This window comes from Trichomycterus rosablanca, chromosome 1 (genome assembly GCF_030014385.1).
Source record: "Trichomycterus rosablanca isolate fTriRos1 chromosome 1, fTriRos1.hap1, whole genome shotgun sequence".
NCBI lineage: Eukaryota > Metazoa > Chordata > Actinopteri > Siluriformes > Trichomycteridae > Trichomycterus > Trichomycterus rosablanca.
This window is the reverse complement of record NC_085988.1, coordinates 3,157,992-3,283,753: the sequence shown is the minus strand read 5'-3', so window position 1 is coordinate 3,283,753 and position 125,762 is coordinate 3,157,992. Positions and strand designations below refer to the sequence as shown.

The 125,762-nt window shown below is 40.4% G+C and overlaps 3 protein-coding genes and 1 pseudogene across 3 annotated transcripts; all 4 read right to left on the bottom strand.

Moving 5' to 3' along the window:
- Positions 1–26,527: 26,527 nt before the first annotated feature.
- LOC134316935 (uncharacterized) lies at positions 26,528–101,911 on the bottom strand (annotated as a pseudogene).
- A 1,314-nt stretch (positions 101,912–103,225) lies between these two features.
- On the bottom strand, positions 103,226–110,580 carry LOC134325457 (zinc finger protein 436-like). The gene is made up of 7 exons (XM_063007660.1): positions 110,543–110,580; positions 110,092–110,213; positions 109,789–109,902; positions 108,573–109,664; positions 104,502–104,618; positions 104,206–104,319; positions 103,226–104,083 (listed from the first exon to the last, which is right to left on the bottom strand). Exons 2-7 carry the CDS (start codon positions 110,201–110,203, stop codon positions 103,239–103,241), a joined length of 2,394 nt encoding a protein of 797 aa, XP_062863730.1. The 5' UTR covers positions 110,204–110,213; positions 110,543–110,580; the 3' UTR covers positions 103,226–103,238.
- Positions 110,581–112,217: 1,637 nt separating this feature from the next.
- On the bottom strand, positions 112,218–113,628 carry LOC134317286 (zinc finger protein 239-like). Its single transcript, XM_062998105.1, has 2 exons — positions 113,556–113,628; positions 112,218–113,227 (listed from the first exon to the last, which is right to left on the bottom strand). The coding sequence occupies exons 1-2, from the start codon at positions 113,599–113,601 to the stop codon at positions 112,245–112,247; spliced, it is 1,029 nt and encodes a 342-aa protein (XP_062854175.1). The 5' UTR covers positions 113,602–113,628; the 3' UTR covers positions 112,218–112,244.
- A 5,057-nt stretch (positions 113,629–118,685) lies between these two features.
- LOC134317865 (gastrula zinc finger protein XlCGF49.1-like) lies at positions 118,686–119,379 on the bottom strand (the record flags this gene model as incomplete). The annotated part of the gene is made up of 1 exon (XM_062998598.1): positions 118,686–119,379. A coding segment is annotated over one exon (681 nt), but the record flags the coding sequence as incomplete, so codon positions are not given.
- Positions 119,380–125,762: the final 6,383 nt, after the last annotated feature.

Below are 125,762 nucleotides of genomic sequence, written 5' to 3'. Positions count from 1 at the left end.
AGTGAGTGAATAAATACACAGCATCTTTAAAAAGTGATGAGACCAGCCTTAAAAAGTAGATCACGATGACCTGTCGACTGAAATAGTAGCTCTCAAGCCACAAGGGTATGGGCACCCCTGGTCTAAGCAACTGAGGGTTAAGAGTCTTGCTCAAGGACTCAACGATGGCAACCTGGTAAAGGTGGGGCTTGAACTGGCAACCTTCTGATTACTAGTCCAGAACATTACCACTAGGCCTGGAAGGTCCTGGAAAAACTAGCGCTGTTACATCTGAGACCCCAGTTCAGCACCTTCCTGGACCCCCTCTGCAGTTTGCTTATCAACAGCAGGTAGGTGTGGATGATGCTGTGATCTGCTTACTGCAGAAGGTTCAGCTCATTCCCATCTGGACCAGAACAACCACAGTGAGAATCACTGTCTTTGACTTCTCAAGAGCATTCAACACAAATCAACCTTTCATGCTGGGGGAGAAAATGGAGAACATGCAGGTGGACAAAGCCACGATCGACTTGGTCTTGGACTACCTGTCTGGAAGACCCCAGTGTGTGCAACTTGGGACCCACCAGTCTGATCGCCTGGTCAGTAACATTGGAAAACCACAGCGAACTGTGAATGCAGGATAATAAATTAAACCGTTAGTTTATTTGGTACATTGTGATTCGACACTTGTGTTTCTTAAGGGTTGATAAATAAGCTAAGCATTTCCCACACTGTGAGCACTGATATGGTTTCTCTCCAGTGTGAATGCGCTGGTGTTTTTTGAGACTACTCTGTCGATTGAAACTCTTCCCACACTGCGAGCAAAAATATGGTTTCTCTCCAGTGTGAATGCGCTGGTGTTTTGTGAGACTACTCTGTTGATTAAAACTCTTTCCACACTGTAAGCACTGATATGGTTTCTCCCCAGTGTGAATGCGCTGGTGGGTTTCAAGAGTACTCTGTCGATTAAAACTCTTCCCACACTGTGAGCAGTTAAACGGTTTCTCTCCAGTGTGAATGCGCTGGTGTGTTTTGAGACTACTATGTCGATTAAAACACTTCCCACACTGTAAACAGTTATACAGTTTATCTCCAGTGTGAATGCTCTGATGTGCTCTGAAATCACTCCGTTGATTGAAACTCTTCCCACACTGCAAGCATCGATACGGTTTCTCTCCAGTGTGAATGCGCTGGTGTGTTTTAAGATTTGTTTGATGATTGAAACTCTTTCCACACTGTGAGCACTGATAAGGTTTCTCTCCAGTGTGAATGCGCCGGTGTTTTTTGAGATGAGTCTGTTGAGTAAAACTCATCCCACACTGTAAGCACTGATACGGTTTCTCTCCAGTGTGAATGCGCTGGTGAATTTTGAAAGCACTCTGTGTATTAAAACTCTTTTCACACTGTGAGCACTGATATGGTTTCTCTCCAGTGTGAATGCGCTGGTGGATTTTGAGACCACTCTGGAACCTAAAGCTCTTCCCACAGTCTAAGCAGTAATACGGTTTCTCTCCAGTGTGAATGCGCTGGTGTGTTTTGAGATCACTCGTGGACCTGAAGCTCTTCCCACAATGTGAGCAGACGTTTCCTTCTTGCCGTTTCCCCTGGTGAGACGTGTTAATGCTGACAGGATCAGAGGACGTTTGCTGATTACTGGAGCTTCTGGTGGGAGTCAGATTCTCATGTTCAGTCTTAATCTTCACCAGCGCATCATATTTATCATCACTGCAGCTCTTGATGTGATTGTGGAGCTGATTTTGGGCTGTACAGGAAAGAGGACACGAGGAGCAGGAGGAATCGTTCTTCATTTCTGAAGCAGAAAATAATAAAATATATTTTATAATATAGTAAAAGGAGTGGTAGTACTCCTATTAGTGGTGGTGGTGGTAGTAGGAGTGATAGTAGTAGTATTAGTGGTGGTGGTAGTAGGAGTGATAGTAGTAGTATTAGTGGTGGTGGTAGTAGGAGTGATAGTAGTAGTATTAGTGGTGGTGGTAGTAGGAGTGATAGTAGTAGTATTAGTGGTGGTGGTAGTAGGAGTGATAGTAGTAGTAGTAGTGGTGGTGGTGGTAGTAGGAGTGATAGTAGTAGTATTAGTGGTGGTGGTAGTAGGAGTGATAGTAGTAGTAGTAGTGGTGGGGGTAGTAGGAGTGATAGTAGTAGTAGTAGTGGTGGTGGTAGTAGGAGTGATAGTAGTAGTAGTAGTGGTGGGGGTAGTAGGAGTGATAGTAGTAGTATTAGTGGTGGTGGTAGTAGGAGTGATAGTAGTAGTATTAGTGGTGGTGGTAGTAGGAGTGATAGTAGTAGTAGTAGCATTAGTGGTGGTGGTAGTAGGAGTGATAGTAGTAGTAGTAGTGGTGGTGGTAGTAGGAGTGATAGTAGTAGTAGTAGTGGTGGGGGTAGTAGGAGTGATAGTAGTAGTAGTAGTGGTGGGGGTAGTAGGAGTGATAGTAGTAGTAGTAGTGGTGGTGGTAGTAGGAGTGATAGTAGTAGTAGTAGTGGTGGGGGTAGTAGAAGTGATAGTAGTAGTATTAGTGGTGGTGGTAGTAGGAGTGATAGTAGTAGTAGTAGCATTAGTGGTGGTGGTAGTAGGAGTGATAGTAGTAGTATTAGTGGTGGTGGTAGAAGAAGTGGGAGTAGAAGTGGTAGTGGTGGTGTAGCGGTTGGGGTAGTACATTTACATTTTCAGCATTTAGCAGACGCTTTTATCCAAAGCGACTTACATAATGAGCTGAACACGATGAGCAATTGAGGGTTAAGGGCCTTGCTCAGGGACCCAACAGTGGCAACTTGGTGGTGGCGGGGCTTGAACCGGCAACCTTCTGCTTACTAATCCAGTACCTTAACCGCTGAGCTATCACTGGCCCTGGGTAGTAGTAGTATTAGTGGTGGTAGTAGGAGTGGTAGTAGTAGTATTAGTGGTGGTAGTAGGAGTGGTAGTAGTATTAGTGGTGGTGGTAGTAAAGGTGGTAGTAGTAGTATTAGTAGTTGTGGTAGTAGGAGTAGTAGTAGTGATGGTAGTAGTAGGAGTGGTAGTAGAATTAATAGTGGTGGTGGTGGTAGTAAGAGCAGTAGTAGTATTAGTGGTAGTAGTAATTTTAGTATTAGTGGTGGTAGTAGGAGTGGTGGTAGTAGGAGTGGTGGTATCAGTAGCAGTGATGGTAGTAAGTATTAGTAGTGGTGGTGGTAGTAGTGGTAGTATTAGTGATGATGGTAGTATTAGTAGTATTAGTGATGATGGTAGTATTAGTAATGATGGTAGTATTAGTAATGATGATGATGATGATGATGATGGTATTATTAGTGGTGGTGGTGGTAGTATTAGTAGTATTAGTGATGATGGTAGTATTAGTAGTATTAGTGATGATGATGATGGTATTATTAGTGGTGGTAGAAGAAGTGGTAGTAGTAGGTAGTATTAGTAGTATTAGTGATGATGGTGGTGGCAGGACTAGTGATACTTTATTAAATAAAATATGTTACGTAGCTCAAGATCACAAAAATACTTTACTGAGTTCATCTGTATCTTCAGGTTCTTCCTTCTTCACAGGCTTCATCTGGAAACCTCCACACTGTTGATCCACTGGGGTGAGGTGTTCCTCAGATGGGACGTGTTCCTCAGGGATCAAGGTTCCTTCACCTGAAATTCCATCAATATGTGAAGGAGAAACTCAACAACTGGAGGAAATGTAAGATTGTGGGTTTGGTACTACAGTACGGTACAGTATAGGTTCTAATCCCATATTCACACTGGTGTAAAAGTGGCGTATTGCTCCATATTTACTCACAGAAGAAACTTTCATCTTCAACCTCTTCCTCTTTTATTAGAATCTTCTGGAATTCTTCATGTTGTAGATCTACAGGAGCGACGTGTCTCACTGCTGCTGATTCCATTATTAAAGATCTAATAACAGACAGATACATGAACTTTAGATAATCAGAACCTTCTGTATCTGTGTAAAAGTTGCTGTCTTGCCTCTCAGTGTCTCCTCATGACCTGGTCACTATTGGTCTACAGGAGCATGGACTAGATATAAACAATCCAGTTTAGTGTTTAAGAAAGCCATGGAGTACCTCCTCAAGTTTAACTATGATTAGATGCTGGGAAGGTCCCCATGAAAAACACTGTAATAAACACCAGAATCATGAAACTAGCTGCACTAGACTGGATGTAAACAAAGCTAAAATGTGACGTATTTCTGTAAAACCAACCTGTAAACGAAACTAAGAACTTGAAGTGTCGCTATAAAATCATCTGTAAACAATGCTAAACTAACTTGATGTACTTAAACAAAACTGTTAAAGATTTATAAAGAAGCTCTGAATAAGTTTACATTAATTGATTCATTCTGCTGAATCGGTTCATCTGTACTGAATCATGTTGGAAGCTAACAGCTGAGCAGCTAGCAGTTTGTGTATTTAAATCACAAGGGAGTGAAAACGATTCAAATCCTCACGCTGTTTTATTATGAGCTCTAATGATTCATCAGAATGTAGTTAATAATAAAGGTGTAATAAATAAACACATGGATATTTTACTTACAGAAGATTGACTTTAGTACAAACAGATCAGCTGCTACATCCCTTTGGTTTGAATGGAGGTGAATGATGTTTAGAGTTTAGGGTTATTAGCGCCTCTACTGGACTGGAGTGTGAGCACTGATAACAGCACATTCATTCATTCATTCTAATAACATGCTGATATAATCACTCCTCCTCACCCAAGTTCACTTATGCCAAGTTCACACTACACGACTTTCCCAGTCGTCAGGTCGCTGTACAGTTCACACTACACAACTGAATCTCTTGCACTCGGGAGTCTTTCAGTCAGTGTATATTTCACACTACACGACTGATCGGCGATCGGGGGTTTCACACTACACGATCCATCACCAACTGGAATCGCAGGTGAGCTTCTCTACGTTTAGTCACGAGAACAAACACGAGAAGTGACCAATGGTTTAATGATACCACGTCCAAAAATGCACGTCAACAAGTAGCGAGTGATCAAAGTTTGTGAGCTGATGTGCAGCGTAAAATCAAAGAGGAAAATAAATGAATCTGAGTGGATTTGGCAACACAAACAGTATAGATGGTTCTGTAGTAAGTTGGAGGTTAATTAATAATTTTGTAATGCAGCGTGGGTGTTATGTTTTGTAGAGGACCAAATCAGAAATACTGTAAAACGTGTGTGCCGGTGTATCCTGATATAAACTATATCCTCTCCTGCGTTTCCCCTCACGCTGTATCCTGCGTTCTCATTGGCTGTTCGACATGTCACTCATTCCCAGTCGTACATCTGAGATCAGATATCTGGCTTGCTAGAAAACTCGATCCAGTCGTCGAGCGGTCGGCGAGCCGGTCGGGTCGAGTTGTTGGATAGTTCACACTTAGCGACTGAGAGCCGAGTTTTGATCGCCGAGCGAACGCTGAGTTGCTCCCGACCCGGAAAATCAATCGCCGACCAGTCGCCGAGCGAAATCTGGCCAAAAATCGTGTAGTGTGAACTAGGCATTACTCAATTCAATCCTGACTGCTGAGCAGCACATCAACACTTTACATGGTTTATAAGCTCAGAGTCAATCAGAGCAAACCCAAATCCACAATAAATCAACTCTGACATGGGAAGAACATGCCAAACCCATTACAGACAGTGTATTTTAAGACAATTGTTCTGCCCTCACTTAGAGTTTTCCCCCTTTCTCAGACAGACAGACAGACGACTCCCTCCACAATACAGTTCGGTCGGTTTTATTTGCTTCCCAGCTGTGTGATACACTGTGAGCATCAGAACGGAGTAAAACTACAAAATACAAACAATAAAAACAATAAAAAACGTAATACAGTACAGACACACATAGCTGTAGTTAAGTGTTACATCTAGTACAATATGAAATTAAACCAAACATAAAATAGCACTAACGAGTTAGCATTTTGTGTAAGAATACTTATTGCTATAGTAACGGTAACAGGGGCGGCATGGTGGCTAAGTGGGCAGCACTGTCACCTCACAGCAAGAAGGTCCTGGGTTCGATCCCCAGGTGGGGCGATCTGGATCCTTTCTGTGTGGAGTTTGCATGTTCTCCCGTTGTCCAAAGACGTGCAAGTGAGGTAAATTGGAGATACTAAATTGTCCATGACTGTGTTCGATATAAACTTGTGAACTGATGAATCTTGTGTAATAAGTAACTACCGTTCCTGTCATGAATGTACCACTCCAAATAATAAATGAACAGTAACAACCGTATTTAATTACGGAATGACGGTAAATTCGTATCGGAAACGCTGTAACGTACTCACTAAACATTTACAAACAACTGAGGATATAGCCGCCCAGAGCTGGGATCTGGAGTACATTGTATCGAGTCTCAGCTCTGCCTTGACGGCTGAGGATGAGCGGCTACATGAACAACAATTGGCCTGTTGTTCAGATATGGGCGGGACTAAGCCGGATGGGGTCTCTCTCTGTCAGACTGGTGCAATTACGACCTCTGCTGGCTGATTAGAGGCGCCTGCACAGAGATGAGAAAAGAGTGATGTCAGGGTGTGTCTCTCCATACACAACACTAGGTTGTGGGTGATAAGATGCAAACGACTGCTGCCTATGTGTTCGAGGGGGCGTGGGATAGCTTCGATCTCCTCGGTCAGAGCAGGGATCGGCATTGGTGGAGAGGAAGCATGATGCAATCGGGCAACTGGACGCTCTAAAAAGGGATAAAAAGCATAAAAAAAACCAACTAAGAATATAAACGTCTACTACTTACAGGTGATGCTTCTGTACTGGATTGCAGGGGAATTAACGTCTATTTATTATTGTTTACGCTACTGACGCTAAAACGTAGAAGTGACTTGGCTTCCTAGCAAAGGTCAAAGTTAGCTGCCATGACTACGATGTCGACGTTTGCCGCTTAAAGGCGCAATTATAAGTTCGTCTCTGTAACGACTCGAACCGTCACAACAATCATACGTCTTTTAAGCTCTCGCTCCGGATTTGGCCCGCAGGCCTCGAGTTTGACGTGTTCTTTAGAGCAACTCAGTTTAGTGTTCGTCTTCCCGAGTCTAAGTTCTCCGTAAGTTGCAGTTTCAAGCTTATCACTACAGTTAGAAGTTCTATCAGGTGTCCAACAGTAGAGTCATATCAGTCAGTCCACATACTAGTATGCTTTTGGGAGATGGGATTAAACCCTGCTAGGCCGCTGTGCCACCCGACTGCAGAGCCTGTGGGTACATTTAGGAAAATACAAAGAAATGGAAGTAACAACAAGATCTGAGAAAATGCTAAACATTACAATCGCTGCTACATTAATAAGAAAACCTGATGATTGTGTTGGTAATAAAGTATAAACAATTAAACCGTTCATTTATTTGGTAGAATTTGATGTGCGACACTTGTGTTTCTTAAACGCTGTTAAATAAGCGAAGCATTTCCCACACTGTGAGCACTGATACGGTTTCTCTCCAGTGTGAATGCGCTGGTGTATCTTGAGATTAAACTGTTGACTAAAACTCTTTCCACACTGAGAGCAAGAATATGGTTTCTCACCCGTGTGAATGCGCTGGTGGATCTTCAGATCACTCTGTTTATTAAAACTCTTACCACACTGTGAGCACCAATACGGTTTCTCTCCAGTGTGAATGCGCTGGTGTATCTTGAGATTACTGTGTTGACTAAAACTCTTTCCACACTGGGAGCACGAATATGGTTTCTCTCCCGTGTGAATGCGCTGGTGTATCCTGAGATTACTGTGTTGACGAAAACTCTTTCCACACTGTGGGCACTGATAGGGTTTCTGTTCAGTGTGAATGCGCTGGTGTACTTTAAGATTACTCTGTTTGGTACCAGTGTGAATGTGCTGGTGTGCTTTGAGAGCACTCCGTTGTCTGAAACTTCTTCCACACTGTGCGCATTGATATGATTTCTCTCCAGTGTGAATGCGCTGGTGTACTTTGAGACTACTCTTTGCATTAAAACTCCTCCCACACTGTGAGCATTGATACGGTTTCTCTCCAGTGTGAATGCGCTGGTGGATATTGAGACTACTCGGTTGATTAAAACTCTTTCCACACTGTGAGCACTGATATGGTTTCTCTCCTGTGTGAATGCGCTGGTGTGCTTTGAAAGAACTCTGTTGATTGAAACTCTTTTCACACTTTGAGCACTGATATGGTTTCTCTCCAGTGTGAATGCGCTGGTGTGTTTTGAGAATACTCTGTTGATTAAAACACTTCCCACACTGTGAGCACTCATATGGTTTCTCTCCAGTGTGAATGCGCTGGTGTGTTTTGAAAGCACTCTGTTGATTGAAACTCTTTCCACATTGTGAGCACTGATATGGTTTCTCTCCAGTGTGAATGCGCTGGTGGACTTTGATATGTGTCTGTTGACTGAAACTTTTTCCACACTGTGAGCACTGATATTTCTCTCCAGTGTGAATGCGCTGGTGTTGTTTAAGATGACTCTGTGTATTAAAACTCTTCTCACACTGTGAGCACTGATACGGTTTCTCTTCAGTGTGAATGCGCTGGTGTGTTTTGAGATCACTCGTGGACCTAAAGCTCCTCCTACAATGTGAGCAGACGTTTCCTTTGTTCTGTTTCCCCTGGTGAGACGTGTTAATGCTGACAGGATCAGAGGACGTTTGCTGATTACTGGAGCTTCTGGTGGGCGTCAGATCCTCATGTTCAGTCTCAGATTTCACCAGCGCATCATCATATTTATCATCACTGCAGCTCTTGATGTGATTGTGGAGCTGATTTTGGGCTGTAAAAATGGACACAAAAAGAAGAAGAAACTGTTGTTCATTTCTGGTGGTGGTGGTTGTTGGAGTAGTAGTAGTATTAGTGGTGATAATGGTGGTAGTATTAGTGATGATGGTAGTATTAGTAGTATTAGTGGTAGTATTAGTAGTATTAGTGATGGTAGTAGTATTAGTGATGATGGTAGTATTAGTAATGATGGTAGTATTAGTGATGATGGTAGTATTAGTAGTATTAGTGATGATTATGGTAGTATTAGTGATGATGATGGTAGTATTAGTAGTATTAGTGATGATGGTGGTAGTATTAGTAGTATTAGTGATGATGGTGGTGGCAGGACTAGTGATACTTAAAATATGTTACGTAGCTCAAGATCACAAAAATACTTTACTGAGTTCATCTGTATCTTCAGGTTCTTCCTTCTTCACAGGCTTCATCTGGAAACCTCCACACTGTTGATCCACTGGGGTGAGGTGTTCCTCAGATGTGACGTGTTCCTCAGGGATTAAGGTTCCTTCACCTGAAATTCCATCAATATGTGAAGAAGAAACTCAACAACTGGAGGAAATGTAAGATTGTGGGTTTGGTTTTTGTATCTCCTTGTTAGATTAAGAATTTAAATCTTGTAGATTAGCAGAACTTCTCTACAGGACATTATGGTACAGAACTGTTAGATCTTAGTTACATTTTTGTTCTAGTTTTGTTCTTGTTGATCAAAATTGTCCTTCTCTCTAAAACCTTCTCATGTAGTTTAGCCTTCATACACTCACACACACACACACTTATTCAACGAATGGACTTTGAGAAACTACCTAACAAATGTTAATACTTAACAAATGTTGGAGAATGCAGGCATTAAGCAGGTAAGTGATCTTCTCTAAGACTATTATCTGCTGAATTATGAATCTGTTTCTCTGTTGTGGTGGAGGAAATATTGTGTTGAAATTGTTCAACATTGGGAGTACTGTTCAGAATACGTAGAGATTGGAAGTTCCAAAGCTACTTATGCCAAGTTCACACTACACGTCTGGATCTCTTGTAATCGGGAGTCTTTCAGGTCGGTGTTTATTTCACACTACACGACTGATCTGTGATAGGGGGTTTCACACTACACCATCTATCACCAACTGGAATCGCAGGCGAGCTTCTACGGTCTCCCAAATATCGTTTTGTCGTAAAAACAAACGCGAGAAGTCACGAAAGGTTTAATGATACCACGTCCAAACGTGCATGTCAACAAGGAGCGAGCGATCAAAGTTTGTGCGCATAAAAACTAAGAGAAAAAACATATGAATCCGAGTGGATTTTGCTTGGATTGCTCTATAGTGAGTTGGAGGTTAATAAATATTTTTGCAATGCAGCGTGGGTGTTTTGTAAAGAACGATGAGGTCAGAAATACTGTAAAACTTGTGTGTGTGTGTGCCGGTGTCTTCTGATATAAACTGTATTAAGCCCCTGTACAGCCACACTCCTCCCCTGCATTTCTACTTACGCTGTATCCTGCGTTCTCATTGGCTGTTCGACACCGCACTCATTGCCAGTTGTGCAACTCAGATCCAGATATCTGACATGCTAGAAATATCGATCGGATCGAGTTGTTGAGTAGTTCACACTTAGCGATTGAGAGCCGAGTTTCGATCGCTGAGCGAACACCGAGTTGCTCCCGAGCCGGCAGATCTAGCGCCGACCAGTCGCCGAGCGAAAATCTGGGCAAAAATCGTTTAGTGTGAACCAGGTATTATCTGATTACTCTGTTTTGTTTTTAGAATCCTTGTTACATTTTGTGTATTTCCTCGGACACTCTTCCTGTTCTTTTTACTTCTATTTTACAGATTTTATCATTCTGTAATTTTATTTATCACATTTTTGGGAAAGGAGTCATTCCTTGAATTATATTTGTTGGTTACTAACACTGTCCTATTGTCTTGTAAGTAATGGTAATGGGGACCCAGAATTCCAAAAATAAATATGATTGTCTTAAATTCCATGAAACACCTAAACAATGGCTTGATAGATTGGGACAAAGTACCTACACAGGAATGTGGATAGATAATTTACATGGTTGGAATAAAAGTTTAGGATTCAGACCTTTTCCTAAACAGAGCTCGTTTGAACCTGAATATTTGAGCACTGCTACTTTGTGTATTGTAGACAAATATGGAGATCCTAATTGAGATTATGATTTCATAAAAAAATGGTTTTGAATTTTAGATGAAACCAATCTGAAATAAATGTTATAGCAAACATGACAAAAATGTCCAAATGGCTATCAAAAGTACTGTACTGTACCACACTGCACTGTACCACACTGTACTGTACCACACTGGACTGTACCACACTGGACTGTACCACACTGTACTGTACCACACTGCACTGTACCACACTGTACTGTACCACACTGGACTGTACCACACTGGACTGTACCACACTGTACTGTACCACACTGTACCACACTGGACTGTACCACACTGTACTGTACCACACTGTACTGTACCATACTGTACCACACTGGACTGTACCATACTGTACTGTACCATACTGCACTATACCATACTGCACTATACCATATTGTACTGTACCATACCATACTGCACTGTACCACACTGCACTGTAAGATACTGTACTGGACCATACTGCACTGTACCACACTGTACCATACTGTACTGTACCACACTGGACTGTACCACACTGCACCATACTGTACTGTACTATACCATACTGCACTATACCATATTGTACTGTACCATACCATACTGCACTGTACCACACTGCACTGTACCATACTGTACTGTACCACACTGCACTGTACCACACTGTACTGTACCATACTGTACTGTACCACACTGCACCATACTGTACTGTACCATACTGCACTATACCATACTGTACTATACCATACCATACTGCACTGTACCACAATGCACTGTACCACACTGTACTGTACCATACTGTACTGGACCATACTGCACTGTACCACACTGCACTGTACCACACTGTACTGTACCACACTGTACTGTACCATACTGCCCTGTACCACACTGTACTGTACCACACTGCACTGTACCACACTGTACTGTACCACACTGTACTGTAGCACACTGTACTGTACCATACTGTACTGTACCCCACTGTACTGTACCACACTGTACTGTACCATACTGCCCTGTACCACACTGCACTGTACCACACTGTACTGTACCACACTGTACTGTACCATACTGCCCTGTACCACACTGTACTGTACCACACTGCACTGTACCACACTGTACTGTACCACACTGTACTGTACCACACTGTACTGTATCATACTGTACTGTAGCACACTGTACTGTACCACACTGTACTGTACCACACTGTACTACACTGTACCACACTGTACTGTACCACTGTACTGTACCACACTGTACTGTACCACACTGTACTGTACCACACTGTACTGTATCATACTGTACTGTAGCACACTGTACTGTACCACACTGTACTGTACCACACTGTACTACACTGTACCACACTGTACTGTACCACTGTACTGTACCACACTGTACTGTATCATACTGTACTGTAGCACACTGTACTGTACCACTGTACTGTACCATACTGTACTGTACCACTGTACTGTACCATACTGTACCACACTATCTGGTGTAAAAGTGGTGTATTGCTCCATATTTACTTACAGAAGAAACTTTCATCTTCATCTTCTTCCTTTTTTATTAGAATCTTCTGGAATTCTTCATGTTGTAGATCTACAGGAGCGACGTGTCTCACTGCTGCTGATTCCATTATTAAAGATCTAATAACAGATACATCAACTTTATTTCTGCTTTATTTATTTCAATTATTCGCTATAAAATCATCTGTAAACAATGCTAAACGATCTTGATGTATTTAAACAAAACTGTTAAAGATTTATAAAGAAGCTCTGAATTGATTCATTCTGCTGAATCGGTTCATCTGTACTGAATCATGTTGGATGCTAACAGCTGAGCAGCTAGCAGTTTGTGTATTTAAATCACAAGGGAGTGAAAACGATTCAAATCCTCACGCTGTTTTATTATGAGCTCTAATGATTCATCAGAATGGAGTTAATAATGAAGGTGTAATAAATAAACACATGGATATTTTACTTACAGAAGATTGACTTTAGTACAAACAGATCAGCTGCTACATCCCTTTGGTTTGAATGGAGGTGAATGATGTTTAGAGTTTAGGGTTATTAGCGCCTCTACTGGACTGGAGTGTGAGCACTGATAACAGCACATTCATTCATTCATTCTAATAACATGCTGATATAATCACTCATCCTCACCCAAGTTCACTTACTCAATTCAAATCAACTCTGACATGAGAAGAACATGCCAAACTTTTTACAGACAGCCTCATGATGCTGTGCACTATACCCACTATACCTGCTGCACTATTGTTCTGCTCAGTACTGTTTAATATTTTTAAATTATATTTAGTAATAAAGTGATTTATTTCGGCTTCTCTTATAATACTTTCAGTTTTCTTGATCATTCTTGTATTGTTCTGTGTTTATATTGTTCACACATCCTGAACATTACTGTGTATAATCATGATTAAACCCGCACATACAGAAATAGATCATGATGGTGGCACGGTGGGTAGCACTGTCATCTCACAGCAAGAAGGTCCTGGGTTCGATTCTGTGGTGACAGAATTCCAAAATTACACTATAATAAGACACTTAGAGTCAGAGCTGAAGTTAGTAAGAAGATGATAGTTTATTCTCTGCAGAGGATCCAAACAGTCAGCAAAGCGTATGCAGGCTGAAGGACAAATTTTCATTCCTTGTAATGCTTTTTATAGATAGAGGTTCAACCCCATATAGATAAGAGGAATGATGTTGTTAAACTGTTAACTTGCTATCAAGCAGAAGTGGAATATTCTGTTCTAGTACATCGTGTTCATTTCACATATTCAGTAGCTTAAACAGTATAAACAAAACCCTTATTCAAGGTTCGAGTTTCAGTGACAAACAACTTAATTTTTTCTTCCACGACAGAGCGGTCTGGGTCTTTTCTGTGTGGAGTTTGCATGTTCTCCCCATGTCTGTGTGGGTTTCCTCCGGGAGCTCAGTTTTCCTCCCACAGTACAAAGACGTGCAAGTGAGGTGAACTGGAGATACAAAATTGTCCTTGACTGTGTTTGACATTTAAGTCTTAAACTGATGAACCACAGTGTGTAAAACATAACAGTAAAAACTAATAAATTATTCTGACACCAGCTTGTTAGGTTTATTATCTCTGTGGTGCCTCAATTCATTAAAGATTGCGTGTATGGGAGGTCAGATAAAAGGTTGACACCACTGTTTAGAGCTGATCTGATCTTTAATTACGACTGCCGGGTTTTATACAATTCAGTTATGTATGAAGATGTGTGTGTGTCTGTGTCCTTGTGGTTATGTGTATGTCAGGGCAGTTGTACTGGACTAGTAATCGAAAGGTCGCTGGTTTAAGCCCCACCACTGCAAGGTTAACACTGTTTGGCCCTTGAGTACGGCCTTTAACCCCCAATTGCTTAGACAATATACTTTCACAGTACTATAAATTGCTTTGGATGAAATGTAAATGTAATGCAAGGAGGCGTCAGATACAGAGCGAGGTCACTAAACCTGCACAGACATGTAAATACAAAAACATCTAATCTGATGTGCTGGAGTAAACATAACAATACAGCTAACCCAAAGTTATGTGTGATCTAAACCCAGCACAACCAGATGAGTTAACATATAAACAATAGCCAGCAATAGTGACAGGACATGAGACCACCAGATTGCCTGGAACCCAGACCCCCAGGATCAGAGTCAAACATCCCTGGTTTTAAAAGACTAATAAAAAACCAGAGTAAATAAATATATTTTTAATCTGGTCTTGAAAATGGAAACTGTGGGTCTGCCTCAAAACTTAGTGAACTGCCTTGTTGGCCACCGCCTTCCTGGACAGCTGCCTAGGAAGTGAGGATTCTGAGACCAAACTATTCTAACTGTTAGACAGTGATTATGCTATCTGTTGTCCCCACCCACTGCTCTACTAAGCTAACAGAGCTAGCCTCAGGATATTGAAGCCAATGAACTAAGATGACACAACCTGCTAGCATGCCAGCTAACATCTCTTTTCATGTAGCCAAAAACTGTTAAATTGTCACATACATAAGTAGGTAGACAGCCTTCTTCTCAGAATCGCCACCCTCAAGACCTGTTTGTTATCACTGGGGATTTTATTCCTTCTTATCTCTCCTATATTCTGGCCAATTGCCCTACTCAGTTATAATAAGGCATTGGACTTGCTCTATGCCAATATCAAGAAGTCCTATATCTCTAGTGCACTCTCCCCACTGGGGAACTCAAGACCGTAACCTGGTGCACCTGTATAAATTATTTGTACCGAGGCCACTCATGGTGACCGAGACAGTCAAGAGGTGGTCTGCTAAGGCTATGCTAATGCTATGAGTGTCCTGAAGGGCTGTTTTGTGACCCCCATGCTGAGATGTATTGTATGACTGTAGTGACTGTCACCTCATCCTCTAACACACTTAGCAAACTTATTTTTCTGAATAAAAACGTATTTATTGACACAGATGTTACTTATAAAACTTGTTCTTGTTCTATTACTTGTTCTTGTTCTATAATTAAATTACTATCAAAACGAAACAGTAGTTTGCTGATAAATCAGCACTTCTTACAATCAGGAATCTATTAACAATTACTTACAATGGCTTGTAGCGAAAACAATCTAAACCATTTAATTTAATCTTGGCCACATTTAGATCAAATACAATAAACTAAAAATGTCATTTTGATGTTTCACCATTACAATCACATTAATTCACTGTGAACCTACAGAATTACTAACGTATATTCAATAGAAAAAACAATAAAAACAAAACATTTTGCTACAATTTGTAAAAAACAAATGGAAGTAACAAAGGGACCTGAGCCAATGCTAAACGTTACAATTGCTGCTACATTAATAACATTTCTGTTTTCCCTGGTGAGACGTGTTAATGCTGACAGTACCAGAGGACGTTTGCTGATTACTGGAGCTTCTGGTGGGCGTCAGATCCTCATGTTCAGTCTCAGATTTCACCGGCGTCTCAGATTTATCATCACTGCATCTCTTGATGTGATTTTTGGTTGTACAAAAAATGGACACGAGGAGCAGAAGACACTGTTGTTCATTTATGAAGCAAAACATATTTGTAACATTATAAATAATAAACATCAATAGGAAATTAGTTTGTATTATTAGCCAAAGTACTTGGTTCAGTTTATCGGTCCTCATTTTGTCAGTATGCTTAGAAATCATCATGGTCACCAGTGGTGAAGGACTTACCCAAACATTGTTATTTTCAATAAAGCAGTCAGCGATTCAGCTACTTTTAAACAATATGTATCCCACGAGATACGTTGACAATTTATGGGTAGACATTTGTTGAATGTGAAGTATTTAAAATGTAGTTTTAAACAGGAAGACGTGTTAATATGCACTGCACATGTATGTACATTATTTTTTGTTGGAAAACCACCTCAGTTCAACGCTGATGTGGAAATATTACCATTTAAAGGCGGGATGTAGTCACTTTGCAGGTCACAAAATCGACATGCATTGTGGGAGATGCAGTTCATGTAGGACTTTACAGTGTATTTTAAAACAATTGTTCTGCCCTCACTAAAAGTTTCCCCCTTTCTCAGCTGGACAGACAGACAGACAGACGACTCCCTCCACAATACAGTTGGGTTGGTTTTAACAATAAAAAACAATAAAACAATAAAAAACGTAATACAGTACACACACCTAGCTGTAGTTAAGTGTTACATCTAGAACAATATGAAATGTAACCAAACGTTTAATAGCATTAACGAGTTAGCATTTTCCGGAAAAATAATAATTGCTGATGACTGTGTTGGTAATGACGTATAAACAATTAAACTGTTAGTTTATTTGGTAAAATTTGATGTGCGACACTTGTGTTTCTTAAGGGTTGATGAAAAAGCTAAGCATTTCCCACACTGTGAGCACTGATATGGTTTCTCTCCCGTGTGAATGCGCTGATGTATCTTGAGATCACTCTGTTAATTAAAACTCTTTCTCTCCAGTGTGAATGCGCTGGTGTTCTTTAAGATTTCTTTGTTGAGTAAACCTCTTTCCACACTGAGAGCACATATATGGTTTCTCTCCAGTGTGAATGCGCTGGTGTGTTTTGAAAGAATTCAGGTGGCTGAAACTCTTTTTACACTGTGAGCACTGGTACGGTTTCTCTCCAGTGTGAATGCGCCGGTGGACTTTCAGCGTACTCCGATGATTGAAACGTATTCCACACTGTGAGCACTGATATGGTTTCTCTCCAGTGTGAATGTGCTGGTGTGTTTTGAGAGCACCCTGTCGACTGAAACTTTTTCCACACTGTGAGCACTGATGGGGTTTCTCTCCAGTGTGAATGCGCTGGTGAACATTAAGATGACTCTGCTGATTAAAACTTTTTCCACACTGTGAGCACTGATACGGTTTCTCTCCAGTGTGAATGCGCTGGTGGACTTTGAGATGTCTCTGATGACTGAAACGTTTTCCACACTGTGAGCATTGACATGATTCCTCTTCAGTGTGAATGCGCTGGTGTGCTTTGAGATTGCTTTGTTGAGTAAACCTCTTTCCACACTGTGCGCACTGAAACGGTTTCTCTTCAGTGTGAATGCGCTGGTGTATTTTAAGACCACTCTGGAACCTGAAGCTCTTCCCACAGTCTGAGCAGACGTTTCCTTCTTGCTGTTTCCCCTGGTGAGACGTGTTAATGCTGACAGGATCAGAGGACGTTTGCTGATTACTGGAGCTTCTGGTGGGCGTCAGATCCTCATGTTCAGTCTCAGATTTCACCAGCGCATCATCATATTTATCATCACTGCAGCTCTTGATGTGATTGTGGAGCTGATTTTGGGCTGGAAAGGAAAGTGGACACAAGGAGCAAAAGGAATCATTCATTTATGAAGCAGAAAATAATAACATTTGTAGTATTAGTGATGATAGTATTAGTGATGATGGTAGTATTTGTGATGATGGTAGTATTAGTGATGATGGTAGTATTAGTGATGATGGTAAGAGTGGTAGTATTAGTGATGATAGTATTAGTGATAATGGTAGTATTAGTGATGATGGTAGTATTAGTAGTATTAGTGATGGTAGTATTAGTGGTGATGGTAGTATTAGTAGTATTAGTGATGATGGTAAGAGTGGTAGTATTAGTAGTATTAGTGATGATGGTAGTATTAGTAGTATTAGTGATGATGGTGGTGGCAGGACTAGTGATACTTTATTAAATAAAATATGTTACGTAGCTTAAGATCACAAAAATACTTTACTGAGTTCATCTGTATCTTCAGGTTCTTCCTTCTTCACAGGCTTCATCTGGAAACCTCCACACTGTTGATCCACTGGGGTGAGGTGTTCCTCAGATGGGACGTGTTCCTCAGGGATTAAGGTTCCTTCACCTGAAATTCCATCAATATGTGAAGAAGAAACTCAACAACTGGAGGAAATGTAAGATTGTGGGTTTGGTACTACAGTACGGTACAGTATAGGTTCTAATCCCATATTCACACTGGTGTAAAAGTGGTGTATTGCTCCATATTTACTTACAGAAGAAACTTTCATCTTCATCTTCTTCCTCTTTTATTAGAATCTTCTGGAATTCTTCATGTTGTAGATCTACAGGAGCGACGTGTCTCACTGCTGCTGATTCCATTATTGAAGATCTAATAACAGATACATCAACTTTATTTCTGCTTTATTTATTTAACTTCACATTAACAATGAACAGTCGTTTTGTTCTAAGAACTCGAAGTATCGAACTTGATGTATTTAAACAAAACTGTTAAAGATTTCTAAACAATAAGTTTCGATCGATTGATTCATTCTGCTGAATCGGTTCTAATGAATCGGTTTATCTGTACTGAATCATGTTGGATGCTAACAAGCTAGCAGTTTGTGTATTTAAATCACAAGGGAGTGAAAACGATTCAAATCCTCACGCTGTTTTATGATGAGCTCTAATGATTCATCAGAATGGAGTTAATAATGAAGGTGTAATAAATAAACACATGGATATTTTACTTACAGAAGATTGACTTTAGTACAAACAGATCAGCTGCTACATCCCTTTGGTTTGAATGGAGGTGAATGATGTTTAGAGTTTAGGGTTATTAGCGCCTCTACTGGACTGGAGTGTGAGCACTGATAACAGCACATTCATTCATTCATTCTAATAACATGCTGATATAATCACTCATCCTCACCCAAGTTCACTTACTCAATTCAATCCTGACTGCTGAGCAGCACATCAACACTTTACATGGTTTATAAGCTCAGAGTCAATCAGAGCAAACCCAAATCCACAATAAATCAACTCTGACGTGGGAAGAGTGGGAAGAAATGCCAAACTTTTTACAGACATAGCCTTATCATGCTGTACACTATACCCACTATACCTGCTGCACTATTGTTCTGCTCAGTACTGTTTAATATTTTAAAATAATATTTAGTAGTAAAGTGATTTATTTCTGCTTTTCTTATAATACTTTGTTTTCTTGTTCATTCTTGTATTGTTCTGTGTTTATATTGTTCATCCTGCACATTACTGTGTATAATCATGATTTAACCTGCACATACAGAAACAGATCATGATTTAAAATACTTTCATCCAAAGTGACTTTTAATTATATTATTATATTATTCCTCTTCTGAGGGCAGCATTTATATACAGTTCAGTTATGTAAGATGTGTGTTTGTCCTTGTGGTTATGTGTATGTAAGGGCAGTTGTACTGGACTACTAATCCAAAGACCGCTGGTTCAAGCCCCACCACTGCAAGGTTAGCACTGTTTGGCCCTTGAGTATGGCCCTTAACCCCCAATTGCTTAGACAATATACTTTCATAGTACTGTAAGTCACTTTCGATGAAATGTAAATGTAATGGAAGGAGGCACCAGATGCAGAGCGAGGTCACTAAACCTGCTCAGACTGCTAAATACAAAAACATCTAAGCTGATGTGCTGGAGTAAACATAACAATACAGCTAATCCAAAGTTATGTGTGTTCTAAACCCGGCACAACCAGATGAGTTAACATACCATAAACAGGACATGAGGTCACCAGATTGCCTGGACCCCAGACCCCCAGGATTGAAGTCACACATCCCTGGTTTGAAAAGACTAATAAAAAAAAAGTAAATAAATATATTTTCAATCTGGTCTTGAAAATGGAAACTGTGGGTCTGTCTCAAAACTTACTGAACTGCCCTGCTGGCCACTGCCTACCTGAGCAGCTGCCTAAGTAGAGAGGATTCTAAGATCAAAGTATTCTAAGTGGTTAGACAGTGATTATGCTATCTGTTGTCCCCACCCACTGCCCTACTAAGGTAACAGAGTTAGCCTCAGGATATTCAAACCAATGGACTAAGACAACACAACCTGCTAGCATGCCAGCTAACATCTCTTTCCATGTAGCCGAAAACTGTTAAATTGTCACATACATAAGTAGGTAGACAGCCTTCTTCTCAGAATCGCCACCTGCAAGACCTGTTTGTTATCACTGGGGATTTTATTCCTTCTTATCTCTCCTACACTCTGGCCAATTGCCCTACTTAGTTATAATAAGGCATTGGATTTGCTCTATGCCATTATCAAGAAGTCCTATATCTCTAGCGCACTCTCCCCACTGGGGAACCCAAGACCATAACCTGGTGCACCTGTATAAATTATTTGTACTGAGGCCACTCATGGTGACCGAGACAGTCAAGAGGTGGTCTGCTAAGGCTATGCTAATGCTATGAGTGTCCTGAAGGGCTGTTTTGTGACCCCCATGCTGAGATGTATTGTATGTGACCGTCACCTCATACTCTAACCCAGCGGTTCCCAAACTGGGGGGCGCGCCCCCTTTGGGGGGCGCAGAAGCATTACAAAGTGCCCGTCAGACTGAAGTTAAGCGTGGAACCAATGTTCTAACGTCAAATTTCTTTTTACGGTGGTCGATAAACAAACCGTGCTATCAGGTATGTCAGGATTCATTCTGACAGAGAGTCTAGATCGGGGAGTCCAATACATCAATCGCTCAGTACACGCTGGGATAGTTCCTCATTCAAACAGATCAGCGGGACTGACATGAAACGTGGCCACTGTTTGTTTAATTTGCGGGTTGTTACCATGACTACGCCTCAGTTCGCATAAAGCAGCGCTGATCTGGTGGAGAACTTGTAACCTACAATCTGACATTCATATGAAGTTGAGCGCCTCTGCTGGACAATTTGGAACTTCCACATGATTGACAGCTGTTTCGGCTCAACCTACATGTGTGAATCAGCCTTTTCCCTAAATATGGGTCCATCCTTACTGATAAACACCTGAAAAACTGCTTGAGCATCAGCAGCTCCTGTCCAGATACATAAACCTGACTGATACCATTTAGAGCAAATCATCAGAATAATGTCAGTGTGATTTATCAGTCACTTGCTCTGTAAATCTGAAAATCAATACAGGAACTGAAGCGCATTTAAAAAAGCTTCAAAGCTTTTTTGAAAAATGATGAGGGGACTGTAAAAAGTAGATGGTGATGACCTGTAGACTGAAACAGTAGATCTCAAGCCATGAAAGTGTGGGCACTCCTGGTCTAGATGTACAGAATTGAGAGGTATTTGACAGGGATAAAAAGAAAAACAACCACTAATACACTGATAAGACTTAAACTCTCACAAATTGGCACAGATTGAACTTTATCTTTTTTTAAAGTTCAGTGATGTCAAAAAATAGTTTTATAAAGTCAAGTACAACAGAAATGACTGATATAAAGGTTTATTCTCAACAAAGTTAAAATTGGCCTATTTTTGTCAGCATTTTGTTAGGATGGGGGGGGGGATTGACAGATTTTCATCTTCCAAAGGGGGCCGTGACAAAAAAAAGTTTGGGAACCACTGCTCTAACCCACTTAGCAAACTTATTTTTCTGAATAAAAACTTGTTTTTTACATATTGACACAGATGTTACTTATAAAACTTGTTATATTACTTTCAAAATTACTATCAAATCGAAACAGTAGTTTGCTGATAAATCAGCACTTCTTACAATCAGGAATCTATTAACAATTACTTAAATTGGCTTGTAGTGAAAACAATCTAAACCATTTAATTTAATCTTGGCCACATTTAGATCAAATACAATAAACTAAAAATGTCATTTTGATGTTTCACCATTACAATCACATTAATTCACTGTGAACCTACAGAATTACTAACGTATATTCAATAGAAAAAACAATATAAACAAAACATCTTGCTACATTTTGAAAAGAACAAATGGCAGTAACAAAGCGACCTGAGCCAATGCTAAACATTACAATTGCTGCTACATTAATAACATTTCTGTTTTCCCTGGTGAGACGTGTTAATGCTGACAGGATCAGAAGGCGTTTGCTGATTACTGGAGCTTCTGGTGGGCGTCAGATCCTCATGTTCAGTCTCAGATTTCTCAGTCTCAGTCTCAGACAGACGACTCCCTCCACAATACAGTTGGGTTGGTTTTAACAATAAAAAACAATAAAACAATAAAAAACGTAATACAGTACACACACATAGCTGTAGTTAAGTGTTACAGCTAGAACAATATGAAATTTAACCAAACGTTCAATAGCACTAACGAGTTAGCATTTTCCGTAAAAATAATAATTGCTGATGACTGTGTTGGTAATGACGTATAAACAATTAAACCGTTAGTTTATTTGGTAGAATGTGATGTGCGACACTTGTGTTTTTTAAGGGTTGATGAATAAGCAAAGCATTTCCCACACTGTGAGCACTGATACGGTTTCTCTCCCGTGTGAATGCGCTGATGTATCTTGAGATCACTCTGTTCATTAAAACTCTTCCCACACCGTGAGCACTGATACAGTTTCTCTCCAGTGTGAATGCGTTGGTGTTCTTTAAGATTGCTTTGTTGAGTAAACCTCTTTCCACACTGAGAGCACATATATGGTTTCTCTCCAGTGTGAATGCGCTGGTGTGTTTTGAAAGAATTCAGGTGGCTGAAACTCTTTTTACACTGTGAGCACTGGTATGGTTTCTCTCCAGTGTGAATGCGCCGGTGGACTTTTAGCGTACTCCGATGATTGAAACGTTTTCCACACTGTGAGCACTGATATGGTTTCTCTCCAGTGTGAATGTGCTGGTGGATTTTCAATGAGCTCTGTTTATTGAAGCTCTGTCCACACTGTGAGCACTGATTGGGTTTCCCTTTAGTGTGAATGCGCTGGTGTACTTTAAGATGACTCTGCTGATTAAAACTTCTTCCACACTGTAAGCACTTATATGGTTTCTCCCCAGTGTGAATGCGCTGGTGGACTTTAAGATCACTTTGTTTGGTACAACTCTTCCCACACTGTAAGCACTGATAGGGTCTCTCTCCAGTGTGAATGCGCTGGTGTGTTTTGAGAGCACCCTGTCGACTGAAACTTTTTCCACACTGTGAGCACTGATATGGTTTCTCTCCAGTGTGAATGTGCTGGTGTGTTTTGAGAGCACCCTGTCGACTGAAACTTTTTCCACACTGTGAGCACTGATGGGGTTTCTCTCCAGTGTGAATTTGCTGGTGGACATTAAGATGACTCTGCTGATTAAAACTTTTTCCACACTGTGAGCACTGATATGGTTTCTCTCCAGTGTGAATGCGCTGGTGGACTTTGAGATGTCTCTGTTGACTGAAACGTTTTCCACACTGTGAGCATTGACATGATTCCTCTTCAGTGTGAATGCGCTGGTGTGCTTTGAGATTGCTTTGTTGAGTAAACCTCTTTCCACACTGTGAGCACTGATATGGTTTCTCTCCAGTGTGAATACGCTGGTGTTGTTTAAGATGACTCTGTGTATTAAAACTCTTCTCACACTGTAAACACTGATACGGTTTCTCTTCAGTGTGAATGCGCTGGTGTGTTTGAAGATCACTTTGGAACCTGAAGCTCTTCCCACAATGTGAGCACACGTTTCCTTCTTGCTGTTTCCCCTGGTGAGACGTGTTAATGCTGACAGGATCAGAGGACATTTGCTGATTACTGGATCTTCTGGTGGGCGTCAGATCCTCATGTTCAGTCTCAGATTTCACCAGCGCATCATATTTATCATCACTGCAGCTCTTGATGTGATTGTGGAGCTGATTTTGGGCTGTACAAAAATGGACACAAAAGAAAAAGAAACTGTTGTTTATTTCTGGTGGTGGTAGTAGGAGTGGTGTTAGTAGTATTAGTGATGATGGTAGTATTAGTGATGATGGTAAGAGTAGTAGTGTTAGTGGTAGTAGGAGTAGTAATATTAGTATTAGTGATGATGGTGGTAGTAGTATTAGTGATGATGACAGTATTAGTGATGGTGGGAGTAGTAGGAGTAGTAGTATTAGTATTAGTGATGATGGTGGTAGTAGTATTAGTGATGATGATAGTATTAGTGATGGTGGTAGTAGTATTAGTGATGATGATAGTATTAGTGATGATGGTGGCAGGACTAGTGATACCTTATTGAATAAAATATGTTACATAGCTCAAGATCACAATAATACTTTACTGAGTTCGTCTGTATCTTCAGGTTCTTCCTTCTTCACAGGCTTCATCTGGAAACCTCCACACTGTTGATCCACTGGGGTGAGGTGTTCCTCGGATGGGACGTGTTCCTCAGGGATTAAGGTTCCTTCACCTGAAATTCCATCAATATGTGAAGAAGAAACTCAACAACTGGAGGAAATGTAAGATTGTGGGTTTGGTTTTTGTATCTCTCAGAGTTAGTAGTTACTCATTATCTCCACTGATTGGTGATCTCAGTACTAACTGTACCATACTGTACTGTACCACTGTACCATACTGTACTGTACCACACTGTATTGTACCATACCACACTGTACTGTACCACACTGTACTGTACCACTGTACCATACTGTACCACACTGAACTGTACCACACTGTACTGTACCACTGTACCACACTGTACTGTACAACACTGTACTGTACCACACTGTACCACACTGTACTATATCATACTGTACTGTACCACACTGTACTGTACTGTACCACACTGTACTGTACCTTACTGTACCGTACCACTGTACCCTACTGTACTGTACTACACTGTAATGTACCACACTGTACTGTACCACACTGTACTGTACCACTTTACCACACTGTACCCTACTGTACTGTACTGTACCATACTGTACTGTACCACTGTACCATACTGTACTGTACCATACTGTACCACTTTGTACTGTACCACACTGTACTGTACCACTGTACTACACTGTACTGTAAAACACTGTACTGTACCACACTGTACTTTAGCACACTGTACTGTACCACACTGTACTGTATCATACTGTACTGTAGCACACTGTACTGTACCACACTGTACTGTATCATACTGTACTGTAGCACACTGTACTACACTGTACTGTACCACACTGTACTGTACCACTGTACTGTACCACACTGTACTGTATCATACTGTACTGTAGCACACTGTACTGTAGCACACTGTACTGTACCACTGTACCACACTGTACTGTACCATACTGTACCATACTGTACTGTACCATACTGTACTGTACCATACTGTACCACACTATCTGGTGTAAATGTGGTGTATTGCTCCATATTTACTTACAGAAGAAACTTTCATCTTCATCTTCTTCCTTTTTTATTAGAATCTTCTGGAATTCTTCATGTTGTAGATCTACAGGAGCGACGTGTCTCACTGCTGCTGATTCCATTATTAAAGATCTAATAACAGATACATCAACTTTACTTCTGCTTTATTTATTTCAATTATTCGCTATAAAATCATCTGTAAACAATGCTAAACGATCTTGATGTATTTAAACAAAACTGTTAAAGATTTATAAAGAAGCTCTGAATAAGTTTCGATCGATTGATTCATTCTGCTGAATCGGTTCTGCTGAATCGGTTCATCTGTACTGAATCATGTTGGATGCTAACAGCTGAGCAGCTAGCAGTTTGTGTATTTAAATCACAAGGGAGTGAAAACGATTCAAATCCTCCCGCTGTTTTATGATGAGCTCTAATGATTCATCAGAATGGAGTTAATAATGAAGGTGTAATAAATAAACACATGGATATTTTACTTACAGAAGATTGACTTTAGTACAAACAGATCAGCTGCTACATCCCTGTGGTTTGAATGGAGGTGAATGATGTTTAGAGTTTAGGGTTATTAGCGCCTCTACTGGACTGGAGTGTGAGCACTGATAACAGCACATTCATTCATTCATTCTAATAACATGCTGATATAATCACTCATCCTCACCCAAGTTCACTTACTCAATTCAATCCTGACTGCTGAGCAGCACATCAACACTTTACATGGTTTATAAGCTCAGAGTCAATCAGAGCAAACCCAAATCCACAATAAATCAACTCTGACATGGGAAGAACATCAGAATCAGAATCAGAATCGGGCTTTATTGGCCAAGTATGCTCACACATACAAGGAATTTGTTTTTGGTTACACAGATGCTTGCAGTGCACGAAAAATACAATACAGACAATCTTATTCACACAGCTCACTCTCTCTCTAACACACACATTCATACCTGTAAACATAGAAAACATTGTAAACATTTAGCATGTGCAATTTACATTGTAATTTTAAAAAGGTGCAGTTTTGTGCAATATAAAAACTATAGAAAATATAAAAATATATAAATATGAAATGGAAGTAAAGGTGAAAATCCTGTGTATGCCATTACATAAATGAAATAGGTAGTTTTTGATGTGCAAGTGTCCCGAGTATTAACAGTACAGTAGTGTTCAATTGTTCATGAGCGTAATGGAGTTTGGATAAAAGCTTCTCTGTAGCCTGGTCGTTCGGGTCTTCATGTGGCTGAACATGCCAAACCCATTACAGACAGTGTATTTTAAGACAATTGTTCTGCCCTCACTAAGAGTTTTCTCCCATAGACAGACAGACAGACAGACAGACGACTCCCTCCACAATACAGTTCAGTCGGTTTTATTTACTTCCCAGCTGTCCCAAACTACAAAATACAAACTCATACAAAAACAATAAAAAACGTAATACAGTACAGACACACATAGCTGTAGTTAACGGTTACATCTAGTACTATATTAAATTTAACCAAACGTAAAAAAACACTAACGAGTTTTGTGTAAAAATACTAATTGCTTCTGATTATGTTGGTAATGAAATATAAATAATTAAACCGTTAGTTTATTTGGTAGAATTTGATGTGCGACACTTGTGTTTCTTAAGGGTTGATGAATAAGCTAAATATTTCCCACACTGTGAGCACTGATATGGTTTCTCTCCAGTGTGAATGCGCTGGTGTATCCTGAGATTACTCTGTGTAATAAAACTCTTTCCACACTGAGAGCACATATACGGTTTCTCTCCGGTGTGAATGTGCTGGTGGATCTTCAGATCACTCTGTTTATTAAAACTCTTCTCACACTGTGAGCACTGATACGGTTTCTCTCCTGTGTGAATGCGCTGGTGTATCTTGAGATTAAACTGTTGACTAAAACTCTTTTCACACTGAGAACACGAATATGGTTTCTCTCCTGTGTGAATGCGCTGGTGGATCTTCAGATCACTCTGTTTAATAAAACTCTTCCCACACTGTGAGCACTGATAAGGTTTCTCTCCCGTGTGAATGCGCTGGTGTATCTTCAGATTACTCTGTTTATTAAAACTCTTTCCACAATGAGAGCACGAATATGGTTTCTCTCCCGTGTGAATATGCTGGTGGATTTTCAGAGAGCTCTGTTTATTAAAACTCTTCCCACACTGCGAGCAATGATATGGTTTCTCTCCCGTGTGAATGTGCTGGTGTGTTTTGAGAGCATTCTGTTGTCTAAAACTTTTTCCACACTGTGAGCACTGATAAGGTTTCTCTCCTGTGTGAATGCGCTGGTGGACATTAAGATGACTCTGCTGATTAAAACTCTTCCCACACTGTAAGCACCAATACGGTTTCTCTCCAGTGTGAATGCGCTGGTGTATCTTGAGATTACTCTGTTGACTAAAACTCTTCCCACACTGTGAGCACTGATGGGGTTTCTCTCCAGTGTGAATGTGCTGGTGTACTTTAAGATTACTCTGTTTGCTACCAGTGTGAATGCACTGGTGTGTTTTGAGAGCACTCTGTTGTCTGAAACTTTTTCCACACTGTGAGCATTGATATGATTTCTCTCCAGTGTGAATGCGCTGGTGTACTTTGAGAATACTCTTCGTATTAAAGCTCCTCCCACACTGTAAGCATTGATGCGGTTTCTCTCCAGTGTGAATGCGCTGGTGGATATTGAGACTACTCGGTTGATTAAATCTCTTCCCACACTGTGAGCACTGATATGGTTTCTCTCCTGTGTGAATGCGCTGGTGTGTTTTGAGAGCACTCTGTTGATTGAAACTTTTTCCACACTGTGAGCACTGATATGGTTTCTCTCCAGTGTGAATGCGCTGGTGTGCTTTGAGAGCACTCTGTTGATTGAAACTCTTTCCACACTGTGAGCACTGATGCGGTTTCTCACCAGTGTGAATGCGCTGGTGTATTCTGAGAGCACTCTGGGACCTAAAACTCTTTCCATAATGTGAGCAGACGTTTCCTTCTTGCTGTTTCCCCTGGTGAGACGTGTTAATGCTGACAGGATCAGAGGACATTTGCTGATTACTGGAGCTTCTGGTTGGCGTCAGATCCTCATGTTCAGTCTCAGATTTCACCAGCGCATCATATTTATCATCACTGCAGCTCTTGATGTGATTTTTGGCTGTACAAAAAATGGAGACAAGAAGCAGAAGAAATTGTTGTTTATTTCTGGTGGTGGTAGTATTAGTAGTAGTGGTGGTAGTATTAGTGATGATGGTAGTATTAGTGATGGTGGTAGTAGTATTAGTGATGGTGGTAGTATTAGTAGTGATGGTAGTATTAGTGGTGGTGATGGTAGTATTAGTAATGATGGTAGTAGTAGTATTAGTGATGATGAATGTAGTATTAGTGGTGGTGATGATGGTAGTATTAGTAGTATTAGTGATGATGGTGGTAGTATTAGTAGTATTAGTGATGATGGTGGCAGGACTAGTGATACCTTATTAAATAAAATATGTTACGTAGCTCAAGATCACAAAAATACTTTACTGAGTTCATCTGTATCTTCAGGTTCCTCCTTCTTCACAGGCTTCATCTGGAAACCTCCACACTGTTGATCCACTGGGGTGAGCTGTTCCTCAGATGGGACGTGTTCCTCAGGGATCAAGGTTCCTTCACCTGAAATTCCATCAATATGTGAAGAAGAAACTCAACAACTGGAGGAAATGTAAGATTGTGGGTTTGGTACTACAGTGCGGTACAGTATAGGTTCTAATCCCATATTCACACTGGTGTAAAAGTGGTGTATTGCTCCATATTTACTTACAGAAGAAACTTTCATCTTCATCTTCTTCCTCTTTTATTAGAATCTTCTGGAATTCTTCATGTTGTAGATCTACAGGAGCGACGTGTCTCACTGCTGCTGATTCCATTATTGAAGATCTAATAACAGATACATCAACTTTATTTCTGCTTTATTTATTTAACTTCACATTAACAATGAACAGTCGTTTTGTTCTAAGAACTCGAAGTATCGAACTTGATGTATTTAAACAAAACTGTTAAAGATTTCTAAACAATAAGTTTCGATCGATTGATTCATTCTGCTGAATCGGTTCTAATGAATCGGTTCATCTGTACTGAATCATGTTCGATGCTAACAGCTGAGCAGCTAGCAGTTTGTGTATTTAAATCACAGGGGAGTGAAAACGATTCAAATCCTCACGCTGTTTTATGATGAGCTCTAATGATTCATCAGAATGTAGTTAATAATGAAGGTGTAATAAATAAACACATGGATATTTTACTTACAGAAGATTGACTTTAGTACAAACAGATCAGCTGCTACATCCCTTTGGTTTGAATGGAGGTGAATGATGTTTAGAGTTGAGGGTTATTAGCGCCTCTACTGGACTGGAGTGTGAGCACTGATAACAGCACATTCATTCATTCATTCTAATAACATGCTGATATAATCACTCATCCTCACCCAAGTTCACTTACTCAATTCAATCCTGACTACTGAGCAGCACATCAACACTTTACATGGTTTATAAGCTCAGAGTCCATCAGAGCAAACCCAAATCCACAATAAATCAACTCTGACATTGGAAGAACATGCCAAACCCTTTACAGACAGTGTATTTTAAGACGATTTCCCCCCTTTTTCAGCTAGACAGGCAGAAAGACAGACGACTCCCTCCACAATATAGTTCGGTCGGTTTTATTTGCTTCCCAGCTGTGTGATTCACTGTGAGCATCAGAATGGAGTAAAATTACAAAATACAAACAATAAAAACAATTAAAAACGTAATACAGTACAGACATATAGCTGTAGCTAAGTGTTACATCTAGTACAATATGAAATTAAACCAAATGTAAAACAGCACTAACGAGTTTTGTGTAAAAATACAAATTGCTTCTGATTGCGTTGAAGTACTAATGAAGTATAAATAATTAAACCATTAGTTTATTTGATAGAATGTGATGTGTAACACTTGTGTTTCTTAAGGGTTGATGAATAAGCAAAGCATTTCCCACACTGTGAGCACTGATATGGTTTCTCTCCAGTGTGAATGCGCTGGTGTATCCTGAGATTACTCTGTGTAATAAAACTCTTTCCACACTGAGAGCACAAATATGGTTTCTCTCCAGTGTGAATGCGCTGGTGGATCTTCAGCTCACTCTGTTTATTAAAACTCTTCTCACACTGTGAGCACTGATACGGTTTCTCTCCTGTGTGAATGCGCTGGTGTATCTTGAGATTAAACTGTTGACTAAAACTCTTTCCACAATGAGAACACGTATATGGTTTCTCTCCCGTGTGAATGCGCTGGTGGATCTTCAGATCACTCTGTTTAATAAAACTCTTCCCACACTGTGAGCACTGATAAGGTTTCTCTCCCGTGTGAATGCGCTGGTGTATCTTGAGATTACTCTGTTTATTAAAACTCTTTCCACACTGTGAGCACTGATACGGTTTCTCTCCAGTGTGAATGCGCTGGTGTGCTTTGAGAGCACTCTGTTGATTGAAACTCTTTCCACACTGTGAGCACTGATGCGGTTTCTCTTCAGTGTGAATGCGCTGGTGTATTTTAAGAGCACTCTGGAACCTGAAGCTCTTCCCACAATGTAAGCAGACGTTTCCTTCTTGCTGTTTCCCCTGGTGAGACGTGTTAATGCTGACAGGATCAGAGGACGTTTGCTGATTACTGGAGCTTCTGGTGGGCGTCAGATCCTCAAGTTTAGTCTCAGATTTCACCAGTGCATCATATTTAACATCCCTGCAGCTCTTGATGTGATTGTGGTGCTGATCTTGGGCTGTACAGGAAAATGGACACAAAAAGCAGAAAAAACTTGTTTATTTCTGGTGGGGGTAGTAGTATTAGTGGTGGTGGAAGTAGTAGTCGTATTAGTGATGACGGTAGTAGTATTAGTATTAGTGGTAGTAGTATAAGTGGTGGTGGTAGTATTAATGATGATGGTGGTAGTGGTGATGGTAAGAGTAGTAGTGTTAGTGGTTGTAGGAGTGGTAGTATTAGTGATGAAGGTAGTAGTATTAGTGATGATGGTAGTAGTGGTGATGATGGTGGTAGTATTAGTGGTGATAGTAGTGATGATGGTAGTATTAGTGATGATGGTAGTAGTGGTGGTGATGGTGGTAGTATTAGTGGTGATAGTAGTGATGATGGTAGTATTAGTGGTGATAATGATGGTAGTATTGGTGATGATGGTAGTATTAGTGATGACGGTAGTATTAGTGATGATGGTAGTATTAGTGATGATGGTAGTTTTAGTGGTGATGGTAGTATTAGTAGTATTAGAGATGATGGTAGTATTAGTGATGATGATGATGGTATTATTAGTGGTGGTAGAAGAAGTGGTAGTAGTAGGTAGTATTAGTAGTATTAGTGATGATGGTGGTGGCAGGACTAGTGATACTTTATTAAATAAAATATGTTACGTAGCTCAAGATCACAAAAATACTTTACTGAGTTCATCTGTATCTTCAGGTTCTTCCTTCTTCACAGTCTTCATCTGGAAACCTCCACACTGTTGATCCACTGGGGTGAGGTGTTCCTCAGATGTGACGTGTTCCTCAGGGATTAAGGTTCCTTCACCTGAAATTCCATCAATATGTGAAGAAGAAACTCAACAACTGGAGGAAATGTAAGATTGTGGGTTTGGTACTACAGTACGGTACAGTATAGGTTCTAATCCCATATTCACACTGGTGTAAAAGTGGTGTATTGCTCCATATTTACTTACAGAAGAAACTTTCATCTTCATCTTCTTCCTCTTTTATTAGAATCTTCTGGAATTCTTCATGTTGTAGATCTACAGGAGCGACGTGTCTCACTGCTGCTGATTCCATTATTAAACATCTAATAACAGATACATCAACTTTATTTCTGCTTTATTTATTTCAATTATTCGCTATAAAATCATCTGTAAACAATGCTAAACGATCTTGATGTATTTAAACAAAACTGTTAAAGATTTATAAAGAAGCTCTGAATAAGTTTCGATCGATTGATTCATTCTGCTGAATCGGTTCATCTGTACTGAATCATGTTGGATGCTAACAGCTGAGCAGCTAGCAGTTTGTGTATTTAAATCACAGGGGAGTGAAAACGATTCAAATCCTCCCGCTGTTTTATGATGAGCTCTAATGAATCATCAGAATGGAGTTAATAATGAAGGTGTAATAAATAAACACATGGATATTTTACTTACAGAAGATTGACTTTAGTACAAACAGATCAGCTGCTACATCCCTTTGGTTTGAATGGAGGTGAATGATGTTTAGAGTTTAGGGTTATTAGCGCCTCTACTGGACTGGAGTGTGAGCACTGATAACAGCACATTCATTCATTCATTCTAATAACATGCTGATATAATCACTCATCCTCACCCAAGTTCACTTACTCAATTCAATCCTGACTGCTGAGCAGCACATCAACACTTTACATGGTTTATAAGCTCAGAGTCAATCACAGCAAACCCAAAACCACAATAAATCAACTCTGACATGGGAAGAACATGCCAAACACTTCACAGACAGCCTCATGATGCTGTGCACTATACCCACTATACCCACATATTTGATTTAACCCGCACGATCATGATTTAAAACAATTTCATCCAAAGGGACTTTTAATTATATTATTCCACCTCTGAGGGCAGCATTTATATACGTACATCCCTGGTTTGAATAGACTAATACAAAGCCAGAGTAAATAAATATATTTCCAATCTGGTCTTGAAAATGGAAACTGTGGGTCTGTCTCAAAACTTACTGAACTGTCTTGCAGGCCACTGCCTTCCTAAGCAGCTGCCTAAGTAGACAGGATTCTGAGATCAAACTATTGGTTAGACAGTGATTATGTTATCTGTTGTCCCCACCCACTGCTCTACTAAACTAACAGAGTTAGTCTCAGGCCATTCAAACCAATGGGCCGAGACGACACAACATGCCAGCATGCCAGCTAACATCTCATTCCTTGTAGCCAAAAACAGTTAAATCGTCACATACATATGTAGGTGCACAGCCTTCTTCTCAGAATCGCCACCCGCAAGACCTGTGTGTTAAGACTTGTTAGGGACAGTGGTAGCCTAGTGGGTAGAGCTTTGGGCTATCAACCGGAAGATTGGCGGTTCAAATCCAGGCTCTGCTAAGCAGCCACTGTTGGGTCCTTGAGCAAGACCCTTAACCCTGTCTGCTCCAGGGGCGCTGTAAGGTGGCTGACCCTGCGCTCTGACCCCAGCTTCCAAACAAGCTGGGATATGCGAAGAAAGATTTTCATTGTACAGTACAACTGTATATGTATATATGACAAATAAAGTATATCTTCTTCTTCTTATCACTGGGGATTTTATTCCTTCTTATCTCTTCTACATTCTGGCCACTTTCAGATATGATACCAGCTGCCCTACTCAGGCATAATAAGGCATTGGACTTGCTATATGCCAATGTCAAGAAGGCCTATAGCAGACCATTACCTGGTGCACCTGTATAAACCATTTTTTACTAAGGCAACCAGTGATGACCGAGAAAGTCAAGAGGTGGTCTGCTAAGGCTATAGGTATCCTGAAGGGCTGTTTTGTGACCCCTATGCTGAGGTGTATTGGAATATGACTGTAGTGACTGTCACTTCTAACCCGCTTAGGAAACTTTACATTTTCAGCATTTAATGGACACTTTATACCCACTAATACCCACTTATGAAACTTGTTTTTCACATATATAAAATTTCTCACCCTTTTTATTGATCCCGGAAAGATTCAGTCCTGTTTCGACCACGGTCCAAGCACCCAGCTTCTTTCAAAAATACTATTAAATCTAAACGATCGCTTCCTAATAAATCAGCACTTCTTACAATCAGGAATCTTTTAACAATTACATACACTGACTCGTAGTGAAAACAATCTAAACCATTTTATTTATTCTTAGCCACATTTAGATAAAATGCAATAAAATAAAACTTTCATGTTGATGTTTCACCATTACAATCACATTTATTCATTGTAAACCTTCAAAATTACTGACGTACAGTGGACCCTTGACTTACGAATTTAATTGGTTCCGAAGGGCTCAAACCACCCCCTTACCCAACCTTTCTAATGTCTTAAATGGTCTTTTTTGTTATAAATACAAGTATATTTGCCCTTAAATCTTAAATTATTATTTACTTTCTTTCGTATTATTTCCTTTATTTTAATAGCGTTGTATTTTGTAGGTGTAATTTTATAAAAGAATAACTTCCTTCTTCTCTCTTACTCACTGTCCCCTCTGTCTGATACACAGTGACAGCTACTGGCAGGAGTAATTATACAACAACAACAAAACGCTTTCTCTGCAGCTTCTCTGGGGACATTTTAATATAGAATTTTATAAAATTATAAAGAAAACACCGGAAAAACACCGTCTGCTGTGTGAATGTTCGCTCACTGTATATACAGTGCCTTGCAAAAGTATTCAGCCCCCTTGAACTTTTCAACCTTTTGCCACATTTCAGGCTTCAAACATAACGATATGAAATTGTAATTTTTTGTGAAGAATCAACAACAAGTGGGACACAATCGTGAAGTGGAACGAAATTTATTGGATATTTTAAACTTTTTTTAGAAATAAAAAACTGAAAAGTGGGCTGTGCAATATTATTCAGCCCCCTTGCGTTAATACTTTGTAGCGCCACCTTTTGCTGCGATTACAGCTGCAAGTCGCTTGGGGTATGTCTCTATCAGTTTTGCACATCGAGAGACAGAAATTTTTGCCCATTCTTCCTTGCAAAACAGCTCGAGCTCAGTGAGGTTGGATGGAGAGCGTTTGTGAACAGCAGTTTTCAGCTCTTTCCACAGATTCTCGATGGGATTCAGGTCTGGACTTTGACTTGGCCATTCTAACACCTGGATACGTTTATTTGTGAACCATTCCATTGTAGATTTTGCTTTATGTTTTGGATCATTGTCTTGTTGGAAGATAAATCTCCGTCCCAGTCTCAGGTCTTTTGCAGACTGCAACAGGTTTTCTTCCAGAATGGTCCTGTATTTGGCTCCATCCATCTTCCCATCAATTTTAACCATCTTCCCTGTCCCTGCTGAAGAAAAGCAGGCCCAAACCATGATGCTGCCACCACCATGTTTGACAGTGGGGATGGTGTGTTCAGGGTGATGAGCTGTGTTGCTTTTACGCCAAACATAACGTTTTGCATTGTGGCCAAAAAGTTCGATTTTGGTTTCATCTGACCAGAGCACCTTCTTCCACATGTTTGGTGTGTCTCCCAGGTGACTTTTTATAGATATCTTTGAGAAATGGCTTTCTTCTTGCCACTCTTCCATAAAGGCCAGATTTGTGCAGTGTACGACTGATTGTGTCCTATGGACAGAGTCTCCCACCTCAGCTGTAGATCTCTGCAGTTCATTCAGAGTGATCATGGGCCTCTTGGCTGCATCTCTGATCAGTCTTCTCCTTGTTTGAGCTGAAAGTTTAGAGGGACGGCCGGGTCTTGGTAGATTTGCAGTGGTCTGATACTCCTTCCATTTCAATATGATCGCTTGCACAGTGCTCCTTGAGATGTTTAAAGCTTGGGAAATCTTTTTGTATCCAAATCCGGCTTTAAACTTCTCCACAACAGTATCTCGGACCTGCCTGGTTTGTTCCTTGGTCTTCATGATGCTCTCTGCGCTTTAAACAGAACTCTGAGACTGTCACAGAGCAGGTGCATTTATACGGAGACTTGATTACACACAGGTGGATTCTATTTATCACCATCAGTCATTTAGGTCAACATTGGATCATTCAGAGATCCTCACTGAACTTCTGGAGTGAGTTTGCTGCACTGAAAGTAAAGGGGCTGAATAATATTGCACGCCCCACTTTTTAGTTTTTTATTTCTAAAAAAAGTTTAAAATATCCAATAAATTTCGTTCTACTTCACGATTGTGTCCCACTTGTTGTTGATTCTTCACAAAAAATTACAATTTCATATCGTTATGTTTGAAGGCTGAAATGTGGCAAAAGGTTGAAAAGTTCAAGGGGGCTGAATACTTTTGCAAGGCACTGTATACAGAGAGAGAGACGGTCAGAATCAACTTGTTCGTGACGTCACAAGCATCGCGAATTTCGCTTCGTAATCCAAAATTTGTTCGTACAAGCGTTCAAAAAGATCGCTTGTAACCCAAAATGTTATTATGGTAAACCGTTCATAACTCAAGGGTCCATTGTACATTCAATAGAAAAAAAACAATATAAACAAAACTCAGTATATGCTACATTTTGAATAGATGAAATGGAAGTAACAACAAGATCTGAGCACATGTTAAACATCATTGCAACTGCTGCTACATTAATAATAAAACCTGCTGATTGTGTTGGTATTTATGGATAAAAAAAATGAAACTATTATTTTATTTGGTACAATATGATGTGACACAAGCTAAGCATTACCAACACTATGAGCACTGATATTCTCTCCAGTGTGAATGCGCTGGTGTTTTTTTAGACTACTCTGTCGTTTAAAACTCTTCCCACACTGTGAGCACCAATACGGTTTCTCTTCAGTGTGAATGTGCTGGTGGTTTATGAAACTGCTCTGTTGAATGAAACTCTTCCCACACTGTGAGCACTGATACGGTTTCTCTCCAGTGTGAATGCGCTGGTGTTCTTTAAGATTATTCTGTTGATTAAAGCTCTTCCCACACTGTGAGCACTGATAAGGTTTCTCTCCAGTGTGAATGCGCTGGTGGGTTTTGAGATGACTCAGTGTATTAAAACTCTTCCCACACTGTGAGCACTGATATGGTTTCTCTCCAGTGTGAATGCGCTGATGGGTTTTGAAATGACTCATTGTATTAAAACTCTTCCCACACTGTGAACAATGATATGGTTTCTCTCCAGTGTGAATGCGCTGGTGATTTTTGAGAACATTCTGTGTATTAAAACTCTTTCCACACTGTGAGCATTGATATGGTTTCTCTCCGGTGTGAATGTGCTGGTGGGTTTTGAGAGCACTCTGTTGATTGAAACTCTTTCCACACTGTGAGCACTGATACGGCTTCTCTCCAGTGTGAATGCGCTGGTGGGCTTTGAGAACATTCTGTTTACTAAAACTCTTTCCACACTGTGAGCACTGATACGGTTTCTCTCCAGTGTGAATGCGCTGGTGGGTTTTGAAAGCGCTCTGGTGATTAAAACTCTTCCCACACTGTGCACACTGATACGGTTTCTCTCCAGTGTGAATGCGCTGGTGAATTTTGAAAGCACTCTGGTGATTAAAACTCTTCCCACACTGTGCACACTGATATGGTTTTACTCCAGTGTGAATGCGCTGGTGATTTTTGAGATGACTTTGTGTATTAAAACTCTTTTCACACTGTGAGCACTGATACGGTTTCTCTCCAGTGTGAATGCGCTGATGTAATTTAAGATCACTCGGGTGATTAAATCTCTTCTCACACTGTGAGCACTCATACGGTTTCTCTCCAGTGTGAATGCGCTGGTGTGTTTTGAGAACATTCTGTTGATTAAAACTCTTCCCACACTGTGCGCACTGATACGGTTTCTCTCCAGTGTGAATGCGCTGGTGTCGTTTAAGATGACTCTGTTTATTAAAACTCTTTCCACACTCTGAGCACTGATAGGGTTTCTCTCCAGTGTGAATGCGCTGGTGTCGTTTAAGATGACTGTTTTGATTAAATCTCTTCCCACACTGTGAGCACGGATATGGTTTCTCTCCGGTGTGAATGCGCCGGTGGATTCTGAGACCACGCTTGAACCTGAAGCTCTTCCCACAATGTGAGCAGACGTTTCCTTCTTGCTGTTTCCCCTGGTGAGACGTGTTAATGCTGACAGGATCAGAGGACGTTTGCTGATTACTGGAGCTTCTGGTGGGCGTCAGATCTTCATGTTCAGTCTCAGATTTCACCAGCGCATCATATTTATCACCACTGCAGCTCTTGATGTGATTGTGGAGCTGATTTTGGGTCGTACAGGAATGTGGAGATGAGGAGCAGGAGAAATCGTTCTTCATTTCTGAAGCAGAAAATAATAAAATATATTTATATAAATAAACATTCTTAGTAAATGTTAAAAAGGAAATACATTTTTCACTAAGCCCATTACCCATGGTGAGTGTTGGAGTGCTAAGCCCCACCCTCTAAGAGATGACTGGAGACAAGCTTTAAAACAAGAACTTATGAGTGAGGTGAAGGAGCAGATGAAAGGATGGACAAGAGCTGCTTCGTGAATTGAAGCCCCTAGTAAGCCCTCCAGCTCAACATATGCCCCCAGCTGGTGGTTCCTTTGAAGGCCGACGGAGAATCCAGTCCCATTCTGATCGATGGGATCAAGAAGGTAAACCCATCTGTTACTAATGTAAACTGGCAGGCCATTTTGCAAGAAACTGTAGGAATGTATCTGGAGTTACGCAGACTTTAAACTAAATCAGCTCACTGCTGAGGTCCAAGCGGTGGGACCAGATGAGCACTTTGGGGCCACTGACACATTTATTGGTAACTGTCCAGTGGCTGAAGTATTTGTAGATGGAGTTAAGCTTACTGGAGTTCAAGTCACTTTGATGCGGCAGAGTTTGTTTAATCAACACTTTTTGGGTAGATCAAGTAACAGACTAGCTTCTACAGTGTTTACACTCAGAGCAGCAAATGGTTTGACCACACCCTACTCTGGCTATGCCGTGATGGATTTTAAGATTGGGGGTGTGAAGATTTCTGGTTGGGGTGTAGTCCTTGTTGACGATGATCATCTTTCAAGCCCTTTCCTGGTTGGTATGTTATATCTGAATGTTGGCACAAGCTCTAGACTCCGGAATCTGTGGAGACCAGCCTTTGCAGTTTGCCAACGCATTACTGTGACCACCCTGAGGGATGGGTATATGGGTTATGTCTGACCCTCCAGTCATCAGGGCACAAAAATACCTAAAAGGAGTTGAAATAGAAGTTTGGGGCTGTGTGAGACAGACTACTGAGGGTTGGTGGAGGTCTTGCCTGGACCTCATGCAATCGCAGTGGTGAGGGTTATAGCAATGGTAGGCCGTGGGAGAATTCCGGTGTGCATTTGTAACCTAAACCCTTATGTCCTATCAGTAGGGCGTTACCAGAAACTAGGCCAGCTTTTCAGAGTGGGTAAAGCTGATGTGTCTGGACAGCAGGAACTGGGCTTGACCTCAGAGGCAGATGGACAAATAAATGTAAGTATTGTGGAGGCTGCAGCTCCCATTACCATGGATGAGTCGTGACCTGGGATTGACTCCTTAGGTGAGAGGCCAGACTTATCTCCCCAACAGCAAGGTGAACTCCAGGTTCTGTTGCATAAGTGGAACGAGGTTTTCACGACTGGTGAAAAAGATTTTGGTAGAACTGACGCTGTTCAGCATCGAATCCTAACAGGAGAGGCTATGCCTATTCGAGAGAGGTTCCGTCCCTTACCCCCAATCATGTATAAGGAGATGAAAGCCCTGCTGGCAGAGATGTTGGAGAAAGGGGTGATTTTACATTTTTACATTTACATTTTTGGCATTTAGCAGATGCCTTTTACCCAAAGCGACTTACATTACAGTTACAGTATACAGTCTGAGCAATTAAGGGTTAAGGGCCTTGCTCAAGGGCCCAACAGCAGCAGCCTGGCAGTGGTGGGGCTTAAACCAGCGACCCTCTAATTACTAGTCCAGTACTTTAACCACTAGGCTACAGCTTGCCCAGCTTGGTGATTAAGACTAAGACTGCTTTTACCACCCCACTGGACCTATATGATTTAATCCAGAAGCACCATAATAGATTATACTATGCTTTCCAGGTGGCTAAGAGGAACTCAGACATTGCAATCAGGTCAGTACAAACATAGTTATGGCCGAAAAGCTGGGGCCAGTCCATTATTACCTGGGGAAAGAGTGTGGGTGCGTCACAAAAGGGGTAAAAAAAAAAAACACGGGGCGGGGGCGGGGGGGGTGTTGTCAGAAAGGTGAATTTTAGTGTGTCTATAATGTTGTTTGGGTTAATTGAGTGTTTATTTTTGGACTAATTTTATGTGGCAAGAAGAAATGGCGGAGACACGAGCAAGCGGGAAGTGGCGATGCGAGTGAGCAGTGGCGACAAGCGTGGCGACTACGCCACACACCAGTAGGCGTCACAATAATAGTAGTAATAGTGGTGGCAGGGGTACTAGTAATGGTATTAGAGTAACAGAGCTAGTAAGAAAATGCTACAAGAAATAAAACTCAAGATTAAAAAAGTCTTACTGAGTTCATCTGTATCTTCAGGTTCTTCCTTCTTCACAGGCTTCATCTGGAAACCTCCACACTGTTGATCCACTGGGGTGAGGTGTTCCTCAGATGTGACTTTCACAGGGATTAAAGATCTTTCACCTGAAATTCCATCAATATGTGAAGAAGAAACTCAACAACTGGAGGAAATGTAAGATTGTGGGTTTGGTTTTCCAATCAGCAGCAATTCTCCTCAGGACAGTACGGTACAGTATAGGTTCTAATCCCACTATCCACATTCTCTTATTATTTCTACTGATTAGTGACACATCGCTCCATATTTACTTACAGAAGAAATAATCGTCCTCATCTTCATCTTCTTCCTCTTTTATTAGAATCTTCTGGAATTCTTCATGTTGTAGATCCATGGCGGTGTCGTGTCTCTCTTCTGCTGACTGCATTATTAAAGATCTAATACAAAGATAGATAGATGTACTTATTTATTCTTGGAGGAAAATTTAAATACAAAATAAAACTCGATGTGTTTCTATTAAAATGTTAGATTAAGTTCTGATCAATTGATTCATTTAGCTAGATCGGTTCAATCGAATCGGTTCATCAGTACTGAATCATGTGTGATGCTAACGGTTAGCGGAGCAGCTAGTAGTTTGTGTGAAAAGGAAGTTAAAGCTCCTCAAATCCTCACAGTGATATTTTATTATGGACGCTTATTTTATTAATAATTAGATTGTAGTTCATAATCAAAGTGTATTAAATAAATAAGTAAATAATTTACTTACAGATGATTCAGTTTAGTACAAACACACCAGCTGCTGCAGCTTCTCCTTCTTCTGTATGAATTGAGCTGGTTGATGTTCAGGTTTATTAGCGCCTCTACTGGACTGCAGTGTGAGGACTGATAACAGCACCACATTCATTCATTCAGCTTTATTAACCCTGATCAAGGTCGTGGTCCTCTTATAATTATAATTCACAATACATTTATTCAGAAATAATAAAATATTTTGCTGTGTTTATGATGTGGTTCATCCTGTAACAAACCCTGTAGATTAAACCCTGATGAATAAATCACACTAGAGAGGCTGCTGACTTCTTTGTGTTAATATAAATAGGACTAGTTTTAGAGTATCCATTAAAAAGTGTATGGAACAGTGGTCTCTTTTTAAAGGTCAAACTGTTTCCTTCTGCTGACAGAACATTTCATCAGGGCAACCACCAAAAAACTGGTCTGCCAGGAGTTAGAAGCTGCTGAAGCATGGCTGATATATAATGGTTTATAATAAGGGTTTTTATTGAGCTACAATGACTTAGCATGTATGCTAACACAATTCAGCGTGGTCAGTCATATTGAGAACATTAACATTTACCTCAGATATGATGACAGATAACTAATAATGGTTTTATTCAGCTACAATGTCAGAATTTAGACTTAGCATGTATGCTAACACAGTTCAGTGTGGTCAGTCATATTGAGAACATTAACATTTACCTCAGATATGATGACAGATAACTAATAATGGTTTTATTCAGCTACAATGTCAGAATTTAGACTTAGCATGTATGCTAACACAAGTCAGTGTGGTCAGTCATATTGGGAACATTAACATTTACCTCAGATATTTTGACAGATAACTAATAATGGTTTTTATTTAGCTACAATAACAGAATTTAGACTTAGCATGTATGCTAACACAATTCAGTGTGGTCAGTCATATTCAGAACATTAACATTTACCTCAGATATGATGACAGATAACTAATAATGGTTTTTATTCAGCTACAATGACAGAATTTAGACTTAGCATGTATGCTAACACAATTCAGTGTGTTCAGTCATATTGAGAACATTAACATTTACCTCAGATATGATGACAGATAACTAATAATGGTTTTTATTGAGCTACAATGACAGAATTCACACTTAGCATTAATGCTAACACAAATCATTGTGGTCAGTCATATTAAGAACATTAACATTTACCTCAGATATGATGACAGATAACTAATAATGTTTTTATTCAACTACAATGACAGAATTTAGACTTAGCATGTATGCTAACACAATTCAGTGTGTTCAGTCATATTGAGAACATTAACATTTACCTCAGATATGATGACAGATAACTAATAATGTTTTTATTTAGCTACAATAACAGAATTTAGACTTAGCATGTATGCTAACACAATTCAGTGTGGTCAGTCATATTCAGAACATTAACATTTACCTCAGATATGATGACAGATAACTAATAATGGTTTTTATTCAGCTACAATGACAGAATTTAGACTTAGCATGTATGCTAACACAATTCAGTGTGTTCAGTCATATTGAGAACATTAACATTTACCTCAGATATGATGACAGATAACTAATAATGGTTTTTATTGAGCTACAATGACAGAATTCACACTTAGCATTAATGCTAACACAAATCATTGTGGTCAGTCATATTAAGAACATTAACATTTACCTCAGATATGATGACAGATAACTAATAATGTTTTTATTCAACTACAATGACAGAATTTAGACTTAGCATGTATGCTAACACAATTCAGTGTGTTCAGTCATATTGAGAACATTAACATTTACCTCAGATATGATGACAGATAACTAATAATGTTTTTATTTAGCTACAATAACAGAATTTAGACTTAGCATGTATGCTAATACAATTCAGTGTGGTCAGTCATATAGAGAACATTAACATTTACCTCAGATATGATGGCAGATAACTAATAATGTTTTTATTTAGCTACAGTGACAGAATTTAGACTTAGCATGTATGCTAACACAATTCAGTGTGGTCAGTCATATTGGGAACATTAACATTTACCTCAGAAATGATGACAGATAACTAATAATGGTTTTTATTTAGCTACAATAACAGAATTTATACTTAGCATGTATGCTAACACAATTCAGTGTGGTCAGTCATATTGAGAACATTAACATTTACCTCAGATATGATGACAGATAACTAATAATGTTTTTATTTAGCTACAATAACAGAATTTAGACTTAGCATGTATGCTAATACAATTCAGTGTGGTCAGTCATATAGAGAACATTAACATTTACCTCAGATATGATGGCAGATAACTAATAATGTTTTTATTTAGCTACAGTGACAGAATTTAGACTTAGCATGTATGCTAACACAATTCAGTGTGGTCAGTCATATTGGGAACATTAACATTTACCTCAGAAATGATGACAGATAACTAATAATGGTTTTTATTTAGCTACAATAACAGAATTTATACTTAGCATGTATGCTAACACAATTCAGCGTGGTCAGTCATATTGAGAACATTAACATTTACCTCAGATATGATGACAGATAACTCATAATGGTTTAAATTTAGCTACAATAACTGAATTTAGACTTAGCATGTATGCTAACACAATTCAGTGTGGTCAGTCATATTGGGAACATTAACATTTACCTCAGAAATGATGACAGATAACTAATAATGGTTTTTATTTAGCTACAATAACAGAATTTATACTTAGCATGTATGCTAACACAATTCAGCGTGGTCAGTCATATTGAGAACATTAACATTTACCTCAGATATGATGACAGATAACTCATAATGGTTTAAATTTAGCTACAATAACTGAATTTAGACTTAGCATGTATGCTAACACAATTCAGTGTGGTCAGTCATATTAAGAACATTAACATTTACCTCAGATATGATGACAGATAACTAATAATGGTTTTATTCAGCTACAATGACAGAATTTACACTTAGCATGTATGCTAACACAATGCAGTGTGGTCAGTCACACTAGTAACATTTACCTCAGATATAATGACAGATAACTAATAATGGTTTTTATTAAGCTACAATAACAGAATTTACACTTAGCATGTATGCTAACACAATGCAGTGTGGTCAGCCATATTGGGAACATTAACATTTACCTCAGATATGATGACAGATAACTAATAATGGTTTTAATTTAGCTACAATGACAGAATTTAGACTTAGCATGTATGCTAACACAATTATACCATACCAGGCCTCACTAGCCATGTAGTCTGCTCTTCCTTATTCTAGGGTTACTAGGGTTAATACCCTAACCCTCTTAATTCCTTATCTGTACTGATTAAAAGCTTTGATTGGTTCTCTTATCATAATTGGCTTCTTTAGGTGTTTATCTTACAGTCCATGATTCACATATTGACACAGATGTTACTTATAAAACTTGTTCTTTTACTTTTAAAATTACTATTAAATCTAAACAGTAGTTTTCTAATATATCAGCACTTCTTACAGTCAGGACTCTTTTAACAATTTACTTACAGTGACTCGTAGTGAAAACAATCTAAACCATTTTATTTATTCTTGGCCACATTTAGATCAAATACAATAAACTCAAAATGTCATGTTGATGTTTCATCATTACAATCAGCTTAATTGACTTAAACCTACAAACATATATACTAAGGTATTCTCAACAGAAAAAAAAATTATAAACAAAACTCAGTGTGATCACAAAATATGCTACAATTTGAAAAGCAGAAATTTAAGTCGTCAAAAGATCTCAGATAAACGCTGATGTGGAAACACTGCCATCTAAAGGCGGGTCACAAAATCAACATGCATTGTGAGAGATGGAGTTTATGTAGGACTTTACAGACAGTGTATTTTAAGACAATTGTTCTGCCCTCGCAAAGAGTTTCCCCTTTCTCAGCTAGACAGACAGACAGACAGACAGACAGACAGACAGACAGACAGACGACTCCCTCCACAATACAGTTCGGTCGGTTTTATTTACTTCCCAGCTGTGTGATACACTGTGAGCATCAGAATGGAGTAAAACTACAAAATACAAACTCATACAAAAACAATAAAAAAACTTAATACAATACAGACACACATAGCTGTAGTTAACTGTAAAAATACTTATTGCTTCTGATTGTGTTGGTAATGAAGTACAAACAATTAAACCGTTAGTTTATTTGGTAGAATTTGATGTGCGACACTTGTGTTTCTTAAGGGTTGATGAATAAGCTAAATATTTTCCACACTGTGAGCATTGATATGGCTTCTCTCCAGTGTGAATGCGCTGGTGGATCGTAAGTTCACTCAGTGTATTAAAACTATTTCCACACTGAGAACACAGACATGGTTTCTCTCCTGTGTGAATGTGCTGGTGGATCTTCAGATCACTCTGTTTATTAAAACTCCTCTCACACTGTGAGCACTGATGAGGTTTCTCTTCCGTGTGAATGCGCTGGTGGATCGTAAGTTCACTCAGTGTATTAAAACTATTTCCACACTGAGAACACAGACATGGTTTCTCTCCAGTGTGAATGCGCTGGTGTGTTTTGAGAGCACTCTGTTGACTGAAACTTTTTCCACACTGTAAGCACCGATACGGTTTCCCTCCAGTGTGAATACGCTGGTGTGTTTTGAGGGCACTCTGTTGACTGAAACTTTTTCCACACTGTAAGCACTGATGGGGTTTCACTCCAGTATGAATGCGCTGGTCGACTTTAAGATCACTCTTTTTGGTACAACTTTTCACACACTGTGAGCACTGATAAGGTTTCTCTCCAGTGTGAATGCGCTGGTGGACTTTAAGATGACTCTGCTGATTAAAACTCTTCCCACACTGTGAGCACCGATACGGTTTCTCTCCAGTGTGAATGTGCTGGTGTTCTTTAAGATTGCTTTGTTGAGTAAACCTCTTTCCACACTGCGAGCACTGATACGGTTTCTCACCAGTGTGAATGCGCTGGTGTGTTTTGAGAGCACTCTGGAACCTAAAGCTCCTCCCACAATCTGAGCAGTAATACGGTTTCTCCCCAGTGTGAATGCGCTGGTGGATTCTGAGAGCACTCTGGAACCTGAAGCTCCTCCCACAATCTGAGCAGTAATACGGTTTCTCTCCAGTGTGAATGCGTTGGTGTGTTCTGAGATGACTCGATGTATTAAAACTCTTTTCACACTGCGAGCACTGATACGGTTTCTCTCCAGTGTGAATGCGCTGGTGGATTTTGAGACCACTCTGTTGTTTGAAACTCTTTCCACACTGTGAGCACTGATATGGTTTCTCACCAGTGTGAATGCGTTGGTGTGTTCTGAGATGACTCGATGTATTAAAACTCTTTTCACACTGCGAGCACTGATACGGTTTCTCTCCAGTGTGAATGCGCTGGTGGATTTTGAGACCACTCTGTTGTTTGAAACTCTTTCCACACTGTGAGCACTGATACGGTTTCTCTCCAGTGTGAATGCGCTGGTGTGTTTTGAGATCACTCGCGGACCAGAAGCTCGTCCCACAATGTGAGCAGACGTTTCCTTCTTGCTGTTTCCCGTGGTGAGACGTGTTAATGCTGACAGGATCAGAGGACGTTTGCTGATTACTGGAGCTTCTGGTGGGCGTCAGATCCTCATGTTCAGTCTCAGATTTCACCAGCGCATCATCATATTTATCATCACTGCAGCTCTTGATGTGATTGTGGAGCTGATTTTGGGTCGTAGAGGAAATTTCTGAAGTAGAAAATAAAAAATAAAATATATTTGTAACTTAATAAATAATAAACGTTGTTTGTAAATGTCACAGTTTAGCAAAACTGGATCCATACACCTGGTCCATCATCCTTCATGAGAGTCACAACCTAGAGCCTCGTCTATACAGAGTCTGGGCCAAAGTGCCACCACACACCTCAAACCCCAGGATTCCTTTCTCTGTAGACATGTGATGCACCTCAATCGCTCAGCTTTTACAGGCAGCATGAGGGGGCAGAGAACCTCTACTTCCCCACTGTGGTGGTAGTAATGGTACTGGTGGTGGTATTACTATTACTAGTGCTGGTAGTAGAAGTGATAGTAGTGATAGTGATGAAGCAATAGTAGCAGGACTAGTGACTTACTGAGTTCATCTGTATCTTCAGGTTCTTCCTTCACAGGCTTCATCTGGAAACCTCCACACTGTTGATCCACTGGGGTGAGGTGCTCCTCAGATGTGACGTGTTCCTCAGGGATTAAGGTACCTGAGAATTCAACAAATCCTACATAGATTAAAAACTGCTAGACAGTACAGTACAGTACAGGTTCTAATCCCTTATCTACAATCTCTTATTATGTTTAGTGACCACAGTACTAACCATATTACACTGTACTGTACCGCACTGTACTGTACCACACTGGACTGTACCATACTGGACTGTACCACACTGTACTGTACCACACTGTACCATACTGTACTGTACCATACTGTACTGTACCTCACTGTACTGTACCACACTGTACTGTACCATACTGTACTGTACCACACTGTACTGTACCACACTGTACTGTACCATACTGTACTGTACCACACTGTACTGTACCACACTGTACTGTACCATACTGTACTGTACCACACTGTACTGTACCACACTGTACTGTACCACACTGTACCATACTGTACTGTACCATACTGTACTGTACCTCACTGTACTGTACCACACTGTACTGTACCACACTGTACTGTACCACACTGTACTGTACCATACTGTACTGTACCACACTGTACCGTACCACACTGTACCGTACCACACTGTACCATACTGTACTGTACCACACTGTACTGTACCATACTGTACTGTACCACACTGTACTGTACCATACTGCACTGTACCACACTGTACTGTACCATACTGTACTGTACCTCACTGTACTGTACCACACTGTACTGTACCACACTGTACTGTACCATACTGTACTGTACCACACTGTACTGTACCATACTGTACTGTACCACACTGTACTGTACCACACTGTACTGTACCACACTGTACCATACTGTACTGTACCATACTGTACTGTACCTCACTGTACTGTACCACACTGTACTGTACCACACTGTACTGTACCATACTGTACTGTACCACACTGTACCGTACCACACTGTACCGTACCACACTGTACCGTACCACACTGTACCATACTGTACTGTACCACACTGTACTGTACCATACTGTACTGTACCACACTGTACTGTACCATACTGCACTGTACCACACTGTACTGTACCACACTGTACTGTACCATACTGTACTGTACCTCACTGTACTGTACCACACTGTACTGTACCACACTGTACTGTACCACACTGTACTGTACCACACTGTACCGTACCACACTGTACCATACTGTACTGTACCATACTGTACTGTACCTCACTGTACTGTACCACACTGTACTGTACCACACTGTACTGTACCATACTGTACTGTACCACACTGTACTGTACCACACTGTACTGTACCATACTGTACTGTACCACACTGTACTGTACCACACTGTACTGTACCACACTGTACTGTACCATACTGTACTGTACCACACTGTACTGTACCACACTGTACTGTACCACACTGTAATGTACCATACTGTACTGTACCACACTGTAATGTACAATACTGTACTGTACCACACTGTACTGTACCATACTGTAATGTACCATACTGTACTGTACCACACTGTACTGTACCACACTGTAATGTACCACACTGTACTGTACCATACTGTACTGTACCACACAGTACTGTACCACACTGTACTGTACCATACTGTACTGTACCACACTGTACTGTACCATACTGTACTGTACCACACTGTACTGTACAACACTGTAATGTACCATACTGTACCGTACCACACTGTACCGTACCACACTGTACCGTACCAAACTGTACCGTACCATACTGTACCGTACCACACTGTACCATACTGTACCGTACCATACTGTACCACACTATACTGTACCATACTGTACTGTACCATACTGGACTGTACCATACTGTACTGTACCATACTGTACTGTACCATACTGTCCTGTACCACACTGTACTGTACCATACTGTATTGTACCACACTGTACTGTACCACACTGTACCACACTATACTGTACCATACTGTACTGTACCACACTGCACTGTACCATACTGTACCACACTATACTGTACCATACTGTACTGTACCATACTGTACCACAGTGTACTGTACCACACTGGACTGTACCATACTGTACCACACTATACTGTACCATACTGTACTGTACTGTACCACACTGGACTGTATTATACTGGACTGTATTATACTATACTGTACCACACTGGACTGTACCACACTATACTGTACCATACTGTACTGTACCACACTGGACTGTACCATACTGTACCACACTGTACTGTACCATACTGTACTGTACCATACTGTACCATACTGTACTGTACCATGTGATGCACCTCAATCGCTCAGCTTTTACAGGCAGCATGAGGGGGCTGAGAACCTCTACTTCCCCACTGTGGTGGTAGTAATGGTACTGGTGGTGGTATTACTATTACTAGTGCTGGTAGTAGAAGTGATAGTAGTGATAGTGATGAAGCAATAGTAGCAGGACTAGTGACTTACTGAGTTCATCTGTATCTTCAGGTTCTTCCTTCTTCACAGGCTTCATCTGGAAACCTCCACACTGTTGGTCCACTGGGGTGAGGTGCTCCTCAGATGTGACGTGTTCCTCAGGGATTAAGGTACCTGAGAATTCAACAAATCCTACATAGATTAAAAACTGCTAGACTGGACAGTACAGTACAGGTTCTAATCCCTTATCTACAATCTCTTATTATGTCTACTGACCGCAGTACTAACCATATTACACTGTACTGTACCGCACTGTACTGTACCACACTGGACTGTACCATACTGTACTGTACCACACTGGACTGTACCACACTGGACTGTACCATACTGTACTGTACCACACTGGACTGTACCGCACTGTACTGTACCACACTGGACTGTACCATACTGTACTGTACCACACTGTACTGTACCACACTGGACTGTACCACACTGGACTGTACCACACTGTACTGAACTGTACCATACTGTACTGTACCACACTGTACTGCACCACACTGTACTGCACCACACTGCACTATACCATATTGTACTGTACTATACCGTACTGTACCACACTGTACTGTACCACACTGGACTGTACCACACTGGACTGTACCACGCTGGACTGTACCTCACTGTACTGTACCACACTGTACTGTACCACACTGGACTGTACCACACTGGACTGTACCACACTGGACTGTACCTCACTGTACTGTACCACACTGTACTGTACCACACTGGACTGTACCACACTGTACTGTACCACACTGGACTGTACCATACTGTACTGTACCACACTGTACTGTACCATACTGTACTGTACCACACTGGACTGTACCATACTGTACTGTACCATACTGTACTGTACCACACTGGACTGTACCACACTGGACTGTACCACACTGGACTGTACCATACTGTACTGTACCACACTGGACTGTACCACACTGGACTGTACCACACTGTACTGTACCACACTGTACTGTACCACACTGTACTGTACCATATTGTACTGTACCATACTGTACTGTACCACACTGTACTGCACCACACTGCACTATACCATATTGTACTGTACCATACTGTACTGTACCACACTGTACTGTACCACACTGGACTGTACCATACTGTACTGTACCACACTGTACTGTACCACACTGTACTGTACCACACTGGACTGTACCATACTGTACTGTACCACACTGGACTGTACCACACTGTACTGTACCACACTGGACTGTACCATACTGTACTGTACCATACTGTACCACACTGTACTGTACCACACTGTACTGTACCACACTGTACTGTACCATACTGTACCACACTGTACTGTACCACACTGTACTGTACCAAAGTGTACTGTACCACACTGTACTGTACCACACTGTACTGTACCATACTGTACTGTACCACACTGGACTGTACCACACTGTACTGTACCACACTGGACTGTACCATACTGTACTGTACCACACTGTACTGTACCACACTGTACTGTACCACACTGTACTGTACCATACTGTACCACACTGTACTGTACCACACTGTACTGTACCAAAGTGTACTGTACCATACTTTACCACACTGTACTGTACCATACTGTACTGTACCACATTGGACTGTACCATACTGTACCACACTATACTGTACCATACTGTACTGTACTATACCACACTGGACTGTATTATACTGGACTGTATTATACTATACTGTACTGTACCACACTATACTGTACCATACTGTACTGTACCACACTGGACTGTACCATACTGTACTGTACCTCACTGTACCTCACTGTACTGTACCACACTGTACTGTACCACACTGTACTGTACCATACTGTAGTGTACCATACTGTACCACACTATACTGTACTAGGGCTGTCGTGGTGAAAGAATTTCCTTTGCGATATTCAGCCTGTCTCAATATCGCGGTATGCGGTTATATCGCCATTTTTTGTGTTTTTGAAAATTACTTAATTTTTCTGGATTTTAGAGCTATATAAACAAGCTTTATTGTTAGGCTATGATTCGGTATATTATTGCTTTATAATGAGAAAGATGAGACAGCTTTAAGACCAATGAAATGCGTGTTTATTGTTAAATACAGAACAGAGCAGGGATGCGCGTCTTTTCTCTATTAAAAAAAAGGTTTAAATTTAGCTTCTAGCCTAGACTAGATATACACTGTGAAACAAAAAAAAGTGTTTAGGCTAAATATTTTAAACGCACATCTAATCAAAATATGGTAAAAATAAAACAAAAAAAAAATAGAATAAAGAATAAAGTCTGTAAGAGTTTAAACCTGCGTTCATGCGCGCTAGAAAAACCACGTTCACCTGATGTTGTTTAGAGAGGATCTGAGTGGGGTATAGCGATGTTCCCGGTGGCACTAAAACTCTCTCTGATGGTGCTCGGTGCACTAATACACACGTGTACTGAACCTGCATGCGACTTTACACAGCAGAGGAGATCTAGCATGGTTATCGCGCCACTATTAACTTTGATCTTTTGCACATTCTGAGGTTTAATTCTGCAGCTCTGAGTTTTATTTACTGTTTAACATCAAACCGGACTGAGATCAGACACGCGCGCCGGTGGGGTCTGATTATTGTGGATGTTTGGGGTGTTTTGGGTGTTTAGTTCACTCCACGGAGAGTTTACAGGTACCAGTTAATCTGTGGATGTGTATGAGGGGGGTAACTGGGGGTAACAGGGGGTAACAGGGGGTGCGGTGCAGAAGAGGAGGCTGGAAATAAAAGATAAAGAATAAAGATCAAACACGCCGCGCTTTTCTGGGCACCGCGCGCTCTTCCACTTTCTTTCCCCGTGTTTTTCCGCACGCGCGCGTGCGTGTGTGTGTGTGCGTGTGTGTGTCAGTATGAATCAGCGCGTGTGTGTCGAATGATCCATCAGTTCTGACGCGGATCTGATGTCCTTGGCACCGGCTCGTTACTACTACGAGATCTAGCCTGGTTATCGCGCCACTATTAACCATCTATTTAGTAGGTATAATTAACATAACAATATATACTACATTTTATATTATTATTCGTTTCAATACATTTTTATTCAACGAAAAAATACATTTAAATCATTCCAGCAAGCCAGCAAGAGAATATCTGCAGGCTGCAATGCCATATTAACATATTAACCGTCATTAAGTGTTTTAGTACACCAAGGCTGTTTAAATATAGTCTAAATTACAAGTATTTATTGAGTGTGAATTTAATTTAATCATTAATGAACTTGCCTATAATTCATGTTGCGATTGTTTACATTTTAAAACACAGAGCCTGACACTCAGCAGCAACGGATGCGAACAGGTTGCGGGAAAATGTCGCTCTTAGCTCATTTTCATTATGAATTTATTTAACATTTATTACGCCGATGTAAGCGAAAAACAAGATGGACCCTGCAACAATAAAAAAAAAAAAAGAGAAGAAAGAAAGAAAAAAACGTGAACACCGCGGTGATGCGGTTGCTTGGCATGCCCTGCGGTTGGCTGGTCTATACCGCGATATTTCAAAATTGCGGTTAGCGCGACAGCCCTATACTGTACTGTACCATACTGTACTGTACCACACTATACTGTACCATACTGTTCTGTACCACACTATACTGTACCATGTGATGCACCTCAATCGCTTAGCTTTTACAGGCAGCATGAGGGGGCTGAGAACCTCTACTTCCCCACTGTGGTGGTAGTAATGGTACTGGTGGTGGTATTACTATTACTAGTGCTGGTAGTAGAAGTGATAGTAGTGATAGTGATGAAGCAATAGTAGCAGGACTAGTGACTTACTGAGTTCATCTGTATCTTCAGGTTCTTCCTTCTTCACAGGCTTCATCTGGAAATCTCCACACTGTTGGTCCACTGGGGTGAGGTGCTCCTCAGATGTGACGTGTTCCTCAGGGATTAAGGTACCTGAGAATTCAACAAATCCTACATAGATTAAAAACTTCTGTACCGCACTGGACTGTACCACACTGTACTGTACCACACTGTACTGTACCACACTGTACTGTACCACACTGTACTGTACCACACTGGACTGTACCATACTGTACTGTACCATACTGTACTGTACCACACTGTACTGTACCACACTGTACTGTACCACACTGTACTGTACCTCACTGTACTGTACCACACTGGACTGTACCATACTGTACTGTACCACACTGCACTGTACCACACTGTACTGTACCACACTGTACTGTACCACACTGTACTGTACCATACTACCACACTGTACTGTACCACACTGTACTGTACCACACTGCACTATACCACACTGTACTGTACCATACTACCACACTGTACTGTACCATACTGTACTGTACCACACTGGACTGTACCACACTGGACTGTACCATACTGTACTGTACCATACTGTACTGTACCATACTACCACACTGGACTGTACCACACTGTACTGTACCATACTGTACTGTACCACAATGTACTGTACCACACTGGACTGTACCATACTGTACTGTACCATACTGTACCACACTGGACTGTACCACACTGGACTGTACCACACTGGACTGTACCATACTGTACTGTACCACACTGGACTGTACCACACTGGACTGTACCACACTGGACTGTACCATACTGTACTGTACCACACTGGACTGTACCATACTGTACTGTACCATACTGTACCACACTGGACTGTACCACACTGGACTGTACCACACTGGACTGTACCATACTGTACTGTACCACACTGGACTGTACCACACTGGACTGTACCACACTGGACTGTACCATACTGTACTGTACCACACTGGACTGTACCACACTGGACTGTACCATACTGTACTGTACCACACTGGACTGTACCATACTGTACTGTACCATACTGTACCACACTGGACTGTACCACACTGGACTGTACCACACTGGACTGTACCATACTGTACTGTACCACACTGGACTGTACCACACTGGACTGTACCACACTGGACTGTACCACACTGGACTGTACCATACTGTACTGTACCACACTGTACTGTACCATACTGTACCACACTGGACTGTACCACACTGGACTGTACCACACTGGACTGTACCATACTGTACTGTACCACACTGGACTGTACCACACTGGACTGTACCACACTGTACTGTACCACACTGCACTGTACCACACTGTACTGTACCACACTGTACTGTACCATACTGTACTGTACCACACTGTACTGTACCATACTGTACTGTACCACACTGTACTGTACCACACTATACTGTACCACACTGTACTGTACAACACTGTACTGTACCATACTGTACCACACTATACTGTACCACACTGTACTGTACCATACTGTACTGTACCATACTGTACCACACTATACTGTACCATACTGTACTGTGCAACACTGTACTGTACCACACTATACTGTACCATACTGTACTGTGCAACACTGTACTGTACCATACTGTACCACACTATACTGTACCATACTGTACCACACTATACTGTACCACACTGGACTGTACCATACTGGACTATACCACACTGGACTGTACCATACTGGACTATACCACACTGGACTGTACCACACTGTACTGTACCACACTGTACTGTACCATACTGTACTGTACCGTACTGTACTGTACCACACTGTACCACACTGTACCACACTGTACTGTACCACACTGTACCACACTGTACTGTACCACACTGGACTGTACCACACTGTACCACACTGGACTGTACCACACTGTACTGTACCACACTATCTTGTGTAAAAGTGGTGTATTGCTCCATATTTACTTACAGAAGAAACTTTCATCTTCATCTTCTTCCTCTTTTATTAGAATCTTCTGGAATTCTTCATGTTGTAGATCCATGGCGGTGTCGTGTCCCTCTTCTGCTGATTCCATTATTAAAGATCTAATACAAAGATAGATAGATGTACTTATTTATTCTTGGAGGAAAATTTAAATACAAAATAAAACTCGATGTGTTTCCATAACAATGTTAGATCAAGTTCTGATCAATTGATTCATTTTGCTAGATCGGTTCATCAGTACTGAATCATTTGTGATGCTACCGGTTAGCGGAGCAGCTAGTAGTTTGTGTGAAAAGGAAGTTAAAGCTCCTCAAATCCTCACAGTGATATTTTATTATGGACGCTTATTTTATTAATAATTAGAATGTAGTTCATAATCAAAGTGTATTAAATAAATAAGTAAATATTTTACTTACAGATGATTCACTTCAGTACAAACACACCAGCTGCTGCAGCTTCTCCTTCTTCTGTATGAATTGAGCTGGTTGATCAACAACGTTCAGGTTTATTAGCGCCTCTACTGGACTGCAGTGTGATTAACTCTTAAGCCTGATCAAGGTCGTGGACCCCTTATAATTATAATTTACTACATTTAATCAGAAATAATGAAAGGTTTTGCTGTGTTTATGCTGTGGTAACAAACTCTGTAGATTAAACCCTGATGAATAATTCAGCCTAGAGAGGCTGCTGACTTCTTTGTGTTAATATACTGTACAGGTGCATCTCAACGAATTAGAATATCATCGAAAAGGTAATTTATTTTAGTAATTCAATTCAAAAAGTGAAACTCATATATTATATAGATTTATTACACACAGAGTGATATATTTCAAGCGTTGATTTCTTTTAATTTTGATGATTATGGCTCACAGCTAATGAAAACCCAAAAGTCAGTATCTCAGAACATTAGAATATTGTAGACTCATGGTGTCACTCTCTAATCAGCTAACCAACACAAAACATCTGCAAAGGTTTCCTAAGCCTTAAAATGGTCCATCAGTCTGGTCTAGTAGGCTACACAATCACTGAAACCCTCCACAAGTAGAGTAAGCCACAGAAGGTCATTGCTAAAGAACCTGGCTGTTCACAGAGTGCTGTACCAAGCATATTAGTGGACAGTTGAGTGGAGTAGAAAAATGTGCACGGGCAACAGGGACAACCGCAGCCTTGAAAGGATCGTCAAGAAAAAGCCATTTAAGAATTTGGGGGAGATTCAGGACTAGACTGGAGTCAGTGATTCAAGAGCCACCACACACAGACAAATCCAAAGCTACAATTGTCGCATTCCTTGTGTCAAGCCACTCATGACCCAGAGACAACGTCAGAAACGTCTTACCTGGACTAGGAGAAAAAGGACTGGACTGTTTCTCAGTGGTCCAAAGTCCTGTTTTCAGTTGAAAATTAATTTTGCATATATTTTTTTTTTGGAAATCAAGGTCCCAGAGTCTGGAGGAAGAGTGGAGAGGCACATAATCCAAGTTGCTCGAGGTCCAGTGTGAAGTTTCCACAGTCAGTGATGGTTTGAGGAGCCATGTCATTTGCTGATGTTGGTCCACTGTGTTATATCAAGTCCAAAGTCAGTGCAGCCGTCTACAAGGAAATTTTAGAGCACTTCATGCTTCCCTCTGCTGACAAGCTTTATGGAGGTGCTGATTTAATTTTCCAGCAGGACTTGGCACCTGCCCACACTGCCAAAAGTACCAATACCTGGTTTATTAACCACAATATCACTGTGCTTGATTGGCCAGCAGACTCGCCTGACCGAAACCCCGTAGAGGATCTGTGAGGTATTGTCAAGAGGAAGATGAGAGACACCAGACCCAACAATGCAGACAAGCTAAAGGCCACTATCAAAGCAACCTGGGCTTCCATAACATCTCAGCAGTGCCAAGGGCTGATCTCCTCCATGCCACGCCGCATTAATGCAGTAATTCATGCAAAAGGAGCCCTGACCAAGTACTGACTGCATATACTGTACATACTTTTCAGTAGGCCAACATTTCTGTATTAAAAATCCTTTTTTTATTGGTCTTATGTAATATTCTAATTTTCTGAGATGCTGACTTTTGGGTTTTTATTAGCTGTAAACCATAATCATCAAAATTAAAAGAAATCAACACTTGAAATGTATCACTCTGTGTAATGAATCTATTGAGAATTTCACAAGAAAAACAATGGTGTGCTTGGTTTTAACGTAACTTTATTCTTTCATGAGTTATTTACAAGCTTCTCTTTGTTTACAGCCATTGACATGTCGCAGAGGTTAACACGTGAGGAGCGAATAGAAATTGTGTTGATGTCTGGTGAACGCAGTACCCGGGTCATTGCAGCAGATTTCAATGCAAGACACCCTACGAGACCACTACAGTTAGCAAACTGCTTGCCAAGTTTCGTGAAACTGGTTCAGTGTTGGATTTGCCAAAATGTGGACGCATGAAAACTGTCACTAATGACACTAACTTCTGCGGTGTTGCTATCAGTGTGTGAAGAGTGGGAGAAGAGGGTTGCATTGACAATCCAACACAATGGGCAGCACTTTGAACACATTTTATAAGTGGTCAGAAACTTGTAAATAACTCATGAAAGAATAAAGTTACGTTAACACCATTGTTTTTCTTGTGAAATTCTCAATAAGTTTGATGTGTCACATGACCCTCTTCCCATTGAAAAAACTAAAGTTGGATCCAAAATGGCCAACTTCCAAATGGCCGCCATGGTCACCACCCATCTTGAAAAGTTTTCCCCCTCCCATATACTAATGTGCCACAAACAGGAAGTTAATATCACCAACCATTCCCATTTTATTTAGATGTATCCATATAAATGGCCCACCCTGTACTATATGAGTTTCACTTTTTGAACTAAATTACTCAAATAAATTACCTTTTCAATGATATTCTAATTTATTGAGATGCACCTGTAAATAGGACTAGTTTTAGAGTATCCATTAAAAAGTATATGGAACAGTGGTCTCTTTTTAAAGGTCAAACTGTTTCCTTCTGCTGACAGAACATTTCATCAGGGCAACCACCAAAAAACTGGTCTGCCAGGAGTTAGAAGCTGCTGAAGCATGGCTGATATATAATGGTTTATAATGAGGGTTTTTATTGAGCTACAATGACTTAGCATGTATGCTAACACAATTCAGCGTGGTCAGTCATATTGAGAACATTTACATTTACCTCAGATATGATATCAGATAACTAATAATGGTTTTTATTAAGCTACAATGACAGATTATAGACTTAGCATGTATGCTAACACAATTCATTGTGGTCAGTCATATTCAGAACATTAACATTTACCTCAGATATGATATCAGGTAACTAATAATGGTTTTTACTGCACTACAATGACATAATGTAGACTAAGCATGTATGCTAACACAATTCAGTGAGGTCAGTCATATTGGGAACATTAACATTTACCTCAGATATGATGACAGATAACTAATAACGGTTTTTATTGAGCTACAACACCTCTCTTCACCAACACGCTCACTGAAGTCTGATCCAATCACCACTAGGGTTACTAGGGTTAATACCCTAACCCTTGAAGTTCCTTATCTGTACTGATTGAACGCTTTGATAGGTTCTCTTATCATAATTGGCTTCATTAGGTGTTTATTTTTATCTGGTCAGTTTTACCGTTTCTTACAGTCCAAGACTGAATTTTGCAAAGCCACTGTGCCACCTGACTGCAGTGACTGTGGGTTCATTTATTAAAAGAAACATGCTAAACATTACAGTTGCTGCTACATTAACAGGAACACTTGGTGATTGCTCTAGGAATGTGGTATTAAAAAACAAACCGTTCGTTTAATTGGTAGAACTGAATGTGTCACACTTGTGTTTCTTCAATGCTGTTGAATGAGCAAAGCAGTTCCCACACTGTGAGCACTGATACGGTTTCTCTCCAGTGTGAATGCGCTGGTGTTGTTTAAGATGACTCTGTTGATTGAAGCTCTTCCCACACTGTGAACACTGATACGGTTTCTCTCCGGTGTGAATGCGCTGGTGGATTTTGAGATGACTCAGCGTATTAAAACTCTTCCCACACTGTGAGCACTGATACGGTTTCTCACCGGTGTGAGTGCGCTGGTGTGTTTTGAAAGCGCTCTGTTGATTAAAACTCTTCCCACACTGTGAGCACTGATACGGTTTCTCTCCAGTGTGAATGCGCTGGTGTTCTTTAAGATTGCCTTGCTGAGCAAACCTCTTCCCACACTGAGAACACGGATATGGTTTCTCTTCAGTGTGAATGCGCTGGTGTGTTTTGAGATGACTCAGTGTATTAAAACTCTTCCCACACTGTGAGCACTGATATGGTTTCTTTCCAGTGTGAATGTGCTGGTGTGTCTTGAGAGCACTCTGTTGATTAAAACTCTTTCCACACTGTGAGCACTGATACGGCTTCTCTCCAGTGTGAATGCGCTGGTGATTTTTGAGAACATTCTGTTTAACAAAACTCTTCCCACACTGTGAGCACACATACGGTTTCTCTCCAGTGTGAATGCGCTGGTGATGTTTAAGATCACTCGGGTGATTAAATCTCCTCCCACACTGTGAGCACTCATACGGTCTCTCTCCAGTGTGAATGTGCTGGTGATTTTTGAGATCATACTGTGTATTAAAACTCTTCCCACACTGTGAGCACTGATACGGTTTCTCTCCAGTGTGAATGCGCTGGTGGGTTTTGAGATGACTTTGTGTATAAAAACTCCTCCCACAGTGTGAGCACTGATACGGTTTTTCTCCAGTGTGAATACGCTGATGTAATTTAATATCACTCGGGTGATTAAATCTCTTCCCACACTGAGAGCACTGATACGGTTTCTCTCCAGTGTGAATGCGCTGGTGTATATTGAGAACACTCTGTTGATTAAAACTCTTTCCACACTGTGCGCACTGATAAGGTTTCTCTCCAGTGTGAATGCGTTGGTGTCGTTTAAGATGACTCTGTTTATTAAAACTCTTCTCACACTGTAAGCACTGATAGGGTTTCTCTCCAGTGTGAATGCGCTGGTGTCGTTTAAGATGACTGTTTTGATTAAATCTCTTCCCACACTGTGAGCATGGATATGGTTTCTCTCCAGTGTGAATGCGCCGGTGGATTCTGAGACCACGCTGGAACCTAAAGCTCTTTCCACAATGTGAGCAGATGTTTCCTTCTTGCTGTTTTCCCTGGTGAGACGTGTTAATGCTGACAGGATCAGAAGACGTTTGCTGATTACTGGAGCTTCTGGTGGGCGTCAGATCCTCATGTTCAGTCTCAGATTTCACCAGCGTCTCATATTTATCATTGCTGCAGGAGCAGGAGAAATCGTTCATTTCTGAAGCAGAAAATAATAAAATATATTTATATGAATAAACATTGTTAGTAAATGTTAAAAAGGAAAAACATTTTCACCCAAACTGAGATCCTTTGATAAAGTAACTCATCCTGATATTATTAATTTCCTGCTCACATAAAAGTGATCATCCCCATACAAATCTTTATTAGTAGTAGTGGAGCTATATAGGGTTATATAGGGTTATCTATATAGGGCTAACTGTATAGGGTTATCTAGGGTTATCTATATAGGGTTATATAGGGTTATCTATATAGGGTTATCTGTATAGGGTTATCTAGGGTTATATATATGGGGTTATATAAAGTTATCTATATAGGGTTATCTATATAGGGTTATATAGGGATATCTACATAGGGTAATATAGGGTTAATCTATATAGGGTTAATCTGTATAGGGTTAATCTATATATGGTTAAATAGGGTAATCTATATAGGGTTATCTATATAGGGTTATATAGTGATATCTATATAGGGTTATATAGGGTTATCTGTATAGGGTTATATAGGGTTATCTGTATAGGGTTATCTGTATAGGGTTATCTATATAGGGTTATCTATATAGGGTTATATAGGGATATCTACATAGGGTAATATAGGGTTAATCTATATAGGGTTAATCTGTATAGGGTTAATCTATATATGGTTAAATAGGGTAATCTATATAGGGTTATCTATATAGGGTTATATAGTGATATCTATATAGGGTTATATAGGGTTATCTATGTAGGGTTATCTATATAGGGTTATATAGGGTTAATCTATATAGGGTTAATCTGTATAGGGTTAATCTATATATGGTTAAATAGGGTAATCTATATAGGGTTATCTATATAGGGTTATATAGTGATATCTATATAGGGTTATCTGTATAGGGTTATCTGTATATGGTTATCTATATAGGGTTATCTATATAGGGTTATATAGGGATATCTACAAAGGGTAATATAGAGTTATTTATATAGGGTTATAAAGGTTAATCTATATATGGTAAAATAGGGTTATCTATATATGGTTACATAGGGTAATCTACAGTATATAGGGTTATCTATATAGGGTTATATATGGTTATCTATATAAGATTATATAAGGTTATATAGGGTTATACAGTGTTATATAAATAGGGTCATATAGAGTTATATAGGGTTATATATATATATATATATAAGGTTATATAGAGTTGTCTATATAGGGTTATATATGGGGTTATACAGTGTTATATGAATAGGGTTATATAGGATTATATATATGGTTATCTATTTAGGGTTATATAGGGTTATATATATAGGGTTATATATATAGGGTTATATAGGGTTATATATACTTATATAGGGTTATATAGGGTTATCTACATAGGGTCATATAGGGTTATCTACATAGGGTAATACAGGGATATCTATATACAGTTATATAGGGTTACCTACAGTGCCTTGCAAAAGTATTCAGCCCCCTTGAACTTTTCAACCTTTTGCCACATTTCAGGCTTCAAACATAACGATATGAAATTTTAATTTTTTGTGAAGAATCAACAACAAGTGGGACACAATCGTGAAGTAGAACGAAATTTATTGGATATTTTAAACTTTTTTTAAAAATAAAAAACTAAAAAGTGGGGCGTGCAATATTATTCAGCCCCTTTACTTTCAGTGCAGCAAACTCACTCCAGAAGTTCAGTGAGGATCTCTGAATGATCCAATGTTGACCTAAATGACTGATGGTGATAAACAGAATCCACCTGTGTGTAATCAAGTCTCCGTATAAATGCACCTGCTCTGTGACAGTCTCAGAGTTCTGTTTAAAGCGCAGAGAGCATCATGAAGACCAAGGAACACACCAGGCAGGTCCGAGATACTGTTGTGGAGAAGTTTAAAGCCGGATTTGGATACAAAAAGATTTCCCAAGCTTTAAACATCTCAAGGAGCACTGTGCAAGCGATCATATTGAAATGGAAGGAGTATCAGACCACTGCAAATCTACCAAGACCCGGCCGTCCCTCTAAACTTTCAGCTCAAACAAGGAGAAGACTGATCAGAGATGCAGCCAAGAGGCCCATGATCACTCTGAATGAACTGCAGAGATCTACAGCTGAGGTGGGAGACTCTGTCCATAGGACACAATCAGTCGTACACTGCACAAATCTGGCCTTTATGGAACAGTGGCAAGAAGAAAGCCATTTCTCAAAGATATCTATAAAAAGTCACCTGGGAGACACACCAAACATGTGGAAGAAGGTGCTCTGGTCAGATGAAACCAAAATCGAACTTTTTGGCCACAATGCAAAACGTTATGTTTGGCGTAAAAGCAACACAGCTCATCACCCTGAACACACCATCCCCACTGTCAAACATGGTGGTGGCAGCATCATGGTTTGGGCCTGCTTTTCTTCAGCAGGGACAGGGAAGATGGTTAAAATTGATGGGAAGATGGATGGAGCCAAATACAGGACCATTCTGGAAGAAAACCTGTTGCAGTCTGCAAAAGACCTGAGACTGGGACGGAGATTTATCTTCCAACAAGACAATGATCCAAAACATAAAGCAAAATCTACAATGGAATGGTTCACAAATAAACGTATCCAGGTGTTAGAATGGCCAAGTCAAAGTCCAGACCTGAATCCCATCGAGAATCTGTGGAAAGAGCTGAAAACTGCTGTTCACAAACGCTCTCCATCCAACCTCACTGAGCTCGAGCTGTTTTGCAAGGAAGAATGGGCAAAAATTTCAGTATCTCGATGTGCAAAACTGATAGAGACATACCCCAAGCGACTTGCAGCTGTAATCGCAGCAAAAGGTGGCGCTACAAAGTATTAACGCAAGGGGGCTGAATAATATTGCACGCCCCACTTTTCAGTTTTTTATTTCTTTCATAAGTTTAAAATATCCAATAAATTTCGTTCCACTTCACGATTGTGTCCCACTTGTTGTTGATTCTTCACAAAAAATTACAATTTCATATCGTTATGTTTGAAGCCTGAAATGTGGCAAAAGGTTGAAAAGTTCAAGGGGGCTGAATACTTTTGCAAGGCACTGTATATATGGTTATATAGGGTTATCTACATAGGGCAATATAGGGTTATCTACATAGGGTTACATATGGTTATATAGAGTTATCTATATAGGGTTATCTATATAGGGTTATATATGGTTATATAGAGTTATCTATATAGGGTTATATAGGATTATCTATATAGGGTTATATAGAGTTGGTTATATAGGGTTATATAGGGTTATCTAAATAGGATTATACAGGGTTATCTATATATGGTTATACAGGGTTATCTATATAGGGCTATATAGAGTTATTTATATAGGGTTATATAGGGTTATCTAAATAGGATTATACAGGGTTATCTATATATGGTTATACAGGGTTATCTATATAGGGCTATATAGAGTTATTTATATAGGGTTATATAGGGTTACCTATATAGGGTTATATAGAGTTATTTATATAGGGTTATACAGGGTTATCTATATAGGGTTATATAGAGTTATTTATATAGTGTTATATAGGGTTACCTATATAGGGTTATATAGAGTAATTTATATAGGGTTATCTATATAGGGTTATATAGGGTTATCTATATAGGGTTCTATAGGGTTATATAGAGTTATCTATATAGGGTCATATAGGATTAGCTATATAGGGTTATATAGAGTTATCTATATACGTTTATATAGGGTTACCTATATAGGGTCATATAGGATTAGCTATATAGGGTTATATAGAGTTATCTATATACGTTTATATAGGGTTACCTATATAGGGTCATATAGGATTAGCTATATAGGGTTATATAGGATTATCTATATATAGGGTTATAACTACTGTAGCTATTTTTGTTCTCGTTCTATTTTTTGGGTCGTCATGTGTTGCTGTATAATATTTTTTGTTGTTGTTTTCTAGTAAATTAAGTCAGGTGATCTGTGTAGCTGCAGTTTTCCTTTGTTAGCTACATTAATGTGATGTGAAGCTCGTTCTCTCCAGACATTTAGCTTAGTATTTGTATTTGTAATTACTATAAACACTTTTCCTCTCTGTCCATTGCTTTTGAGTTTAGCTAGGGTATTTTAAGCCTGTTAACTGCAGTATTGTAATAAAAAGGTTTAATCTGTGTTTGTTTATTGATAATAAAGTGTTGTTGGACTTCTACGTGGGTTGTCTTGAATTGCTCACCGCCCAGATTAAAAATGTTATTTAGTCTTACTGAGTTCATCTGTATCTTCAGGTTCTTCCTTCTTCACAGGTTTCATCTGGAAATCTCCACACTGTTGATCCACTGGGGTGAGGTGTTTCTCAGATGTGACGTGTTCCTCAGGGATTAAGGTTCCTTCACCTGAAATTCCATCAATATGTGAAGAAGAAACTTAACAACTGGAGGAAATGTAAGATTGTGGGTTTGGTTTTCCAATCACAAATAAATCCTAGTTAGATTTAAAACTTAAATCCAGACTGGAGTGTAGCAGCGTCTCCTCAGGACGGTGCGGTGCGGTACAGTACAGGTTCTAATCCCACTGTCCACATTCTCTTATTATTTCTACTGATTAGTGACACATCGCACCATATTTACTTACAGAAGAAATAATCGTCCTCATCTTCATCTTCTTCCTCTTTTATTAGTATCTTCTGGAATTCTTCATGTTGTAGATCCATGGCGGTGTCGTGTCCCTCTTCTGCTGACTGCATTATTAAAGATCTAATACAAAGATAGATAGATGTACTTATTTCTCCTTTGAGGAAAATTTTAATACAAAATAAAACTCGATGTGTTTCTATTAAAATGTTCGATTAAGTTCTGATCAATTGATTCATTTTAATAGATCGGTTCAAACGAATCGGTTCATCAGTACTGAATCATGTGTGATGCTACCGGTTAGCAGCTAGTAGTTTGTGTGAAAAGGAAGTTAAAGCTCCTCAAATCTTCACAGTGATATTTTATTATGGACGCTTATTTTATTAATAATTAGAATGTAGTTCATAATTAAAGTGTATTAAATAAATAAATAAATATTTTACTTACAGATGATTCAGTTTAGTACAAACACACCAGCTGCTGCAGCTTCTCCTTCTTCTGTATGAATTGAGCTGGTTGATGTTCAGGTTTATTAGCGCCTCTACTGGACTGCAGTGTGAGGACTGATAACAGCACCACATTCATTCATTCAGCTTTATTAAGCCTGATCAGGGTCGTGGTCCTCTTATAATTATAATTTACAATATATTTATTCAGAAATAATCCAATATTTTGTTGTGTTTATGCTGCGGTTCATCCTGTAAAAAACTCTCTCTCTTTTGTGTGTGTGTGTGTGTGTCTCTCTCTCTTTTGTGTGTGTGTGTGTGTGTCTCTCTCTCTTTTGTGTGTGTGTGTGTGTGTGTGTGTGTCTCTATTTTGTGTGTGTGTGTGCGTGTCTCTCTTTTGTGTGTTTGTGTCTCTCTCCTTTGTGCGTGTGTGTGTGTGCGTGTCTCTCTCTTTTATGTGTTTGTGTGTGTGTGTGTCTCTCTCTTTTATGTTTGTGTGTGTGTGTCTCTCTCTTTTATGTGTTTGTGTGTGTGTGTCTCTCTCTCTTTTGTGTGTTTGTGTGTGTGTGTCTCTCTCTCTTTTGTGCGTGTGTGTGTGTGTGCGTGTCTCTCTCTTTTGTGTGTTTGTGTGTGTGTGTCTCTCTCTCTTTTGTGCGTGTGTGTGTGTGTGCGTGTCTCTCTCTTTTGTGTGTTTGTGTCTCTATCTCTTTTGTGCGTGTGTGTGTGTGTGCGTGTCTCTCTCTTTTGTGTGTGTGTGTGTGTGTGTGCGTGTCTCTCTCTTTTGTGCGTGTGTGTGTGTGTGCGTGTCTCTCTCTTTTGTGTTTTTGTGTGTGTGTGTCTCTCTCTCTTTTGTGCGTGTGTGTGTGTGTGCGTGTCTCTCTCTTTTGTGTGTTTGTGTCTGTGCGTGTGTGTGTCTCTCTCTCTTTTGTGCGTGTGTGTGCGTGTCTCTCTCTTTTGTGTTTTTGTGTCTCTATCTCTTTTGTGCGTGTGTGTGTGTGTGCGTGTCTCTCTCTCTTTTGTGTGTGTGTGTGTGCGTGTCTTTCTCTCTTTTGTGCGTGTGTGTGTGTGTGCGTGTCTCTCTCTCTTTTGTGTGTGTGTGTGTCTTTCTCTCTTTTGTGCGTGTGTGTGTGTGTGTGTGCGTGTCTCTCTCTCTTTTGTGTGTGTGTGTGCGTGTCTTTCTCTCTTTTGTGCGTGTGTGTGTGTGTGCGTGTCTCTCTCTTTTGTGTGTTTGTGTGTGTGTGTCTCTCTCTCTTTTGTGCGTGTGTGTGTGTGTGCGTGTCTCTCTCTTTTGTGTGTTTGTGTGTGTGTGTCTCTCTCTCTTTTGTGCGTGTGTGTGTGTGCGTGTCTCTCTCTTTTGTGTGTTTGTGTCTCTCTCTCTTTTGTGCGTGTGTGTGTGTGCGTGTCTCTCTCTCTTTTGTGTGTGTGTGTGTGCGTGTCTTTCTCTCTTTTGTGCGTGTGTGTGTGTGTGCGTGTCTCTCTCTTTTGTGTGTTTGTGTGTGTGTCTCTTTCTCTTTTGTGCGTGTGTGTGTGTGTGTGTGCGTGTCTCTCTCTTTTGTGTGTTTGTGTGTGTGTCTCTTTCTCTTTTGTGCGTGTGTGTGTGTGTGTGTGCGTGTCTCTCTCTTTTGTGTGTTTGTGTGTGTGTGTCTTTCTCTCTTTTGTGCGTGTGTGTGTGTGTGCGTGTCTCTTATTTGTGTGTGTGTGTGTGTGCGTGTCTCTCTCTTTTGTGTGTTTGTGTGTGTGTGCGTGTCTCTCTTGTGTGTTTGTGTGTGTCGTTAGCTCTGTGTGTCTTTATATATTAATAATTTAAATATTAAATTATTAATATTTTATTCTATTTTATATTTTTTGCACATGTAACTTTTGTATAGTTTTGTTCTTTCTTATTTTTATTATTTTTCTGTAACTGAGCTTTGGCAATACGAATGTCCTCATTTGTCATGCCAATAAAGCTTCTTTTGAGTTTTGTGTGTGTGTGTGTGTGTGTGTGTGTGTGTGAGTGAGTGTGTGTGTGTCGCTCGCTCGCTCTTCGCTTTCGGATTTGAATTTCGACAATAAACAGCTCTCATTATGACTGATGAATTCCCTCTACTGATGGAAGCTGAATGGGTGGATTACAGCCGAACTGCGCAGAAATAAAAATATATATAGCGGCAACCAGAGGGTTCCTTTTGTTCCGCGACTCGGTTCCTTTTGTTCATTTTAAAGAGCCGTTTAATAGAATCGGATCGTTCGCGAACGACTCATCAGTATCAGAATATTTTTGACGGCACCCCTGATGAAGCCAGACGGCACCCCGGTTGAGAAAGGCTGGTGTAGAAGAAGCAACAGAATGTGAAGGCACAAAAAAGTGTTAACAGAATAATGATATGGAAGATCGTATTCACAATGTAAAGTGGGAATTTCTGTCACAAGGTCAATTTCAGTGATGGAATTATTAAAAATTTTTAAAAGAATGTAACATATATTTTTTTTATTTTCACACCACTACGCTTTCTCTGCACCTTCTTTTGGGCCATTTTTTTATTGAAATTTACAAAATATAAAGAAAACACATAAAAAACACTGTCCGATTGTTTGCTCACTGTGTGTGTACATATACATTTATATATATATATATATATATATATATATATATATATATATATATATACAATTATATATATACAGGGGTTGGACAAAATAACTGCAACACCTGTCATTTTAGTGTGGGAGGTTTCATGGCTAAATTGGACCAGTCTGGTGGCCAATCTTCATTAATTGCACATTGCACCAGTAAGAGCAGAGTGTGAAGGTTCAATTAGCAGGGTAAGAGCACAGTTTTGCTCAAAATATTGCAATGCACACAACATTATGGGTGACATACCAGAGTTCAAAAGAGGACAAATTGTTGGTGCACGTCTTGCTGGCGCATCTGTGACCAAGACAGCAAGTCTTTGTGATGTATCAAGAGCCACGGTATCCAGGGTAATGTCAGCATACCACCAAGAAGGACAAACCACATCCAACAGGATTAACTGTGGACGCAAGAGGAAGCTGTCTGAAAGGGATGTTCGGGTGCTAACCCGGATTGTATCCAAAAAACATAAAACCACGGCTGCCCAAATCACGGCAGAATTAAATGTGCACCTCAACTCTCCTGTTTCCACCAGAACTGTCCGTCGGGAGCTCCACAGGGTCGATATACACGGCCGGGCTGCTATAGCCAAACCTTTGGTCACTCGTGCCGATGCCAAACGTCGGTTTCAATGGTGCAAGGAGCGCAAATCTTGGGCTGTGGACAATGTGAAACATGTATTGTTCTCTGATGAGTCCACCTTTACTGTTTTCCCCACATCCGGGAGAGTTACGGTGTGGAGAAGCCCCAAAGAAGCGTACCACCCAGACTGTTGCATGCCCAGAGTGAAGCATGGGGGTGGATCAGTGATGGTTTGGGCTGCCATATCATGGCATTCCCTTGGCCCAATACTTGTGCTAGATGGGCGCGTCACTGCCAAGGACTACCGAACCATTCTGGAGGACCATGTGCATCCAATGGTTCAAACATTGTATCCTGAAGGCGGTGCCGTGTATCAGGATGACAATGCACCAATACACACAGCAAGACTGGTGAAAGATTGGTTTGATGAACATGAAAGTGAAGTTGAACATCTCCCATGGCCTGCACAGTCACCAGATCTAAATATTATTGAGCCACTTTGGGGTGTTTTGGAGAAGCGAGTCAGGAAACGTTTTCCTCCACCAGCATCACGTAGTGACCTGGCCACTATCCTGCAAGAAGAATGGCTTAAAATCCCTCTGACCACTGTGCAGGACTTGTATATGTCATTTCCAAGACGAATTGACGCTGTATTGGCCGCAAAAGGAGGCCCTACACCATACTAATAAATTATTGTGGTCTAAAACCAGGTGTTTCAGTTATTTTGTCCAACCCCTGTATATACATAGAGAGAGAGAGACGGTCGTATGGTAAATGGTTCGTAAGTTAAGGCTCGACTGTACATTATCAGCTCTATTCTTTCATATCTGTGAAGTGTTGCATAATCACACAATCTTCTTCTTCCTAACACATTACACCTGCTAACAACAGCAATGCTAGTAATGCTAACTACTTTTATTTAAAAACAGAACAATTCAGTGTTTTTATGACTGGTGTAAAAATGTCCATTCATTTAGCTGTACTAGAACATTATATACATTTAAATGGTGTGCTCTGAAGGCTGTCTTGAGGCTTGTGTTTATTTTTAAACATTGGAGTTTACAGTATCATTTATAACACTTTTTATTCCTGTACTTAGACAAACTTTATTGTCATTCATTATACAGAAGTGCACACAGAACGAAATTTTGTTGCAATTTGGCTGGCACGGAATTTAAAAAAATAGACAAAAAAGCATTGATACATAGTATCATAGAATTAACACATGAAAGTATAAAAGTATATCAAATGAAATATACAGTGGGGCCAAAAAGTATTTAGTCAGCCACTGATTGTGCAGGTTCTCCTACTTAGAAAGATGAGAGAGGTCTGTAATTTTCATCATAGTTACACTTCAACTATGAGAGACAAAATGAGAAAAAAAATCCAGGAAATCACATTTCACAAGAATCACAAGAATTTATTTGTAAATTATGGTGGAAAATAAGTATTTGGTCAATAACAAAAGTTCAACTCAATACTTTGTAACATAACCTTTGTTGGCAATGACAGAGGTCAAACGTTTCCTGTAAGTCTTCACCAGGTTTGCACACACTGTAGCTGGTATTTTGGCCCATTCCTCCATGCAGATCTCCTCTAGAGCAGTGATGTTTTGGGGCTGTCGCTGGGCAACACGGACTCCACAAATTTTCTATGGAGTTGAGGTCTGGAGACTGGCTAGGCCACTCCAGGACCTTGAAATGCTTTTTACGGAGCCACTCCTTCGTTGCCCGAGCGGTGGGTTTGGGATCATTGTCATGCTGGAAGACCCAGCCACGTTCCATCTTCAATGCTCTCACTGATGGAAGGAGGTTTTGGCTTAAAATCTCACGATACATGGCCCCATTCATTCTTCCCTTAACACGGATCAGTCGTCCTGTCCCCTTTGCAGAAGAACAGCCCCAAAGCATGATGTTTCCACCCCCATGCTTCACAGTAGGTATGGTGTTCTTTGGATGCAACTCAGCATTCTTCTTCCTCCAAACACGACGAGTTGAGTTTTTACCAAAAAGTTCCATTTTGGTTTCATCTGACCACATGATATTCTCCCAATCCTCTTCTGGATCATCCATATGCTCTCTGGCAAACTTCAGACGGGCCTGGACATGTACTGGCTTAAGCAGGGGGACACGCCTGGCACTGCAGGATTTGAGTCCCTCTTGGCGTAGTGTGTTACTGATGATAGCCTTTGTTACTTTGGTCCCAGCTCTCTGCAGGTCATTCATCAGGTCCCTCTGTGTAGTTCTGGGATTTTTGCTCACCGTTCTCATGATCATTTTGACCCCACGGAATGAGATCTTGCGTGGGGCCCCAGATCGAGGGAGATTATCAATGGTCTTGTATGTCTTCCATTTTCTTACAATTGCTCCCACAGTTGATTTATTCACACCAACCTGCTTGCCTGTTGTAGATTCACTCTTCCCAGCCTGGTGCAGGTCTACAATTTTCTTCCTGGTGTCCTTCGACAGCTCTTTGGTCTTGGCCATGGTTGAGTTTGGAGTCTGACTGTTTAAGGCTGTGGACAGGTGTCTTTTATAGAGATAACGAGGTCAAACAGGTGCCATTAATACAGGTAACGAGTGGAGGACAGAAGAGCTTCTTAAAGCCACCACGGATAACACTGTCTACATTGACTCCTACACTAACTCTGTGCTGGATCATATTAACAACTGTGTGGACAATGTAACAACTTACTGAAAAATAAAAATATTTCCCAACCAGAAGCCCTGGATGAACAGTGAGGTTCGCCTTCTGCTCAAAGCAAGAAATACAGCCTTCAGGTCTGGAGACCGAGCAGCCTACAGCACAGCCAGAGCCAGTCTGAAGAAAGGCATCTCCAGGGCTAAACACAGCTACAAACAACGGATTGAGGACCACTTCAACTCCTCCGACCCTCGATGTATGTGGCAAGGGATCCAAACAATCACAGACTGTAAACCACATAATACCGCTCCCTATGCCGACAATGACTCACTCCCCGATGAGCTTAACAACTTCTACGTTAGCTTTGATCGGGGTAATAACATGGTTGCCTTCAAAACAGATCTTTCTCCAGATGAGCAACCAATCACATTTTCTACCACGGATGTCTACCACATGCTGAACAAGGTGAATGCTAGGAAGGCTGCTGGCCCTGATGGAGTACCTGGACGTGCGCTAAAAGCTTGTGCTAAGCAGTTTGCTGGGGTCTTCACTGACATTTTCAATCTGTCTCTGGTCCAGGCTGTGATTCCAACAAGTTTCAAGACAGCCACCATTGTGCCAGTACCAAAACATTCAAGCACTGAACGATTTCCGGCCTGTTGCACTCACTCCCATCATCTGCAAGTGCTTCGAAAGACTAGTCTTCTCTCACCTGAAAGCCTGTCTACCAGCTACATTAGATCAGCACCAATTTGCCTATCGTCACAACAGGTCAACAGAGGATGCTATCTCCACTGCACTCCACACTACACTGACCCACTTGGACTGCCATAACACCTATGTTAGAATGCTCTTCATTGACTTCAGTTCAGCATTTAACACGGTGATTCCATCCAAGCTGATTTTGAAGCTCACTCAGCTTGGCATCAGCACGTCACTCTGTAACTGGATTCTGGACTTTCTAACTAATAGACCCCAGTCTGTTAAGTTAGGCAACCTCCACTCAGCCTCCATCACCCTGAACACTGGCGTGCCACAAGGCTGTATGCTGAGTCCCCTCTTATACTCCCTGTTCACCTACGACTGTGTCCCTGTTTATGGTTCCAACTCTGTAATCAAGTTCGCGGACGACACCACGGTGATAGGCCTAATCAAAGACAACGATAAAACGGCCTACAAGGAGGAGGTTCAGCATCTGGCTGCATGGTGTGAGGACAACAACCTGGAGCTTAACACAGGGAAAACAAAAGAGATTATGTGGACTAGAAGAACAGCAAGTCAGGCACATGCCCCTATCTGCATCAATGGTGCTGTGGTGAGACGGGTGCCCAGCTTCAAATTCCTCGGCATCCACATCTCCGACAATCTCTCTTGGTCCCTCAACTCATCCGTCCTGGTCAGAAAGGCACAACTGCGCCTTTACTTTCTTCGGAGACTTAAAAAAGCCTACTTGTGTCCCAGAATACTCGTGGACTTTTATCGCTGTACCATTGAGAGCATTCTTACAAACTGCATCTCTGTGTGGTACGGTAATTGCTCCGCAGCTGACCGGAAAGCTCTCCAGCGGGTGGTTAAAACCGCCCAACGCATCACCGGCACCCAGTTACCCACCATACAGGACATTTACACTAAAAGGTGCGTGGGCAGAGCAAGGAACATTATCAAAGACGTTTCTCATCCTAACCATGGACTTTTCACCTTACTTCCATCTGCCAGGCATTACAGGAGCCTCCGCTCTCATACCAGCAGGCTTAGGAAGAGCTTTTTTCCTGAGGCTGTAACCCTGCTAAACTCCAGCACACCATTGTAAAAATACCACTGCACTTTGTACCACATTTAACTCTGTACTTTTTACAAATGCACCATCTCGACTGTATATACAATCAGTATTTTGCAAATTTGCACATGGCACTATTGCACTGTTTACACCAGCACAATAATAATGTATATACAGTATATATCTGCTATACTTATATACTTCACATTATTTATTTTCATTCATTACCCATTTATGTAGCCACTTTAGTCACCTTCATTACTCTGTAAATACATATTAGTCTATTCACTGTACATTCATCATTATCTGTTTAATAGACTTAATATTCTGTTTAATAGTCTTAATATTCTTATATGTCTCCTTATTTCACTTATCCGGTCACTTTTGCACTTTATCTGTGTATTATATGTATATATTCTCTATCTTGCACTTCTGGTTAGATGCTACTGCATTTCGTTGGCTCTGTACTTGTTTACTCTGCACAATGACAATAAAGTTGAATCTAATCTAATCTAATCTAAAGAAGAAGTTACAGGTCTGTGAGAGCCAGAAATCTTGCTTGTTTGTTATTGACCAAATACTTATTTTCCACCATAATTTACAAATAAATTCTTTAAACATCCTACAGTGTGATTTCCTGGATTTTTTTTTCTCATTTTGTCTCTCATAGTTGAAGTGTAGCTATGATGAAAATTACAGACCTCTCTCATCTTTCTAAGTAGGAGAACCTGCACAATCAGTGGCTGACTAAATACTTTTTGGCCCCACTGTATATGCTAGAATTAATTTACCGCTCATGTCAGTGCTGTTTAACCGTCAGAGTGTGAATGTCTTTTTGACAGTTAATACAACTAAACACCAAAAAATTTGATATAATAATAATAATAATAATACATTCAACTTATATAGCGCCTTTCATAATACCCAAGGACGCTTCACATAGTAATTACAGTCAAGAACAACAATCAAATAGAAACATGAGAATGAAAGTGTTGAGTAAACAAGAACGTTTTAAGAAGAGATTTAAACTCAGAAAGAGAGGAAGAAAGACGAAGAGGGAGAGGAAGAGAGTTCCACAGTGTCGGGGCAGCAACACTAAATGATCTACCACCCATGGTGGTCAACCTAAACCTGGGTATAACAAGGAGACCAGCATCAAACGATCTTAGCCTGCGGGAAGGGACATAGCGATGTAAAAGATCAGCCAGATACAAGGGAGCCAGACCATGAAGTGCCTTGAAAGCGAGCACTAAAATTTTATATTGGATACGTTTTTTGACAGGGAGCCAATGGAGTTGTTCAAGTACCGGGGTGATATGTTCATGTTTTTTTGACCGGGTCAGTACTCGGGCAGCAGCATTCTGAGCAATCTGCAAGGGCCGGAGGGATTTTGAAGGAAGTCCATAAAGGAGAGAATTGCAATAGTCAAGTTTGGAAGTGACAAAGGCATGTACCAGGGTCTCGGCAGCTTTAAACAAAAGGAACGGACGCAAACGGGTGACCTTTCGAAGCTGGAAAAAGGCAGACTTTGCCAATGAATTGATATGTGGCTCCAGTGACAGGGGAGGGTCGAGCAGCACCCCGAGATTACGTGCCTTAGAAGAAGACTGAACAGCGATACCAGCAATAGTGAGGGATGTATTAGTGAGAGAAGAGACAGCCAATTTGGAGCCAATAATGAGATACTCCGTCTTATGGGCATTCAATAGAAGAAAGTTTGCACACAGCCATGAGTTGAGATCACAGATGCACTCGGTGAGGGATGAGTGTGGAAAAGGATCAGATGGTATAAGGTTTAGATAAACCTGGGTGTCGTCAGCGTAGCAGTGAAAATGTAACCCATGGTGACGGAAAATATCACCAAGGGGCAGGATGTAAATAAGAAACAGCAACGGTCCCAATACTGAGCCCTGGGGGACACCCTGCTTAACAGGAGCAACGTCAGATGTGTGTTTACCTATGCCAACAAAGTGATGCCTATCAGATAGATAAGATTTAAACCAAGTCAAAACTATGCCGGAAAAACCAATGTCAGAGAGCCGGGTTATGAGAATTTCATGGTTAACCGTGTCAAAAGCAGCAGTAAGATCAAGGAGTAAAAGGATAGAAGCAAAACCTTTGTCAGAGGAAAGAAGAAGGTCGTTAAGTACACACAAAAGTGCAGTCTCTGTGCTATGACGGGCACGAAAACCAGATTGAAAGGTGTCAAAGAGATTGTTAGAATTCATGTAGTCTAGTAGCTGGGATGCCACGACACGTTCCAGAATTTTCCAGATTAGATATTGGTCTGTAGTTACTTAATATGGAGCTATCTAAATCAGGTTTTTTAATGATGGGAGTAACAACAGAAGTTTTCAGAGCTACCGGAACATGACCAGATTCGAGAGAAAGGTTGACGAGGTGACAAATAGAGGGCAAAAGAGAAGAAATAACTTGCTTGAGAAGAACTGTAGGGGCAGGATCAAGGAGTGAGGTAGTGGTCTTGGAGCCTGTTATAATTCTAGTGACGCAAACAGGATTAACAGATGCAAAAGACGAGAAAGTGTGTAGGGAAGAGGAAGTACCGAAAGAGATTGGAGATGACAGCAGTGATTTACATGTCTGATCATTCAGTATTTCCTGGTAAATGTTGGACACTTTGTCCCTGAAAAAGTTAAGAAATGCATTACATAAATCCGATGATGGAGCCAGGGAGTCTGAGGGGGGACGCAAAAGTTTATTCACAGTAGTAAAGAGTCGCTTGGGATCCAGGCCTGCCTTTGTAATTGTAGAAGTGTAGTAGGTAGTGCGAGCATTGTTTAAAGCCTCTTTATATCTGACCAGATGATCCAGTGATAGTTCCCGCTGAGGAGCAGATCAGGTCTAAAATGTGACCATGTTTATGAGTTGAAAAATCCACATGTTGATACAAGTCAAAGCAGTTTAAGAGTGACAAAAAACCAGTAGAACCAGGAGAAATAGAGTCAATATGAATATTAAAGTCACCAAGGACGACCAATGACTTTGACAGAGAACTGACAGTGGTTAGGACCTCACCAAGTTCAAGTAAGAAATCGGAGATGGAACTGCTAGGAGGTCGGTAAACTAACAACACAACAGTTGGACAAGGGCCCATGATCCTGAGAGCCATGTACTCAAAGTGAGCAGTTTCCTGCATCTTACACATAGTTATTTTTAGTTTACTGCTAAAAAAGACGGCTAGACCCCCACCACGACCACTCAGCCTAGGTGCACAAAGATATTTAAAGCCAGGTGGGTTGGCCGCGTTTAGATGAAAGAAATCGCCTTGTGATTGCCAGGTTTCAGTCAGGAAGAGCAGGTCCAGGTGATGATGTCCGATAAGGTCGTTAAGGAGGGCGGCTTTATCAGACATGGAGCGGCAGTTGAACAGGGCCAGGTTTAGCTGACGACATTGAGCAGATGAGGTCTGAACAAAAGTGGGCAAGACCTTGGATCGTGGGACCTCACTTAAAACACTAAAGTCCACTCCTCGCTGGAACATCGATAGGTAGCTCCTAGGCCCAGGGACCGAGCCGTAGATCACAGGAATACCCGAGACAGATATGAAACATCATATCAAACATGCAAATCAATTAAAGATCAATGCAGTTTTTTTTTTCTGTTTCTCTACAGGCTTTGTTAGCTCCTTTCATGCTGTTCTTCAATGGTCAGGACCCCCACAGAGCCGGTATTATTTAGGCACTCTCAGCACTGCAGTGACACTGAACATTCTCCATCATTTGTTAGAACATCAAGTTCTTTTTCTTGCTGCTCAGATCTTTTACTCCAGTGTCATTTGCTGAATATGAGAAGGAAGGGGGGGGGGTCCTCAACATCTTGAGTCATCAAACACTGACAGTAAGAGTAAAACTTTCAGTTCATTACGTGAATGAAGCAAGTTTATATAGATGGTGTCTGTGTGAGAACTGTGAGCCTATGCCAAAACTTATAGCCCAAGGCTGCTGACTTCTTTGTGTTAATATAAATAGGACTAGTTTTAGAGTATCCATTAAAAAGTGTATGGAACAGTGGTCTCTTTTTAAAGGTCAAACTGTTTCCTTCTGCTGACAGAACATTTCGTCAGGGCAACCACCAAAAAACTGGTGTTCCATGAGTTAAAAGCTGCTGAAACATGGCTGATATATAATGGTTTATAATAAAGCAATAAGCCACGAGAGACCGTGCGTTACTGCGATTTTATCACGGGGAAGGATGTTGTCTCTCGTGGCTTATTGCTTTTATAAAACGGCGGTCAACATAAAGTATAATAAAATACAACAATGTTCAATTTATAAATGTTTTTATTTACAAAAACACAAAAAAAGCATTCTTCCGCGAAATCACGTAGTCCGTTAACAGTGTTGCTAGGCAACATGAGGGCGAACATAACATTCACTTTTTCTCTTTAGTGGCGTATTAATATGGAATGATGTAAGGTGGTGATAGGTGTGCGTTTATCTGGAATTTTACAACGGCTTTGAACGCGGCTAAGCCAATCAGATTTTAGGACCGGAACTATCCGTTTTATAATGGTTTTTATTTAGCTACAATGACAGAATTTAGACTTAGCATGTATGCTATCACAATGCAGTGTGGTCAGTCATATTGAGAACATTAACATTGACCTCAGATATGATATCAGATAACTAATAATGGTTTTTATTGAGCTACAATGACAGAATTTAGACTTAGCATGTATGCTAACACAATTCAGTGTGGTCAGTCACACTAGTAACATTAACATTTACCTCAGATATAATGACAGATAACTAATAATGGTTTTTATTGAGCTACAATGACAGAATTTAGACTTAGCATGTATGTTAACACAATTCATTGTGGTCAGTGTTACGACGAATCTTTTTGTCGAGAGGCCTTGAAGAAGCAGTCGGAGAATCCAGAAAGTACTCTTCAAAAACACTTTATTAAGTGTAAGAAATGATCTGTGAATATATGTCAGAGCTAAGCCGATCGGCGCTCCTTTTCTCCTGCAATCCAGATGATCGCCAGCCAAAAAGAGAGACTTACGTCTGAGCGCGGGGTTTTTTAAACTAAGCTAGGCTCCTCCTCCTTCACTGCTGGTGGAGCCAATGAAATGTGCTAAAAAAAAGCCCAGGGCTCCGCCCCTCCCTCCCCCTACGGCAGACATCTGGAGGGTCCCTAACAAGGGATCACGGTAGGCGCCATTTTGAATGCACCTACCAGACAAAGAGCCACGTGGGGAAATGCCGTACAACTTCTCATTGAATTTACGTTTTATTATGTTCCGAAAATCCTAACAGCCCCCCTTGAAAGCATCTTAATGCTTTCACATTAACTTTTAACTTTAGGTTAGGTGTTTCTAGATTCCAGGAGAAAAGGATAGCCGTCAGCAACCCCCCAATTTAACCCCTTCTGACTTACATGGCCACTGGGCTGAATTCTTACAATAAAAGGTATCTAAAAATAAAAAGGCTGCCAGTCAAATTAAAGGAACCGTACCTATCGCAACAGCTCCTACCCCTAAACCAAACAAACAAACAAAAAATAATAAATAAAATAAACTAAGAATAGGAAAACAAAATAAAGCAATTTAAAAATAGGAAATCAAAAGCGAGAAGAAAAATAAAAACAATGGGTGCGTAGCTTCTACAGGAAGTCCGCTCAGGTTGCCCTCCACCGGACGGAGCTGCAGATATTCAGAAGGGGCCCATAGCTCCTGTTTCTCTGCATGGCTTCTACTGTCTCATGGATTCTCCCCTGTCGGTCTTACCTGTTTCCGCAGCGGCACAAACATTTATCCGATGAAAAACAGAGAATATCCTTCCTAAAAATAGCAGAGTACCAAACATATATACATCGTAAATAATCCTGAACTAACCCCTTGCGTTTTGTAGCTAAACTATGTGTGTTGCACTTAACTAGTGTTTTCAAAGATGGTCTATGTGTCTGCGAACTATATGTTTATGTTTTTCTCTCCTAGTCTAACTAAATCCTTCCTCATCTTCTTGTTCCGTTCCGTTGACTCCACTGGACTCTTCTTCCACATAGTCGGTTTTGTCGGGCTTTCTGCTGTGTTTTGTTCCCTGTAGGCAGGTCCAGTTGGTGGCACTTCTGTCCCTTGGAGTGGGTCTTCCAGTCCCCACAGAGTCTGCCTCTGCCAGTCCTTCCAAGTCTCCTTCCTTCATCACGGTGTATGATCAGTAGTGCTGGTCCTCTCTCCTCTTGTCTGGTCGGTTTTACCTTTAATTAAGCAGAGTTAGTAGCACTTATGCTGCTCGAAGTGGGTCTTCCGGCCCACCTTCAAGGGTATCCTCCACCTCATCATCTATATGATACTTAGACAAGTCTGCCAACACCATCTGGATAACTGGTGGATCCTGCCCCCCTCTACTTCCTCTACTCACTACTTCTACTACAAATTTCTCTATTAATACCCTGATACACGGGACACCACAACAACAACATACCACTAAAATTGCCAATCCCACACACACTGACATCACCAAACTCGTAATAGCTCCCTTCCATGGTCCAAACATCTTTTCTAGCCACTTGACCCATTCATTGTCTATCCCTGAATTTTCCTTCCATTCTCGTGACAAATCCCTCAATCCTTCCAAAGCTCGTGTCACACTACCATCGGGTGCAGTATTATTAGGGATGAAGGTGCAACACGATGAACCCACAATCTGGCAAACTCCACCTTTCTCTGCTAATAACATGTCTAATGCCATTCTATTCTGTATGGTCATAAGTGAAGTCTGGTCTAGCTGGTCTCTCAGTCCCTCAATGGCCTGAACACTGAAATTAACAAATCTCCGCTGATTGTAATAGAGATAGTTTATCCAGTCTACATTCTTATTGATAGTTACCCACCAAAAGAGTACACTTTCAAACCCTGCAGCAATCTGGTTCCTAGCCTTAAATTCGTCTGGGACCCCCCTTGGGACTCCTATACCATCAATCCACACGGTCTTGTCGAAGGATCCGCCAGGTTTGACCTCTCGGGTGTCTCTTCGATGGCTGTGGTGATTGGTCAGGACGTCCGCGGCATCCTCCACTCCGTGCTGCTTGTAAATCCTGAAAGGCATAATCAGAAAGACCAACGCACACTCCCCAGACCAATTCCCATGCAACCTTCGCCGGATTCTCATATCTCCACACAACCATACTAAATCTGCCCTACTGAATTTTTGTGCATTCAGCTGGCTGCCTGTATAATTCCCATCACTATCCAGGATAATGGTTTCCTTACACCATCCTTCTGAAAAATGTCCCCTGTTTATCGGAGAGAGATACTGATAACAAACTTAGTTAAAGCTTCCATGTAATTGTCTACCTCTTCATCGTCTACTCTGCCAGGAAGTGTGCTGGTCATATTAACAGTTTTTGCAGGTGCAAAGGTGATGCTTGGCTGAAGCAGGGCGTCACTAATCTTTGAACGCCTAGCATTAGATAGTGTAAACGCAGCTGAGGTCAAGAATGCTACCACCCCATGCGATGTGTTGATTACCAAAGGATGACACATAACAATGTGGGCTGTTTTGTCCACTGCTGTGGCTAATGCTGCCAAATGTTTAGTGCATTGTGGTTGTCCCTGTACTACAGGATCCAATTTTGAGCTATGGTATTGGAGAATTTGTCTTTCCTCATTCCTCCCCCCTCTCTGAAAAATAACAGCATTTGCAATGCCCTCTTTTTCAGAGACATCCAGAGTCGGGAGAGCTTGGAAAGAGGATCTGGTCTGGTCAGAGCATACCCTTTCTTGTTCTGATTCACCACAATCACTACGGTTACCTTGAGGTGAGTGTGTAGGTACCTGTTCGGGAAATCTTACAGTGTTACTTTCAGGTCTCTGTTGTCTAGTGCCAGCTGGTGACTGTTGTAAATCAGCCATTCTATCTGAGGTTTGTTTCTGTTTCTGTCTTAGGTTAGCCATCTCGGCGTTTAAGGCGTCCAACATGGCCAAGTGTACATTTAACTGCCCTCCGGTCACTACCATAGTAGTCCCTTGGGCTTCCGGACGGTGATGTGTGGGTGGAGCAACATCATGTCTGAGTATTGTAGTAGACTGGGTGGGTGGTTCAGTGGAATGTGTACACATGTTAGGGTCATTGTGGTGGTGCAACTCCTTAGGTGTAGTTACCTGCTTAGTAGGATCTGAATGCTCCTCATCTCTTAGCGACATCTGCTGGAGAACTTTTAACATATTACTTACATTTTCATATGGAGGAGGGGCCTTAGGTAGGGGTACTGCACCAGAATTCAAAACTGATGGATCAGGGACTGGTAATTTAGGCTGAGGTGCGTCAACGTCTGGAGTCACAAGTCCTTTGCTCATTTCTCTATCTGCCTTGCTTATTACAACTTTCATATGTTGCAAAGCCACCTTAGTTCTAACTAGTTGGTCCTGCAGCTTTGTCAGCTGTCTTCTGTAGGCTAAAGACTTCAGTAGCCCTCCTCGATCTAATTTCTCCTGCTGTGCCCCAACTTCTCCCTGCTGGTGTTCCAAGATTTGTAATCTCTTTGCAGCTGGAGGAACAGGCTCACTTGAAACAGGATACAATCCCCTAGTTACCCATTTATGAAATAATTTTTTTATATTTCTCACCTTCCTTGTCTCTACCTTTTGCTGGTGTGGTGTCTTTGATCCTATTGATAACTACCTGCTGCAATTGTCTTGCTGTTAGATCTCCCATTTTAGGTTAAGTTTACTGTATATATTGCTATCAAAGACCTGAGCCGTCAAAGTCAATCACAAGTGTGATGGACTGGATAAAGTGTCAAGCTAAAAGGCAACACACACCAAGTTATTCACCTGGGGAAGAACTGGTCTTACTCAGAAATGGGGAGTCGCAGATAATGTCAGTCACTCGTGATGTCACTTTAGCTCCGCCCCTTGAGGGTCGTCCAGGGCCCCCAGTGGGATTCCTCCAATTCACTATCAACTACAGAGGGGAGCACATACAGTATTTCTAAAGTTTAACATCAACACTACAATGGAGGCCTTAAACTTTTGGATCACGTAGACATGTGTTCCTAACTTCACAACCCCCACACATTAGAACAAAGAAACAATAGAACAATCTCTCAACAATACATGCACCAACACACCCAGCAAATCTCTTATCACAATCAACAAGCACTGTGTTACTCTCAAATAATTTTAATCTTATTCATTTACATTACATTTTCAGCATTTATCAGACGCTTTCATCCAAAGCGACTTACACAATGACCTGAACACGATGAGCAATTGAGGGTTAAGGGCCTTGCTCAGGGACCCAACAGTGGCAACTTGGTGGTGGCGGGGCTTGAACCGGCAACCTTCTGCTTACTAGCCCAGTACCTTAACCACTGAACTATCACTGGCCCCTATTCACTATAACAACCCTGATTAAGGAGATTTTCCTTAATTATTTGTGAAAATGTTTTACTCTTTTCAGTTGTGAGGGATAATACTTTTCACAAATGGATGAATTCTACTCTAAGTGCCCCCCCTTCCTAGTTTAAGAATTAAAACCTATTGTTCGGATACAATATGCCAGGGCTTGCAAGTCAATGGATTCTTCCAGACGCCACCCACCTTAAAACACTTAATAAGGTACCATATCATATACTTCGTCTCAACTCATAGTTATCTTAAGATTATAAAATTAAATTAAATTATAAAATTATCTACAACAACTTACACACCCCAGGCATACGAAGACAAAATAGCCGATGGACAAGAGATACGGCAAGCTGCGCACATAGAGCCAAAATGGTCGACGAACAAAAGAAAACACGCTGCGCATCCAGAGCCAAAATGGCGCCGACGAACAAAAGAAAACACGCTGCGCATCCAGAGCCAAAATGGCGCCGACGAACAAAAGAAAACACGCTGCGCATCCAGAGCCAAAATGGCGCCGACGAACAAAAGAAAACAACACGTGGGCAAGATGGCCGACAAACAAAAGATAACACACAGACAAGATGGCCGTCAGACCAAAATAACACAAAGCACACACACGGTTTCACCCGCGGTTCGCAGACAAATATACACAGAGATTTACTGACAAACAAAACTCCTGATGTACTATTTTCGAACCGAATTTACAATTTAGAATAATCAAATTAATCGGGCCCCGCTACCAAAACAAACAGGCTCGTTAAAATTTAGAACAAGCTAATTAATCGAGCCCCGCTACCAAAACAGACAGGCTCGTTAAAATTTAGAACAAGCAAATTAATCGAGCCCCGCTACCAAAACAGACAGGCTCGTTAAAATGTAGAACAATCGAATTAATCGAATCCCGCTACCAAAACAGACAGATTGGTTAGAATTTAGAACAATCTTATTAATCGAATCCCGCTACCAAAACAGACAGATTCTTTTAAGATTTGTAACAATCAAATTAATCGAATCCCGCTACCAAAACAGACAGATTCGTTAGAATTTAGAACAGGGGTCTTAAACTCGCGGCCCGCGGGCCAGTTGCGGCCCGCAGGCCGATATTTTGTGGCCCCCGACTTAACGTCAAAGTTCATTGTTAGTGCGGCCTGCGCGGTTGCGCAACTCATTATTTTTTCACTTAGCAACGTATTAGCAACGTCACTTGGCTGAAACGTGATTGAGAGCGACACCAAGTGGAAGGAAAATATATCCTGTCAGCCAGTGCAAGATACAGAGGACAGAAAGGTGCGATCGCAAAATAAAACAAATTTACCAAGAACAATTTAATCAACAAGAGCAAGAATTTAAAATATATAAAACAGACAATGCACTTGATATTAAGAATTAAGAGAGGTGAAGTAACATGGACACCAGAGTTAGCTCAGTGGCAGAGAGATTTGGTAGAGCAGAAGGATGTGTAGGATGTAAACAAAAAGAATAAAAAAACTAGATCACTTTATTTATGAATGTGAAATGTATAAACACCTGAGAGATAAATTTAATAATGATAAGAAAAACGCATTTTCAAATTCCTCTCAGAATATATAGAAAGGGCTTTCTGAATAATATCCCAAACACTCAGGTACTGGGCAGAGGTGGAAAGAGTACTAAAATATTGTACTCAAGTAAAAGTACTACTACTTTAAATAATTTTTACTGAAATACGAGTAAAATTACTAGTCTAAAAACCTACTCAAGTAAAAAAGAAAACTCATTTAAAACGTACTCAGAGTAAACGTTACTTCGTTACTTGTGTTAGTAAAAAAAAATTCTTAACAGCAGGGGGGGGTCTCTCCTGTGTAATGCAAACAGGACAAGTGGATATAAATCTCACAATAGTTGTTAATAATTGAAATATAATAGAAAAAACATGTTGATAGAACATTTAAAGCTTTTAGGAATGTAATGTGTTATTTTAGTACAGAACATCCCATAAAACATTTTCAAACTGTATAACCACTGAAGCTGGCATTAATTGTGGATTCTATAGACCAGCCTTCTTTATACAAATACAAATACCAAACAACATCCTACTGCAGATCTCATAACTCAAAACAAGTCACGGTTTCAGGTGTTGTGACTTTCACTAAATGACCCAAAGAAAACCTTCAAGATGTAAGACAATTCTGGGAATAATGGATCTTTGAAGGGAGCTGGATCTTTAGGTTTCTGGCAGCAAAGAGTAGGTAAAAGAGGCTTATGTTCTGAAGAATTGTTCATGTTCTGAACTGTTATTAATAAAGATTGAGAAGTTTGGATCAGTTGTACTTTTGTTTGGAATACCTGAAACCCTTTTTTTGTGGAATACTTGATGCGGCCCAGCCGCTCCTAGACTCTACCTCCAGCGGCCCCCAGATAAATTGAGTTTGAGACCCCTGATTTAGAACAATCTTATAAATCGAATCCCGCTACCAAAACAGACAGATTCGTTAGAATTTAGAACAATCGAATTAGGTGAGTCCCGCTACCAAAACAGTCAGACTTTCCTTCCACTCCGATAGTGCCCCGGGCTCCGACCCAGCCGAACACAATGGCGCCCTGTACAGTTTATTTAGACCGGTCTGGTTCAAACTCAGCAATCAGGAAACATACATTTTTAGCTCCAGCATATATTCACAGTTTTAAACTATCTAATGATACTTTAGTAATTTAATCAGACACTTACGGATTCTCAGATTCAATTTCACACTCACTACGCTAAATAATAAGTGCAGCTAATCTATACAGAGAACGTCTGTTTACCTTGTGTAGGCGCGCCTTGTAGTGAGTACAAAAGATTTCCAGAATCCAGGTCTTAGCTCAGTCAGCTAAATCAATTTGATGCTATTTCAGGCCTCTTCGAACCATCCTCTGCTACCATCTGTTACGACGAATCTTTTTGTCGAGAGGCCTTGAAGAAGCAGTCGGAGAATCCAGAGAGTACTCTTCAAAAACACTTTATTAAGTGTAAGAAATGATCTGTGAATATATGTCAGAGCTAAGCCGATCGGCGCTCCTTTTCTCCTGCAATCCAGATGATCGCCAGCCAAAAAGAGAGACTTGCGTCTGAGCGCGGGGTTTTTTAAACTAAGCTAGGCTCCTCCTCCTTCACTGCTGGTGGAGCCAATGAAATGTGCTAAAAAAAGCCCAGGGCTCCGCCCCTCCCCCCCCTACGGCAGACATCTGGAGGGTCCCTAACAAGGGATCACGGTAGGCGCCATTTTGAATGCACCTACCAGACAAAGAGCCACGTGGGGAAATGCCGTACAACTTCTCACATTGAATTTACGTTTTATTATGTTCCGATAATCCTAACATCAGTCATATTCAGAGCATTAACATTTACCTCAGATATGATATCAGATAACTAATAATGGTTTTTATTGAGCTACAATGACAGAATTTAGACTTAGCATGTATGCTAACACAATTCAGTGTGGTCAGTCACACTAGTAACATTAACATTTACCTCAGATATAATGACAGATAACTAATAATGGTTTTTATTGAGCTACAATGACAGAATTTGAACTTAGCATGTATGCTAACACAATTCAGTGTGGTCAGTCACACTAGTAACATTTACCTCAGATATAATGACAGATAACTAATAATGGTTTTTATTGAGCTACAATGACAGAATTTAGACATAGCATGTATGCTAACACAATTCAGTGTGGTCAGTCATATTGAGAACATTAACATTTACCTCAGATATGATGGCAGATAACTAATAATGGTTTTCATTTAGCTACAGTGACAATCCTGAACTCAGATGCTAATACGCAAAAAAGTAGCCGCAGCTTTGACACTTTGGGTGTGTTCGAAAAGCTAGTGTGCTGTCTACATAGGCAGCATTTTACGTCATTCTGTGCGCGCTCCCGAGAAGGAGGCTGTTCGAAATCCTAGATGCCTTAAAATCCACACTTCTGAGGCATCTTATTATTTCAATGTTATTTTGGCTCAAGAACGAGTGAGCATCGAACGCTGCCTTAGTGATCAAGACAATCCCAGCATTCATGGCTGATGGGGCGGAGAAACTAATGGAATTATTTTCAAACGTAAATAAAATATTACTGATTTTTAACTTGTATAAACTTGTACCGAGTGTTTTTATTTGCAAGTTCGGGCTTGTCAGGAAATTTAACCGTTATCGGTACATGAAGGGAAATGTTATTAACGTTAGCGTGCTGTGCTACCTCAGTTTATTGGTTTTAATGGCGAGATGCTAAATGCTAAACGCGAAATGCTAAACCCGATGGAATCGCTATCTAAGTAGTGCGTTCGAATAACCTGCCTTTTAAGTCACTAACTTATTAGAATCCTCTCTACTAAGTCAGCTGCCTATGTAGACAGTAAGACAGCAAGGCAGCTCCCTAGGTTTTCGAACACACCCTTTGACTGAAGCTTGTTGTCTGTCATATAGAGTCTCTTCAGTTGTGACAAATATAAGGACGTCATTTCTGAAATGCACTTAGAGGAGGATGTTCAAGACCATGTCCTCCCTCACCACATCCAAAAACCTCTTCTTTGGCGTTTTTCTCATAATCCCGCCTGGTGGCTTCATGCTCAGAACTCTTCACCCCATATGACCCCATATTGAACATCCTTAAACCATCTCAAACTCACCTTACTAACTTTGTCTCTGAAATATCCTACCTGCGCTGTACCTCTAATGAACTCCTTCTTAATCCTGTCCATCCTTGGCATTCCGAGAGTTGCAGCATCTTCATCTCTGCCGCCTCCAACTCCCTCTCCTGGATTTTAGAAGTCCTACACCATACCTGGCCTCACTAGTCAAGTAGTCTGTCCTTCCTTATTCCGGTCCTGAACACCAGATCTACCCAAAACCTCCTCAGCACCTCCATTCACCAACAAGCTCACTGAAGTCCATGATTGAAGCCATTGTGCCACCCGACTGCAGTGACTGTGGGTTCATTTATTAAAAGAAACATGCTAAACATTACAGTTGCTGCTACATTAACAGGAACACTTGCTCTAGGAATGTGGTATTAAAAAACAAACCGTTCGTTTAAGTGGTAGAACTGAATGTGTCACACTTGTGTTTCTTAAATGCTGTTAAATGAGCAAAGCAGTTCCCACACTGTGAGCACTGATACGGTTTCTCTCCAGTGTGAATGCGCTGGTGTTGTTTAAGATGACTCTGTTGATTGAAGCTCTTCCCACACTGTGAACACTGATAAGGTTTCTCTCCGGTGTGAATGCGCTGGTGGATTTTGAGATGACTCAGTGTATTAAAACTCTTCCCACACTGTGAGCACTGATACGGTTTCTCACCAGTGTGAGTGCGCTGGTGTATTTTGAAAGCGCTCTGTTGATTAAAACTCCTCCCACACTGTGAACACTGACACGGTTTCTCTCCAGTGTGAATGCGCTGGTGGGTTTTGAGATGACTCAGTGTATTAAAACTATTCCCACACTGTGAGCACTGATATGGTTTCTCTCCAGTGTGAATGCGCTGGTGTGTCTTGAGAGCACTCTGTTGATTAAAACTCTTCCCACAGTGTGAGCACTGATACGGTTTCTCTCCAGTGTGAATACGCTGGTGACTTTTGAGAACATTCTGTTTAGTAAAACTCTTTCCACACTGTGAGCACTGATATGGTTTCTCTCCAGTGTGAATGCGCTGGTGTTGTTTAAGATCACTCGGGTGATTAAATCTCTTTCCACACTGTGAGCACTCATACGGTCTTTCTCCTGTGTGAATGTGCTGGTGATTTTTGAGATCATACTGTGTATTAAACCTCTTCCCACACTGTGAGCACTGATACGGTTTCTCTCCAGTGTGAATGCGCTGGTGGGTTTTGAGATGACTTTGTGTAATAAAACTCTTCCCACAGTGTGAGCACTGATACGGTTTCTCTCCAGTGTGAATGCGCTGATGTAATTTAAGATCACTCGGGTGATTAAATCTCTTCCCACACTGAGAGCACCCATACGGTTTCTCTCCAGTGTGAATGCGCTGGTGTATATTGAGAACATTCTGTTGATTAAAACTCTTCCCACACTGTGCGCACTGATACGGTTTCTCTCCAGTGTGAATGCGCAGGTGTCGTTTAAGATGACTCTGTTTATTAAAACTCTTCCCACACTGTGAGCACTGATAAGGTTTCTCTCCAGTGTGAATGCGCTGGTGTCGTTTAAGATGACTGTTTTGATTAAATCTCTTCCCACACTGTGAGCACGGATATGGTTTCTCTCCAGTGTGAATGCGCCGGTGGATTCTGAGACCACGCTGGAACCTAAAGCTCTTCCCACAATGTGAGCAGATGTTTCCTTCTTGCTGTTTCCCCTGGTGAGACGTGTTAATGCTGACAGGATCAGAGGACGTTTGCTGATTACTGGAGCTTCTGGTGGGCGTCAGATCCTCATGTTCAGTCTCAGATTTCACCAGCGTATCATATTTATCATCACTGCAGCTCTTGATGTGATTGTGGAGGTGATTTTGGGCTGTACAGGAAAGTGGACACGAGGAGCAGGAGGAATCGTTCTTCATTTCTGAAGCAGAAAATAAAAATATATATTTATATGAATAAACATTCTTAGTAAATGTTAAAAATGAAAAACATTTTCACCCAAACTGAGATCCTGTGCTAAAGTAACTCATCCTGATATTATTAATTTCCTGCTCACATAAAGTGTTCAACACAGTACAAATCTTTATTAGTAGTAGTGGAGCTATATAGGGTTATATATATAGGGTTATCTATATAGGGTTATATATATAGGGTTATATAGGGTTGTCTATATAGGATTATATATACAGTGTATCACAAAAGTAAGTACACCCCTCACATTTCTGCAAATATTTTATTATATCTTTTCATGGGACAACACTATAGAAATAAAACTTGGATATAACTTAGAGTAGTCAGTGTACAGCTTGTATAGCAGTGTAGATTTACTGTCTTCTGAAAATAACTCAACACACAGTCATTAATGTCTAAATAGCTGCAACATAAGTGAGTACACCCCACAGTGAACATGTCCAAATTGTGCCCAAAGTGTCAATATTTTGTGTGACCACCATTATTATCCAGCACTGCCTTAACCCTCCTGGGCATGGAATTCACCAGAGCTGCACAGGTTGCTACTGGAATCCTCTTCCACTCCTCCATGATGACATCACGGAGCTGGTGGATGTTAGACACCTTGAACTCCTCCACCTTCCACTTGAGGATGCGCCACAGGTGCTCAATTGGGTTTAGTCCATCACCTTTACCTTCAGCTTCCTCAGCAAGGCAGTTGTCATCTTGGAGGTTGTGTTTGGGGTCGTTATCCTGTTGGAAAACTGCCATGAGGCCCAGTTTTCGAAGGGAGGGGATCATGCTCTGTTTCAGAATGTCACAGTACATGTTGGAATTCATGTTTCCCTCAATGAACTGCAGCTCCCCAGTGCCAGCAACACTCATGCAGCCCAAGACCATGATGCTACCACCACCATGCTTGACTGTAGGCAAGATACAGTTGTCTTGGTACTTCTCACCAGGGCGCCGCCACACATGCTGGACACCATCTGAGCCAAACAAGTTTATCTTGGTCTCGTCAGACCACAGGGCATTCCAGTAATCCATGTTCTTGGACTGCTTGTCTTCAGCAAACTGTTTGCTGGCTTTCTTGTGCATCAGCTTCCTTCTGGGATGACGACCATGCAGACCGAGTTGATGCAGTGTGCGGCGTATGGTCTGAGCACTGACAGGCTGACCTCCCACGTCTTCAACCTCTGCAGCAATGCTGGCGGCACTCATGTGTCTATTTTTTAAAGCCAACCTCTGGATATGACGCCGAACACGTGGACTCAACTTCTTTGGTCGACCCTGGCGAAGCCTGTTCCGAGTGGAACCTGTCCTGGAAAACCGCTGTATGACCTTGGCCACCATGCTGTAGCTCAGTTTCAGAGTGTTAGCAATCTTCTTATAGCCCAGGCCATCTTTGTGGAGAGCAACAATTCTATTTCTCACATCCTCAGAGAGTTCTTTGCCATGAGGTGCCATGTTGTATATCCAGTGGCCAGTATGAGAGAATTGTACCCAAAACACCAAATTTAACAGCCCTGCTCCCCATTTACACCTGGGACCTTGACACACGACACCAGGGAGGGACAACGACACATTTGGGCACAATTTGGACATGTTCACTGTGGGGTGTACTCACTTATGTTGCCAGCTATTTAGACATTAATGGCTGTGTGTTGAGTTATTTTCAGAAGACAGTAAATCTACACTGCTATACAAGCTGTACACATAGCCAAGTTTCATGTCTATAGTGTTGTCCCATGAAAAGATATAATGAAATATTTGCAGAAATGTGAGGGGTGTACTCACTTTTGTGATACACTGTATAGGGTTATCTATATGGGATTATATAGGGTTATCTATAAAGCGTTATCTATATTTGTTATCTATATAGGGTTATATAGGATTATCTATATAGGGTTATATAGGGTTATCTATCCACATGTTTTATCTAATTATAGGCCAATTTCAAACCTTCCTTTTGTCTCTAAAATATTAGAAAATGTCGTTTCCAAACAGTTATGCTCTTATTTGAATGAAAATTGCATTCATGAAAAATTTCAATCTGGTTTTAGACCCAATCATAGTACCGAAACCGCATTAATTAGAGTAGTTAACGAGTTGTTAATGTCTTCTGATAATGGATGTGTCTCTTTTCTTGTTCTATTAGATCTTAGTGCAGCGTTTGATACGGTCGATCATAACATTTTACTGGAGAGGCTAGAAAATACAGTAGGTGTTAAAGGACTCGCACTCTCTTGGTTCAAATCATATTTGACTGACCGCTCTCAATTTGTTCATGTAAATAATAAATGCTCGGAAACTACAAAAGTAAAGTGTGGTGTTCCACAGGGCTCAGTACTGGGACCGCTATTATTTACACTCCATATGCTTCCACTAGGTGAAATTATTCATAAACATAGCATAAAATTTCACTGCTATGCAGATGACACACAGCTGTATATATCAGCCAAACCAAATGATACTGACACAATCAGTAAGATAGAAGATTAAAGTGTAAACGACATAAAAAACTGGATGTCGTGCAATTTTCTTTTACTTAATTCAGATAAAACTGAGGTTTTACTTGTTGGCTCTAAAGCTGCAAGAGACGAGTTCTCTAACCTGGTGCTAAACCTAAACACTTTCTCTGTTACTCCCAGCCCAGATGTAAAAAACTTAGGTGTCACAATAGATTCAGATCTTTCCTTTGATACACACATTAATAATATTACTAGAGTTGCTTGCTATCATTTGCGTAATATCTCTAAAATAAGAAATATACTATCTGTTAATGACGCCGAAAAACTGATCCATGCGTTTATAACTTCTCGTTTAGATTATTGTAATGCTCTTCTAACTGGATGCTCTGGTAGATCCTTAAACAAACTCCAGTTAGTTCAAAATGCAGCAGCTCGAGTGCTAACTAGAACTAAAAAATTTGATCATATTACTCCTGTTCTATCATCTCTACACTGGCTGCCAGTTAAATTTCGCATTGATTACAAAATACTTTTACTAACCTATAAAGCGCTACATGGTCTGGCTCCACAGTATCTGAGTGAGTTTATTAATTACTACAACCCAGCACGTCCACTTCGTTCACAACATGCAGGGTTACTTATAGTTCCTAGAATTAAAAAGACCACAGCTGGTGGAAGAGCATTTTCTTACAAAGCTCCACAACTTTGGAATGATCTTCCTGCCTCTATTCGGTCTCAATGTTTAAGTCTAGACTGAAAACATATTTATTTTCTCAGGCTTTTGATTAGTATAGACAAAGGCGCAGAGCTTGGGGGTTCTTGGTGATAGAAACTTGTGGTGATCAGGGATGTTGGGTTGCTGTCGTTCTGCCTCTCTTGTCCGATCACTCAGGTTTGGGTAGGAGAGGTGGGCGCTGATGTCCTGTGAAAGCCTTCATGACCTTGTTACCTGCTCGCTCTCCCTTTTAGTTATGCTGTAATATTTAGGGCTGCCGGAGTTTAAAACTCTCAGTAAAACTGTTTTACTAAACTAGCATTGTACATTATTAACGACATTCTTTGTTGTTTTACTCCAAAGGCATTCTGATGGAAACCTGTTTACCCGCCGAGGTTAAGGATTAAAGTCGAGACTGCCGTGACAACGATGCTGCTCCTGCCGGATGTGAGGGGTCTGGAGTAATTGCATCAAGAATGACAAGAAATCACTACAGACTTTATTAAAGACTACACCGAAGAACAACTCTATTATTATTGTTTATTTATCTATTTATTACCAGTTATAACTTTTAGTTAATTTAATTCTGTGTTTGTATGATTTGTGTAAATCCTATTTATTTAAAGTTTCCTCCAGGCCACCCAAGAAGGATGGGCCCTGCTGAGTCTGGTTCCTCTCAAGGTTCTTCCTGTAATTTTCAGGGAGCTTTTCCTTGCCACAGTTGCCCTCGGCTTGCTCAACAGGGGTTTTTGTATCTGTTGGTCCTGGATTTTGTAAAGTTGCTTTGAGACAATGTCTATTGTAAAAAGCGCTATATAAATAAAGTTGACTTGACTTGAATATAGGGTTATCTATATAGGGTAATCTATATAGGGTTATATGGGATTATCTATATAGGGTTAAATAGGATTATCTATATAGGGTTATATAGGGTTTTCTATAGGGTTATCTATAGGGTTATATAGGATTATCTATATAGGGTTATCTATATAGAGTTATCTATATAGGGTTATCTACATAGTTATCTATATAAGTTATATAGGGTTATCTATAGGGTTATATAAGATTATCTATATAGGGTTATATAGGATTATCTATATAGGGTCATCTATATAGGGTTATATAGAGTTATCTATATAGGGTTATCTACATAGGGTTATATAGGATTATCTATATAGGGTTATCTATATAGATAAGGATTATAGATAAGATTATAGATATCTATATAGATAAGGATTCAACTCCGACCCCCGACGCATGTGGCAGGGCATTCAGGTCATCAGCAACTACAAACCCAGCAACTCCACCCCGATGACTACAGATGTCTCCTTCCTGAACGAGCTAAATGACTTTTATGCTCGCTTTGACAAAGACAACAGGGAGACGGCTACTCAGACCAGACTCTCTGCAGACCTCCAGCCCCTCACACTCTCCTCCACAGACGTCTACACCGCACTGAGCCAGATCAACGCTCGCAAAGCTGCTGGTCCTGACGGCATTCCCGGGCGAGTGCTGAGAGCATGTGCGGAGCAGCTGACTGGAATTTTTACGGACATCTTCAACCTGTCCCTCACCCAGGCAGCTGTACCTACATGCTTCAAATCCACCTCCATTGTACCAGTGCCGAAACACTCCAGCCCGACATGCCTGAATGACTACCATCCTGTAGCACTCACACCCATTGTTATGAAGTGCTTCGAGCGACTGGTCCTGGCACACCTTAAGAACTGCCTCCCACCCACTCTGGACCCACATCAGTTTGCATACCGCAGCAGTAGGTGTACAGAGGACGCAGTCTCCATGGCGCTGCACTCTGTGCTCACACATCTGGACAATAGCAACACATACGCACGAATGCTGTTTGTTGACTTCAGCTCAGCATTTAATACTGTAATCCCCTCTAAGTTAGTCACTAAACTTGGAGATCTGGGTATTAACACCTCCCTCTGTCACTGGATCAAGGACTTTCTGACCAACAGACCTCAGCGTGTTAGGTCAGGCCACACCTACTCCATCACCATCTCACTCAATACAGGGGTACCACAGGGCTGTGTGCTGAGCCCATTCCTCTACTCCCTTTTCACCCACGACTGCAGGCCTGTGCATGGATCCAATTCCATCATTAAGTTTGCTGACGACACCACGGTGATTGGACTCATCAGTAACAACGATGAGACAGCCTACAGGGAGGAGGTACAGCATTTGGCCACATGGTGTGAGGACAACAACCTGCTCCTCAACAACAACAAAACCAAAGAGCTCATCGTGGACTTCAGGAGGGAAGGAGGAGGCACGCCCGACCCCATTCACATAGACGGAATAGCTGTTGAACGTGTCTCCAGCTTCAAGTTTTTGGGGACCCATATTTCGGAGGACCTGTCCTGGACCACCAACACCTCCAGCTTGGCCAAGAAGGCTCACCAGCGCCTCTTCTTCCTGAGGACACTCAGGAAACACCACCTGTCTTCGGCCATCCTGGTGAACTTTTACCACTGTGCAATAGAAAGTATCCTGACCAGCAGTATCACAGTCTGGTATGGAAACTGCACTGTTGCGAACCGCAAGGCACTGCAACGAGTGGTCCAGAGGAAACGCTGTCTGCGTCGAGCTCGCAGCATTCTTAAGGACTCCTCCCACCCTGCACATGGACTGTTTGCCCTTCTGCCCTCTGGCAGGCGCTTCAGGAGCCTCCGGACAAGGACTACCCGATTAAGGAACAGCTTTTTCCCCAGAGCTGTCTCCATATTGAACTCTGTCCCCCGTTAACCCCCCCTCACATCTCTCCTCCTAGCTAAATGCACTACAACATTCTATCCTTATTCCGCTTAGTATTTCATTGGTACATACCTCATTTGTACATAAATCCCATATATTTTGTATACATCTGTTTACCATGTTTTCACATATACATTCCTTAATCGTGTCCATAGCACCTTAATCACTTTAACCTGCATAGCACCTTAATATTAATCTGCACCTTAATATGTATATTGTTTTTAGCTACATATCCTGTTTATAGTATAGTTTATAGATCCTGTTCATACCACTGCTATTTACCCACTGTAAATAATGTATATCATAAATACTGTATATCCTGCACTTTCTGCCTATTGCACTTCTGGTTAGATGCTAAACTGCATTTCGTTGCTCTGTACTTGTACATGTGTAATGACAATAAAGTTTAATCTAATCTAATCTAATCTAATCTATATAAGGTTATATAGGGTTATCTACATAGGGTTATATAGGATTATCTATATAGGGTTATCTATACAGGGTTATATAGGATTATCTATATAGGGTTATCTATATAGGGTAATATAGGGTTATCTATATAGGGTTATATAGGGTTATCTATATAGGGTTATATAGGATTATCTGTATAGGGTTATATCTCTGGGGTTATAATTCCTAGTGCCTGGTGCAGTCCATTCCTTTTGAGTTTAGCTAGGGTATTTTAAGCCTGTTAACTGCAGTATTGTCATTAAAAGGTTTAATCTGTGTTTGTTTTTTGATTATTGATAATAAAGTGTTGTTGGACTTCTACGTGGGTTGTCTTGAATTGCTCACCACCCAGATTAAAAGTACTTCTTGTGTTTTAGAAAAGTAAAATCTTTATTGATAAAGTACCACTGAACTAGAGGTCCTAGGGCTCTGAAACTCCTAGGTAGCATAGTTGGCTACATATCAGTCATTGTGACACAGTAGGCATCACAATAGTAGTAGTGGTGGCAGGGGTAATAATAGTGGTAATAGAATAACAGAACTAGTGACAAAATACTACAAGAAATAAAACTTTAAATAAAAATGTTATTTTGCTCAAGATAAAAAAAAAAAAGTCTTACTGAGTTCATCTGTATCTTCAGGTTCTTCCTTCTTCACAGGCTTCATCTGGAAACCTCCACACTGTTGATCCACTGGGGTGAGGTGTTCCTCAGAGATGACTTCCACAGGAATTAAAGATCTTTCACCTGAAATTCCATCAATATGTGAAGAAGAAACTCAACAACTGGAGGAAATGTAAGTGGAGCAGACTGGAGTGTAGCAGCACTTCTCTACAGGACAGTACGGTACAGTATAGGTTCTAATCCCACTATCCACATTCTCCTATTATTTCTACTGATTAGTGACACATCGCTCCATATTTACTTACAGAAGAAATAATCGTCCTCATCTTCATCTTCTTCCTCTTTTATTAGAATCTTCTGGAATTCTTCATGTTGTAGATCCATGGCGGTGTCGTGTCTCTCTTCTGCTGACTGCATTATTAAAGATCTAATACAAAGATAGATAGATGTACTTATTTATTCTTGGAGGAAAATTTAAATACAAAATAAAACTCGATGTGTTTCTATTAAAATGTTAGATTAAGTTCTGAATTGATTCATTTTGCTAGATCGGTTCAAACGAGTCGGTTCATCAGTACTGAATCATGTGTGATGCTACCGGTTAGCGGAGCAGCTAGTAGTTTGTGTGAAAAGGAAGTTAAAGCTCCTCAAATCCTCACAGTGATATTTTATTATGGACGCTTATTTTATTAATAATTAGAATGTAGTTCATAATTAAAGTGTATTAAATAAATAAGTAAATATTTTACTTACAGATGATTCAGTTTAGTACAAACACACCAGCTGCTGCAGCTTCTCCTTCTTCTGTATGAATTGAGCTGGTTGATGTTCAGGTTTATTAGCGCCTCTACTGGACTGCAGTGTGAGGACTGATAACACCACCACATTCATTCATTCAGCTTTATTAAGCCTGATCAGGGTCGTGGTCCTCTTATAATTATAATTTACAATATATTTAATCACAAATAATCAAATAATTTGCTGTGTTTATGTTGTGGTTCATCCTGTAACAAACTCTGTAGATTAAACCCTGATGAATAATTCAGCCTAGAGATTATTAAAACATATATTAAAATATATATAATTTCACATCACTACGCTTTCTATGCACCTTCTTTGGGGCTATTTTAATATCTAATTTTACAAATATATATATATATATAGAAAGAGAGAGAGAGAGAGAGAGACAGTCGTATGGTATACTGTAATTACCTGAACTAAGATTGCCCACATTCTCCACCATTTGTTAGAACATTAAGTTACATTAAGAAAAATCTTGCTGCTCAGATCTTCTACTCCAGCGTCATTTGCTGAATATGAGAAGGGGGGGGGGGGGGGGTCCTCAAGATCTTGAGTCATCAAACACAGACAGTCAGAGTAAAACTTTAAGTTTATTATGTGAATCACATCCATCCATCACATGGACTTTTTACTCTGCTCCCGTCTGGGAGACGATACCGCAGCATCCGGACTAACACAACCAGACTGTGTAACAGTTTTATCCCTCAAGCAATCAGACTCCTAAACTCAGTACTGTAACAATTTCCTCCGGACATTTTCTGCTGCCACACACTGAACTGTATTGACTGTTACTTGCATTTTTGACTATGTTACTTGCATTTTTGCACACCTCCTGGAAATGCACAATAATTTCTGCACCTTACTTGTATTTTGCACCATATTTACTTTTTAGGCACCTTATCTGCATTGCCAATTTTACGCTGCTAATGTACATGTCACTACCTCAGGAACCATTGTACCATCTATTCACCATCATGTACTAACACTTGTCTTTAGTCCTGTGTTCTAATTACTTGTTTAGATTAGGGATAATAAGGAATATCTTTTGTAGTTATTTATTATAGGATTTTTTGTATTATTGTTGTATTTGCACTGTTTTGTATTTACACTGTTTTGTATTTACACTGTTTTGTCTTGCACTTTTTGTACCGTGTTACACCGTGATCCTAGAGGAACGCTGTTTCGTTTCAATATGTACTTGTATGTAGCTGAAATGACAATAAAACCTCTCTGACTCTGACTCTGAATGAAGCAAGTTTATATAGATGGTGTCTGTGTGAGAAATGTGAGCCTATGCCAAAACTTATAGCTCTAACCTAAGTTAATGGTTAGGGAGCTGAGATTGGAGAGAACATGAAACCTGTTTACACAGGTGCTGTGGTCAAAGTAAGAACAAGTGACCAAAAGTTTATGGACACCTTCATATTATATCTATCAATTAATAAATGAAATGAAGTTGATTAGACAAAACATGAAATATCTCAGGTTACAAACACTAAGTTCTTTATGATTATTTGCATTTTCCATGCTGTCCCAACTTTTCTCATTTGGGGTTGTAGATTAAATACAATTACAATACAAATTTCATGTTGATGTTTTACCATCACAATCACATTCATTTATTGTAAACCTACAAAATTACTAATGTATATTCAATATAATAAAAACAATAAAACAACTAACGTTTAAACATTTCAAATGTGGAATGAAAGGGAACTCATACGGCTAGAATGTTAAAGGATAAAGGCAACTATTAAACAGTTCAGTTCCTTAAGGGGCAGAAAAGTCCAAAAGTCTTGGGTTACTTTTCCACCACAGTTATCTGGATTAAGAATCCATCTGTAAACATCACTCAGTAGCTTACACACTCACTCACATACACTCGCACCACAACCAATCGCTCGATCACACACTCATACTTGCTCACCTAATAACAAACCCTGGTGATTGTGTTGTGAATTAAGTATACAAAATTAAACCGTTAGTTTATTTGGTAGAATTTGATGTGCGACACTTGTGTTTCTTAAAGGTTGATGAATAAGCTAAATATTTCCCACACTGTGAGCACTGATATGGTTTCTCTCCGGTGTGAATGCGCTGGTGTTTTTTGAGATGAGTCTGTCGATTAAAACTCTTCCCACACTGCGAGCAATAATACGGTTTCTCTCCTGTGTGAATGCGCTGGTGTATTTTGAGACTACTCTGTCGATTAAAACTCTTCCCACACTGTGAGCAACAATACGGTTTCTCTCCAGTGTGAATGCGCTGGTGTATCTTGAGACTATTCTGTTGATTAAAATACTTCCCACACTGTGAGCAATGATACGGTTTCTCTCCAGTGTGAATGCGCTGGTGTATTTTGAGATGAGTCTGTTGAATAAAACTCATCCCACACTGTAGGCACTGATACGGTTTCTCGCCAGTGTGAATGCGCTGGTGAATTTTGAAAGCACTCTGTGAATTAAAACTCTTTTCACACTGAGAGCACTGATATGGTTTCTCTCCAGTGTGAATGCGCTGGTGTATTCTGAGACCACTCTGGAACCTAAAGCTCTTTCCACAGTCCGAGCACTGATAGGGTTTCTCTTCACTGTGAATGCGCTGGTGTGTTTTGAGACCACTCTGTTGAATGAAACTCTTTCCACACTGTGAGCACTGATACGGTTTCTCTCCAGTGTGAATGCGCTGGTGTGTTTTGAGGGCACTCGTGGACCTAAAGCTCCTCCCACAATGTGAGCAGACGTTTCCTTCTTGCTGTTTCCCCTGGTGAGACGTGTTAATGCTGACAGGATCAGAGGACGTTTGCTGATTACTGGAGCTTCTGGTTGGCGTCAGATCCTCATGTTCAGTCTCAGATTTCACCAGCGCATCATATTTATCATCACTGCAGCTCTTGATGTGATTGTGGAGCTGATTTTGGGCTGTACAGAGAAATGAACACAAAAAGCAGAAGAAATCAAATATACTTTATAATATAGTAAAGGAGTGGTGGTAGTAAGAGTGGTATAAGTATTAGTAGTGATGATGGTAGTAGTGGTAGTATTAGTGATGATGGTAGTATTAGTAGTATTAGTGGTGGTGGTAGTATTAGTAGTATTAGTGATGATGGTAGTATTAGTGATGATGGTAGTATTAGTAGTATTAGTGATGATGGTAGTATTAGTGATGATGGTAGTATTAGTAGTATTAGTGATGATGGTAGTATTAGTGATGATGATGGTAGTATTAGTGATGATGGTAGTATTAGTAGTATTAGTGATGATGGTAGTATTAGTGATGATGGTAGTATTAGTAGTATTAGTGATGATGGTAGTATTAGTAGTATTAGTGATGATGGTGGTAGTATTAGTAGTATTAGTGATGATGATGGTGGCAGGACTAGTGATACCTTATTGAATAAAATATGTTACGTAGCTCAAGATCACAAAAACACTTTACTGAGTTCATCTGTATCTTCAGGTTCTTCCTTCATCTGGAAACCTTCACACTGTTGATCCACTGGGGTGAGGTGTTCCTCAGAGATGACTTCCACAGGGATTAAAGATCTTTCACCTGAAATTCCATCAATATGTGAAGAAGAAACTCAACAACTGGAGGAAATGTAAGTGGAGCAGACTGGAGTGTAGCAGCACTTCTCTACAGGACAGTACGGTACAGTATAGGTTCTAATCCCACTATCCACATTCTCCTATTATTTCTACTGATTAGTGACACATCGCTCCATATTTACTTACAGAAGAAATAATCGTCCTCATCTTCATCTTCTTCCTCTTTTATTAGAATCTTCTGGAATTCTTCATGTTGTAGATCCATGGCGGTGTCGTGTCTCTCTTCTGCTGACTGCATTATTAAAGATCTAATACAAAGATAGATAGATGTACTTATTTATTCTTGGAGGAAAATTTAAATACAAAATAAAACTCGATGTGTTTCTATTAAAATGTTAGATTAAGTTCTGATCGATTGATTCATTTTGCCAGATCGGTTCAAACGAATCGGTTCATCAGTACTGAATCATGTGTGATGCTAACGGTTAGCGGAGCAGCTAGTAGTTCGTGTGAAAAGGAAGTTAAAGCTCCTCAAATCCTCACAGTGATATTTTATTATGGACGCTTATTTTATTAATAATTAGAATGTAGTTCATAATTAAAGTGTATTAAATAAATAAGTAAATATTTTACTTACAGATGATTCACTTCAGTACAAACACACCAGCTGCTGCAGCTTCTCCTTCTTCTGTATGAATTGAGCTGGTTGATGTTCAGGTTTATTAGCGCCTCTACTGGACTGCAGTGTGAGGACTGATAACACCACCACATTCATTTATTCAGCTTTATTAACCCTGATCAGGGTCGTGGTCCTCTTATAATTATAATTTACAATATATTTAATCACAAATAATCAAATATTTTGCTGGATCATGATGCTAACTGGATGGATTCATGTAGATCTAAACTGGTGATGCTGGGTAACCAGCTGAAGCATCAGTATAATAAAGTGTTTACATGAACACAGAATGGTGCAGGAACTCGGTGCTTGTTACTGTATGAAAGTTCTGTTCTCAGCTGCTGGAGTTTGTTATTGTTAGATGCAGATCTTTTTATTTAGGTGTTCCTCAGACGTGACGTGTTCCTCAGACGTGACGTGTTCCTCAGGGATTCACCTCCGTGCTTACAGTCGCAGGAGCCATTTTCCACACGCTGACTGGGCCATGTTTAGGGAGGCTGCAGCGTATGAGGACTCTACCAACTTGGAAGACACTTGCCACATCAGAAAGTGCACTGATAACATCACTGTCTCTAAGACGATCAGCACCCGACCCAACCAGAAGCCGAAAACGACGAGCCCCCGTACTGCTGCACATCTTACAATGAGTTTGCAGGAAGAACGAGACAAAATAAAAGCTGAAACACTAAATCACTTGGTCTCCTCTGTGCCAAAACGTCTTTTAAGTGGTGAAAAGGAACGGCAACATTACAAAGTGGTAAATGCTTTACTGTCCCAACTTTTTTTGGAATGTGTTGCAGGGCTGAAATGCAGGAATGGATGTTTATTAATAAATGAAATGAAGTTGAGCAGATAAAAGATGACATATCTCAGCTTCATCCTGTCTGACATCAAATAAAAGTCAATGTAAGAAACTTGTAGGTTGGGGTTGTAGATAAAATACAATTACAATAAAAATTGCATCTTGATGTTTTACCGTCACAATCATTTCACAATTCATTTATTGTAAGCCTATAAAACTACTAACGTATATTAAATATAATAAAAACAACTAACGTTTAAAGGAATGTTAAATGTGGAATGAAAGGGAACTCGTACAGCTAGAATAATAAAGGATAAAGGAAACTATTCAACAGTTCAGTTCCTTGAGGGGCAGAAAAGTCCAAAAGTCTTGGGTTACTTTTCCACCACAGTTATCTGGATAAAGAATCCATCTGTAGACATCACTCAGTATCTTACACACACACACACACACACACACACACACACACACACACTCACTCACACACACACACTTACACGGTCAATCCTCACCCACAACCAATCGCTCGATCACACACTCATTCACTCACACACTCACACACACTTACACTTAATTAAACCGTTAGTTTATTTGGTACATTGTGATGTCACACTTGTGTTTCTTAAGGGTCGATAAATAAGCTAAATATTTCCCACACTGTGAGCACTGATAGGGTTTCTCTCCAGTGTGAACGCGCTGGTGTTTTTTGAGACTACTTTGCCGATTAAAACTCTGTCCACACTGCGAGCACTGATACGGTTTCTCTCCGGTGTGAATGCGCTGGTGTGTTATGAGACTACTCTGTTGAATAAAACTCTTTTCACACTGGGAGCACTGATACGGTTTCTCACCAGTGTGAATGCGCTGGTGTGTTTTGAGATCACTCTTTTGATTGAAACTCTTCCCACACTGTGAGCAGCTGTGTGGTTTCTCTCCAGTGTGAATGCGCTGGTGTGTTTTGAGCTTTGTTTGATGATTAAAACACTTCCCGCACTGTGAGCACTGATACGGCTTCTCTCCAGTGTGAATGTGCTGGTGATTTTTGAGTGTACCCTGTTGACTAAAACTCTTCCCACACTGTGAACACTGATACGGTTTCTCTCCAGTGTGAATGCGCTGGTGTTTTTTAAGAGTACTCTGTTGATTAAAACTCTTCCCACACTGTAAGCACTGATACGGCTTCTCTCCAGTATGAATGCGCTGGTGTGTTTTGAGAGCACTCGTGGACCTGAAGCTCCTCCCACAATGTGAGCAGACTTTCCCTTCGTTCTGTTTCCCCTGGTGAGACGTGTTAATGCTGACAGGATCAGAGGACGTTTGCTGATTACTGGAGCTTCTGGTGGGCGTCAGATCCTCATGTTCAGTCTCAGATTTCACCAGCGCATCATCATATTTATCATCACTGCAGCTGTTGATGTGATTTTGTGCTGTACAGGAAAGTGGACACAAAAAGAAAAAGAAATTGTTGTTTATTTCTGGTGGTGGCAGGACTAGTGATACTTTATTAAATAAAAATTTTATTTTGCTCAAGATAAAAAAAAAGGCTTACTGAGTTCATCTGTATCTTCAGGTTCTTCCTTCATCTGGAAACCTCCACACTGTTGATCCACTGGGGTGAGGTGTTCCTCAGAGATGACTTCCACAGGGATTAAAGATCTTTCACCTGAAATTCCATCAATGTGTGAAGAAGAAACTCAACAACTGGAGGAAATGTAAGTGGAGCAGACTGGAGTGTAGCAGCACTTCTCTACAGGACAGTACGGTACAGTACAGGTTCTAATCCCACTATCCACATTCTCCTATTATTTCTACTGATTAGTGACACATCGCACCATATTTACTTACAGAAGAAATAATCGTCCTCATCTTCATCTTCTTCCTCTTTTATTAGTATCTTCTGGAATTCTTCATGTTGTAGATCCATGGCGGTGTCGTGTCTCTCTTCTGCTGACTGCATTATTAAAGATCTAATACAAAGATAGATAGATGTACTTATTTATTCTTGGAGGAAAATTTAAATACAAAATAAAACTCGATGTGTTTCTATTAAAATGTTAGATTAAGTTCTGATCAATTGATTCATTCTGCTAGATCGGTTCAGGAGAATCGGTTCATCAGAACTGAATCATGTGTGATGCTAACGGTTAGCGGAGCAGCTAGTAGTTCGTGTGAAAAGGAAGTTAAAGCTCCTCAAATCCTCACAGTGATATTTTATTATGGACGCTTATTTTATTAATAATTAGAATGTAGTTCATAATTAAAGTGTATTAAATAAATAAGTAAATATTTTACTTACAGATGATTCACTTCAGTACAAACACACCAGCTGCTGCAGCTTCTCCTTCTTCTGTATGAATTGAGCTGGTTGATGTTCAGGTTTATTAGCGCCTCTACTGGACTGCAGTGTGAGGACTGATAACACCACCACATTCATTCATTCAGCTTTATTAAGCCTGACCAAGGTCGTGGTCCTCTTATAATTTACAACGTATTTAATAACAAATAATAAAATACTATCTGTGTTAATGCTGTGGTTCATCCCGTAACAACCTCTGTAGAATAAACCCTGGGGGTACTAGGGTTACCCTCTTAATTCCTTATCTGTACTGTCGTTATTGGCTATTATTTCATGTCAAAGTACGGAGCCCCTTAGGGGTCAATAACAAAAAAAAATTATGTGAATCGTAAACAGATTACTAAACCGAGGGTATGGATTACTAAACCGAGGGCACGGATTCCTAAACCATGGGTACGGATTACTAAACCGAGGGTACGGATTACTAAACCGTGTGTACGGATAACTGAACCGTGTGTACTGATTACTGAACCGAGGGTACAGATTACTAAACCGTGGGTACGTATTACTAAACCGTTGGTACGAATTACTAAAACGTGTGTACGGATTACTAAACCGAGGGTACGGATTACTAAACCGAGGGTACGGATTACTAAACCGTGTGTACGGATAACTAAACCGTGTGTACGGATAACTAAACCGTGTGTACGGATTACTAAACCGTGTGTACGGATTACTAAACCGAGGGTACGGATAACTAAACCGAGGGTATGGGTTACTAAACCGTGTGTGCGGATAACTAAACAGAGGGTACGGATTACTAAACCGAGGGTACGGGTTACTAAACCGTGTGTGCGGATAACTAAACAGAGGGTACGGGTTACTAAACCGAGGGTACGGGTTACTAAACCGTGTGTACGGATAACTAAACAGAGGGTACGGATTACTAAACCGAGGGTACGGATTACTAAACCGTGTGTACGGATTACTAAACAGAGGGTACGGATTACTAAACCGTGTGTACGGATAACTAAACAGAGGGTACGGATTACTAAACCGAGGGTACGGATTACTAAACCGTGTGTACGGATTACTATACCGAGGGTACGGATAACTAAACCGTGTGTACGGATAACTAAACAGAGGGTACGGGTTACTAAACCGAGGGTACGGATTACTAAACCGTGTGTACGGATTACTAAACAGAGGGTACGGGTTACTAAACCGTGTGTACGGATAACTAAACAGAGGGTACGGGTTACTAAACCGAGGGTACGGATTACTAAACCGTGTGTACGGATTACTATACCGTGGGTACGGATTACTAAACCGTGTGTGCGGATAACTAAACAGAGGGTACGGATTACTAAACCGAGGGTACGGATTACTAAACCGAGGGTACGGGTTACTAAACCGTGTGTGCGGATAACTAAACAGAGGGTACGGGTTACTAAACCGAGGGTACGGATCACTAAACAGAGGGTACGGATTACTAAACCGTGGGTACAGATTACTAAACCGTGGGTACGGATTACTAAACCGTGTGTGCGGATAACTAAACAGAGGGTACGGATTACTAAACCGTGTGTGCGGATAACTAAACAGAGGGTACGGATTACTAAACAGAGGGTACGGTTTACTAAACTGTTGGTACGGATTACTAAACTGTGTGTGCGGATAACTAAACAGAGGGTACGGATTACTAAACCGAGGGTACGGATTACTAAACCGAGGGTACGGATTACTAAACCGTGTGTGCGGATAACTAAACAGAGGGTACGGATTACTAAACAGAGGGTACGGGTTACTAAACCGAGGGTACGGCTTACTAAACCGTGTTTACGGATTACTAAACAGAGGGTACGGATAACTAAACCATGTGTACGGATAACTAAACAGAGGGTACGGATTACTAAACCGAGGGTACGGGTTACTAAACCGTGTGTGCGGATAACTAAACAGAGGGTACGGATTACTAAACAGAGGGTACGGGTTACTAAACCGAGGGTACGGCTTACTAAACCGTGTTTACGGATTACTAAACAGAGGGTACGGATAACTAAACCATGTGTACGGATAACTAAACAGAGGGTACGGATTACTAAACCGAGGGTACGGATAACTAAACAGAGGGTACGGATAACTAAACAGCAGGTACAGATAACTAAACCGAGGGTACGGATCACTAAACAGAGGGTACGGATAACTAAACAGAGGGTACGGATAACTAAACCGAGGGTACGGATAACTAAACCGAGGGTACGGGTTACTAAACCGTGTGTACGGATAACTAAACAGAAGGTACGGGTAACTAAACAGAGGGTATGGGTTACTAAACCGAGGGTACGGATTACTAAACAGAGGGTACGGGTTACTAAACTGAGGGTACGGATCACTAAACAGAGGGTACGGATAACTAAACAGAGGGTACGGATAACTAAACAGAGGGTACGGATAACTAAACCGAGGGTACGGGTTACTAAACCGTGTGTACGGATAACTAAACAGAAGGTACGGATAACTAAACAGAGGGTACGGATTACTAAACCAAGGGTACGGGTTACTAAACCGAGGGTACGGATTACTAAACCGAGGGTACGGGTTACTAAACCGAGGGTACGGATCACTAAACAGAGGGTACGGATAACTAAACAGAGGGTACGGGTTACTAAACCGAGGGTACGGATTACTAAACCGAGGGTACGGATTACTAAACCGAGGGTACGGGTTACTAAACTGAGGGTACGGATTTTGCTCTTCACATATTTTTTTTTCGTTAGTGACCCCTAAGGGGCTCCGTATCAAAGTGACTGCTGTGAGAAAACTGTTGTACACCAGGTCTGTGCAGGACATGCTTCAGCATCACATACAAGGCTTTAATTTATTTATAAAATAAATCTGCTAATATGTATGACACCAACTTTTAATCACATTATTCCTTTAAAAATGCCAGAAATCACAGAATTCGAGGGACAAAATTCAAGTTTTGAATACATTTAATCCTGTTTGAATTGGTGTAGGCGTGTTCTTACAGCAATTACTATGATATCCATACATCAGCATAGTAATCTAGTAATCAGCATGTTATCTACACCCGCTCTCTGGGTAAGGTCATAGCCTCCCATGGCTTCTCCTACTACTCCTCCGGATGCTCCGGTTTTCTCCCACAGTCCAAAAACATACAAGTGAGGTAAATTGGAGATACTAAATTGTCCATGACTGTGTGAACTGATCTTGTGTAATGAGTAACTACCGTTCCTGTCATGAATGTAACCAAAGTGTAAAACATGACGTTTATATCCTAATAAACAAACAAACAATTGTCAGACATGCTTTCATTTCTATTCTATGCACTCCAATGAGCACCCTCCTCCCGATAAAACTCCTATTCATCCTCTGTACATGTTCACACCATCCCAATGTCTCTTCTCTAACTCTGTCTCTAAAACATCCCCTCTGCAGCATCCCTCTAATAAACACGTTCCTAATCTTTCCTAAGTATGGGAATATGAGCGGTGAGATGTGCAGAGGTAATTACAGACAGGTTTAAAATGGAGGGGGTACTGCCTCATCAAACTGCCATGCATGCGTACACACGCACACACACGTTTATTTGGTACAATCGAATGTGTCACACTTGTGTTTCTTAAAAGTTGATAAATAAGCGAAGCATTTCCCACACTGTGAGCACTGATACGGTTTCTCTCCAGTGTGAATGCGCTGGTGTGGCTTGAGATGACTCTGTTGCTTAAAGCTCTTCCCACATTGTAAGCACTGATACGGTTTCTCTCCAGTGTGAATGCGCTGGTGGATTTTAAGATAAACCGGTGTATTAAAACTCTTCCCACACTGTGAGCATGGATACGGTTTCTCTCCAGTGTGAGTGCGCTGGTGTTGTTTGAGATGACTCTGTTGATTAAAGCTTTTCCCGCACTGTGAGCACTGATACGGTTTCTTCCCAGTGTGAATGTGCTGGTGAATTTTAAGATGACCCGGTGTATTAAAACTCTTTCCACACTGTAAGCACATATACGGTTTCTCTCCAGTGTGAATGCGCTGGTGAGTCTTGAGACCACTCTGTGCATTAAAACTCTTCCCACACTGTGGGCACTGATATGGTTTTTCTCCAGTGTGAATGCGCTGGTGTTCTTTGAGGTAACTCTGTTGCCTAAAACTCTTCCCACACTGTGAGCACTGATACGGTTTCTCTCCAGTGTGAATGCTCTGGTGTTTTTTTAAAGCACTCTGTGTATTAAAACGCTTCCCACACTGTAAGCATTGATATGGTTTCTCTCCAGTGTGAATGCGCCTGTGTATTCTGAGGTCACTCGTGGACCTGAAGCTCTTCCCACACTGTGAGCACTGATACGGTTTCTCTCCAGTGTGAATGCGCTGGTGTTTTTTTAAAGCACTCTGTGTATTAAAACGCTTCCCACACTGTAAGCACGGATACGGTTTCTCTTCAGTGTGAATGCGCCGGTGTATTCTAAGGTCACTCGTGGACCTAAAGGTCTTTCCACAATGTGAGCAGACGTTTCCTTCTTGCCGTTTCCCCTGGTGAGACGTGTCAATGCTGACAGGATCAGAGGACGTTTGCTGATTACTGGAGCTTCTGGTGGGCGTCAGATCCTCATGTTCAGTCTCAGATTTCACCAGCGCATCATATTTATCATCACTGCAGCTCTTGATGTGATTGTGGAGCTGATTTTGGGCTGTACAGACAAATGGACACAAAAAGAAGAAGAAATTGTTGTTTATTTCTGGTGGTAACAGGACTAGTGATACTTTATTAAATAAAAATTTTATTTTGCTCAAGATTAATAAAAAAAGTCTTACTGAGTTCATTTGTATCTTCAGGTTCTTCCTTCATCTGGAAACCTCCACACTGTTGATCCACTGGGGTGAGGTGTTCCTCAGAGATGACTTCCACAGGGATTAAAGATCTTTCACCTGAAATTCCATCAATATGAAGGAAACTGGACAACAACTCAACAACTGGAGGAAATGTAAGTGGAGCAGACTGGAGTGTAGCAGCACTTCTCTACAGGACGGTGCGGTACAGTACAGGTTCTAATCCCACTATCCACATTCTCCTATTATTTCTACTGATTAGTGACACATCGCTCCATATTTACTTACAGAAGAAATAATCATCCTCATCTTCATCTTCTTCCTCTTTTATTAGAATCTTCTGGAATTCTTCATGTTGTAGATCCATGGCGGTGTCGTGTCCCTCTTCTGCTGATTCCATTATTAAAGATCTAATACAAAGATAGATAGATGTACTTATTTCTCCTTGGAAGAAAATTTAAATACAAAATAAAACTCGATGTGTTTCTATAACAATGTTAGATTAAGTTCTGATCAATTGATTCATTCTGCTAGATCGGTTCAAACGAATCGGTTCATCAGTACTGAATCATGTGTGATGCTAACGGTTAGCGGAGCAGCTAGTAGTTTGTGTGAAAAGGAAGTTAAAGCTCCTTAAATCCACACAGTGATATTTTATTATGGACGCTTATTTTATTAATAATTAGAATGTAGTTCATAATTAAAGTGTATTAAATAAATAAGTAAATATTTTACTTACAGATGATTCAGTTTAGTACAAACACACCAGCTGCTGCAGCTTCTCCTTCTTCTGTATGAATTGAGCTGGTTGATGTTCAGGTTTATTAGCGCCTCTACTGGACTGCAGTGTGAGGACTGATAACAGCACCACATTCATTCATTCAGCTTTATTAAGCCTGACCAAGGTCGTGGTCCTCTTATAATTATAATTTACAATATATTTAATCACAAATAATAAAATATTTTGCTGTGTTAATGCTGCGGTCCATCCTGTAACAACCTCTGTAGATTAAACCCTGGGGTATTGGGTTACTCTTTCAATTCCTTATCTGTACTGATTAAAGGCTTTGATAGGTTCTCTTATCATAATTGGCTTCTTTAGGTGTTTATTTTAATATTTAGTTGTTGTGCTGTTCATTCGGGGAAGAGTTTAGCAAGCAGAGATGGTTTAAATGTGAATATTTATACTTTAAAACTTCATGACTTCCCATTTCAGCGTTTCTCTAGTTTCACTATAGTGGCATCATCACCATCTTTGAGTCCGGCTACGCTGTGTGTCTTTACTCTGCTTATTATTAAATCTCCCGTCCTTGAATATTGTTACAGTATCGTTATTGGCTATTACTTCATGTCAAAGTGTCTGCTGTGACAAAACTGTTGTACACCAGGTCTGTGCAAGACATGCTTCAGCATTACAAACACAGGTTTAATGTATTTATAGTCTGCTAATATGTATAACAGCAACGTTTATTCACATTATTGCTTTCAAAATGCCAAAAAACACAGAATTTGAGGGAGAAAATTAAAGTTTTGAGTACATTTACACCTGTTTGAATCGCAGTAGACGTGTTCTTACAGCAATCACTATAATATCCATACATCAGCATAGTAAAAACATACAAAGAGAATGAACATGTGGCATATTTAGATTATATTGGTTACAATTACCAGACAGGGCGGCACAGTGGGTAAGTGGGTAGCACTGTCACCTCACAGCAAGAAGGTCCCGGGTTCTTTCTGTGTGGAGTTTGCATGTTCTCCCTGTGTCTGCGTGGGTTTACTCCGGGAGCTCCGGTTTCCTCCCACAGTCCAAAGACGTGCAAGTGAGGTGAATTGGAGATAATAAATTGTCCAGGACTGTGTTCGATATAACCTTGTGAACTGATGAATCTTGTGTAATGAGTAACAACCGTTCCTGTCATGAATGTAACCAAAAGTGTAAAACATGACGTTAAAATCCTAATAAACAAACAAACAATTACTTTTATTTCTATTCTATGCAGTCCAGTGAGCACCCTCCTCCCGATAAACCCTTATTCATTTTCTGTACATGTTCACACCATCCCAATGTCTCTTCTCTTAACTCTGTCTCTAAAACATCCCCCCTGCAGCTTCCCTCTAATAAACACGTTCTTAATCTCGTCCATTCTTGTATCTCCCAACGGGAATCGCGGCATCTTCATCTCCAGGTTCTCCTGAATTTGCTCTCCCCTCTTGCTACAAATCAAGTCATCCACAATTATAACAGTCCATGATAAATATTCCTGCCTAACCTCATTTGTCAGTCTGTTCATGACCATTGCAAACAGGAAAGGGTGCTGAGAGAGGAGCTGTGGGATTATATGAGGAAACTGAGAGAATAATTAAGTATGTAAATATGAGCGATGAGGTGTGCGGAAGCAATTACACACAGGTGGAAGGGGAACCACACCCACACATGTTTATTTGGTACAATCGAATGCGTCACACTTGTGTTTCTTAAAAGTTGATAAATAAGCTAAGCATTTCCCACACTGTGAGCACTGATACGGTTTCTCTCCAGTGTGAATGCGCTGGTGTTGATTGAGATGACTCTGTTGCTTAAAGCTCTTCCCACACTGTGAGCACTGATACGGTTTCTCCCCAGTGTGAATGTGCTGGTGAATTTTAAGATGACCCGGTGTATTAAAACTCTTCCCACACTGTGAGCACGGATACGGTTTCTCTCCAGTGTGAATGCGCTGGTGTTGTTTGAGATGAGTCTGTTGATTAAAGCTTTTTCCACACTGTAAGCACTGATACGGTCTCTCTCCAGTGTGAATGTGCTGGTGGATTTTAAGATGACCCCGTGTATTAAAACTCTTTCCACAGTCTAAGCACATATATGGTTTCTCTCCAGTGTGAATGCGCTGGTGTGTTTTAAGAGCACTCCGTGCATTAAAACGCTTCCCACACTGTGGGCACTGATACGGTTTCTCTCCAGTGTGAATGTGCTGGTGTTCTTTGAGATGACTCTGTTGCCTAAAACTCTTCCCACACTGTGAGCACTGATACGGTTTCTCTCCAGTGTGAATGCGCCGGTGTTTTTTGAAAGCACTCTGTGTATTAAAACTCTTCCCACACTGTAAGCATTGATACGGTTTCTCTCCAGTGTGAATGCGCCAGTGTATTCTGAGGTCACTTGTGGACCTAAAGCTCTTCCCACAATGTGAGCAGACGTTTCCTTCTTGCTGTTTCCCCTGGTGAGACGTGTTAATGCTGACAGGATCAGAGGACGTTTGCTGATTAATGGAGCTTCTGGTGGGCGTCAGATTCTCATGTTCAGTCTCAGATTTCACCAGCGCATCATATTTATCATCACTGCAGCTCTTGATGTGATTGTGGAGCTGATTTTGGGCTGTACAGGAATGTGAAGATGAGGAGCAGGAGGAATCGTTCTTTATTTCTGAAGCAGAAAATAATAAAATATATTTTATATAAATAAACATTGTTAGTAAATGTTATAAATGAAAAACATTATTCATCCAAACTGAGATCCTGTGCTTATGTACTTTAACGTGATTCATCCTGAATTATCTTTATGAGTAGTAGTGATGGTGGTGCTAGTAAAAATAGTAGTAGTTGTAGTGGTGGCAGGGGTAATAGTAGTAGTAATAGTAGTGGTAATAGAGTAACAGAACTTATTTCCTGGAGAAATAAATAAGATCACAAAATTCTGCAAGAAATTCAGACACAAATAAAACTTATTAAATAAAAATGTTATTTTGTCTTACTGAGTTCATCTGTATCTTCAGGTTCTTCCTTCTTCACAGGCTTCATCTGGAAACCTCCACACTGTTGATCCACTGGGGTGAGGTGTTCCTCAGATGGGACGTGTTCCTCAGGGATTAAGGTTCCTTCACCTGAAATTCCATCAATATGTGAAGAAGAAACTCAACAACTGGAGGAAATGTAAGATTGTGGGTTTGGTACTACAGTACGGTACAGTATAGGTTCTAATCCCATATTCACACTGGTGTAAATGTGGCGTATTGCTCCATATTTACTTACAGAAGAAACTTTCATCTTCATCTTCTTCCTCTTTTATTAGGATCTTCTGGAATTCTTCATGTTGTAGATCTACAGGAGCGACGTGTCTCACTGCTGCTGATTCCATTATTAAAGATCTAAAGATATAAACAGTAAATATTAAAGTAAAATATATTTAATAAAACCTGTTAGAGCTGCAAACAAACCCAGAATAACTTGATGTGTTTCTATAAAACTGTAAACACTGATTATAAAAATAACCGATCAATCGGTTCATTTTGCTGAATCGGTTCATCGGTACTGAATCATGTCAGATGCTAAAAGCGGAGCAGCTAGCACTCTGTGTATTTAAATGAGTTAAAGCTTCACAAATCATCACGCTGATACTTTATTATGAACTGTAGTTTTATTATTATTTAGAATGTAGTTCATAATGAATAAATAAATCAATACTTTACTTACAGATGATTCACTTTAGTACAAACACATCAGCCACTGCAACCCCTTCTTCTGGTGTGAGTTGAGCTGGTTGAGCTACAACGTTCAGGTTCATTAGCGCCTCTACTGGACTGCAGTGAAAACTGATAACAAAACAACATTCTCAAGTTCAGAAGTGAGTTTGAAAAGTCTAACTAGATAACTAGTTAACCAGATGAGTTAACATATCACAAACAATAGCCAGCAATAGTGACAGGACATGAGATCACCAGACTGCCTGGAACCCAGACCCCCAGGATCAGAGTCACACATCCCTGGTTGGAAAAGACTGATAAAAAAACCAGAGTAGATAGATAGATAAATAGATAGATCACTTTATTAATCCCAGAGGGAAGTCAGGTATTAAAACAGCTCAGGGCAGTGTTGCCAACTCCCCAGTAAGGAAGGTAGCTATTGGCTGTCCTAAAAGTGGCTAAATGATGCCATCGCCTAATTTGCATAAGCATTAGCACATGTTGATAGGTCTATCTCTTATTATAAATAGTGGTAGCACATCTCGATAGATTCATTGATTTGTATCTCAGACATATATCTCAAATGTATTTATTAGGATTTTAATTTAATTAAATTTTATATTAGCCAGTATACAAAACATTTTATACTAAAGAGGGCACCACAGACAGTTGGGACTTTTAAAAAGAGACTCAAAACCTTTCTTTTTAGCAGAACTTACGAATATTTTTTAATTAATGTAGTGACTGCAGCTATTTTTTTATTCTAATTTTTTTTTTTTTTTTTTACTTTTTTTCAATTGCTTCTTTTTTGTAGTGATGTCTTTTATCTTATGGCACTTTGATATTTGTACCAAATGTAAAGTGCGTTACAAATTAAATGTATTATTATTATTATTAAATAATATGCTAACCCTCTTTGAAGCATATCTTCTAAAGTTTTGCCTCTGTGATTTATTAAACCCTGTTAGATAAGATCCCAGTGAGAAAACTATAGATCACACAGATCTTATCTATCTAATTAGAACTGAACCGACACAGGAAAAGCAACAAAAATTGTTTTATGTATACAAACAGCTAAGTACAAGATAACGTAATAAATGCTCAACATATTCACTCAGTAATGAACTTTATTAGACACGACCTTTACTGTACCAGATGAACTGATAAAAAAGCACAAAACTGAAAAATAACCGAATACATTTTGTGTTGTCATAATGTTAAGGTCGCAGATGATTATTTAAAAATGATCGGCTTTGCTTGATGTATGAAAAACACTTTTAAATCACTGAACTCGTGTATAAACGTGGTTAAATAAAACGTTAACACATAGCATTAGACAAACACCTGTTATTCAACTGTTTGCAATTAAGTATTGACAATTTGAGCACCTTGCATAGTCACATAATAACGGCATTACATACACTTAAACTTTTAAAGGAATTAAAACTAATACCACACATCACTAACTGCTAGCAGAAATAAATCAGGCAAAGGTAGCAGCACAGAATTATAGGCGTTCCACATAACGAGTCAAAAACCGATGTGCGCATGCTCGGTAGGATAAATCAACAGAACGACAACACCCACTGCTAGTCAAGGACAGTAACTGCAGAACGAGTTGCTAGATTTAGTTGCTAGATTTGTCGCTAGTCGCTTTTTTGAAAAAAAGTCGCTAGAGGGGTCTGAAAACTCGCTAAACATAGCGACAAAGTTGCTAAGTTGGCAACACTGGCTCAGGGTACAATAGAAACAATATTAAGTAAATAAAAGACTCAGTTCAAAATTATTAATTAAATAGGCTTGAGGTGCGTAAGAAATATTAAGTAAGCATTGCAGTACAATGTTGGTAGAAATAAATACAATATATATGCAATATGTAACATAACAGAAAAATTTAAAAAGTGTCTTGTCATTAAATGTCCAGAGATGTGCAGTGAAATAAACAGAGTAACAGATAACAGATCATGCTTCATAAGTCTGGTATTAACTTAGTGAGCGATGATGTCCCGGCACAGTGGGGATGAGTTATACAGTGAGATCGCTGTTAGTACAAAGGATTTCCTGTAACGTTCCTTCTTACAGCGGAGCTGGATGAGTCTGTTACTGAAGGTGCTCCGCTGTCTGATTAGGAGGTCATGGAGGGGATGTGATGGATTGTCCAGTATGAAAAAAAGTTTGTTTAAAGGCCTCCTTTCGACCACCAACTCGTAGTCTTCTAGTGAGCAGCCCAAGACTGAGCCAGACTTCCTGATCAGTTTATTAAGTTTTTTTGCATCTCCCGCTCTGATGCTGCCTTCCCAACACACTGCTGCAAGGAACACAGCCCCCACAACAGTCTGGTAGAAAATGGTCAGCATCTTGCTGCACACATTAAAGGACCTGAGCTTTCTCAGAAAGTAGAGTCTGCTCATCCCTTACAGGCTGTGTAGAGTAAATAAATATATTTTTAATCTGGATTTGAAAATGGAAACTGTGGGTCTGCCTCAAAACTTAGTGAACTGCCTTGCAGGCCACTGCCTACCTGGGCAGCTGCCTAAGTAGAGAGGATTCTGAGATATTCTAACTGGTTAGACAGTGATTATGTCATCTGTTGTCCCCGCCCACTGCCCTACTAAGCTAACAGAGTTAGCCTCAGGCCATTCAAACCAATGGGCTGAGACAACACAACACGCTAGCATGCCAGCTAACATCTCGTTCCATGTAGCCAAAAACTGTTAAATTGTCACGAACATCAGTAGGTAGACAGCCTTCTTCTCAAGTCCTGTTTGTTATCACTGGAGATTTTATTCATTTAATCCCTTCTACATCCTGCTACATTATGCTAGCTGCCCTACTCAGTCATAATAAGGCATTGGACTTGCTATATGCCACTGTCGAGAAGTCCTATAGCAGACCATAACCTGGTGCACCTGTATAAACCATTTGTACTGAGGCCACTCGTGGTGACAGAGACAGTCAAGAGGCGGTCTGCTAAAGCTATGAGTATCCTGAAGGGCTGTTTTGTGACCCCAGTGCTGAGATGTATTAGAATATGACTGTGGTAGCAAACTTTTTTTCTGCTCACCTGAGAGGTCAGGGTCACTCTGACCCACTTATGAAACGTGTTTTTCACATATTGACACAGATGTTACTTATAAAACTTGTTCTTTGCATATTTTAGCAGTCAAACCTTGCCTGGGCAGGCCACCATTTAAACTTATTTCTGCGTATCTTGCAGGACTGAACATCTTGGGAACACAGCAGGGATCTTATCTGTTGTCGTCCTGCCTTTGGCCTTTGTCCTTATCACTTGGGCTCCTGCCCAACTTTTTCTAATTTGGGGTGTTGTATATATATCAGGAATCCTCCAACAATTACTTACAATGGGTTGTAGTGAAAACAATCTAAACCATTTAAATTAATTTTGGCCACATTTAGATCAAATACAATTACAATTTCTTGATAAAAAAAGTCATGTTGATGTTTTAGCATTACAATCACATTAATTAACTGTAAACCTACAAAATTACTAACGTATATTCAATAGTCTGTTGATGCATGCTCAATAATCCAGGTACACAAAACCACAAAGTTGAATCAGTTCATCTGGACACTAGTTTACTGTAGAGAAACGTTTCGTCACTCAATCCAAATGACTTCTTCAGTCTGAGCTGGTGGTGGATACCTCGACCTTATATGCAGCCGATCCATAACAATGGAACCGGTGATTAGGTCCATATGCAAATCACAATGAGAATTAATTACAGTGGTCATGTGTGTCTTTCACATATGATTGGGGTAAAGCTCCAATTACGGCGTTATAGGATGGTGATGGTATACTCGATAGAAAATAACAATATAATAAAAAAATCAAATGTGACCTCAAAATATGCTACATTTTAAAAACAAAAAACACCTTTAGATTATCGTACAAATAACGTTTTAAGGAATGTTTTAAGGAATGTTAAATGTGGAATGAAAGGGAACTCGACAGCTATAATTTTAAGGGATAAAGGCAACTATTAAACAGTTCAGTTCCTTGAGGGGCAGAAAAGTCCAAAAGTCCTGGGTTACTTTTCCACCACAGTTATCTGGATAAAGAATCCATCTGTAGACATCACTCAGTATCTTACACACTCACTCACACACACACTTACACGGTCAATCCTCACCCACTACCAATTGCTCGATCACACACTCACACTTGCTCACCTGCACACACACAATTAGCATTTATATTAGTCAGTCCACATACTGGTATGTTTTTGGGAGGTGTGAGCAAACCCTGCTAAGCCACTGTGCCACCCAACTGCAGAGCCTGTGGGTACATTTAGGAAAATTCAATGGAATGGAAGTAACAACAAGATCTGAGCACATGCTAAACATTACAATCGCTGCTACATTAATAACAAAACCTGCTGATTGTGTTGGTAATGAAGTATAAATAATTAAACCGTTAGTTTATTTGGTACGTTGTGATGTCACACTTGTGTTTCTTAAGGGTTGATGAATGAGCTAAATATTTCCCACACTGTGAGCAATAATACGGTTTCTCTCCAGTGTGAATGCGCTGGTGGCTTCTAAGATTACTCTGTCGATTAAAACTGTTCCCACACTGTGAGCACTGATATGGTTTCTCCCCAGTGTGGATGCGCTGGTGTATTTTGAGATTACTCTGTCGATTAAAATACTTCCCACAATGTGAGCAGCAATACGATTTCTCTCCAGTGTGAATGCGCTGGTGTGTTTTCAGAGTACTCTGTGTATTAAAACTCTTCCCACACTCTAAGCACTGATATGGTTTCTCTCCAGTGTGAATGCGCTGGTGGGTCTTGAGAATACTCTCTGTATTAAAACTCTTCCCACACTGTAAGCACTGATATGGTTTCTCTCCAGTGTGAATGCGCTGGTGTTTTTTGAGATGAGTCTGTTGAGTAAAACTCTTTTCACACTGTGAGCACTGATACGGTTTCACTCCAGTGTGAATGCGCTGGTGAGTTTTGAGATCAATATGTTGATTAAAACTCCTCCCACACTGTGAGCACTGATACGGTTTCTCTCCAGTGTGAATGCGCTGGTGGATTTTGAGAGTACCCTGTTGATTAAAACTTTTCCCACACTGTGAGCACGGATATGGTTTCTCTCCAGTGTGAATGCGCTGGTGTATTTTAAGAGCACTCTGGAACCTAAAGCTCTTTCCACAATGTGAGCAGACGTTTCCTTCTTGCTGTTTCCCCTGGTGAGACGTGTTAATGCTGACAGGATCAGAGGACGTTTGCTGATTACTGGAGCTTCTGGTGGGCGTCAGATCCTCATGTTCAGTCTCAGATTTCACCATCGCATCATATTTATCATCACTGCAGCTCTTGATGTGATTGTGGAGCTGATCTTGGGTGGTACAAGAATGTGAAGACGAGGAGCAGGAGAAATCGTTCTTCATTTCTGAAGCAGAAAATAATAAAATATATTTTATAATGTAGTAGTAGCATTAGTGGTGGTGGTGGTGGTAGTAGGAGTGGTGGTAGTATTAGTGGTGGTGGTAGTAGGAGTGGTAGTAGTAGTATTAGTGGTGGTGGTAGTAAGGCAAGGCAAGTTTATTTGTATAGCACCTTTCATACACAGTGGCAATTCAAAGTGCTTTACATGAGGGAAAAAATAATTAAAAGCATTAATAGTAGTAGTATTTGTGGTGGTGGTAGAAGAAATGGTAGTAGTAGTGGTGGTGGTGGTAGTAGTAACAGTAGTGATGGTAGTATTAGTGGTGGTTGTAGTAGGAGTGGTAGTAGTATTAGTGATGATGGTAAGAGTGGTAATATTAGTAGTATTAGTGATGATGGTGGTATTAGTAGTATTAGTGATGATGATGGTAGTATTAGTAGTATTAGTGATGATGATCATGGTAGTATTAATGATGATGGTAATATTAGTAGTATTAGTGATGATGGTAGTATTAGTAGTATTAGTGATGGTGGTATTAGTAGTATTAGTGATGATGATGGTAGTATTAGTAGTATTAGTGATGATGATGGTAGTATTAGTAGTATTAGTGGTGATGGTAGTATTAGTAGTAGTATTAGTGGTGATAATGGTGGTAGTATTAGCGATGATGGTAGTATTAGTGATGATGGTAGGAGTGGTAGTATTAGTAGTATTAGTGATGATGGTAAGAGTGGTAATATTAGTAGTATTAGTGATGGTGGTATTAGTAGTATTAGTGATGATGATGGTAGTATTAGTAGTATTAGTGATGATGATCATGGTAGTATTAATGATGATGGTAATATTAGTAGTATTAGTGATGATGGTAGTATTAGTAGTATTAGTGATGGTGGTATTAGTAGTATTAGTGATGATGATGGTAGTATTAGTAGTATTAGTGATGATGATGGTAGTATTAGTAGTATTAGTGGTGATGGTAGTATTAGTAGTAGTATTAGTGGTGATAATGGTGGTAGTATTAGCGATGATGGTAGTATTAGCGATGATGGTAGTATTAGTGATGATGGTAGGAGTGGTAGTATTAGTGATGATAGTAGTATTAGTGATGATGGTAGTATTAGTGATGATGGTAGTATTAGTAGTATTAGTGATGATGGTAGGAGTGGTAGTATTAGTGATGATAGTAGTATTAGTGATGATGGTAGTATTAGTGATGATGGTAGTATTAGTGATGATGGTAGTATTAGTAGTATTAGTGATGATGGTAGGAGTGGTAGTATTAGTGATGATGATGGTAGTATTAGTGATGATGATGGTTGTATTAGTGATGATGATGGTTGTATTAGTGATGATGGTAGTATTAGTGATGATGATGGTAGTATTAGTGATGATGATGGTAGCATTAGTGATGATGGTAGTATTAGTGATGATGATGGTAGTATTAGTGATGATGGTAGGAGTGGTAGTATTAGTGATGATGGTAGTATTAGTGATGATGGTAGGAGTGGTAGTATTAGTGATGATGGTAGTATTAGTGATGATGGTAGTATTAAAAGTATTAGTGATGATGGTAGGAGTGGTAGTATTAGTGATGATGGTAGTATTAGTAGTATTAGTGATGATGGTAGGAGTGGTAGAATTAGTGATGATGATGGTAGTATTAGTGATGATGGTAGTATTAGTGATGATGGTAGTATTAGTGATGATGGTTGTATTAGTAGTATTAGTGATGATGGTGGTGGTATTAGTGGTGATGGTAGTATTAGTAGTATTAGTGATGATGGTAGTATTAGTAGTATTAGTGATGATGGTAGTATTAGTAGTATTAGTGATGATGGTAGTATTAGTAGTATTAGTGATGATGGTAGTATTAGTGATGATGGTAGTATTAGTGATGATGGTAGTATTAGTAGTATTAGTGATTATGGTGGTGGTATTAGTGGTGATGGTAGTATTAGTGATGATGGTAGTATTAGTAGTATTAGTGGTGATGGTAGTATTAGTGATGATGGTAGTATTAGTGATGATGGTAGTATTAGTAGTATTAGTGATGATGGTAGTATTAGTGATGATGGTAGTATTAGTGATGATGGTAGTATTAGTAGTATTAGTGATGATGGTGGTGGTATTAGTGGTGATGGTAGTATTAGTAGTATTAGTGATGATGGTAGTATTAGTAGTATTAGTGATGATGGTAGTATTAGTAGTATTAGTGATGGTAGTATTAGTGATGATGGTAGTATTAGTAGTATTAGTTATGATGGTAGTATTAGTGATGATGGTAGTATTAGTGATGATGGTAGTATTAGTAGTATTAGTGATGATGGTGGTGGTATTAGTGGTGATGGTAGTATTAGTGATGATGGTAGTATTAGTAGTATTAGTGGTGATGGTAGTATTAGTGATGATGGTAGTATTAGTGATGATGGTAGTATTAGTAGTATTAGTGATGATGGTAGTATTAGTAATGATGGTAGTATTAGTAGTATTAGTGATGATGGTGGTGGTGGTAGTAGTATTAGTGATGATGGTAGTATTAGTAGTATTAGTGATGATGGTGGTGGTATTAGTGGTGATGGTAGTATTAGTAGTATTGGTGATGATGGTAGTATTAGTAGTATTAGTGATGATGGTAGTATTAGTAGTATTAGTGATGGTAGTATTAGTGATGATGGTAGTATTAGTAGTATTAGTGATGATGGTAGTATTAGTGATGATGGTAGTATTAGTGATGATGGTAGTATTAGTAGTATTAGTGATGATGGTGGTGGTATTAGTGGTGATGGTAGTATTAGTGATGATGGTAGTATTAGTAGTATTAGTGGTGATGGTAGTATTAGTGATGATGGTAGTATTAGTAGTATTAGTGATGATGGTAGTATTAGTGATGATGGTAGTATTAGTAGTATTAGTGATGATGGTAGTATTAGTAATGATGGTAGTATTAGTAGTATTAGTGATGATGGTGGTGGTGGTAGTAGTATTAGTGATGATGGTAGTATTAGTAGTATTAGTGATGATGGTGGTGGCAGGACTAGTGATACTTTATTAAATAAAATATGTTACGTAGCTCAAGATCACAAAAATACTTTACTGAGTTCATCTGTATCTTCAGGTTCTTCCTTCTTCACAGGCTTCATCTGGAAACCTCCACACTGTTGATCCACTGGGGTGAGGTGTTCCTCAGATGTGACGTGTTCCTCAGGGATTAAGGTTCCTTCACCTGAAATTCCATCAATATGTGAAGAAGAAACTCAACAACTGGAGGAAATGTAAGATTGTGGGTTTGGTACTACAGTACGGTACAGTATAGGTTCTAATCCCATATTCACACTGGTGTAAAAGTGGTGTATTGCTCCATATTTACTTACAGAAGAAACTTTCATCTTCATCTTCTTCCTCTTTTATTAGGATCTTCTGGAATTCTTCATGTTGTAGATCTACAGGAGCGACGTGTCTCACTGCTGCTGATTCCATTATTAAAGATCTAAAGATATAAACAACAGTAAATATAAAAGTAAAAGATATTTAATAAAACCTGTTAGAGCTGCAAACAAACCCAGAATAACTTGATGTGTTTCTATAAAACTGTAAACACTGATTATAAAAATAACCGATCAATCGGTTCATTTTGCTGTATCGGTTCAGATGAATCGGTTCATCAGTAATGAATCATGTCAAATGCTAAAAGCGGAGCAGCTAGCACTCTGTGTATTTAAATGAGTTAAAGCCTCTCAAATCATCACGCTGGTACTTTATTATGAACTGTGGTTTTATTATTAATTAGAATGTAGTTAATAATCAATAAATAAATCAATACTTTACTTACAGATGATTCACTTTAGTACAAACACATCAGCTGCTGCAGCTTCTTCTTCTGTTGTATTGAGCTGGTTGATGGTTCAGGTTCATTAGCGCCTCTACTGGACTGCAGTGTGGGAGCTGCTGAGATCACAACAACATTCTCAAGTTCAGAAGTGAAAGTGTGAAGTGATCTGCTGAGACCATGGTGAAGTTACTGCTGGCTGAGGTCGGGAGTGGTGATACAATGCTTTAAAGAACATGTTCGGTACTCGATAAAGGTCTTTAATATCAGGACTGCAAGTTTTTATACAGTACAGTTACTTGAGAAGGTGTGTGTGTGTGTGATAATAACACTGAACCAGCTCAGACTGGTAAATACAAAAACATATAAGCTAATATATATATATAATATATATATATATATTACAGTGGCGGCTGCTGGTCTTTCAAAGAGGGGAAGCTCATTGTCGGCTTACATCATAAAATTTGTCAATGTATTTACACATAAATTCTGCCCTCTGTTCCTTTTACAAGAAAATGGCCTGAAATGGGTTGCAACAGTTTGTCTTTCGACTTCACTCGCAAAATCCGCGATGGGACTGAAGCTCCCAGTGATTAAGTGACTAATGAAGTGTATTGCTTTGGCAATATGAATGTCCCTATTTGTCATGCCAATAAAGCTTCTTTTGAGTTTGAGAAGTGACGGTGTAGCGCTCAAAATAGCTGTCAATCAAAATGGGATTCAGCCTTTCCACTGATCCTCCAATCATCTTGCAGAAGCTCAGCGTCCACACCCGCCCACAGCTCCATTCACCCCCAGAGACGCTCAGCGTCCAGGGGCGGGACAAAATCGAGGCATTTATCCAATGACCGGCGAGTTTCGGAGCATAAAAAAAAAACCTCAACGCAGTCCCATAGAAGTGAAGAGACGCTCAGCTTCTGCGGGTAAATGCATTGACGCTACGGGAATGTATGAGTTAAGTTAAGAAAATCGAGTCGATTTGTGATAATTAGCTGATTCTGAGTACACCCCTCACATTTCTGCAAATATTTCATTATATCTTTTCATGGGACGACACTATAGAAATAAAACTTGGATATAACTTAGAGTAGTCAGTGTACAGCTTGTATAGCAGTGTAGATTTACTGTCTTCTGAAAATAACTCAACACACAGCCATTAACGTCTAAATAGCTGCAACATAAGTGAGTACACCCCACAGTGAACATGTCCAAATTGTGCCCAAAGTGTCAATATTTTGTGTGAACACCATTATTATCCAGCACTGCCTTAACCCTCCTGGGCATGGAATTCACCAGAGCTGCACAGGTTGCTACTGGAATCCTCTTCCACTCCTCCATGATGACATCACGGAGCTGGTGGATGTTAGACACCTTGAACTCCTCCACCTTCCACTTGAGGATGCGCCACAGGTGCTCAATTGGGTTTAGTCCATCACCTTTACCTTCAGCTTCCTCAGCAAGGCAGTTGTCATCTTGGAGGTTGTGTTTGGGGTCGTTATCCTGTTGGAAAACTGCCATGAGGCCCAGTTTTCGAAGGGAGGGGATCATGCTCTGTTTCAGAATGTCACAGTACATGTTGGAATTCATGTTTCCCTCAATGAACTGCAGCTCCCCAGTGCCAGCAACACTCATGCAGCCCAAGACCATGATGCTACCACCACCATGCTTGACTGTAGGCAAGATACAGTTGTCTCGGTACTTCTCACCAGGGCGCCGCCACACATGCTGGACACCATCTGAGCCAAACAAGTTTATCTTGGTCTCGTCAGACCACAGGGCATTCCAGTAATCCATGTTCTTGGACTGCTTGTCTTCAGCAAACTGTTTGCGGGCTTTCTTGTGCGTCAGCTTCCTTCTGGGATGACGACCATGCAGACCGAGTTGATGCAGTGTGCGGCGTATGGTCTGAGCACTGACAGGCTGACCTCCCACGTCTTCAACCTCTGCAGCAATGCTGGCAGCACTCATGTGTCTATTTTTTAAAGCCAACCTCTGGATATGACGCCGAACACGTGAACTCGACTTCTTTGGTCGACCCTGGCGAAGCCTGTTCCGAGTGGAACCTGTCCTGGAAAACCGCTGTATGACCTTGGCCACCATGCTGTAGCTCAGTTTCAGGGTGTTAGCAATCTTCTTATAGCCCAGGCCATCTTTGTGGAGAGCAACAATTCTATTTCTCACATCCTCAGAGAGTTCTTTGCCATGAGGTGCCATGTTGAATATCCAGTGGCCAGTATGAGAGAATTGTACCCAAA

Bases quoted from the DNA above. Each gene is read 5' to 3' on its own strand.
- LOC134325457 (XM_063007660.1), bottom strand. From the start codon at position 110,203: ATGGAATCAGCAGAAGAGGGACACGACACCGCCATGGATCTACAACAT. The intron at 104,320-104,501 runs GTAAGTAAATAT...ATGGAATTTCAG, and splicing joins TGAGGACGATTATTTCTTCT to GTGAAAGATCTTTAATCCCT. The intron at 104,084-104,205 runs GTAAGCCTTTTT...TTTCCTGTACAG, and splicing joins TGAAGATACAGATGAACTCA to CACAAAATCACATCAACAGC.
- LOC134317286 (XM_062998105.1), bottom strand. From the start codon at position 113,601: ATGAAGCCTGTGAAGAAGGAAGAACCTGAAGATACAGATGAACTCA. The intron at 113,228-113,555 runs GTAAGACAAAAT...TTTCTGCTTCAG, and splicing joins TGAAGATACAGATGAACTCA to AAATAAAGAACGATTCCTCC.